The following is a 144,179-nucleotide window of genomic DNA, read 5'->3' as shown; positions in this document are numbered from 1 at the left end:
TCAAGTTCAGGAGCACCTCCAGAACTGAAATAAATAACAGAGGGGAAATCGGGCAGCCTTGTCGTGTTCCTTTTTCAATTTTAAATTCTTCCGTTACCACATTGTTAACTATGATATGCAAAATCATGCAAAATGAACCATGGAAAGAGAAGAAGGGAAGTCATTGATATTTTAAAAATGAGTATTCTAAAATGTAAAACAGAAAACCTTGGAACTGGACACGGAAATGAAAAAATGTCTACAAGATTCCATTAGGTGGCTACTAAGTACCCAGTGATTTCTTTCTCTTTCTTTGACTGGGGTGTATCTAGTACATCTGGAAAAGAATTTAGCCCATGGTTTTCAATCTTTTATTTGTGAATGAACAATGCATTCTTAACATTTCAGAGATATGGCAAGGACATCAGGACATCAACAACCTTCAACAACTGATGTAAAAGGAAACCTACTACAGATACAGGAACCACTAAGTTTCCCATGCATTCTAAACAGATCGGGAAGAAAGCAATTGTTCTAACTATAGATATCCTGTAAATTTCTACTGTCTTGGCAATGGTATTATATATATTAAGAGGTTGGAGAGGGAGCAACAAAACCATTATTTAATGAATTTGGTAGACAAATTGCTCCGCTACCCATTCCACATTTTCATTTGTAGATTTTAAACACCAGAAATATTGGCACAATTCTTTGTGTGAAGTACAGTATTGCTAGAAAATGTACAATTCTGTTGCATGACATAAAATTCTAGTTCCCCAAAGGTGAATGACACAGATGCATTCTAACTCTGGCAAACTCCCATTTCTTTCAAAGAGTCTCATTCCTTGCAACTAATTAATATAAGAATTAGCATTTATAGAATGTTTTTCCTGGGTGCTCAAGATTACCCGAGTGCACTTACCTCAATGAGCTTATAATGCAGACTGTATCATCATAATCTCCATATTAAATATGAAAAGCTGAGGCGCAGATCTAACAGCTTTCCTAAGACCAACCAGTCACTTCACAGCTGAGTAAAAAGTTAAGCCAGGGAGCTCAAAACTCACGTTTTTAATCAATAAGCTTATTTATAATGTCAATGCTCCTCATTTCCAGGTATTTTCTTTCCAATAATATCTAATTTAGGTTTCTATAGGCAGGAGTTTTTCTCCCTCCCACCCCACTTCTACTCAGCGCTTGAGGTTAAATTCTAAGAGTGTGTGGGACACGCCTAACCAAACATTTCTACTTGGAGCCCATCCTAGCTTCACCATTTCCCCCATCTGATCTGTAGTGGGGCTGCTCTTGAGACTGACCCAGAAACTCCAGCGGGTGCAGAATGCCGCAGCGAGACTCCTTACGGGGTCCTTGCTGTGGGATCACATTCACCTGGCGCTATACCAGCTGCACTGGCTCCCGGTGGAGTACAGGATCAGGTTTAAGGTGCTGGTTTTAACCCTTAAAGCCCTATACGGCTTAGGACCCTCGTACCTATGGGACAGCTTCTCTTGGTAGAAGAAGACCTTACGGTCTTCAAATAAAAACACCTTGGAGATCCCGGGCCACAAGGAGGTTAGGCTGGCCTCAACCAGAGCCAGGGCTTTTTCGGCAGTGGCCCCGATCTGGTGGAATGCTCTGTCACAAGAGACTAGGGCCCTGCAGGACTTGACATCTTTCCATAGGGGCTGCAAGACAGAGCTGTTCCACCATGCCTTTGGCCAAGGCACAGTCTGACCCCCTCCTTCGGTAATCCTCATAGAACTCTAGCCCAATGGTTGCCATTAATTTGATTCTGTATTGATTTGAGAATGCTGTGTTACTTTTATGGTTGTTAGCTGCTCTGAGCCCGGCTTCCGCTGGGGAGGGTGGGGTATAAATAGTTGTTGTTGTTGTTGTTGTTGTTGTTGTTGTTGTTGTTGTTGTTGTTGTTGTTGTTATCAGGGCTAGCAACCTGTTCAGGTCCTGACAGTGATGAAAACACCAAGGTTCAAAATTGCCCAGAATGAGCAACCAAACTGCCCCAAAGAAAGCCTTATGCTCAGGGCGAACGAAGGATAACCGACATACGGGGCAGGGCAAACCTACCGGCTGCACACGCATTATGCTGCTATGTTCTGCAGCTGCGACGAAGGGATCCCACCACCATCCGTAAGGCGCTTGGGCGGCGCCGGCAGCAAACCACTATGTACAGCACATGTGCGGCATCACTACGCATAGTGCATGCATGTGGCACCACACATATGTTGTACATAGCAGTTTGCCGCTGGCGCAGCCCAAGCGCCGTACGGACAGTGATGGGATCCTCTGCTTGCGGCTGCAGCGGTGAATGGAGGACCCTCCACATGTGGCTGCGGCGGCGCGATAGCTGCTTGCACCACCGCTCCCGGGGGCTGCGGGCAGAGCACCCCACTGGGTGCCTTCTTGTCACCCCCCCCCCAGACATGGCATCCGGGGCACACCACCTGCCCCCCTTGCGACGCCACTGCTTACGCTTTCATGTCCCATAGAGCAGTTCACACATGCACACAATCAGGTCAACGACTACAACGGATGACTCGTGTGCAAAACACCATCACAGATTAAACACCAGCTCCCTTCAGCTGCAACACTGTTCAATGGAAGTAGTTGACACATTCAGCAATCGGTGGTGAGATACTGAGTCTTGCATATATGCCAATGCACCAGTGCTGGCTGCACTTCCCTGCTGGGACTGGTAGGGCAGCAAGCAGGGAAGTCAACAGGAGGTGGAGCCTGGGGCAATGACAGGCAGAGCCACCTGACTCTAGTTTTGCCCCCGTCCTCCTTCCTGCAACCTTGAGGCTAAGGGGCAACCTTGAGACTTAGAAGGAGAAAGCTGATGGGCGCTCACTGCCATCCTTTGGGCTAGATGGGAGGAAGAAAGCAGGCAAGTGGAGGCTAGCTGAGGACAAACTGAGGTTCGTGGAGAAGTGCCGCATCCATCCTCATGGACCAGCCTCCACTGCAATGCTTATTGGTGGTGGTGGGCAACCATAGAGAACATGCTTCATGTGCAGAAGGTCCCAGGTGTTGGCAGCTCCAGTTTAAAAGGGCCAGGTGACAAGAAAGCTCTAGTCAGAGACATTGCCAATCAGAGCATCCGGTGCTAGGCTGGATGGACCAATAGTCCGGCTTCATATTCCTTGGAGTTATTCATTCCGATGAAGGTCAATTGTGGCATATTTTTATCTGTCAGATGTGGAAAAAATTCCCCGCCTTGAAATTTTCCCTACTGGGTTATTGGGTAGAGTTGTTTTCTTTTTGTTTGCGGCGGAATCCCACTGGGGATCTTCAGTGGAAAAAACAACAATGTGGGCTGGAAAACAATACACTAAGTGCTCTCGTTCCCAAACAGCCCTGCACTTCCCTATCTAGTTAAAGGAAGCAACACAAACAAGACGATGAAGGTGAACTAAGGAACTAGAGGAAAAGGCTTCTGGTATTTATAAAAGGCCGAGGTTCACACGGAAACTGAATTACAACATCGAACCACCCAAATCTATTTGAGGATGCAGAGCAGCTTGCTGGTTTTCACGTAGCAGTTCCTGAGGCAGTTTTATAATATCTCTTGGCTTTCTCGTCATTTAGCATTTTTTTTAAAATGGTCATCAATAAAACCTCTTTATTGCTTTCAATAGTAAATAGCGAAGGGGTTTACTAAATGGGAAAAGCGTATGGAGCTGAAGTTTCTTTTTTAATTCAGAGTGTAAGAATTTTACGCATGCACATAGAAAAGCAGATATAAATCTCATATAAGTTGCCAACTCACAACTTCCTGAAGAGAGTGGTTGCTTAACATTTTCAGTTTAAGCCTTGGGAAAAGAACCACTGAGAAATTTTGGAGTGGCCTTCTAGTTAGAAGGATTTGCCCCGTCTAAAGTCTTTGTTTTTGAGCCTGCTGTTAGTGGCTGCACCCCCTTGTCATCTTCTGAAATAAGAGCACCACAGCCCCCTTTGCAGTTTGTTTGGTTTATTTGTGGGACATTTAGCCTCTGTACTGCACAAGCCTCAAGAGACTTATCCCCCCCCCCTTCAGAAACCCGATTCGTGGCCTCTGGTTGTTTGCTTTGAAAACAAAGCTGTCAGTACAGTCCTCCAATGGCAGAGCAGTGCATTTTAATTGGGTTCTTGCAGTGCTCTTACTCAATATCATGGCCAAAATGAGCGTGCTTGTCGGTGTTAATTGAGGTTGGCTTTAAAGGTACTTTAATGGCGTCTGGGTGCTACCATACTACCAGAGCAAAGCAAAGTTGTTACGTTTGTCACAGTAGCTGTGCCTTTCAGCAGAATCGTAATAAGCTGGTGTTAGCAAGTGAGAAGTTCGTATCTCCTTTAAAGAGCCATGTAACAGATGCAAAGTAAGCAAGGGGATTATTTTCACAGCAAGAGTAGGCAAGGCTCTTTTCTTCTGGACAGCTGTCAACCCTGTTGGTTATCTATTTTGCTGTAGCCAGAAGCGGACAATGTGGTAATGTGTGCTGCACACTGGATCTCTGTCTGGCTGAGCCTGTGCAGCATACCAAGATGGAGAGAAGGTCAACACAGTACAGAGGTGCTGGCAAAAGTGCTGGGCTGGCTCTGCCGGCGTGTTTGCACCACACTGACCTTACCACCACTGTACTCCTCCTCCCCCTCCCAGTATGCCACAGCCAAACAGAGGCCAGCTGAGCAGCACTGCTTTGCCATTCCTTCTACTGCTTCCTGGAAACTTCTCAAATTTTGCTCCACTCTGCATTATGACAATGGGCGATCTACCATCTTGTTTTCTCCTATGGCCTTTGTCTTTTTACCCAAACTGCAAATGTGAATTAGCTTCCCAGGATGCTTATATTATCATCAACGCTGCTTCATGAAGGCTCGCTGTAATGGTTTTATAAACATTTAAGCTTTAAATCACCACAGTTTGTTTGCATTTCCTTTCCTCCTGACCTCATTGGCTTACGTTTTTCCGCCTCTGCGCCCAAGTGCCAACTGAGGGCAACACTTCTGGCAAAATGAACTCTAGCGCATGAAAACCTAGGCCATAATAAATGCATTAGTCTCTAGGTGCCGCAAGACCCTTGGTTGCTTATGATACAGAATTCCACACATTTTCCTAAGGAGATGCACAATATAATTTTGTGCTTGCTGCTGCATAATTCTTACATCTAGCCTTGAATCTGGAAATGGCTCTTAGTTGGTTGAAGAGCTCTTACTGTCTACCATCTCATTCTTCTTCTTTGTCCTAAATCCCCAATGACACAAACCTACAATACTACTTGCTAGGATCCTGTAATTCACTGGTGAAGATAATACAGACTTGTCCACATTGGAATTTAATGTGGACTTGAAGTTGGTTGTCTCTCTAGATTTATTTTTGCGGCATCCGTACAAGCTCCTCCTCATTCAAGTGGCAGCCCACACTTTCCCCTGGCTAAATTAAGATTTTTCCAATCTGTCAATAATCCAATAAGGGAAGAAGATCCAGTATAAAACTGCTTGTTACCCAACTGCAGATATACAGATGCACATTGTTTGGGCAGGGTTCCTTTCACAGGTATCATCTATTGCCAAATCCCTGACATCCATTTTGTTTTCAACAACCCAAAGGAAAAGATGCAGCCTCCTTCTTCGACTAGTTGTTGCTGAAGGTACACTCTTGAGATTTTTATTTTGAAAACAGCACTTTTGTGCAGAGTGACTTTTACACAAAATAGCTGTATTAAAAGTAAAAATAAAAATTGCCCTTGCAGGTACAGGAGGCAGGAAAGAATAAAGAAAGGAACAGAAACAGCAGACTTTCATGTGCCCAGTTTGGAATGATGGCAGTTTTGTGTTGTTGTTGTTTACTGCTCCTTTCTGCAAATCTGGTGAAAAACTAGACTTTCATTTTTTTAAAAAGGGGCACATAAACAGGTAAGCAAATACCCTGTGCAAGCCCATAATAGACCTCCAGTATCTGGAGGGGAACCACCCATGCTTTATGGGGCGAAGCACTCAAAATAATCTGGGGCAAAGCACTCAAAATAATCTGCACTCAAAATAATCTGGGGCAAAGCACTCAAAATTATCTTGCTAAACCTCCACCTTAGATGAGAGTCAACGAAGGGCCTTTCCTTCTAATCTTAGGGAATGGGTAGGATGGTATCAGAGGCAGCCATCCCTTATGTGTCTCAGACCTCTGTATCACAGAATTGTAGAGTTGAAAGGGACATCAAGGTTCACCTAATTCAACCCTCTGCAATGCAAAAACCACATCTAAAGAATCCCTGGCAGGTGGTCATCTAACCCCTGTTTCAAAACCTCCAATGAAGGAAAGCCCACCACCTTCTGAGGTAGTCCTTTCTACCGTTGAAGAGCTCTTACTGTCAAAAAGTTCTTCCTACTGCTTAGTTAGAATCTCCTTTCTTGTAATTTGAGTCCGTTGCTTTGGGTCCTACCCTTTGCACTTAGATTTGTTAAAAAATAATTTCATAAACTGGGTGCAGCCTTTGGGAAGGTCTTCCCTCTCATCCCTCTCAAATGTCCACCTCAGATACGTTACAGATAAAGGCCTGGACCAAAGCTGTTCAGGGCTTCAAAGGTTATCACAAACATTCTGAATTGCGCCTGGAAGCAAATGAATCTTCCTGTTCACATGAATCTCAAGACACTTTAAAAGTAACTTTAGACGCAAACTGCATGCTGAATCGAAGCCCTGGATGTTTTAAACCATTTTTTATTGTGTACATACTTAAGGAAAATAACAGATTGAGCTCTGACATCTGCTCAGTGTGACTGATAATATTTTCTGAGAAAATATTTTGACTCGGGAAAGGTTGCAACTAATGGCAGCAGACCAATGACTCTTTTACAAAATTAAGCTTCAAACTTTCCAGAGCAATTCCTTTAACCTCTGCTTGTTGAAGGACCCTTGAGGGGGGCAGAGGGGGGGAAAGAGCACTATGTGTCTTCAAAGTTGCGTTCCTATGGACTGGAGTTACTTTAAAGATCATCTTTCTGTAGGTAAACAAGCTTAGCTTATGAACCACTTTAGCCAGTGTTTATCCAAACTAAAGTGTGAAGACCACAATTTAGGTAAAAGAGCATCAGTCGATTTCATGGGATATTAGCCTGTAGTTCCATAAACCAACAAAGTAGTAAGTCCTGAGTACTTCAAGCTGCCACAGGATAGTAAGAAGAGTTAGAGGGTGCAAGAAGAACAAAATAATATTTGTGAAATATACTCGGAGTCGAGTGTGGATTTCATGCTCTTTATTCAGCTCATAGTGGTGAGGAGGAATGGAAGTTTCCCCAGAATGTCTGCCTTGTATACATTATTTACACAATGGGCCCCACGTGATTGGCTAATTCTGGGATTCTCCTGTAGGCCAATCAGGTTGCGGATTCCCATCCACCTGGAGCTCGATTGGGTGGCTCCTGTGGACCAATCAGACTGCTACATTCTGAATCCTATTGTTCTAGGACCAATCAGACTGCTGCATTCTAAATCCTATTGTGCTAGGACCAATCAGACTGCTGCATTCTGAATCCTATTGTTCTAGGACCAATCAGACTGCTGCCTTTTGGCTCCTATTCAACTCAGTACATAACAATTTGCTTTAGTTTTTCTAGACAATTAAAAATCAGTTGAATATTAGAACCCTGATGCAATCTTCGGTATCTATATTTTAGCTTTCTACTTGGCCAGATACTGGATAAACATACTGGATAAGCAGAAATCTCACCATAACATGAAAGACTTGTCAGACTACCTGTGTGCTTGCTCAATCTGCTGTCTGGGTGTTGGCTGTTGATCGGCAATGTCAAGAAGCAGTCTGTTCTTGTGGTTCTTAATCTTCAAATTGGTCTTGGGCTCTCCAGCTAAGGGGCTGACCTCTGCAAACATGGCCATCCGATCAACAGATGGCATGGCAATACATTCTGTGACCTCCTTTACACATTGCACTGAGCACAGGTATAAGACACCTATGACACATCTACAGGTGTTTGTGTGAAAGGGTGTTAAGTTGCTGATATACCGACCACTTCCCATGATGCATCCAATACTGATACCCATTGCGATAAATCTCTCCCCTCCAAAAAAAAGGCTTGTTGCCTTATAGCTCAACGACCATGTACATAGACTATGCACTTCTTGAACATGACACGTGCAATGTACAGCTCAAGTATTTGTGTACATACGTAAGGCGTGCAGATTGTACACTCGTTGGATGCACAACACCTCTCTTGTCTGAGCAGAAAACGCTGCAACCAAATCAGATGTAATTCAGTTCAGCTTTTTCTCCAGCAGCTTAGTGACCTGTTACCACCCAGTTACCAGGGTTTCCTCCTCCTTTAATAACCACAGGAAGGCTAAGAGAATGCAGTGTGTGTGTGCGGGGGGTCAGGTTTACAAACATGTTCCCTTTCCCCGTTGTTTGTCTTTCCCATTTTAACGTGTATATATTTCCAAATGATGCTTGACGTTTCAATAATTTTGAATGAAACTGGCTTTGCAAGGTATGCCAGGAGAATGTTATATAAATAAATAAACATCTGGGCGCGCTGCCTCACAGAGGAACATAGCAGTATGAACTCGCCTGCCAGAGCCCCATTTTGCTGTTCTTTTGCCATCCTGTGTTCTTTGTAAATCAGTTCCTTAAGCGCTTCGGTTATTAAAAAGGAAACAAAAAACCCACTCACACAAAACAAACCTTGGCTACTTTCACACCATCAACTACCAACCGTGCCGGCTGCCTTTTGCTTTGTCATAAGCACCTGCTTTTAATTGCATTCTTCTACCTCATTTCGCTCTGATGCACAGCATCAAAGCTATTTTTAATTAAACTTCTCCTACTTACGCCTAAGAGGCAGCTGAACTAAAGCGAAAGGCAACTGTGCCTGGGCACCGTTTTTGACAGTAATTAATTGCATGTATCATAACTGGAATATTTTCCCATTCACCAAGCTCGTGGTCATGGGAAGTGAGCAACTGCGGCTGGTGAGAAATAAATGTATAGAGCAGTTACAAACCATTGTTTCAGAGTAAAGCTATAGCTCCTGCAGGAAATATTTGCATTCTCAACTGTGGAATCTGCTTCCTCTAGGGATGGCGATGGCCACCAAGTTAGGCTATTTTAAAAGGAAATCAGACAAACCCACAGAGGACAAGGCTCCTAGTCATAGTGGCTAGTCAGGACCAGAGGCACCATATGTCTGAATGCCAGTTGCTCATGAACAACAGCAATTGGACAAGCCCTTCCACAATCAGCGTTCATCTGCCCACGGATGAATATCAGGCAAGGCCATAGATAAAGTCAATGTTCCATCAGGTTCCATCAGCTGAGTAAATAGGTCTTTGCCAGGGTTGTCTATTTCTACTTGTTTTGATTTTGTTTTGAACGTATCAGCAGTTCTTTGTATTTTAGTAGGGTTTTGTGTTTTGTTTTGTTTTGCTGTTTTGCTTGCACACCGCCTTGAGATGATAATGCAGAAGGTGTTTCATACTAATATGGCTAAAAGCAAAATGGAGTAAGACACAGGAGATGATGTAAGGATGCTGGAAGGAGACAAGATAGTGAAGCAATAGGAGAGGGTGCTTTGGGTAGCTGGGTAAGGAGGAAGACAACTTAGGCCATGTTGCAAGTGATGTCAGAACCACAATTTAGGCTAGGGTGACTGATGTTAATGGTTAATGTGGAAGAGAGTTGATTTAGAATCAGATGTGGAAGTGTTTCACATCTAGAAGATGCTAGAAGAAGAAGAGGAAGAAGAAAACCATGGGAGGTTTCTGTTTTTCTGATCCTACATGATTACACAGAGGTAAGACCAATTCAAGGGGAGTTATGAGGAATTAAGTATGTGGAGGTTTGCCACTTGAGGAGACAAAAGCTAACTCTGTGGTTATGGAGACACCTAGTGTTTGAGATGAAAATTTAGTTCGATTCCACAGCATGAAAGATCCACACCTCCAGTTTTACAAACGTATTCAGTGCAAATGAGAGCTATGAATTCTTAACATGTATTTTCTGCTTTTCAACCATGTTTTTAACTGTCCAGGAATCCTTTACATCTTTACTTATCACTTTCTGACAGCCTGACCACTGACTATTTAAGAATTTCAAGCACTTATTCAGTCCCCTGAAGCTCTGTTGCTCCCCAGCAAACCAACATGATACTGTGGTCTAAGAGGTTTGTATTAAGAACACTGAAATCTTTGGCTTTCAATGTCAACAGCTAATGCATATGAATCAAGCCGATAATAATTCCAACCCAAATGGTAAAGGAGGCTTCATTCATTTTACTACACCAGAGTGCTCTGATTGTTTCAAAATAAGTAGCAGCAATCAAGACCTTGAATCATCCTGAATTAATAGAGGTGATCATTGGCTGAGAGCTTCTCTTCTGAAATAGTGTGGTTTGCTTCTTGTGGAAAACAGGTCAGAATCTGGCCTGTTTTTAAATAGAGTGATCTTGCCTTAACTCGATTCTTCAGGGTCCATGCACAAACAAATTTACCTGCTGATATCTGCAAATCAAGCTGCCGTTAACAACCGTGTGGATGTGTTTGTCTCTCTCTGTCCACATCCCTACCTGGAAACTGTAAAATTTAGAACAGGAACCCTACTCAAGGGGATAACTACGATGGAAATGTTATTTTCCCACACCCCATTACAATACATAACTACAATATTCATCACTGTGCTTTGCCACATCCTCCTTGGCTGCTGGGTACCTTTTTCCCCATGACATCCAAGCACATAATAAAGTGAGTGTTTACTAAAGATTTGATTCAGTTCATATTAATGGGCAAATCTGAATTTCCAGAAATAATACCTGAACTAAAACGGAGCCATCTTTTAGGATTCGCTCACAGATATCTGAATTTTGTGATGCAGTTGTCCAACCAAACAATGTTTACAAAAAATGTATATGTTAGAAGGAATTGGGCATCAAAAAGAACATACAAAAATACATTACATTAGGGGGAAAGTATGGGCTCAGCTACATTCGTAAAGATAAAGCACTTTATATGCATTATAGCACCAGTTAGTGCTGTGGAGTCCCGTCTTTTGCCAACGGGATTTCCCTGTATGAAGTTTAACTGAATCACTTCTTTGATGTGTCTAGATCCAGCCTATATTAGTTTAAACTGCATGTAAAATGTGTTCTACATTTTACTTTTTTTTTTTTACATTTACAAGGACACGGGTGGCATTAGGGACATGGGTGGTGCTGTGGGTTAAACCACAGAGCCCAGGGCTTGCCGATCAAAAGGTCGCAGTTCGAATCCCCGCGATGGGGTGAGCTCCCATTGCTCGGTCCCTGCTCCTGCCAACCTAGCAGTTTGAAAGCACGTCAAAGTGCAAGTAGATAAATAGGTACCACTCCGGTGGGAAGGTAAATGGCGTTTCCGTGCGCTGCTCTGGTTCACCAGAAGCAGCTTAGTCATGCTGGCCACATGACCTGGAAGCTGTACGCCGACTCCCTCGGCCAATAAAGCGAGATGAGCACCTCAACCCCAGAGTTGGTCACGACTGGACCTAATGGTCAGGGGTCCCCTTACCTTTACCTTTAAAATGTGTTTATGAGGAGAAATTCATGCTAAAATGCTGATGAATTTTCATGAGAGTCACACCCCCCCCAAACCAGTACAGAAATGTGGAAAACCAAATTTAAGATTGGAAAATGAGAAACAGAGAACTGAAATGCACAGATCCTTCCATCCCTAATGTCCACAAACATAAGCAGAATACAGTGGACCCTCGGGTTATGTAAATTTCGGGTTGTGAATGCGGCAAACCCGGAAGTGTATTCTTCCGGGTTTCACCACACGCGCATGCGCAGAAGCATTCTATCATGCCGTGCATGTGTGCAGAAGCGGCACCTCTACTCGCAGATTTTTTTGGGGTACATATGGACCCCTGGAATGAAATACATTTGTATCCAGAGGGTCTACTGTATTCTTCTCACGAGTGAGGAAACCGGAACTTGCTCATACTGATCTGAGATTAGGAAAGAGATCTTCTGGATAATATAAATTCCCAAATGTGTTAGAACCTTTAAAAAAACCCCACAAAACTAATTAAGCACCATGTGAGATGAGACAGAAGGCTTGCTAGTGACTAGATCACCAATTAGCTAATCAAAGCCATTAAGGAGTTCAGTTGTATGTTGTTGTTTACCAAGACTTTGGCTTCAAGAGCACGTGCATATAATTATATCTATTTATATTCTGCTGCTTCCTTTTAGTGCTCTTTGGGGGATATTAATGAGTGGCATAGAGTCTTTGCCACCCCACTCTGCTGCTTGGTTGCCACCTTTTAATGGGCAGTGATTGTGCGCCTTTTAATAGCCAAACAACAAGCTGAACGCAACAGATAAAGGCTTTGTCTAGTAGAGCACTTTCTTAGGCCAGGAAAGCTTCACCTGTTGAATATCTGTTTGCAATATAGTTGTTAAAGACGCAAGAGCCCTGCTGAAACAGAGGCAGCAATATGATCCTGATTCACAGAACGCACAACATGTATAAAAAAAGTCCTAGTCTTCATTTGCTGGCAACATAATTGAGTTTTAAAAGGTCTAGAGAAATTAATTAAGGGCAGAACTATGGTAGATATTATTATCTTCCAGTGAAGGTAACTGGGAGATGAATACATGCACACATGCAAGAAATTAAAAATATATTATCCCCCAGAGCAGGAATCCATCAGATTTCATCAGCCTCTGAGGGCAGACCAACTCAGTGGGTCCTCTACCTTTGCAGAGTAGAGTAGATGCATTCAGCCCATATCTTAGCAGGGAATGGCATGTCCATGACAATGGACTCAAAACAAGCTCCCCAATCAATGGAGCATTTCCCCTCTTTTGTATGTGGCCACCCTAGTACAAATATCTGAATTCTGGATTAAATTTTCTAAATGAGGGGTAGCTCAAATCGAGTCATTATGAGGCTATGCTGAATGTACCTGAGTATAATATGAATAATGATGTTCGTGTTGGTGAGGCTGTCTCCAAATTTGTAAAAAAGAAACAGAAAGGAACTTCTGTCAACAGCTTTGTTTAGCGTATGCTTTAGGCTGAAATCCTAAACACACTTAAAGTAGTTCCTCTAAATACAATGGAACTTGACTCTGACTAAGTCTGCATAGGATTGGGCTTAAAGCAGAAAGGTGGGAATATCGTATTTTTCACTCCATAAGATGCACCTGACCATAAGACGCACCTAGTTTTTAGAGGAGGAAAACAAGGGGAAAAAATATTCTGAACGAAACAGTGGATGTATGGTTTTTGTGGTTCATGCTGTGGCCACAGGCATGATATGTGATTTGACGGTGAGTTTGGGGTAAAGGTAAAGGTAAAGGTATCCTGGCCTGTACGGGCCAGTCGTGTCCAACTCTAGGGTTGTGTGCTCATCTCGCTCTAGAGGCCGTGAGCCGGCGCCATCCGAAGACACGTGGCCAGCGTGACGAAGCTGCAGCTGGCAATTCAGCACCAGCGCAGCACATGGAAACGCCGTTTACCCTCCCGCTATAAAGCGGTACCTATAAAGCGGTATCTACTTGCACTTAAGAGTGCTTTCGAACTGCTAGGTGGGCAGGAGCTGGGTCCGAACAATGGGAGCTCACCCCGCCGCAGGGATTCAAACCGCTGACCATATGATTGGCAAGTCCTAGGCACTGAGGTTTTACCCACAGCACCACCCGTGTCCCCGTGAGTTTGGGGTAGGCCAATGCAAAAATCCTGAGAATCCATGTGGATCCATGCTTTGTAACCACATTTTTGCGCCATTGCCGCCCCACGAAACAGTGGATGCGTGATTTTTTTTGTTCAGGCTGTAGCATGGACGTGCTATGTGATCTGATGGTGAATTTGGGTGAACCAATGCAAAAATCCTGAGGATCCATGTGCTTTTACCTCCCCGCTCCCAGGCAGCCTCCTTTATCTCTAGAGTCCCTTATGTCCCTCCCGATCCCTTGCCGATCAGCTGCTCAGCAGCTTTGTTTCAACACCCCTTCCCTCTTTTTAAAAATAAAAAGCACGACCTGCTTTTTGCCCTGGGCAATTGGGCTCCAGGGACCACGCATTCACTCCATAAGACGCACAGATATTTCCCCTTACTTTTTAGGAGGAAAAAAGTGCTTCTTATGGAGCGAAAATACAGTACTTTGGCAAATATAATAATATAATAATCAGATGATGTTCTAAGTAGGGTTAGATATATGAGCAGCGGTTAAAAATAACACTGCAAACCCAGAAGTATGTGTTCCAGTTTGCAAACTTTTTTGGAAGCCGAATGTGCTCTGTTTTGAGTGCCACACTTCCGTTTTGAGTGTTACATTGAGGTCTGTCTGTTTTTGTTATTTTGCGTTTTTGTGGCTCTTTATTGTTTCTTTTTGTGACTGCAGAACCCAGTTCAGCTACTGATTGTGTGACTGCAATACATTGTTTATTGCTTTCAGTTTGTGGTCTCATTAGATAGTAAAATTCATGTTAAATTGCTGTTTTAGGGGTTGTTTCTAAAAGTTTGGAATGGATTGATACGTTTTGCATTACTTTCTATGGGAAAGCGCACCTTGGCTTTGGAACAATTTGGTTTTGGAACAGACTTCCGGAACGAATTAAGTTTGAGAACCAAGGTACCACTAAGATATGTATATTGCATAAATATATACATTTTTTTAAAAAAGGATTGGGCTTAAAGTATTCTGATCTCACAAGAGAGCATTGTGTGGTCTCACCCAACTCTACAATTCTATGAGTCTATGGAGCTTTAAAGGGCATACCTGTGTCTAGAAACACAGTAGAAAAACAAATATGGAAGAGCCCTGAGTCAATGGGGTTTTGTGTTCTTAATTCGGTATTGAATTTTAACTCTCTCTATGTGCTATGTTTTGGAACAGACTCATAACATAGGTGGTAGGTGTTTAAGTGCTTGCGATATATATTGGCGACATCAGTTAAGGGTCACTGTTGAAGTGCTTGCTGTCACATTGATTTCAGCTGTGCCTGTATTTATTTGTTTTTCAAAGAAAGGTACTTACTCGTTCAATAGCACCTAACTCCATATGCATTGATCCTAGAAAGGGTCCCTAAGAGCATTTTCTTGACTTTACCGTGTGTCTTAGGTAAGATCCTGCCACAAGGAGGCAGTCTCTACCAGTGTGAAGTCGTAGCAACCGAGAGCCTTGGAAGAAACACATACATGAAAAATTCCACGGCTGGTGAAACGAACTCCATGTGGTTTGTTTAAGCAAATGTTTTGGAAGCATCTGTATTTATTTATTTAGATTTATAAACCTGCTCTTCATCAAACAGATCATAATACACAATCAAGTTGCCCAGATGTCATAGGGAAATCGGCGTTCCCACACCTCGCCCCTGGTTATATTTATTTGGAAATAAATGCCATTTATTGCCATGAAACTTCCAGGTATGCTCTTTGAGATTACTTTGGGTCCAAAATGGGAGGTGGTCTTTGTGGACATTTTCTCTCTCTCCCCCACCCCTTAGACACCCACTTTTGCCAAGTTTTCAGGGGCATTAATATGGGCAAACCCCTTCACTTCTTCCTCCCCCAAATTTATATGTAAAAAAATATGTTTGCAGCCCTAAATAATTGCTGCAGCAAAAGCATTAAAAAGGATCTTCTGTGGCAACACGAGAACGGGCCTTCTCTGCAGTGGCTCCCTGTCTGTGGAAGCTCTCCCCAGGGAAGTTCGCCTGGTACCTTCATTATACACCTTTAGGTGCCAGGCAAAAACATTCCTTTTTAACCAGACCTTTGGTGGATCCAATTTACATCCTATGCCCTTTTAAAATGTGTGGGGTTTTTTTGTGGGGGGGGGCTATTGGGTTGTTGCTTTTATTCTTATTGAGTATTTTGTGGTTTTATATCTTGATTTTATTCTGTGAACCACCCTGAGACCCCTGAGTATAGAGTGATATAAAAAGGTAAAGGGACCCCTGACCATTAGGTCCAGTCGTGGCCGATCCTGGGGTTGCGGCACTCATCTCGCTTTATTGGCTGAGGGAGCTGGCGTACAGCTTCCGGGTCATGTGGCCAGCATGACTAAGCCGCTTCAGGTGAACCAGAGCAGCGCATGGAAACGCCATTTACCTTCCCACAGGAGCGGTACCTATTTATCTGCTTGCACTTTGACGTGCTTTCGAAGAGCAACGGGAGCTCACCACGTAACGGGGATTCAAACCGCCGACCATCTGATCAGCAAGTCCTAGGCTCTGTGGTTTAACCCGCAGCGCCACCCGCGTCCCATAGGGTGGTATATAAATTCAATAAATAATAATAATCTTCCTTCAAATCCTATAGTGATCATATAGCCAATCAGATCCACTAAACTGGACTAGATGCCAGTGTCCCAACGCATCTTAACACATCCAGCCAAATGTGTGACATCTAAACTGCACACAGTTCTATTTGTAAACTGTTTTTCTTGTTTCTCAGCAGTTCCTGTTTATCCACGATCTTGCCTAAATTTTGCCTGAAGCCGGTAATATTATTTGTTTTGGGGGGTGTAATAACTTTTGTGTGTCAAGTCATGACAACTCTTGCAACCCAGGAACAGATCGCCTTCAGACGAAGATTATGCATGGACAAATTTAATGTATTTGTCAAAACCAAAATGACACCTGGATTAGCATATACTTGATAGAAACAGTAAGTTTATCCATCTACATATACTTTTGTAGCCTTCATTATTGCTGTTTTCCTCTGATTCTCAAAATAATAATAATTATCTCTTCTCTTCCCCCCTTTCCTATTCATTCATTTCTCTTCTTTCCTCTTTACTTTAATTTACTATAATAATCTCAATAGCATAATTTTTTAAAAGACTGTTAATGCGTTAAATAGCAATCTTGACTAACAGAAATTGAATAACTGCTAGGTTTCACTTGAGGTACACCGGATGACAGATATCGTAGTGTAGTGAAGAATGTTTATCAGGGACGTTATAAGAATGAATAGCCAATCTCCTTGCACTGGGGGGGGGGGGTACATTTGTTGCTCGTATTAATATAAAAATGTTATTGGAGAGTGGGATTGCATTTATTCAATGACCCACCTGAAAAGCTATGCATCTGATGCTACAACAAAACCATATTATCTCTATACAGGCACTTCCGTCATTCAGAATGTCTTCCTTTCCCAACCAGCCAAGGCAGGAAAAGCTATCCTAGTTGTCTGAAAATAAAACCCTTGAACCTAAAGGAATTATTTTGCATGTCAAAGGTGACTCCACAACATGATCAGTCTGACTGCATGTAAACACAGCCAGGCCAGAAGTGATGTGGGATCAAGACTTCAGCATCCCAAAATTGCACTAACCACTACAAAAGCCATTGCTGCAGCAAGGATGGAGAACAGTGAGGATAGGAGCAGGCAATCAGAGCTCTTAGGACATCAGATATGATGAATGGCGACAGAAGCTCCCAGCACTGTCTCTATGGTCCAGAGATCACAAGAAGATGCAGAGATAGAGATACCCAAATCCACATGTTGCTCCCAGGTTTTAGCTAGCATCAGCCTAGTCTCATTATGTCAGTGCAGGCTTCCTCAACCTCGGCCCTCCAGATGTTTTTGGCCTACAACTCCCATGATCCCTAGCTAGCAGGACCAGTGGTCAGGGATGATGGGAATTGTAGTCTCAAAACATCTGGAGGGCCGAGGTTGAGGAAGCCTGTGTTAGTGCATAAAATTGCTATATCCACAGTTACTGAAACAGCAGGGATGCAGGTGGCACTATGGTCTAAACCACTGAGCCTCTTGGGCTTGCCGATTGGAAGGTCGGCAGTTCGAATCCGCACGATGGAGTGAGCTCCCATTGCTCTGTCCCAGCTCCTGCCAAGCTAACAGTTCAAAAGCACACCAGTGCAAGTAGATAAATAGGTACCGCTGTGGCAGGAAGGTAAATGGCGTTTCTGTGCGCTCTGGTTTCCGTCACAGTATCCCGTTGTGCCAGAGGCAGTTTAGTCATGCTAGCCACATGGCCTGGAAAGCTGTCTGTGGACAAACGCCAGCTCCCTTGGCCTGAAAGTGAGATGAGCACCACAACCCCATAGTCACCTTTGACTGGACTTAACCATCCAGGGGTCCTTTACCTTTTTACTGAAGTAGCCTCTTTTTAGAAGCTCATCCTCACCTTTGGAGTAAAATTGTCAAGTACCATGACTATTGGCTTTCCTGTTGTAGAAAACCTAAATTGATACATTTTTTGGTAAAATGTTAAAAAGTTGGATTTTCAGGAGGAAAATACATACCTCCTTGCCAGGGCCTCCTCCAGCACTGGCCTTGATGAGGGATAATATTGATTTGGCCGTGACCTGTAATCTAATTATCCTTTCATTTCTTAAATGAAACCTACAAGAGCACCCCTTTTGTCTGCTGGATTTAGATGGAGGCATCATTGTGTAATTTTGTAGCAAGAAAAGCTCTTCCCCACCTGGCCATCTTGTTCTTAAAAGATCTTCCTTGTTGATTGAGGGCTCTCAGAACTAAGCATTCACGTACGGTAATATTATGATGGGTGCTGGGAGAAAATCATTGAAAGGCTTTCCAGCAGAATCTCGAAAAATTCTCTTAGACACAACAGGCTAGGAAATTACATGTTTTATTTATTCAAACCTTCACAATAGAACAAAGAAATTTGTAAGCTTAGTATCTCAATATAACAACCCCCATTTCTCTGTTTTTCTGAATATATTTTCTCAATGGAAGTTAAGCTCAGGAAGGTCACCTGCTGATGGATAAGGCAGGAAAGGGGAACCTTTGAGCCTCAGATGTTCCTACAACTCCCATCAGCCCCATGTGGCATAGTCAATGACCAGGGATGGTGGGGTTTATAGTTCAGTAACATCTGGAAGAGGGACGCGGGTGGCGCTGTGGGTTAAAGCCTCAGCGCCTAGGGCTTGCCGATCGAAAGGTTGGCGGTTCGAATCCCCGCGGCGGGGTGCGCTCCCGCTGCTCAGTCCCAGCGCCTGCCAACCTAGCAGTTCGAAAGCACCCCCGGGTGCAAGTAGATAAATAGGGACCGCTTTCTAGCGGGAAGGTAAACGGCGTTTCCGTGTGCAGCTCTGGCTCGCCAGAGCAGCGATGTCACGCTGGCCACGTGACCCGGAAGTGTCTTCGGACAGCGCTGGCCCCTGGCCTCTTGAGTGAGATGGGCGCACAACCCCAGAGTCTGGCAAGACTGGCCCGTACGGGCAGGGGTACCTTTACCTTTACCTTTAACATCTGGAAGACCAGTGGTTTCCCACGCACCTGCTAAGGGGCATTTTACAACTCAAGGGAATTGTTCATAATGGACAATATATTTATGCAAACTAGGGATGCTTTTTGCACCGTAATTTCAACTACAATGTCTAGGGGGAATGCCTCCCACTTCTGGTTTATGTCAACTCTAAACAGGGTATGTATAAAGGGCTTGCTAAACTCCACTTCATAATATAGATAGTGATTTTTAGCATATTATGGGTTATACTTTCAGTGAAGTAGATCTGTGCTGAATCTGAAAAGCAAACATACAAGTAAAAAATCAGTGGTTATGTTGGAAGCGAGTGCTTAATGTAATCCTCCTGTGTAAATAAAAAACCTTCAAATAAAGTTGTTAACTGTAAATGCTTATTTTGTAAATAAGAACTGAGAAGTCCTTATAAAACCACATATTTGTCAGTTCTTGATGTCTTCTCGATAGGTAATAGAATTCAAAATACTAGCTCACACAGAAGGAATAATTAACCACTCACACTTCTTTGCCAGCAGTGAATAATTCATATATTTCTTTCTTAAATTTTATCCTGCCCTTCCTTCCATAGATTCAGAAATGACCCTAAAAACATAAACAGAGACGTGGAAGTTTGTGTCTGCATTTAAGAACTCTTCAATTCACTCCAGTTCAGTGGGACACCACTGTAAACCCCATTGAACTCAATGAGACTTACTTCTGAGTAGACGTGTCTCAGATTGTGCTGTGTTTCTCCATCCATTAGTTAGGTACTTGTGTGACATAGAACTGGAACATATAAAACTGGAGATCGTGCCTGGTTCACAGCAATGAGAGATGCTCTCCTCATCCCATTGCTCAATCAACTGCTCTTACAATGGTCCTGTGCCCCCGTTCAAGTTTTAGTTGACATGTGGTCTGAATTATGCCTAAGGAAAAGAGAAAGTTGTCAGATAGGATTATTACATACTTATAGAATCATAGAGCTGGAATGGACTCCAAGAGTCATCTAATCCTTGGCAATGCAGGAATCTCAACTAAAGCATCCATGACAGGTGGCCATCCAACCTCTGCTTAAAAACCTCCAAGGAAGGAGAGTGCTCTACCTCCTGAGGGAGTCCATTCCACTGTTGAACAGCTCTTACTGTCAAAAAGTTCTTCCTGATCTGTCATTGGAATCTCCTTTCTTGTAACTGGAATCCATTGGTTCGGATCCTACCATCCAGAGCAGGAGAAAACAAGCTTGCTCCATCTTCCACGTGCAATCCTTTAGATATTTGAAGATGACCATGATATCTTCTGTCTTCCAGGATAAACTTACCCAACTCCCTCAACCATTCCTCATAAGGCTTCTAATGTTGCATCTGTTTTTGAGGTGTCTATGTAATGCCCCGGCCAATAACTGCCAGAAGACTTTATTACAGAGCCGGATCACCCAGGACAGGGGGTGGGAAGCTGTTTTATTTGGCTTATTACATGGGGTGCCAACTTGAATAAAAGCCCCAGATTGCTAATCAATCACCATTTGAATGTCAATGCCCATCAACTTGGGGGGCTGGCCCCCTCAAATATTTTATTGGGGGGGATGAACACCCCTTGCCCCCTAGGAGTTGGCTCCTATGATTGGACCATCTAGCTCAGTATTTTATCCACCCCCATCGTTCAGCCCAGATACTGAGGTCCAGCTCTGAGGGCCTTCTGGTGGTTCCCTCCCTGTGAGAAGTGAGGTTATAGGGAACCAGGCAGAGGGCCTTCTCGGTGGTGGCGCCCGCCCTGTGGCATGCCCTCCCGTCAGATGTCAAGGAAATCAGCAACTATCTGACTTTTAGAAGACATCTGAAAGCAGCCCTGTTTAGGGAAGTTTTTAATGTTTGATCATGTTTTTAATATTCAGTTGGGAGCCGCCCAGAGTGGAAACCCAGCCAGATGGGTGGGGTATAAATAATAAATTACGATGATGATGATGATGATGATGATGTCTACACTGAGTGGCAGAGGCTCTCTAGGGTTTCTGGCAAACAATTCTACCTGGGCATGCTGGATATTAAACCTGGGGGCTTCTGCATGTAAATCACATGCTCTATGACTGAGCTGAAGCTCTTCCCAGGTGTCTTATTAGTGAAAATGCACTTCCAGTGCTTATCCATGTGTGTCCTCTAGGTTAGGGGTTTTGGACTACAACTCCCATCATCCGCAGTCAGTGCCTTAGAATCCATAAGCTGATCGTCCTTCATGTAGATGTTTCTCATGGTTAGATTAAGTACTAAAAATCAGGGCCTGCATTTTATTTTTATTTTTAAATCTAAACTCAGGAAGAATAACATAATGCTTTTTGTTCTTACTGGTTTTGTTTAATGATTAAGCATATGGAGTCATCCTTTTTTATTATTTAAGGGAACTCAGTTTCATTCATAAGGGGGGGGGGTAGCCTTAGATTTCCACCTGCAAATCAAGGATGTCCCCCCCCTCCATGCATATAATGTTACCAATTAGGTTCATTCATTGTTTCAGAATGAACAAGGAACAGTCAGAACGCTGATGTCCACTGATTAAAAAAAAAAAGCTAGGTAAATAAATCCACATACAAATTATCCCTCTCAGCAAACACCAGCTGCACAGGAAAAGGAAAACTGTTAGCCATCTCTCTCGCTGATGTGTTGTGCGGATCCAGTCGATGCCTCTTAAGTAACCAGATCACAGTTGTGAGCTGCGCTATCCGACCCTCTACAGGAAAAGACCAGGCAGGAAAACAGAGCCGGCGAAACAATGGTGTGAATTGAACCCCCTCTTCTTCGTTCTGGCAACATCTGGTCTCTCCAAGTTTCATTCATGCCCGTATTTATTTATTTGCCTCGAAAACCTGCCAATAGGTCACCGAGCTGCCAAAATTTTATTAATGGGGGGAGGATGTTGTGGAATTCAGCGACTTTGCTGCTTTTTAAATTAAGTTGCTGGGGAGGCAGGCAGGGAGTGAATGTGTCGGTGGGATTGCACACTTTAACAAACCGGGGTCCTTGGTTTGTCCTCTGCTTTTAGGGGCAGTGAAGTCTGCAAAAACCACCAGGTGATGCTTTCACAATATAGAGATAAGCGTTATCAGCTGGTAGTGTTCCCCGCCTCCATCCTCTGTGTGCATAGTTATATGAGTTAGACTCAGTTCATTCATTGGGGGGTGGGAAGCAAGGAACAGTTAGCACACTCCTAGCTATTTTCTCTCAGAGGGGCAATGGGCGGTCTAAAACAGTGTTTGGAATGAGTGGAATGAGAGAAAGTGGATGTCTGGGACTGGCTGGACGAAGAGGAGTGGTGGGAGGCACCGGCTGGGGAACTCCCAGAAGAGGAAGTCTCAGAGCCAGGGGTTTGGTGGTGGGACACTGAGGGAGATGATTGGGAGGAGGGGCTGGTTGCTGAAGGGGCAACAGGGTTTAGTGAGCAGGAAGAGCCTGTGAGAGGGAGCAGTTCAGACTCTGAGGCTGAAGCAGAGGAGGGGGTGGGCGGGTCTAGAGGCTGCTCAAGAATCCAGGGACTCTCCTCCTGCTGTGACAAGCTACCTTCCGCCGCAAGGATAATGAGGAGGGCAGACCAGAGGTGTGCAGGTGCAGTTTGAGAAACTGCTTGAGAAACATGAAGGAGAGGATGAGCCTTAGAAAGGGTGGAAGGCAGGAACCTTCAGTCCTGGCAACTGCTTCCACTAGGTGGAAGACCTAGTGGAAAAGGTTGCTGAGTTGTATGAATAAGGAGATAACTTTGCTAACAACTGACTCTGCCACTTGGTGCTGACCTGCATCTGACTCCAGCCCTGACAGTGGACAAATTGCTGTTAATTCTAAACACTAGAGATGTACAATGGTACCTTGGGTTACAGACGCTTCAGGTTACAGACTCTGCTAACCCAGAAATAGTACCTGAGGTTAAGAACTTTGCTTCAGGGTGAGAACAGAAACAGCGGCGGCCATGGCGGTAGTGGGAGGCCCCATTAGCTAAAGTGGCACCTCAGGTTAAGAACAATTTCATGTTAAGAACAGACCTCCAGAACAAATTAAGTTCTTAACCCGAGGTACCACTGTACTATTGGTTGGGAATTCTGATGACTTAAGAGTAGCTCTTCATCCTTTCTTTCTTCTTTTTTGGGGGATAACACTGCTGGCAAAAGCAAATAGACCCTGTCTTGATGCCTTGGGAAGAGGTAGGCCTCAAAAACGTAGAGGTTTTCACTAGCCCTGTCTCCCTCTGGCTCAGGACATCGACATGATGGGTTAATAGGATGCTGGGTTAATAGGATGTTAACGTTGTTAATAGGAGTGATGTTAACCTGCCTAACAAAAAGCTTTTGTGTACTTTGAAAACTGTCCATCATCCATCATCAGAAGCCATCGCTGTAAATAAATCACCTTCACTCATCATATGAATCTCATACCTTTAGAGTCAAATAAATAGAGCACCAATTTCTTTTACAGACCCACCCCATTCCCAAGGCATTTTCAACTTTGGACTTCAACAAAAGTGGGAGAATTGGGGAGGTGGGATCATTCAGAATGCTCTGAGCTTATCTGTGCCTCAAATGTATGTCCATTTCACAGCAGTTGGACTGCCCTGGTTCTCCTCGAACAATCTAGGGAATTGTAGTAAAATGGCTGAGAGTTCTCTGGTGAGAGCCTCATGTCCTTTTTACACAGGGGAGGGAACATGTTCTTGTTCAACTACAGCTCCCATCAGCCCCCACCAGCATGGCCAATGGACAGGGATGATGGGAATTGGAGTCCAACAAAGATCTGGAGCGTTGCAGGTTCCCCAATTCCCAGGGTGTCTGGGGGGGGGGTGGGGTGAAGAAAATTGTGTAAAACCTGTTTTTAAGTCTCTAGTAAAGATACACTGTTCTTATCTCAAGGTTGTGAGGAATGAGAAATACTGAAAATGTCTACAGAGTTTTGTGACGCTGGGCATCCTTCCTAGGAATGTGTTCTTGCTGACAGACAGATGCAAAAAGCTTTCTTTGCCAGAGGGTTAATCAGCTGACTTCCCTGAGAAAGACTGGTTCGTTTTGTGTAGATAACATAACAAAGCCTGGAAATGCAACCATATTCGGATCATAATAATAAAAATGACTTTGCCTCAAAACTTTCCCGAAAGCTATTACGTTCCTGAGGCTTAAGAAAAGCCTGTGCTGTGTATTATAAAGTGTTTATCGCTGCAGATGTCAATGAATAGCCGGCAAGTTTATTTTAAAGATTCTGGACTGTGCATTTGCCCAGTTGTTGCTTGTCCTGCTCCGTTGCTTCCTCTTTGCAAAGGAAGGGGATTACAGCGATGCATTTTGGAGCATGCAGCAGGTCAACCCTGGTCAACGGTGGTTGGGAAACCGATACTGGCCTGCAGAAATTAATTTGACAGCCCATAAATATCAAAGCCAATTGGCTGGCATTGTACTCCACTTTATTTGGCTTTAACGTGCCGTCTGGGTTTAGTAGGCAAGTGAAACAGTGTTGAATTTCAGAGTGCTTTTTATAAAGATTAGCTGTTTGTTTGCAGAGTCCCTCAAGCTTAATCGCATCTTCGATCCAATTGAACTGTAGCTGAAACCATTGTTTCCCCCCTGCAAAATGCTATAACAGAGACATTTGACAGGGCTGCAAAACATGATTAGGCAATTCTGATTGATAGTTTTGCATTTTTATGTTGTGAACCACCCAGTGATCTTTTGAATGCAGGGTGGTATACAAATTCACATAATAATAATAATAATAATAATAATAATAATAATAATAATAATAATAAATGGTGTGGCTATGGATGCGGCCTTTGAGAAACAGATAACACTAGCACTAGGCCCCAATACTGCCTGATGGGGCACAGTAACTCCCCCCATCCACCTTGCTGCCTCCTAGTACAGTGGTACCTCGGGTTACATACGCTTCAGGTTACAGACGCTTCAGGTTATAGACTCCGCTAACCCAGAAATAGTACCTTGGGTTAAGAATTTTGCTTCAGGATGAGAACAGAAATCAAGCTCTGGCGGCGCGGCAGCAGCAGGAGGCCCCATTAGCTAAAGTGGTGCTTCAGGTTAAGAACAGTTTCAGGGTAAGAACAAACCTCTGGAACGAATTACGGTAAGTTCTTAACCCGAGGTACCACTGTACTAGTCATGTAAAAACCAACACTCTGACAACATCTGTAGTAGCTTTCGATGAACATGTTTCAATAATCAGAAAGGTCCTTTTCTCCCCTGCAGAGTACCGAACAATTTCTGGCAATACAGAGAGCTGACACAACTCTCACTAAAGCCATTTGGAGCCTTTCCAAGACATTCAGTAGGACTTGGACTGGACCTAAGTGAGCGATTATCGCTGGGCACCAAAGAGGGTGTTGTGTGCCAAGCCTAGACAGGGCTAGGCAACAAATACCTGATGTCAGTCTTGGAGTAGAGTTCTGCTGTAATACATATCCCTCAAGGAATAGCCTCTTTCCATAGTTTGTAAGTGAATGCCGGTGCACTTAAGAGTATGGCATTACATTGATGTTCAGACATGAAAGTGAACTGCAACGGCCTGCCACCGTGAACTGAAGTGGTGCAACAAAAGGGATTAGCTGCCAGATGTTGTTTCATCACAACTGAATAGTGATAGGGATGGGAGTTCTCAACAGCAGAAACAAGTGACATAAAAGTACACTGTCCCTTGTACCACTGAGTGTGGCAATTGCAGGTATTTCTCAGCGCACTTCCTCAGGAAGCCGATACTGTTTTCAGAATGAAGCCAGTTTCTCATAAAGAGCTTTTGATGGGGAGAAACAATATGTAGGGGGGAAAGTACTCTGTCTTCCTTGATTCCAGCATAAAATGCCGTGTGTACATAGCCGAAGAAATGCCCTCCGTAGCAAATTATACAAGAAGTCATAAAAAGCACATGACCAGCACGACTCCACAGTGCTTACAACTGACATTTTGATTATTTAATTTCTATAGCACTTAATATATTAACAATATATCTTTTTAAAAAACAGAAGCAACAACAGACAACTTAAACCACAAAAACACACAGTTACATATAAAAATATTACCTCCATACGAAGTTATTAATATACACAAGTCAATATCAATTGGTTTTCCTTCTGAAGCATTTTGTAAGTTAGCTAACTGCATTTGGACTTGAATAGTGACAAGCCTTCTTTCGAAATATGCAACAGTTTCAAAGAAAGAGACCCAGGGGATTCTTCAAGGCCAGCAAGCAGGAAGCGCCATGCATAATATCCCAGACAAAGAGAATACATGCTCCTCTTTCCATATTGAAAAGTATTACAGGATTTTCCTGCCTGACAGTACAAGGTAGTCTGAAGTTTCCTTATCATCTGAAGCCACAGAAAAGGTTTTTGACAGGGTCATACAAATAGCCTGGAGAGAGGGAGTAGAGAAAGGGAGAAGCACCGATGATGTCTGGAGGAGAATAGCAGGGTCAAAACCAAGAGTGGTTTTCAATGAAGCAGGTATTTTGGGATGCACAATAAAAAAGAGCGAATATGCATTCCATTTTCTGCATCTTTCTGTAGGGACAAACTTGAAAATATAAGCAGCCTGCTTTGTCATAATCCGTGTCACTTGAACAATTAGTGCCTTGCATACACAATACTGAGTATACAACTAGGGTGCTGGTTCGAAGACCAAATTTTAAATCTGTCTTTTTAGGGAAAAGTTTTAAGGGGGGGGGGAACTCCCTTATGGATTTGCCAGCTCAGTTTTGCATGATGTGATCATTGCCCAGTTTAAATAATTAGTTGAAGAATGTCCCGTGTTTCTCAAGTTCTCATGCTGAAAACTATTTCTAGACAATGCTTTGTGAGTTCTGCCTGTCAATGCTGCTGCTGCTCTGCCTGTGAGTATTGGGGAGGACTGCTCCCCCTTGAAGCCCATTTTCCACCGTGGGCCTGGGGGCAGGCCCCATACTCACAACCACAGCTTGTAAGGCTCTAATAATAACACCAATGCTATCAAAGGACGCAAGCATGGGGCTTGGAATTACTACCGTAGAAGGGCAAGGGAGGTAGGGCGGTGGGGGCAGATCTTATAAGTGAAGGGATATGATATATGGATATGCTCGTATCCCTTCCAATCTGCGCCCCATCTCGAGGGACAAAGGTAGGGTGAGCAAGGACTACCCACTTCTGTCACTGGTGTTGTGCAATGCCAGGTCTATAGGCAACAAAACCTCCACCCTGCGGGATTTCTTTACCTCGCAGGGGGTTGACCTTGCTTGTGTGATGGAGAGCTGGGTGCACCAAGGGGAAACAGTTACCTTACAAGAGATGGAGCCCCCGTGTTTCTCCATCCTCCACCAGTCACGGACCAGGGGGAAGGGGTGGCATTGTTAAACTGGGAAGATTGTTCTTTCAGGGCTCTGCCATTGCTGTTGATCCCTGGCATTGAATGTGTCGGCCTGGTGTGGGGTTCCGAGGAGAGTTTGGCTGTCTGACTGGTGTACCAGCCACCTAGCGCACCAGCAGCCACCCTGTCAGACCTGCTGGAGGTGGTGACTGGCTGGGCCTTGGAGTTCCCCAATTTATTGGTATGCCTCTCCTTTTAAAAGTCAACCACATCCTGGCCTTATTTAAAGAACAAACCTAGTACACAAACCAGGGACAAGCAAACTACACAAAATCACAGATGCATTTGTTTCCACACTCATTAGTGATTTGTAAGTTTAGTCAGGCAGGAGTCATGCCACAGTCTGGGCCTCTCAGTCTGAAGCTCATATAATTAGCTTGTGATCGCTCATGACATTCTGACCCTTAAGCATAATAAGACAAAATAATAACCTTTCTTCTCATCTGTGGTGAGCGAATGGATGCATACATGTGACAGGGGCTTCATGCGGCCGCTAGAATGTGTTTGAATGGCTCCCCACAAGGGAATGTTTGACACACTTCATGTGGTGAAGCAGCAGGGATGTTCCCACCCCTCACAATGTGGGGTGAGGTGATTCATGCAGTGGTCCAGCATCTGAAGGCCCAGTTTGTGTGTCCTATCAAAAAAAACGAGGGTAAGGAAAACCATACAAGAGGGTTTATGAATGTACAAAACTCTCTGTGAAACATTTGTCCCACATGAAGCTTCAAGGGTAGAGTGGTAGAGCATCTATTTTGCATGCAGAAGATCCCTGGATCACTGCCTGGCATCTCTAGGTAGGGCTAGAATGCAACCTCAAACCTGGGAAAACCACTGCTGATCAGGGTAGAAAGTACTGTGATAAGGATTTTTGGAGAGGGTTAGAGTTAATCAAGGTTTGATCAAACTGTGCCAAACATGGATTCAGTTTCTGCTAAGGAGCCAGGCTAGCTTTTCAGAGCCAGCTGGATGGGGGTCGCTAGAAGCACCATTAAGAAGGTCATTATTTCTCTGTGTGTCTGATTGTCACCTAAAGAATATTTTCTTATTAAGTGACTTGTTAATTTAATGAAAAAGATAAATAAATTGTATTTTCATATTCTGTTGGAAGCTGCCCAGAGTGGCTGGGGAAACCCAGCTATATGGGTGGGGTAGAAATAATAAATTATTATTATTATTATTATTATTATTATTATTATTATTATTATTATTATGTAACAGCTGACCAGAGGAGAGAGTCTTAACCCTCTTCATGCTCACAGTCCTTCCTCTGAAACATGCAGCTTGCTGAAGTCATTTTTGGTGAAAAGCAATGTGGAGGAAAGCATCATAGACCATCTCTGTGTAACATCTAGTTTGGTCCTTTGCAAACTCCACAATTCCACCATAAGCCACAAAGCTGCCTTTAGTTATGCTTGAGAAGGCTCAAACTATTTCTTTTGGACTCACAGAAAGGTTTAGAATGACACAGTTTAAGAATCTCCGGTTTAAAGGAATGATACCAGAAAACTACACCATCCCACAGGAAAAAAAGTTTTTATGGGGGGGTCCTCCATTTGTTTGACACAAGCGCAAACTTTGCTATAAATTCTCCGGAAGAAAGCAACAACTTTTGATGTTAATAAACCAGCAATTTTAAAACCAGCTTCCCCATTTGCTTGTTCAACCATGCTGTATGAGGACAAAGGGCCCATTTGCTCGTCCATCAGTCTGGAAAGCCTGACATGCCTCTCCTCACCACATCAAATGAGGCCCCTTACTCCCATTTTGCTCACCGATCAAGGCGCCTCTCATTCCTCCCCAGGCCCCCCCTTCCTGCCTCATCCCACAGCAGGGGAGTGGAAGCGAGTCACTGAGTGAGAAGATGGAGGGCGCTACACAAGAGCTTACCCTGGAGATTTTAGAGGCATTGTTTACGCACAATTGAAACTGGTGTACATGAGTGCATACATGTACATTTCTCTGATGAAGAACGTCCCATTCCATAATAAAATCTTATACCCCACGTATCTTACTGGGTTTCCCCAGCTACTCCAGGTGGCTTCCAACATACAGTGGTACCTCTGGTTAAGAACATAATTCGTTCCGGAGGTACGTTCTTAACCTGAAACTGTTCTTAACCTGAGGTACCACTTTAGCTAATGGGGCCTCCCACTGCTGCCACACAATTTCTATTCTCATCCTGAAGCAAAGTTCTTAACCCAAGGTACTATTTATGGGTTAGCGGTGTCTGTAACCTGAAGCGTCTGTAACCCGAGGTACCACTATATATATAAAAATAAGAAAACATTAAAAAAAAACCTTCCCTATACAGGATCGCCTTCAGACAGCTTGAGGCTCAGATAACTCAATACCCTTCAACGTTTCTCCAATGAAATTAGGGACGTCCTAAGGAAAAGTGGGATATTCCAGGATCGAATCAGAAACCAGGACAGCTTCTGTAAATCTGGGATGTCCCTGGAAAATGGGGGCACTTGGAGGGTCTGCAAGTGCATTGGTAGTGAAGAGCTGGCCAGGTGAAGAGCAGTACCTGAGAAATTTAGGAGCGTCTTCCCATTCGGCCCCCTCACCTCCCTCTGCTTTGCCAAGTCAAAAGAAGAAACAGGCCTCTTTTGAGCCTGCTCGCTTGGCCGCTATCTGACTTGACAAGCGCTGCAATGGAGGTGAGAGGTCTGACTTGGCAAGGAGTTTGCTTTTCTGGAAGCATCTATACCCATCTCTATAACTGGTGTGTGTCAGTCTGTTTTCTCTTAGGCATGCAGATTTACTGAGGCGGGCGCTGATGTAGTTTTTGCATGTCAAAACTGAACATACAAGAAGCTATCCAACATCCTGATGGGGGAAGGCCGGTAGCTCACTTGCTTTGCCTAAAGAAATCCCCATAATGCCTTTCTTCACACACACATCCATTTCCACCATCCATCCAGAAAAGCAAGAGGTATCAGAGTTCAAGGACACATTCCAGCCTGGCAAAACCACTTTTGGTTTTGGAGGGTGCAAAGCAGGACCGGTGAGAGGCATTGCCTGGGAAGAGAGTGGGTGGCCTAGAGGGAGACCTGAGGCCTGGCTGGATGCTGAGGAGGCACCAGCTATGGAACCCCCAAGGGAAGAAGCCAAGGGGTTGATTGGTGGTGGGATGACAATGAGTGGTCAGAAGGAGAAGGAGCACTTTTCAGGTGATATATTGCTGGCTGGCTCCTGACAAGGAGGATGGGATTTGGCCCTTGGGTCTTACGTTCCCCATTCCTGCTCTATGTTCAGGTCTCTGAAAGACAACCACATCTGAGGACTTCCACCACTGCTGCAATCCTATGCACACATACCTGGGGCATAGTCCCAGTCAACTCACTAGGATTTGCTTCTGAGTAGACATGCACTGTGAACAACTGGCGGTCTTTTGGATTAGCCAGTGAGATGGATTGAAATCCCCTATTGACATTTGGAGTCCCGTCCTCCCTTTAAGGGCAAGGTATAACTGTCTAAAATAAACAAATAAGTTCCTGTGAATTGCAGCTAAAGCAATATTTTAAGGTGAATTTGACTCAGGTGAAGCATCTGAGGGATCTCAAGGGATGGAAGCGCAGCTTACACAGGTCTACAGTGGTACCTCGGGTTACATACGCTTCAGGTTACATACGCTTCAGGTTACAGACTCCGCTAACCCAGAAGTATTACCCTGGGTTAAGAACTTTGCTTCAGGATGAGAACAGAAATCGCACGCCGGCGGAGCAGAGGCAGCAGGAGTCCCCATTAGCTAAAGTGGTGCTTCAGGTTAAGAACAGTTTCAGGTTAAGAACAGACCTCCAGAACGAATTAAGTTCTTAACCCGAGGTACCACTGTATTGATGTTTCTGATTTAGGGCACTCCCTAAATTGTTGCTGTGGTTTGCTGAGGGGGGTGGGGTGGGAAGGAGGTTCCTGCACAGAGGGCTTCTGAGGGAAGCCAAAAGAGCTTTGATTAGCCATGTTAAATTTGTCAGGAGGGAAATTTTCAGAGAGTAGGACGTCCAGACTAATCTGAATGAAAATACAGAATGATATACAGCTGAGACATGAAAGAGAAATGAATTGACCACAAAAAGGGTGCAGCTAGGTATTACAGGGAACATGTGCCTCCCATTAATGCCTAGTAAAAGAAGTCTGTGACATGATGCCGTTGAGTTTGTGGTTTGCCCGCCCCCTTCAGAGAACAACCAATCAACTGAACTGGGCTGACTCCAGGTTGGAGGGAACCCTTGGCAAGGTGCCTTCTGATAGGCCTCCTTGGTTGTCGGCGGGCCCCGCTGGGCTTACCTGGTCGCAGCAATGCAGCAAGTAGCAAGGGGTTGGCTGAGCTTTGTCATGTTAATTTCCCACAATGCCCCAGAGTGATGCTACATTTAGGGGTATTGTGGGAAAGGAAAATGTCCCCTAGACTCAACCGCTCGGAGCATCAATCTCTAGAGAAAATAATCAGCCCTGGAATCTGCCCAAGAATCCCAGGTGCTGGAACTGGAGCAGGAACAGGGAGATGCTGGATGCAGTGACATCATCCCACCACATGTTTCTTTTCCTAGACACTACCAAGGGAGATAAATAGGTTGAAGGCAGCAGCCACGTGCCCCACACAACGTCTCCTTAGGACACCGTTTCCCCCCTTTTGCTTCCTAGCAACACGTAAATGAATGCTGCTTGTCGAAACCGAGAACGTGGCTTAGGACGTGCACTTCCGTTTTGTGAGAGGCAGATCACGTGGGGGCCTATTTGGCTGGGGAATGATGCTGAGCGATGTGGCAGAAAACTGACATGTGACACGGCTTTCCGCAAAATTGGCAGGCCCGCCATATGCTGTGAAATCTGGGGCTTTCGGCACAAACAGTACCGTTTCAAAAAGACAAGGTTTTGGCAATTAGCAATTTCTCTCACTGATGGTGACGTTTGTCACTCTAGAAATCATTCCTTTCAGATGTGAGCTTGGGCATCGGCAGAAAATTGGGGAAAGCTGATCAGAAGGAAGCGGCTTCTGCTAAATGAAAAGAAGGGCACACAAGGCAAACTACAGTTTGGAATATTGAGCTGGGAAATTAAGCAAATTTGCTTTCCCACTAGTATAAAACAATTACTATTACTGGAGAAGCATTGGGACTAATATTTGAGCTGTGATTATGAGCAATATACCTTGGAAAAAACAGACATCACATCTGATCAATGAACGAACCTTTCCCAAGTATTTTCTAAAACTCTGTATCAAAAGCTCTCTTGAGCTTTCGTATCTGGTGACACCTGACACATATCTCTTAGCTACAGATGGCTCTTAAGGTCTTATCATAATTTAAACTATCACTATGGTACTTCTTTTTCTTTCTTCGGGAAAAAAGGTTTCTAGCCCTCATTATTGCAAAGAGAAAATTGTGAAATTGTAGAATTATCAGAAAAAGATGTAGAACACAAAGAGTCCAGATATATTTGTGGGGTTTTTTTGCATCTATCTATATCTATCTATCTATCTATCAATCATCTATCTATCTATATCTATCTATCTATCTATCTATCTATCTATCTATCTATCTATCTATCTATCTATCTATCTATCTATCATCTATCTATATCTATCTATCTATCTATCTATCTATCTATCTATCTATCTATCTATCTATCTATCTATCATCTATCTATCTATCATCTATCTATCTATCTATCTATCATCTATCTATCTATCTATCTATCATCTATCTATCTATCTATCTATCATCATCTATCTATCTATATCTATCTATCTATCATCTATCTATCTATCTATCTATCATCATCTATCTATCTATCTATCATCTATCTATCTATCTATCTATCTATCTATCTATCTATCTATCTATCTATCTATTTATCTATCTAGCTATCATCTATCATCTATCTATCTATCTATCTAATCATCTATCTATCTATCATCTATCTATCTATCTATCTATCATCTATCTATCTATCATCTATCTATCTATCTCTATCATCTATCTATCATCTATCTATCATCTATCTATCTATCATCTATCCATCATCTATCTATCTATATCTATCATCTATCTATCATCTATCTATCTATCATCTATCTATCTATCATCTATCTATCTATCTATCTATCTATCTATCTATCTATCTATCTATCTATCATCATCATCATCTATCTATCTATCTATCTATCTATCATCTATCTATCTATCTATCTATCTATCTATCTATCTATCTATCTATCATCATCATCTATCTATCTATCTATCTATCTATCTATCTATCTCTATATCTGAAGAGCAAAACTTTTCTATGAGGACATGACTCTTATGCACTGTCTCAAAAGAGTTATCTTGTTTTCTATATGTTTTTTTAAAAGGATGATCGTGCCTTCCCTAAGTGGTCAGAAATAATAAGATACTAAACAAAGAAGCAGTCCACCTCAGTTTGCACCCAGTAGTGTTCATTATACTAGAAAGTAATTAGAATGAGATGTGATTTCAAAACCTCTCCCCCTACAATTTTCTAAGAGCTGGATACTCTAACTAGACCCAAATTTCCTGCATGTCAGAGAATCAGAATTCCAGACCCTATTAAATTAGTGCTAAAATTAGTGGCGAGAGAGATGGCAGTGAAAGCAGGACACTTTCAATAGAAACAGAAGGAACTGTGTCATCGTCTCCAAAAGGCAATTTGTAAAGGCCAGCACTGTGGCTCTGTGACTTTCTCTCAGGGACTGTACGTGCTGCATCCCATGCTGTGCAACTTCACAGTGCAGCTGTTTAAAATCAAATTAGGATCTTTGCCATCTACCCTAAAGTCTCAGATCAGGGTCAACAGAGGAAGGCTAAAAGCACTATCCTGTGGCATGTTTTTTTCCTGCATCTATGCAATGCCACGGGAATCTGCACCGATCTCCAAGAGAGAACTGCTAAATGTCTGTGGTTTGCATGTATCCATGGATCATGTTGAGAAAGGTAACTGTGAAACAGAAGGTGTTCGTGAAGGTGTTCATCAACCATTTCCAGGATTGCAGCTGCTGAAAAATTTGCAGCCGTGATCCTGGAAGTAGCAGAGACTATTTCCAGAGGTTAGGAAGATTGTGTATTTCAAAGGAGTCCAAAAGTGGCACCATCACGTTGCAAAAGGCAAAATGGAGGTGTGAGAGAATACTTGGTTTGGTGTGCTCTACATCTTCTGAGTTAAAACTGCAGCTCTCTAGACTGTCGGCACTTACCATTCTGCAGAGTTTGCTTAGGCGAAATTCCAAAATACCCTCTCAAATGTTCTAGTGGCTGCCACAGGCCAGTGACAAGTGCCAATAGCTGTGTGCCAGTTCTGCTTTGCCACTTCAAAGGACAAAACACCTGTATCAAAACTCCCTCCTCAGCAGCTCCTCGTAACAGGAATGGGTTTGATTTGTCCCATTGACCATGTCTATACCAGTTTATGGTGGTCAACCACAGCTTTTGCAACAGCCTCTACCGAGCCACTTGGTATTGGTTAAGGGAGAGCAAGGTTGACAACCAGAGACCACAATCATAGGTTCTCCAGGCATGGGGTGTGTGTGTGACAGAAACAGTGTGGAGGCTTTTGACAGCATTCATGCTTACTAACCAGGTTATCATTGCTGATTGGAAGAGAAACAGAAGTTTGAAGCAAGTCATGTGCTTCCTATTTCTCTCTTTGCAGAGAGACTTTGCAATCTACCATTTATACATGGAGAGAACTAGCTTCCTGAGGTAGCCATATTTGACTGTGTGTGGACTGCCTATAGGGCCGTCACTGCACATAGGTGGCAGAACTGAGACCTTGTCTTGCCCATTTCTCATCCTGTTGGTGCCTCCTGCTGTTCTTCTTGTTGGTGATCAGATTTGCTGCAGGGATAATATAGCAGCCTACTTCACCTTTCCAATAAGGCTTTGGATCAGCAATCCCAGACTCTTAGGAGTTCTGTGGTTATTAGACCCCCAGGCTGCTTGCCTTTATTTGGCTCTCCACCTTGCCTTGATTCCTCATCTGATGTCTGCCTGCCTGCATTTCCTGTCTGGCTGTTTGTCTGAGCTAGTTGACTGCACTAAGTTTTCTTATCTGTTTCCTGGTCTGTTGATCTGAAGGGTAGGAATGAGGTTCAACTGGTTGGTCTGGTCCTGGATTGACAAACTGGGCTTTATCCTGCAAAGGCTGTTGTTCGAGTGGCCATGTGTCCTACTTTGCAAAGAGCAGACCTCTATTTGAGGGAGTTTTCTAGCTGAAGAGCTGTTCCGTCTTAAGCCCAGCTTAAAGAAAAAGAACTCCAAGACAGAAGCCTCTGGGTAGGCATACAGGTCTGCTGGTTAAAGTTCCCCACACTATGATGAGACATATTTAAATTATAGAGATAGTTTCTAATTCTGCATCTATACCCATAAATAGCGATGCGATACAAATCGACACGTGCAATTGTGTACTCAGACACAGCAAGCCTCGCTTGGGGGCCAAGCCTTCATGAAAGGAAAATACATGACAACATATTTGGGATTAAAATGGCCGCAACTTTACTGAATTCAGGTGCAGGTAAACTTTGGCATAGGCATTGGGTGGGTATCCCTCTTAGCCCCCTGCTGGGGGCCTGGGCATGGCAGGGTCAGTTAGGGGAAGATGGCACCAACACAAAACGCATGTTTACACAGCTGGTCCCTCCCTGAATTGCTGAGGGTAGCTCTATGGCCCTCCCACCATGCGCTTTGGACAGAGATTCCCCTCATGACCCCTCTAATGGGGTACCCTGTTATCGCCATCGCAGGAAGTGGGTGAGTCACCACTTCACCCCCAACTTCAGATATTAGATTAAAGGATTCCGCCCAAGGCCTAAACTGCCAAAGCTGTGACAATTGCTATGGGGAAGGCAAAATCTGCAGAGCAGGGAAAATTCCTTCCCGGCTGTGAAGACACCAACTATCATACGACCATAGCAATGTGCGCATTTCTGGAAAGAAGAAGGTTAGCCTGCAAGAGAATGAGATTAGATGGTGGGCTGGGTGGATGATGCTCTGGGTTGACAGCGCTGCCATGAGCAGCCCCAATTTAAGCTTGAGGAGCGGAGCGGAGCCTCCTGCAATGTGGTTGGCTCCTATTGCCTTGCCCCTGGGCAGCCGCACATTGGCCAGAATTTGAATCTGGGTTAGGCAGGAACTCAGTAGGCTCCACGGCAACCAGGGAGAAAGAACAACGGCTGCACAAAATGATGTGGCTCCAGGAGGAAGGGAAAGCGCCATGCCAGGTCGCAGCTACTGCCCATCCCTCGTACTGGGTAAGTGGTCAATTTCATGCATGATGTGTAAGTAGCCACCCTTGCTGTTGTACTTGCCCGGAGGGGCCAGACATTTATCTAGGGCAGACCTCTCCAAAACTGTGTGTTGTGACACGTTAGTGCGTCAGCTGCAGTATGTAGGTGTGTGTGAGGATGGAAAGGGGTTAGTTTAACCTCTGGTTTGCTAGTAAAACTGAATTACTGTGTCATGGAATGATGCCTGTCTAAAAAGTGTGTCACCAACATGAAAAGTTTGGAAAGCTCGGATTTAGGGACATGCTTTTGTCTACTGCTCGGGACCTGGGCACTACTGGCGTTATATCTAAGCAATGCATACACATTATTGGACTGACAGCTCATTTCACAGAAGGATTTAGTACTGGATCTTGACCTTTCAACTGATTCCACTAGATGTGGACTTCAGGTGAGCATTACATGTTTGTTTTAAAAAGTGGAGCATCACACTTCCATCGCACATGAAAGCTTATTAGCCACAAATGATACATAATGTCAGAATCAATTACCAAGAGATCAATGATGAAATGGCAGTGAGCATCTGATTTCAGAGGGGTTTAAAAGCTTTCCTAATACGCCTATAATTAAAGCCATCAAGCTTCTCTATGAAGTTGTGTATGACTATCTGCAAAGGTTTGCCAAATATATCTTTTTTTTTTCTTGGCAGCTGCCACAAGCTCCCTCTTGTCATCTAACATTTTCTACTCTTACGGATGCGAAATTCTTGGGTAGTGACTGAACTCATACTTAGCTTTGAGAATGCACACAGGAGTCCTATGAATGGTACCCAAGTGAAGGCCTGGAGCCTTTAGTGAGTGATGCTTAACACAGTGTTCCCTGAGGAATAATTTTGGCAGCTAACTTAAATGCATATTTGGTACCCTTGCCAGGAGTTTTCTAAAAAGGCCCTGTCTTCTAGACTGGAGACAGATGCACCATTATAAGAGTGGTGAAAGTGACTTGATAGCATCATCACTGTCTCCAGATGTCTTCTGACCCCTTACTCCATCTCCCAGAAACTCTGCTGAAACAAGTTCGGCAGGTTTTCACCAAGGTTCACAGGAAAAACATTCCCTACTATCATGGGGAGGTAGCTCTCTCAACTATGGTGTATACAGCTGTTTGGGATGCTTTCTTCCTAGCGCTCACAATACCACTAGAGCCATGATACCATCAAGGTAGCTCTCTCCTGCTACAATGGCTAAGAGTACCTACTAGGTGACACACCTTTGTCACATTGAGTTTCCCTGTCCCCATTCCATGTCCTTTGCTGTCAAAAGCATCTGGCTCCAGCCCTACCATTGGACAGTGTGAGACTTTTCAGTTTTGTGTATTGTTTCAGCTGGTATAAATTAGGTGAACCTCACTGAGTCCTGCCTGCTAGGTCCAAACCAGCAGTGTTTTGCATCTGGAAGCAGACTGTGTGCCAAAATGCACTTTTTTTTTTCATTTATTTTTGCAAGTAGAACTTCTGGTATTCTTCTGTTCTTTCTGGGTAGTTATTCTGTAAAAGAACTTTAGGATCAAAAGCAGAATGCTTGCAAGTATGAAAGCAGATCTTCTGGAATATGTTGAATACTCTTTTGCATTTTTGGATTGCATAAAAAGTTTGCTTTCAAAGAACAATATCTTATGAATGGGTATGCAATGCAGAACTACCAATTAAGTCAAACAAGTGCTAAAAATAGAGGATTGACCAGGACATGACTATTTTTGGTCTCAGATAATTAGAGTTCTGAGTTGTTGTTTTTCTGAGAGGGAGGTGTTATCTGTGAATATGTTAAGCAGGATTTTAAAATCAGTCATGGGCCATGTAAGGAACAAATCTCTCTCCCCACCCCCAGTTCCCCTCATTTAAAAACTGTTTACAATAACCAGACTTCTCTAACTGTGCCTTTCGCATGGAGTGGCAGTTATGTACTGTTAATTATTTTATCCTTTCTTAAGATCCTCTGAGGTAAGTGGTTTGTTATGCAACAAAGAGTCAAATTGCCACATGTCACATGAGAGGACGAGGAAACCAGGCAAAGCCTTAGATAAACTGGGATTCTGCTGGGTTACAGTTGTTGTTGTTGGGCACAGAAGCAGTGAGTGAAGTCACCCTCCTTTTGGAGAGGACAATATATTAGCTCAGAAGTTCCCTATAAGTAACCCACACGAGTGCCACATTTCCTGAGCATCTGTGCTTCATGACACCTTCAGGCCTCCTAGATTTCCTCGTGGAGGCCTCCAGCTTCCTCTCTTGTCAACTCAGAACATAGAAAACTACCTACAATGTTGCTGCAAGATTGCAGAAGCCTGGGTGAAATGGAAGGGTAGCTTCAGTTGGGCCACATTTCACTTTGCAACGTTCAAAATGCCATAGACGCCTGATGATGCTGAACCACAAGACTGAATAGTCACCGGTCCAGCAGTTTGACCACTCACGTATGTTGGTTCTCATGCCATGTGATCATACAACCGTGGGATCAGTTCATGTGACTTGGGGAAGATGATATTTCAATTAAGATGTCCTCAACAACATCATGTGGTTCATTCATGAGTTTGGTTGGTGAAATATTAGCTATTATTTGTATAACCAGTGCTTTTTATTCTGCTGGAGTGTGCTGAAGCATAGTTCTGGTCTGGCTCCTCTCAGGTGGGCACCATTGCAGGCCAGCACTCTGCCTTCCCCCTTCTTGCCTTTACATACTTCTGAGAACTGGAAAATGAGCATTTCAAGTCAAAACAGAAGCTGGCCAGCGTGTGTGAGTCTTGCAGGAGAAATGGGACAGAGCTGGCACTTCCATGGGCTGCCACTTCCTACCCCTTATTCAAACATTTGGCTCCAGTTGGTGGATCTCAGGGATCTAATAAAAACAAAAAAACCCAAAACAAAATATATATCATAAGACAAAAGTCTTACCACTCCTAATACAGTGGTACCTTGGGTTAAGAACTTAATTTGTTCTGGAGGTCCATTCTTAACCTGAAACTGTTCTTAACCTGAGATACCACTTTAGCTAATGGGGCCTCCTGCTGCTGCCGTACGATTTCTGTTCTCATCCTGAAGCAAAGTTCTTAACCCAAGGTACTATTTCTGGGTTAGCAGAGTCTGTAACCTGAAGCATCTGTAACCTGAAGTGTCTGTAACCCGAGGTACCACTGTATGTATGTATGTATGTATGTATGTATATATATATATATATATATATATATATATATATATGCAGGTTTTGGTGTCCTCGGGTGTCTTCCCGTGTAAAAGTTGGGGTGTCTAGGCGACGTTTCGACGAGGTCTCACTCGTCATCTTCAACTTCTAGTTTCTCGTAGGTTCTTGTCAGCTGGAAGGTTTCCTCCCCGTAGATGAAGATGACGAGTGAGACCTCGTCGAAACGTCGCCTAGACACCCCAACTTTTACACGGGAAGACACCCGAGGACACCAAAACCTGCATTCCTGTACCCGTGAAAATCTACGAAAGCATATATATATATATATATATATATATATATATATATGCAGGTTTTGGTGTCCTCGGGTGTCTTCCCGTGTAAAAGTTGGGGTGTCTAGGCGACGTTTCGACGAGGTCTCACTCGTCATCTTCATATATATATATATATATATATATATATATATATATATATAGTAAATACAAATTACTTCACCAGCTACTCAGATAATGTGCACAAATTACATTATCTGCTACTCACATGGAACAGATAATATCTCTTTTTGTTAAGGAAAGCCCATTTAGGATTCATCGACGAACCAACCAGGCAGGATCTTCAGTTCCCTAAGAGAGAAGGAAAATCAAGGCTCCTAATTTATTACGAAACCACTTGCATCTTGAATGCAGGACTTCAAAGTCAAGCAGCATGGCAAAGTCCATTTGCCTTTGAAGTCTTTGAAGTCTTCAAAGCAGCCGCTTCTCAGAGATCAGAAACCGGTGATTTGCGGCAATATACAGCCTAGCGACAGACAGGCAGAGGGATGCTCTCGTGGCTGCTTTTTTGGAGACAAGTCTCATCTTGTCAGGTAGGGGGAAAGCCCCAGCAAGTAGTTGAAATAATGGAGATGGAGGCGGTGCAAGGAGATTGTACAGATAGGCGGAGCATAGGATGAGGGCCAGACCAGGACATTTTGCTGCCTGAGGCAAAGATCAAGATGACATCTCCATCTCCCCATTTGATGTTCAGAAGTCAACCAGACTTGCCGTTGACTTAAATTATTTAATTTAAATGTTTACAATCCACTCTTTGATAAGTGTGGCTTATATAAACCAGTCCATAAATATACATAAAGCATAAAATTAAAAACATCAGTAGGTAAAGCTAAAGGTAAAGGGACCCCTGTCCAGTCATGGCCAACTCTGGTCTCGCTTTATTAGCTGAGGGAGTCAGTGTACAGCTTCCGGGTCATGTGGCCAGCATGACTAAGCCGCTTCTGGCGAACCAGAGCAGTGCACGGAAACGCCGTTTACCTTCCCGCCAGAGTGGTACCTATTTATCTACTTGCACTTTGACATGCTTTTGAACTGCTAGGTTGGCAGGAGCAGGGCCTGAGCAATGGGAGCTCACCCCATCGCGGGGATTCGAACCGTCAACCTTCTGATCAGCAAGTCCTAAGCTCTGTGGTTTAACCCACAGCGCCACCCATGTCCTGATATCAGTAGGTACAGGTTGGTTAAAAGGAGAAATTCATATTGGTTGTTTGCAGCCATGCAGCATATTGGCTGTTTTGTGAAGCTGCACTGCATTTTGGCTGCATGCGCCTGTTCTCAGCAAGGGAACACACATATGCTTTCAAACAGAGCAGGATTGCAGGGGTCTGGGAAAGCAGAGCCTAGCAGAATGGAATCCTCTGCTCACCAGCTGGTTAGCAGAGGATTCGGTCCTGCTGGCTGCAGGTAACTCTCTGGTAAAGCAGCAGCCAGCAGGGTTGAAGTCTTGTCTTCTCTGCAGTGTGCAGGAGATGGCAGAAGCAGAAACATGCTCTCCTTCCTTTCCTATTCCTGTCCTGACCGTATGTTCAATTATGCTTAAAAATAGAAAATTTCATCCCATCCTGAATTGATTTGGGGCTGTAACTGGGCTGGCTACTTGGGCTGGCGGGAGGAAACATGTAGAGGGCCTTCTCGGTAGTAGCACCCTCCCTGTGAAACACCCTCCCTTCAGATGTCAAGGAGATAAAGAATTACACTTGACATGTCAAGTTCAACAAGAAGACTTTGAACACACACACACACATATCAAAGGTAGCATTCATGTGCAAGATGCTTCAAGCATCATCTTCATGGGCCACTGAAAGAAAAATGCTTTCCTCCTAGTGAGGGCCTCTTTTAGAATTTCTTTAGTAACCTACATATATCAATATATGACTGCCATTCTGTTTGGGGTGACAGTTTGACATTCATATGTGGATATATGTAGGTTACAAAAGAAACTCTTAAAAAAACCCTACATTACTCAATGAATGACCTTCTTTATACTGGTGAAGTAACATGACATTTCAAGTTCAACAAGAAGACTTTGAACCTATATATATATAGTCTATCAAAGGTAGCATTCATGTGCAAGATGCTTCAAGCATCATCATCATGGGCCACTTAAAAGAAAAATGCTTTCCTCCTAGTGAGGGCCTCTTTTTCATTAAAATATCAGCAAAGCTCCTACTATGCTCAGTAGAATAGCAGTTATACCATGAGTTTGTTTGCTTAACAGTATGTGGTAAAAACACTGTTCTGGCAATACAATTTAATGGACGGGGGGAACCTTTATTCCTGCTCATTCATAAATACCTCGAGTCATTAGAAAGCCAGGTTACCAGAGAAGGGTGACTCTGTTACCATCCAAAAGCCCAGGAAGTGCATTGCCACAAAAAGAGCAGCTTTGCATAAAATCTGCATATGCAAATATGTGGAGGCTCCCAGTGCAGCTTAGAACCCCAAATGAGCATAGCATAGACACCAATGTACTAGCTTGGTCCACGGAGCTGCATTTTCCCAACAATAAAATCCTGTCAAGTTAGGTGCTGGTGTGCTGTATTGTTGGGGAGGCTTGTGTGTGTGTGTGTGTGTGTGTGTGTGTTATTAAGTTTGTATACAGCTCTTCACCTGTAGATCCCAGGACAGTTCACAGCATAAAAATACAAGATAAAAGCACAAAATACCTAATAAAAGCAAGAACAGAACAGAACAATAACACCCTCTCTCACAAACACATTTAAAATGATATGGGATGTTAGTCAAAAGCCTGGTAGAAAAGGAACATTTTTGACTGGCACCTAAAAGTGTATATTGAAGGCGGCAGCAAACACAGTGCTCTGGAAAATACTTGCTTGGATCCTCTGCAGTTATCACGTATCTGTAGCATGATAAAACAGTCAATTGGAAAAGGCCTGTGCATGATCAATCCAGATCTATTGTCCCCTCCCTCCCTCCCTTCCCATCAAATCCAATGGAATTTTAAAACTGAATATGGCAACATTTCTTCCTCATGTGCCTTCACCTTTGAGGCTGGGCTATCACACACGCCAGAAAAGATGCTTTTACAGAAACATGCCCCCTCCCCACTGAATACGTATTAATAATGTATAACCATAATTTGAAGATAATGCAATAATTGCTTGCTTGATTATGTAGCCAAAAGAATCATTTCTGAGACGTTTGATTTCTACATGGTGGCTGCATTTTGTATAATTTGGTGTGTCTGAAGGGCTGGGAAGTGGGGTGGAGGGGGGTAAAAAAAAAAGCAGATGCTCATCTATTTGTAACGGTCCAGAAAGCAGCGCTAAATTGAACTAGAATTACTTTCAACCTTTCCAAGCACCTAATTTGACTTTAAAAATAATCACAGCATAAATGGTCTTATATCACTTGGAGAAAATCTATGTACCATTTATGGATGAAGAGAACAATTTCCTCTACTTAATCATCACTGAGTAATGTGGACCAAAAAATAAAATAAAAATCCCATAAATCATAAAGCACCTCATTTCTTCCCACTCCTGCTTTTTACCCTCTCCTCTGAGGACCATGTTTGTGTATGCATTTCAGTGGAAGGAAGTCCAATTAAACTTACTGAAACTTCCTTCTGAGTAAACATGCACAAGACTGCAGTAAATCCCACCCATTTCAGCTAAGGAGGATGAACTGCATGCTTAACTCTACCATGAAACCAATGGGATTTTAAAGTCCTTAACTCTGACAGGATTTCTCCCTGTACTTGAATACATATGTGTTGGGCAGGGAGTTCAAACATGCTAGAGGTATGTTTATTTGGTAACTCCCATTTTGGATTGCAACTCAATTGTCTGTTTCCTCCAAAGCAGATCTACTTTTATTTATTTATTTATTTATTTATTTATTTATTTATACCCCGCCCATCTGGCTGAGTTTCCCCAGCCAATCTGGGCAGCTCCCAATTGAGTGTTAAAAACAATACAGCATTAAATATTAAAAACTTCCCTAAACAGGGCTGCCTTCAAATGTCTTCTAAAAGTCAGGTAGTTGTTTATCTCTTTGATATCTGATGGGAGGGCATTCCACAGGGCAGGCACCGCTACAGAAAAGGCCCTCTGTCTGGTTCCCTGTAACCTCACTTCTTGCAGTGAGAGAACCGCCGGAAGGCCCTTGGCACTAGACCTCAGTGTCTGGGCTGAACGATGGGGGTGGAGACACTCCTTTAGGTATACTGGACCGAGGCCGTTTAGGGCTTTAAAGGTCAGCATCAACACTTTGAATTGTGCTCGGAAATGTACTGAGAGCCAATGCAGATCTCTCAAGACCGGTCTTATATGATCCCGGTGGCCACTCGCAATCACCAGTCTAGCTGCCGCATTCTGGATTAGTTGTAGTTTCCAGGTCACCTTCAAAGGTAGCCCCACGTTGAGCGCATTGCAGTAGTCCAAGCGGGAGATAACTAGAGCATGTACCATTCTGGTGAGACAGTCCGCAGGCAGGTAGGGTCTCAGCTTGCGTACCAGATGGAGCTGGTAGACAGCCGCCTTGGACACAGAATTAACCTGCACCTCCATGGACAGCTGCGAGTCTAAAATGACTCCCAGGCTGCGTACCTGATCCTCCAGGGGCACAGTTACCCCATTAAGGACCTGGGAGTCCCTTTACAGAGGACAAACTATTTAAAAGGCTGTCAGAGACCAGCCCTGTCTTCGAAGGATTCCTGTTTTGAAGACCATCCTGTTAAAGGTCTGATTTAAAGATTTAAAAAGAAAAAGAAAAGAAAGGACAGCAGGAACCTTGAAGTTGCCCATCAACTGTTAGTGCCTGGAGAGCAGAATGAGCAGGCGCACAGGTCCCCTGGTCATAGTCTTCCCCACCACGGTGAGATGTATTTTTATTTAAATTATATTTCTAAATTTGCACCTGCACTTATAAGTCAGTATGTGAGGTTTTTATGATGGCCCCTCCCGTCAACTTTGATGGTTCTTTATCTTTAAACTGGACTCGGGCTAGATTTTCTTCAAATGGGGAGTATCATCTCTGAAGTATGACATGTGGCCATCTCGTGCCTCACTTCTTCTGCTTCCCCAGCATTTTGAATACTAAATTGGGTCAAGTCTGCTGGGCACCTAGTTGAGTTATGGTCACTTCTGAGAAAAGGGAATAGGGAAGATGAGGTCATGAATACCAGTTTATATACACAAAGAGTGTTTGGTTGTGGAAACCTCCTGATCCTTCAAGCGCACATTGGAAGAAGCATTTAAAAGGCCGAAGCTTAGAAGAAGAATTAAGAATACATCAAAGCCCTGTAGTAATTAAAGTCAGAAATGAGCTTTTGTGGTGTAAAGGGAAAATGCTGGGTCCAGGAAGTGGTCAATTTGGTTTCATGAAGGATAGTTCTAAGCCTGTTGCTAAAAAGGAACTTGCTCTGGCCACGTGAAGGTGTGAAGCAGAAAAACAAGCAATGAATTATGGTCAGGCTAAAGATAACGTCAAAAACGAGAATTAATGCATCACAACTGAAGGGAAACAAGTGTTTCTGGAATAGGTGGTTGAGAAAGGACAGCTGTCTGGGACTTTTTTTTGAGGGCTTCTGGTTCTTGTAGGTCCCTCCCCACTCAGATGTATTTAAAGGAAGGTAGCATATAAACTTAACAATTTGGACAAAATCCACATACACATTGCTGTTTTGTCATGGTGGGGTAATGCACTACTACTGCCCTCCACATGCTGGAGGGAAAACCAGAAGTAGCTGCACATATGTGGCCTCATTGCACTATGTAGAACATTCATTAATTTTCTATCTCACCTTCCTCCTGAAGGAGCCCAGGGCAGAACTTTATATGTCATAACATTCCCTGCCAATGGCCACCAAAGCAGTCATGAAGGAGGAATGAAGCCAGGGAGTGTGGTTGCTGTTGTCTCCTTCACGTGACAGCAATCTCACACATGATGACACCTAAATATGGTCAGTGCTGTTTTTCTAGAAAAAGAGGTGCCGGAACTCACCACGAATACCTCCCTCATTCTCTTAGAATGGCAATGGTGCCCACCTGAGAGGTGCCGGAACAGAGTTCCGGCAAGTTCTGGCTGAAAAAAACACCCAACCTGGTTATGGTTGCTATAATTCATTCCCAGTTTCTCTTGGTGGTGGCTGGTGCCAGTTGGGAAAGGTAGGGGAGAAGGCAAGGAGGCCAACAGTAGGTGGAGCCAGAGGAAATGACAGGCAGGGACAACTAATACTAACTTCATCCTCATCCTCCTCCCTGCTGAGCCCTACAAGGGCAACACTGAGACTAAGATGGAGGAAGCTAACAGGCGGTTGGCAAACCCTGGGCTGGTTATAAGTAAGAAGGCAGACAGGAGGGGGCTGGCTGAAGTTGGTGGGGCAGCACCCCACTTGCCCTAATAGATCAGCTTTCACTGGTTTCTCTCTTCTCTATAGAGCCAAGCCTGAGTCATACAAGACATTTGTTTGATGCAGCCATTATAGATCTGTTGATGGTGGCTTCTTAATTCATACAACCTCCTGAATCGGATATGCGGGCACATAAGACTTGCACACAACTGGATTGCACCACAAGTCTATCTCCATCTTGTGTTCAGTTTCCAACAGAGGCCAGCCAAACATAGGTTAATGGCTCCAGTGCAACACCCCAATCTTCCAAGTTGCCACGACACAGCAGTTTTTTGTCTTCCTCCCTAAACAACTATTTGCTGGTCCAGCAGCTCATAGAATTGGAATGCCAGCTAATGGAATTAATTGATTGAGCAAGAATGGTGAGAAGCACATTAGTACAAAAATTACCCCCCCCCCCAAAAAAAGCAATTAGGATGCTGGTTTCAGAAGAGAGAGACAAAAAAAATATCTTTCAGATAATTATTTTCCACTCACCTGTTAAAGTTGGCTTCACTGCCTAATAAAATGACAGAACAAATATTAAAAGAAAAAAAAGAATATCAATAAGCGCACAGAGGGGAACAAAATATTGACTCAGAAGCAAGTGTTGGACAGAAAACGAAACGCATGTGATGACTCCAATGAATCGTGAACTCCGTGGAGGTTTTATATATCAGGACAACCAGAATTCTTGTTAGTAGGTTCGCTGTGGTGTTAGCTGAAGACAAAGGCCTCATATATACACAGACCAACGTCTGCATTATTACTGCCTGTAGTGTTTGGTCTTGTAAAATGCAGTCTGGGCTGTTGTTGTTTGGGTAAATAAAAATAAAATACACCCTAGTTAATTATGGAGGGCATACGCACCACAGTAATAAATACCGAGAGGCTCCCATTGGTTGCTTTTTCTGTAGAATGTCCAGAGTGGACTTGCCACTTGGTAATGTTGTCATGGTGAGAGGGGAGACTCAGAGCATCCCTAAATTGTCACAATTTTGCATGAGGGAGTCAAGTGCACAATGAGAAATTTAGGTATGCACAGCTCCAAGTAGATTAAAGCACCCTGTCCTCCTTGCAAAATAAATCCCCCCAAAAGAAAACAGACTTTTTTCCAGTTAGGAAAGTGACAACGAAATGCATGGAAAGTGTGGAATGAACAAGTGATTAACAGGAAACAAAGCAAGGAAATCAAGATGAATGTAGGGTGTCTGTTCTTTGCCACATAACTTTTCCACAAGCAAATACTCAATAAAGAAAAGACCAGGTGTAATCTAACCTTTGCATAAGGTTAGTGCAAGCACATCAGAACGTAGCCCTCTGAGTATATAACATACATTGAAAGCAACCACTCCAAAGAATCTGTAGTTTATCCCTCACAGAGCTACAATTCCAAGTTTCTCAGTAAGAAGCTGAAGAAGGGTGGACAGGCTCCCTTGAGAGACAACTTGCTCACTGCCACTCTTTCCCAGCAATCTAAAATACTGTTATGAGATTGTGGGTGCCAGACCCCTCTAAATCCCTGGATTCAGCAAGGGTTGAAATCTAATATGCCAGGTTATCTTCCTGATAAGGTAATTACCTGGGTGCCAAACACGGAAAGGGGCGCTCTGTGCCAGATGGCAAATGGGTGGGATCCCTTCTTCAACTCTTGGATAGTTAACAGGACAAAGCCTGAGTTTTAGAGCAGAGTTTGCTGTTATGTGGAAGAAAAGCTACAGGATAATAATAATAATAATAATAATAATAATAATAATAATAATAATTTATTTATACCCCGCCCATCTGGCTGAGTTTCCCCAGCCGCTCTGGGCAGCTCCCAATCAAGTGTTAAAAACAGTACAGCATTAAATATTAAAAACTTCCCTGAACAGGGCTGCCTTCAGATGTCTTTTAAAGATAGGATAGCTGCTTATTTCCTTCACATCTGAAGGGAAGGTGTTCCACAGGGTGGGCGCCACTACCAAGAAGGCCCTCTGTCTGGTTCCCTGTAACCTCACTTCTCGCAATGAGGAAACCGCCAGAAGGCCCTCAGCGCTGGATCTCAGTGTCCGGGCTGAATGATGGGGGTGGAGACGCTCCTTCAGGTATACAGGATGGAAAGGCAGAGAGAGAGAGAGAGAGAGAGAGAGAGAGAGAGAGAGAGAGAGAGAGAGAGAGAGAGAGAGAGAGAGAGAGAGAAGAGTGCGGAGGCTGATTTTTGCTGGAACCCAAGCCTGCAGCTATGGGAGAAGCAAAACCCTCTTGGGGGTGTTAATGATATGAACCCCTCCATCATAGGCTCATCATATTTATTTTATGTAAATAAAACCGTATATCATAAAGACACTACGGTCTCCACTGTGCCTCATTTCCAAAAGGAAGCACATGTTTTGAACTCCTGGAATCTTGCACTGATCAGCGATGGGGGTGGTGCACAACAATATGTTCTTCCTTGATATGTCATTAGATGGCAGACTGGCGAAAGAGGTGCCCCACATTAGCTGAGTAGTACATACAATTGAACCCCTACCCCCGAGTTCGCCTGCTGTGTTCAGGGGAAAGTTCATAGAATCACAGAGTTTGAAGAGACCGCAGGGACCATCTAGTTCAGCCCTTGCAATGCAAGAATATTTTGCCCAACATGGGGCTTGAACCCATGACCTGAGATTAAAAGTCTCATTGCTCTACCGTCAGAAGAAGAAGAAGAAGAGGAGGAGGAGGAGGAGGAGGAGGAGGAGGAGGAGGAGGAGGAGGAGTTTGGACTTGATACCCCGCCTTTCACTCCCGTTAAGGAGTCTCAAAGCGGCTAACATTCTCCTTTCCCTTCCTCCCCCACAACAAACACTCTGTGAGGTGAGTGGGGCTGAGAGACTTCAGAGAAGTGTGACTAGCCCAAGGTCACCCAGCAGCTGCATGTGGAGGAGCTGAGACGCGAACCCGGTTCACCAGATTATGAGTCCACCACTCTCAACCACTACACCACACTGGCTCCTGTGGCAGATATGCAAGTGTTCCTCAGCAGACCAATTGATGTGGGAAGAGTTTTGTGAAGACCTCTGCCAGAGTCAGCTAAAGCAAGGGAAAGGGGATTCCTGAAGTATTGGGAGGATTGGACAGGAAGTCATAAAAGCATGACTCTTAGTTTAGGGATAGATGGGCAAACAACATAAGCTGTGTGAGAGAGGCCAAATTTTCTGGTAACTATGGAGTGGTGAGCACTGAGAAGTCTTGAAGCATCAACGAGAAGTGATGATCTGAGATTGCTGTGGGTCCAGTTAGGTTTTAGAAAATCCATCTCTGTCAGTAAAAATGTCTAATTATCTAAGCTTGCTAGAAGCTTCTAAATAAAATAAGGATGCTCCAGGGAAAATTTGCCTAGGAACCTGTTTTCATTCGCCCCTCGTGACTGTGTTTACTGTTGCCTGCCACTTTGTATCCAAAACTCATATTTAATTGCTCATGCGTCTTTTAAATTCTCAAGGCTTTCTCGCTGAGGGCGATTTGTGGTACAATCGAAGCAAAGCCAATAAAAGGCTGTTTTTGATCATGAGGGAAACAAAGAAGCCCCTTTTTTCTCCTTCTGATTTAAAAGCGCAGCTAACTGCTTCTTTGGAACAAGATGGTGGGAGACAAGCAGATCAAGTTTGACAAGGGAAGAGGCTGACTGGAGGAAAAGCAGCTACAATCATATTGTAGGACTGGGTTTGTTGTATGGCCTAGTTTAGAGGCAGCCAGTGTGAGGATTTCCATGTGAGGTGAGAGACCAACTTCTACCAGGCACAGCCAGCAGGGCCAATTGTGAGGCATGCCCAACAACATCGGGAGGGCATAAAATCATAGAATTGTAGAGCTGGAAAGGGACCCAAGGGTCATCTAGTCCAACCCCCTGCAATGCAGGAAGCTCAGCTAAAGCATCCATGACAGATGGCCATCCAAGGGTCCACAACTTCCCAAGTGATGCTGTCCCACTGTCAAACAGATCCTACTGTCAGAAAGTTCTTCCTGATGTTTAGTCGGAATCCCATTTTTTGTAACTTGAAGCCATTGGCTTGTGTCCTACCCTCCTGAGCAGGAGGAAACGGGCTTCTTCCATCTTCCATGTGACAGCCCTTGAGATATTTGCAGGTGGCTATCATATCTCGCCTGTCTCCTTTTTTCCAGGCTAAACATATCCAGCTCCCTCAACCGTTCCTCGTAAGGCTTGTTCCACATGTCAAATGACATTGGGAAGATACCACATTGGCCACTGCTGACCTAGTTAAACCCTTCTGGCTGAATCATGTGTATGTGAAAACCCATAAAATCCAAATGCTATACGGTGGTACCTCGGGTTAAGTACTTACGGTAATTCGTTCCGGAGGTCCGTTCTTAACCTGAAGCACCACTTCAGCTAATGGGGCCTCCTGATGCCGCTGCACCGCCAGAGCACGATTTCTGTTCTCATCCTGAAACAAAGTTCTTAACCTGAGGTACTATTTCTGGGTTAGTGGAGTCTGTAACCTGAAGCGTATGTAACCTGAAGCGTATGTAACCCGAGGTACCACTGTAGTCCTGTACATACATGTTTAAATGCTAACTGGGGTGGGGTGGGGTGGGGACTGCATATGCCGAACCTACTGCCATTCCCATGTCCCCATGTGGGCTGAATGTGCCTACTGTCCTGCCTTCAGTTGGCAATCTGAATTTTCCCATCCTGGGGAGGTTATAACCATGTTCAGCTGCATGTGCTTACAACTCCCCCTTTGGAAACATCCCACACAAGGTGAGATGGTCAGATGTGGAAGAAGAGGTGTGTGCAGCACTGTGCCTTCTCCACTGACAGAATTTAAGAAACCTGAATAGGTCATGGCACGTTAAAAAAGAAATATAGAGAGAGTTCTGGTTGGACCTCTGGTCATGTTTACAAGCCTCCACAAATGAAGGCTGGAATTGGACAGCATCTTCTCTTTGTCAAAGCTTTCTATGCAATTTAGAGTCTTGTAGTGGGAGAGCCAGTGTGGTGTGGTGGTTAAGAGCGGTAGTCTCGTAATCTGGGGAACCGGGTTCGCTTCCCCGCTCCTCCACATGCAGCTGCTGGGTGACCTGGGCCAATCACACTTCTCTGAAGTCTCTCAGCCCCACTCACCTCACAGAGTGTTTGTTGTGGGGGAGGAAGGGAAAGGAGAATGTTAGCTGCTTTGAGACTCCATAGGGTAGTAATAAAGCGGGATATCAAATCCAAACTCCTCCTCCTCCTCTTCCTCCTCCTCCTCCTCTTCTTCTTCTTCTTCTTCAGTGTGCACAGTTCTGCATCGGGCAAGGAGTTTCCACTAAGTTGAGGAAGCTCCCCACTTCAGATATTTACCCTCAAACTCATGGAGGGATGTAAATGGTATTCAGGTGATGCATCAGATAGGGTGAGGAGGGGTCCTTATCCGCGGAACTCTGCCTCCCACTCATGTGTTTATAGAGACGGAGAAGAAATTCAATTTGGTTTGCATTTTAATGAGACTCTATCTAATTCACACTTATCGGAGCAATGCACAAACCAAAACACAGCTATCCTTTAAAACGTACACTTCCTTGAATTTTGCAATGCAGTTCTCCAATGAGTACAAAAATGTATATGCTGAAAACGTGTGTGCATTACTTAAAACAGCACACAAAAGTGCATTAGAACAGGGAGAACTGATTGCAAAAATCTGCTAGTCGAAACTGCCTGCAAAAGCATGTACTCTGGGAGAAATTTGCACTAAAATGGTGGCCAATTTTCATGAGGGCGAAAGTGCGCCAGTTGCTGCAGAAATGTGGAAAACTGAATTTTAGCCTGGAGAAATGAGAAACTGGCAGAAATCAAAATCTGCAGATCTACCCATTCCTGGGTGTTTGCTTACTCATGAGGAGACTGAATGCCCAAGCAGGGCTCCTGTGGATTCTCCTCCTGGTTGGCTTCCCACCCAAACTTGTGCTGGAAACAGGGCATTTCTTCATTTCTGCAGGTGGTGGCTCAGAGGCCTAAGAAATGAATGGCACGGCCAAGTCCACAACTGCATTGCAAGTTTATGAGACCACACAGGAAGGAAAGGAAGAGGTGCTGCCTATGACACCATTGCAACATGCAATACTCAAGGCTCTGACAGTTCCATTTTGTGAGTTTAAAGTGCCCTGGTTTTTCATTTTTGTTTTCTTTCCTGGGGCTGTGTCTTCCTCCTCTCCAGCACTCAGGTGCCTGTCTCACCAGATATATAAAGCAAATCTGTCTCTTCTCCCATCCCCAGAAAAGGCTATACCAGCACAGCAAGATTATTTCCGGAGGTAGACTTTGGTCTTTCGAATTTCAGCTGCACTCTGTGCGATGCCAAAATCCGGTTCTGATCTCCTCAGTGGGCAAACCGATTGCATTGTCCTATACAATGGCACCTTGTGTTACGTACTTAATCTGTTCCGGAGGTCCGTTCTTAACAGAAAACCACTCATAACATGAGAAGCACTTTCTCTCATGGTGACTCCCGCTGCCACCGCGCTGCCGGAACACAACTTCTGCTCGCATCCCGGGGCAAAGGTCACAAGAAGAGGCATCTACAGTGGTACCTTGTGTTATGTACCATCCCCTGTCCGGCACTCCACTAACCTGAAAGCAGATGCCCCTTTTTGCGACCTTTGCCCTGAGATGTGAGCGGAAGTCGCGCTCTGGTAGTACAGCAGCAGCAGGAGGCGCCATTAGAGAAAGCGCGCCTCATGTTACGAGTGGTTTCCTGTTACGAACGGACCTCCGAAATTGATTAAGTACATAACATGAGGTACCACTGTACTTCCGGGTTAGCGGAGCGCATAACCCGCAGCATTTGTAAGCGGGACAGTATGTAACACGAGGTACCACTGTACCTGCCTGTGATTATCCCCACCTCTTCCTTAAATGAGCAAAGTTGATACAATACTTGTGGCTGGAGAGTTGAGAGATAGGAGTTTCAGGCTGTGATCCAATGGTCCAATGGGAGATCTCAGGGATCTTAGAATCGGTTGGATTTCCCTCATGGAGGGTGGAGAGGAGATCCAATTTTGGCTATCTCCCCCATGAGACTGCCAAAAGGACTGCAGTCAATTCGTCTCTGATGATGGAGCTGATATTGGAGAAGAGACAGAGGAGAGGTGGGTACAGCTATGCCATAGATTATGTATTTTGTGGTTTTATATCTTGATTTTATTCTGCGAACCACCCTGAGACCCCCGGGTATAGGGCGGTATATAGATAATAATAATAATAATAATAATAATAATAATAATAATAATAATGGATCCACAGCTCTCTCTTTCTCCCAATGTACCATGGGAAGATTAACAGGATTTGCATTCAGGTGAGCTAGAGCTCATGAAGTGAAGTAAAATGGAGAATAACTCATGAGGAAAGGTTCACAAATAGCAGGCAATGACAAAATCATCATCATTCAGAAGAGGCAATGGTCTGCTGCAATATTTTCCGGAGAGGAAAATCACAAGGGTTTTTGAATAACGCTAGTACAGTATCAGGAACAGCCCTTAACATTCCTCCAAACTGCAGATGCAACAATTGTTTGTTTTATGTCACTTTCCGAGCCCTTAAAGCAATGATGTGGCCTCGCTATGCGTATGATAGTCATGTGCAGCGATTAGAACTGTGGCACTTTTATCTCTCAAAACAACCTCGCTCATTTTCTGTCACTCGCTGATGTCAGTTCTTTTTCCTCTAAGCAATGCAGGCAGGGGCCGAGCCATATGACGGTGGTTTGGTATTCTTCTAACAAACCTTTCAAAGCAACCACTGTTCAAATGCTCCACTGTCTTTAGATATAGTGCATGAAGCAGTAGCAAGAGGGAACGAAGAGTCCGTAAACAGCCTTGCAGCTAAAAACTGCACATCTGCTACCTGCTTGGTTCTCCAATGACTTAATTTTTAAAAAAAAATGTGTAGGGTTGTATTTTGTGTGCATGTGCACATGCGTACTTGTGTGTGTGGTGTGTACAGCAAGACAGAGAGATCCTTGCTCTGAGGAATTAACAGTCTAAAAATTTAATACAGGAGAGGCAGTAGGCAAGATTACCGCCAGATGACGTGTTTGCCTTATTGTGCGCTTCTACTTACCAGTAGCACAAAACTTGAAAAATCCCGATACTGTTTCTTGGCTCTCCAAGACCATGGCAAATCACATATGTAGAACAGGAAGGGTGGCAGACAGCCATGTGCTTACAGCGTTTCTGACTTTCACATGTGTTAAAGCCAAACACAATTTTATACACAGCAAGCCAGAGTCACAGAATTTATAAAATTGTGCAATGATTTCTGAAGAATGTCTGGCATAAAATTGTATCTAGGAAATCCCTGTAGTTCTTGAATAGCTGAAGTTCACAGTAAACGGCATTCTGTCCCAATAATTAGTTTCTGTAAGAGCACAAATCTGCTTCTAGAGTATTTATTTATTTTTAAATTGCCCAGTTCTGTTGTTACACCAAACCATTGTTTAGTGTTACAAGAATGTGTCCCGCGTCCACTGGGCTTAAGCACTCCCCTTCTTCTCCTTTAGTGCTGCTGCAAGGAGGTGATTGGAAGCTTCCACTTACGTTTTAGAATAACAGCAGTTTAGTGTGTCATCCAAATCATAAACTGTGGTTAACGTTAATCATGGTTAGCGAAAGCAAGATGACTTTATAAATATACCACCAATCAGTTAAGACTAACAGCAACATGTCTGTATTTTGAGGCACAACAAAGTTCATCTCACCACAGATGGAAGAGAAAGATTCTGAATTCCTCCCGTCAGACTGGAGAAAGAGGAGTAGTATATGAGTTTGGCAAGAGGCTAGGTTCATCCTTGGAATGCTAAACATTGATTTAGCCTAGCATCCAAACCAGCCCTGCCTTAACTGTTGTTTTGAAATGAAAGAACAAATAAGTGTTTATAATTTAGCAGCAAGAAACTTGAAAGAAAAGATCATTGTGTTAAGCCCACATAGTGAATCCAATGAATTAGGTCCAGTGTCTTCATGCAATATTGTCAAATGGAAAAATGCGTTGGGTCAGAGAGAAAACAAAAATATGATTTGCTATATACACGAAGAGAGTGTTGGAGATAAACTGATGTTAAAGATGACCATATGTTTGTGCTAGAGACCTCCAAATCCTATTATATGCCCAAGTTTGGATTAAGTAAAAAACCCATGTGCAGCAAAAAAGGGAAAAAAGAAATCAAACAAATGGTAAGATGTAGGAGTAATCATGTGTATTGTTTGGGTAGATGATTCTCTTCCAAGCCCTGTTGTTTTGCCCGTCTCATAGCTACTAATCTAATTTTCATGCCTTCTGTCTCCTCCATCACTGTGTTTTCAAGCCCGGATGTCTTAGTGTTTCCCCTTTTCACCCACAAGTAGATATATAGCTGACATATTTTGTAAGTGGCTTGACCTAGTTCTAACAGATTACTATTAAGTAAGTGTTAATGATGATAATTAATTGCATATAACAGTCACCAATGATGGGATATTATTGAGTCATCTGATTTAGCACGATTGCAGCTTTGTGACTCTGGATTTTCAATGTCTTCATTTGCAAAACTGTATTTTAAAAACTCAGAATGGAGTCCTAGTTAAGCTGCATCATTACCATAAGATGCTTTCTGAGCCACTGCGTTTTTCAACCTCAAAACAGATATGAAGTTACTCTCCTTTCACAATCTATAAACCATTTTGAGAGCAATTTTCCTTTTTTAATAGGGGTTGCCGTTATGCTTGTGATTCTTTAATTTAAAGTCAAACACATTAGGCTCCCAAATATTAAAAATGATGGCAATTGAGAGAAGGGAAATTGGAAGGCTAGTACGGGCATTCCCAATGTGGAACATCTGAAAGGGATGGAGAAATAGGGTACATGACTGTTCACTTCCGGCAAATGCAAGCTGGTATATAGGACTCCTGGCACATCTAAAAGTAGTGCAGAAGAAGGAATTCATGGCAAACTACTACTGAAATTCCCTCTTCTACATAGCCAACATTCATCAACCCAGATGTTGGACCACAACTCCCATCTTCCCTGACCATTGGCTAACCATGATAGAGCTAATTGAAACTGAAGTCCAAAACATTGTTTGTGTGTAAAATGGGGGAGACTGTACCCAACTATTAAAAGGTGTACGAGCCCTGTCCCCATAGCTTATATTCGTCAGGGAATGAATCGGACGTCTCCACTCTTAAGACTGACTCTCTTGAATCTGAGGTCCAAGACAACCTCCAAACAGGATCTGAAACAGAAAAGGACAGAAGTCTGGAAAAGGCACCAATCACATGGATGCAGAATCCCCCAAGAAACTTTGAGCGGAGAGACCAAAAGGGTGGAAAAGGTCATAGAGGAGATTGACTGGAACTTCATTACTTATCATTGCCAACTGTCACTGACGACTAACTCACATAACAACTTTGTTGTTCCTTTAGATATCTCCAAGTTTTGCATTATGCTGTCTGGCTTACATGGGCCTGCAGTCAACTTTCAGGTTAGCGGATTGATGTGGAAAACCTACATTCCAGTGAGTGAGGGGTTTCCCCCCTTGTTCTAGTACCTAAAGTACTTCTGGTACCAGGCCTATCCATTCTAGTTCCTTTATAGTAAGAATGATCAACTACACTGCTCCCTGTATCAGGAATGCAGAGGCCAGTCATGGGGTGCTGGTGAATGAACTTAATTCAAAACCAGATGGTTTTGAGTTGGCTTGAATATAATCCATCTCCTTAGCCAGTTTGTTGCAGTAGCACACGTGTGCAATTAAATATGGCTTTTCAATCCTTCACACATTTTTCAGTTGATCAACCATACTATTGGGCCTTTCCCTACTCTCTTTCACATTGCAGATCTCTAATATAGGTTGCCAGTAAGCTCAAACAGACCATAAAAAAGCAGGTTGATTAATCACAGGGCAACGATGGAACTAGCAAAGTATATCACAGCAAGGCTATGAATGAATGTATATTATTTACACTTTTATTTAAACTCTTTTAACAATACAACTTTTCAAACATCCACATATTTATACATACAGCTGCTTTGCATATATATATATATTTATATAAAAATATTTTTCAAGAACCTAAAGGAGTTGAGGAGACATTATTGCTACAAACCTGAAAATATCAAGCTGCTGCAAAACTAATTTTTCAAAAAAAATTATAAAAATATAACTTTTCAGAACATTTAAAGGAATAAAGTCTTCCATCTAAGTGCCAATGAAGTACCGCGGTGTGGAAAATTATTGTGCCTTCCGACAGCTATAGGAGCCAAAAAGGTGTTGGAAATATCCTTAGAAGTTGGGGGTCAGGTGCAGGATAGAAGCCAAGGCTTCCCTATTCTCAGAACAGGAAGATGACCTGCATGTACAATGGGAACGCCTGGTGCATTTCGGGAGAGTTTCCCTTCACAGAAGAGAATGGGAAACCCCTGCATACGTGGATTTTGGACTGAGTCCTTCTTCCCCCAAACTTCGGAAAGGTGCAACAGCGTAAATAACTCCAGTGCAATTGTCTACTGTGAAGATTGGCTAGCAAACATCTGTAAATAGAGCCCCAAGTGACATGGAGGGAAATGTAGCTATAGATCAGATCATACAGTAAAAGTGAGTGGTATTCAGTGTAATTTGAGGAATCCAGCAGTGTGTTATTATTTTTTTAATTATCTTGCATTTGGGTGAATAGCTACTTCCATGTAAACTCAACAAAGGAGTGCTGAAATAACAGGGTGCTGAAATGCTGGTGCGCTATAAATAAATAGCTATTTCAAAATTGGTCTATTACCCACATGCCTTCTTCTAGATTTTCGCTCTTTGGGGGAAAACTGGATCTTTTAGAAAAAAAACAAAGGGTCTAGAATGTTTAAGCATCTTTTTATGGTCTAGGACATTAAGCAATATCAATATGCCATTCCTAAATCTACCTGCCTGCTATACTCCGCTTTGCTCTAACATGAAAATCCACAAACCTCAAGCAAGTTATTTATCAAGTGTTGCCATCCCTGCAGAACATAATGTTACAGAGGGATAAGCCCTTTCCCAGGACGTGGTTACATGAGCCTCTACAGAAAGCTTTCACGGTTGTGTAGAAAAATGCAACCAGGAGATACTTGGGGAAGAATAAGAAGGGAAAGAAAAGGACTTTTACAAACAATAATCACGTTGATGGTAATAAAAGCTGTGAAAAATGAGCAGCTTTCTTCAGAAGGTACCTAGTTCATACCATTAACACCTTGCCTAGTCTCTGATCAGCATTACAAAGAACATAAAACTGTAGGTTGTGAAATGCAAATAAGACACATTTCTTCACCAGACTGAGAAGCAGTAGTCAATGGGGATGCAATTATTTTGATTACTTGGAAATAGCCACCCAGCAGAGAATTTTCTTCTTCCTGGCCTATGCCGTGGAAGAAATGGGATGTAGAGAGACCTTCCAAAGTAGATGAAGCTATGAAAAATAATTAAAACCAACCACAGGACAGCCACTCACAGGTTACAAAATATAGGTACATGTACATGAATGTGAACATATGCATTCAAAAATGAAGCATGAACATAATATTCTCCTTCAGCCCCACCCACCCATGCCCCAACGTATCTTCTACCTAGAATGCAGAAGCACCAAGAGGGAGACAAACCAGGTGAGAACTGCCACTCAGATGTTGCTAGACTCTTTTCTGCCATTTCTACTCTTTTCTGCCATTGGCTATGATCCTAGGAACTGGAAATCTGGAGGGCCACAGGTTCTCCACACTTGTCCTAAGAGGTGGCCCAACATCTCAGGTGCTCAAGCTGAGGTGCTACAATATTCAGGGTCTTTCTGGTCAAGTGGTCTATTTTGCTCCAGGATTTGAATTGTTATGTTTTGCTTTTTGCTTGCATTTCTAACATTTCTGGGGTTGGGAAAGTAATGGAAATCGATTCAGATATCTGCATTTATTCATTTCCAAACATAAACACCTATTTTCTAGAATCAGAGCTCTTGACATCTGGCATTATATATAATATATACAGATAGATACATCCAGTGACGGAGGAAGCAGAACCGGCACCCGGGGCAGGGCAAACCACCTGGCGGTGCATGCGCACGCCATCCGTACGGCATATGCGCGTGCCGTATGTACGGTGGCGGGATCCTCTGCATGTGCCTGCAGCGGCAGCGGTTGGGATCCCGCTGACGGTGCCATATGGTTTGTTTGGAGGAAGGCACTCAGAGATCAACATATCAACATCCACCCCCAGCAAGCGCATACATGAAGAAAAATGCCAGGCAAATTCAAGTGCATTGAAATGCAAGCGTGCATTTGCCTCTCCTCTACGCCCCCCCCCCCATAAGAGAAAAGGGCAAGACTTTGTACCTATTTTTAAAAATCTGCAAAAGCAAATGGATCCTTGTTCTCCTATTCCTCCAAGCAATGCCAGTGCAGAAGGAGCTGCTGGCTACGTGAAGGAGTCTCTCTCCTGTTTCAAGTTTGCAACTCCTCAGGGATGGAGGAGGAGGAGCCTTTTTTTGCTGCCATTTTCTCCTGGCCCTGAACTGCCCACACCGCCAGCTGCACATGGGAACAACACAATCCAGCCCAGAGAAAATTAATAATAAAAATTTTAAAATGCAAACAATTCGGGAAGGAGGGAGGAGAGTTGGGCTAAAAGCACGGGTTGTTTTTTGTTTGCTTTGGGGGTTTTTTGGTCGGCTACGTTTGCCCCGCGTATCGTCCACTTTGTCAAAACACCCACCCACCCACCCCCAACCTCAAAATGCAAGTGAAAGGAAGTTAAAACAACAACAAGGTGCCTCTTCCGCCGTGTCCATTCCTACACAAAGAGAATGCAATTGGAGATGGATCCGAACCGGGGCAGAAAAGGGGGAGGGAGGAGAAAAGGCGGACCAAACATTTCATTTTCTTCCGTTTGAATTCAAGCGAGACTTGAAATAAGCAGGGACCTCCTCCCCACTCCCGAAAAAAGAGGGGTCCCCAGCACCCAAGGGCTGAAAGCAATGGGAAGACAAGAAACGCTCTCGCAAAAATAGTTTCTCTTGTGTCTCTTTCCCTGAGTGACAGATGCCTAGACAGATTTCTCTTTGTTCCAAAAGAAACAGGAACTCGCCCTCTCCCCCCAATAGCACGTGTTACCCCGGCTTTCCTCCAAACAAACCCACCCCCTCCCCTCAAAAGCTGTAATTTTACAAGCACTTGAAATCAGGTTTTATTTTGTTTTTTTAAAAAAGAAACCTAAATTTACAGAGTCCAAAATTGCCAGGTTTTTTTTGTGGGGGGAAGCAGATGTGGGGAGGAGTTTGCAAAAGAGAAAATTGGGAAAGTTGCCATTTTGGGATCAAGAGGGAACAGAAGCATGTAAAAGTAAAAGAAAGCAGGTTTGGGGGGAGAAACCTTCGAAATCTTTGTAAAAAACCGTTTGTGTGTCCTTTAAAGAAAGCCAGACCCGGGGGGGGGGGGCGCAGCAGAAGCACCTCCATTCAGAAAGAAAAGGCAGGAAAGTAGTTGGCTCTCTCTTGCAATTTTGCACTGAATATTACCGGAGAAAAAGATCTTCTTCCCAACTCCCTCGCCTCTTGCTTGCTTTTCCATAGCTGAGTGCCTGGAAAACACTTCTCGTTCTGCCCTCCTCTCGCTTCTTTCCTCGTGGTGCTTTTTTTGTCCCTCTTCTCTCCCACCCACTCCCCGCTAGAATTTTTATTTTTATTTTTGGGGCAAAGTTGAAGAGTTTTGGGGGGCAAAGTTGAAGAGTTTTTGCAAACACCGATCGGATACTCTCCATGCACACACACACAACCCACCCGGTTCTCCACGAGGGCGCTCCATTCTCTGTACAAAAACTCTTTCCTCCTCCTCTTCCACTGCCCCCCGTCCTGCCTGCGGCGGTTTGCCTTTGAGAAAACGGTCGCGGTTTTGCAAAAGGAAAAACCAAACCCCCGAACCCTCTTACAAGTGCTTCTAGCCTTCAGACGCCCCACACGCTTTTGCAAAAAAGAAAATGGAAGAAAAACAAGAACTCCAAAGTTTTGCCGAGCAAAAAGAAAGAGAGGGTTGTGTGTGTGGGAGCTGCACATCTTTGCCGGCAAAGCCGAGCAAATCTCGTCCTCTCCCCGCCTCCTGCCTATTCCTCCAGGCTCCAGACAGGACTCAGGAGTGGGGGCAACGGCATGCCGACCCCCCCAACGCAACTCCCAAGTATCCAGAGCCAGGAGGGGGAAGGTGGGGAGAGGAGGAGCTGCCCGCCGACAGCGAAGGGTGCAGCCACAAGGGAGGCAAGGCGCTCTACTCTTCGTTTCTGGCCTGACAGCAAGAATCGGCACCGTGCCTTTAAGAGGGAGCCTGCAATTTCTCTGCCCCCACCCTCCTACCCAGTGCAAGAAGTAAAAGCCCGATAGGTGGGAGGGGGAGAGAAATGTGACCTAAGCTTGTAGCGTGCAAGAGAGACCATGAGGCGTTGCCGCGCGGAGGATCCTTTGCCCGCGGCTGCAGGTGCGATGGCACCCCCGCAGGGTGCCCTCTTGTCACCCCTTCAGAGATGGCACCCGGGGCGCTCCGCTCCCCCCGCCCCCCTCTTCCTACGCCGCTGGATGCATCTCTAATCCATACCAAAGATTTTAAACAAGTTGTTTTCCCACTCCCAAATCTGGTTCTACACTACAAACGCATTTAACATAGCAACTATACACAGATTCTAGCAAACAGTGTAACAACATTGTTAACCGTGGTGGGTAACCTACTTTTGTTTTTAACAGCATGTGATTTTCAAAAAGAGAGGTGTGTGTGGGGGGGAACAGAGCAAGAATATCACTGCAACGTTCCTACTACCCTCAGCGTAGTAGTGAATACGCTGCAAACAACCAGTAGTCATTTCGAAAAAAACAACAGTAGTTTCTTCATCAAGGCTGGACGAGGCTCCTCTCAAGCAACTTCATGCGTGAGCAAGGGCTGAGTCGATGAAGCGCTGCTGCCAACCGAATTTATTCTCACCGAGTGATCTGGAGCGTTTCCTTGAGTGCAAACGCCACTTGTAACATTTGAGTAAATCTGGAGAAATATACAAGAATGTGATCAGTATTGAACGACTGCAGTGACAACAAACTACCTGCCCCATGGATCGCGATTACAAAAGCTCGTGTCACGATCAATTGTTTGTTATTGGATTTTGCTCCCATTTACAATTGTAGAGATACAGTGGTACCTCGGGTTAAGTACTTAATTTGTTCTGGAGGTCCGTTCTTAACCTGAAACTGTTCTTAACCTGAAGCACCAACTTTAGCTAATGGGGCCTCCTGCTGCGCTGCCGGAGCACGATTTCTGTTCTCATCCTGAAGCAAAGTTCTTAACCTGAAGCACTATTTCTGGGTTAGCAGAGTCTGTAACCTGAAGCGTATGTAACCTGAAGCGTATGTAACCAGAGGTACCACTGTATCCCTTAACTTACTTTATTATTTTATTTATTTGCACCTTTGCAGGAACTTCCAAGCATCTTGCCTGGATTTCAATTATCGCTTCACTCCATCTGTGAAAGTGTCAGGGGTTTCTATATGGCACATCTCCCCATCCAGACAAGCATTGCCGGGGGTTGGACTAGATGACCCTTGGGGCCCCTTCCGACTGTACAATTCTATGATTCTAAGCTAGAGGCATTTTTGCAATTAAAGGACACCTTCCAGCCACACACCAAAACTGGATCAGAACCAGGGCTCCATTTTGTCCATAGACCTGAGGTTCCCCACCCCTGATACAAACCAAAAATGGCTATCAAATTTGTTCCATTTTTTAAAAAAACAGTAAGCGTTGGATTTAGTAAAAAAGCACAGTGAACATCATTAGATGGTAACATTCGTAGGCTTCTAGGCTTCTCACTTCAGTCTAGATTATTTGATCTCTTTTGATCCATAAGGATCTCCAGTGTGACTTACATAAAGTTTAAAAGTGCCTTGGAAGTGCTTCCATGCCATCTAACTGCTCTGGGGTCACCATTCCACAAACCCCAATTCTCATTAAGAAACTGTGGCTGTTCCCTTCCAATTTTATCCCACTTGCTGTCCCTGATTTTTTGGTCAGTTGTCTGGCTGTGTACTTCCCCTCTATTCTGGAATCTCTGCAAGTAGCCAATATGACAACACAAGGCTTCTATTTTTGAGCCAAAATCTGCCAAGTGCCATTCCTGCATCAAGATATACAAAAACAGGAACGGTATTTGGCGACAACTTCTTTTCATTTCTACTCTTTCAAGCAACTGAGAAAAGCATTTAATGCAGAGGAAATTGGGGGCAGGGAGACCCATTTATGGCACGTAACGACATTAAACAAGGGCACTCAGCACCCATCTCCATCGAGAAGGCAGATTGAAAAGCTCAGTGCTTACATGGTTTGTGGTATCTGAAATCTGCTGCTCAATCAATTGTACAATTTGCTTAAAAGTCGGCCTCTTCACGGGGTCAGCATCCCAGCAGCTCTTCATTATCTCATACCTGCAAATGCGGTCAGAAATTTATCAACTGAGATTTCAGCAGTCGGTGAAATGTTAAGTAACATGTAGAGCAACGATGAACAATATGGCATCAAAATGCATGCTATTTTACTGCACAGTTTTTAAAGCAAACCACATTTACTGGAATAAGTAGAAAGATTAAAAAATATAGTGATTGTGTGTGGAATCCTAAAAAGACAACAACAACCTGGTGCTGTATGGTGGCTTATGTCCTCAGTTCCGATCTTGCCTTGCCATATATTTGAGAAGCCCCCAATTATATTCAACCATGCAGGTACTTGAGTTGATCTGCCTTTGTCATCAAAGGACAGTCTATGGAACATCTCAACTTCTTTCAAAACCTATCTCTCATAGACACCTCACTTTTCTGCTATCAAGTAGCCCTAGCCCGTTATTCCCATCCTCATTCTTTATTTAGTGCACCTTCTCCATTCATGCTCTTTGCTTCTGAGCAGAGACACTACCCATCTAGATCTATATCCATGGTCTAGCACACTGTCGGTGGGAAATAAAGAGCAGGACTTATGGGAACATCAAATCTTGAAGACCCTCCTGTCAAGGTCATCTGACATACAAGACATATCCGGCTGTACTTTTGAATAAATAAGGTATACTATTCATTGTATCAAATTGTGGATTCCAATGGAAGTCTCATAAAGTTCAACGAAAAAAGCAGAAGACCCAGTGGATCAGTTCATTCTCTAGTCAATTCATGCATAAGGTCCATACATGTATAAGTGCCTATTCCACCTGTCTGTTCATAGAGTCCAATAATACACATGAAGGGTTGTTACAGTTCCACAGAATCCTTTCACAGAGTCTAATAGGAATAGCCAAATAGAAATTTGATCATGAGAACTCTAGAGAATGTACTGATCTACTGGGTCTTCTGCTTTTTTCGTTGAACTTTATGAGACTTCCGTTGGAATCTACAATTTGATACAATGAATAGTATACCTTATTTATTCAAAAGTACAGCCGGTTACGTCTTGTGTGTTTACTGAGTATGTTTCACGTAACCATAGGTTTGTTGTTGTTATTTTGCTAAGGTCATCTGACAGTCATGGCCTGCTGGCTATCAACAACATCCCATCAGCTATGAGGAGAAAATCAAACGGAAACTAGCTAACTTTGGGACACAAAATTCCACGAGTTTGTTTTCTCTGATCATCATCATCATTTGCTTAATTCGTCAGTTGTATAGATCTAATGTTTCTGGAATAGTGTTGCACCGGTTGCAAGTTTCAAGACAGGTTTGGAAGTTCATCAGCAATGGCTTCCAAAATTTCAAAAGATCATGTGGGGTGTCATCTGGGCAGGACTTCTAGGGGCTGCAGTGTAGTGAGGAGTCCAGTCTATATCATTTCACCTCTCCAAAATCTAAGTGCAATTGTTCAAAATAAACAAATTTGGGAAGGGGCCATCACCTTAATGCTAGAACATGTGGCCCTAGAGAGCTGGACCACTGCTTGGGCTAACCAGAGCAAAATTCACAGATAATGTGCTTCATTTACTCACATTGCCAAATCCAGATTTTCTGGGTGCGTTCTTTGGGTCATATTGTGACTAAATTTTGTTTTTCTATTTTTAAAGAAATCTGAGTACAGATCATAATGCAAACTAATATCCCAATCTTACACGCGTGTATGTGGGACATCAATCGTACTGATTTCACTGGGGCAAACTTCCAAGTAAATGAATCTAGGACCAGCAGTTAAGGCAGTGATAGGAGATTTTGTAAATATTCAGTTGCAGTTTATTTCATGACTACAACTTTGAGCAGGAGAACACAAATACACTGCTTAAATCAAGAAGCTTAAATCTAGAAGTTTGACATTTTCCACTTCAACGTTGTTATAAATTTGGCCTCTCACATTTCAGCAGGTGCAAATTCTGGAGTAAACATTCTGTATCCTTCCTTAATCCTTTTATAGAACTTGGAATCCACAGGCATTCCAGGATAGGGACTGCTTCCTGTTAACACAGAGCTGTCTGTTAATATATCATATCAGGTTTGGTTAAATGTGAGAAACAAAAAATCCAATAAGTAATTGTTGTAGCTCTGTATAAACTACAAGAGTTGATAGTCATATGCGTCTTACCTAGAGAGAACAGTTCCCAAAGCAGGATTCCGTAAGACCAGACATCACTCTCAAATGTGTATACACATTCAAAAATGCTTTCAGGTGCCATCCATTTCACAGGAAGTCGTGCCTTTACAGAGAAAGGAAGGGAAAATGAAAAATGAGTGGGCGGGCAGGGGCTGAGCCAACCCCACTGCCATTGTAAGACTACATCAGGCCTGATTTGGGTCCACTCACTGTGCTACCTACAGACTGGTTCAGGGATCTGCTTGCTCCTTCAACTTCTGCCCCAGCTGGCTGGACTGCAGACGTGGCTGCATTGCTCCATTAAGCCCCGCCAGCAGCCAGCGACAGGATTGCACAGCTCATTGAAAAAGTCATTCCTATCAGAAATAGCAGCTATAGAGATGGGCATTCATTGCCATAAGACAATGCCACCAAGGCACTGGAAAGGGTTCGTTTCAAAACCCTTTAGGTAGGAGCTTAATCCAGGTAACAAAAATGAAAGTGATATTATCACCAAGCTCCGAATATAATTGCACATTGTATTAATTAACATTATTTTTTAATATATTAGTGGCCATGTGATAATTTTAGCTTATAAATTTTATTGTTTGATGTCTTAATTTGTATATTAAGGTACTTTTATAGCTCTCTTTCGAGTAGGTAATGTCTTGATAGTATAAATGTTTTAAGTTTTTTCTATCAATCCAGTATATTATCTTTTAATTGTTGAATGTTTCTGTGTGCATTGCGGCAGCCTTTGGCTATATGCAATAAAACTGGCTGACTATATTCTGAAATGCTTAGAACCCACCTAGATGAAAATCCCTGGCCTGCTTCTACAAAAATGTAGCCAAACTTCTACACCTTTTGCATTGAAAGGCAGCTAAAGGAAAGACAAATGAGGCAATCATGGCAACCAAACGTACTCAGTATTGCCTATAGCGCTGGTGCCTTAAAGTTGTCTAGGACTCCCCCCATCAGCCTCAGTCAGCCTGGCCACTAGTGAGGGTTGATGGGAGTTGTTGTCAACAACATCTAGAGAGCACAACGTATCGATTAAAAAAGAGTCACAACACACTTAGCCATGATGATGATCCTATTTATCCAATTGCTGTTTTATAGTACCCCACGGCTATGCTACAATGTACTTTGTGTTTTTATTTGTTCAGAGTAGTTTGAAACTGCTTATAAATACAATGAAAAAATCTTATAAAATAGAAACAACCTAAGGCCAGTATCCTAAGAGCTGTATTACTAGTTTTATGGATTCAAGTGGGTTTTAGATATGTATCTTGAACAGCAGGGCCCCAGGCACCCCATTTTTGAATCTGAAGGGACTTTTCAAAACATTTTGTGATATAGCTGAGATCTTTCTGTTAAAAGAGAGTTAAGTCAGATGTCCCAATGGATTCTCCAATGATTAAAGCAGCACCTTGGAAGTCGGTCTAACTCTTAATGTTGCTGTAGCCTACATAATTCCTAAATGATTACACGTTTCTAGTTTTCTCATCACAAGGCAGTTCGTTTTCTCTAATGAAACCCCTTTTAAGTTGGTTTTGGGCATTAGAGAGCAATCTTAGGTTAAAATCACTGCACTTCAAAGGATCACGTTTCATCAAATGGCTGCCATTGTATGGTACAACCACAAGTCATTGTTTGGGTTCAGGAAACCAATTAGTGTTACTGTTTAGTGTAATTAGATGAAGTGGTAGCCTTGAATTAGAGCAATAATCTAAAAGCCACCATATCTTTGATCACCGGAGGATGATTGAATTGTTTTTTGCTGGAGGCAGAGGTAGGTGCTGGCTGCTGTCACTCTTCGGGGTGATTGGAGTTCCCCTAGCATCAGCTTTGATATTATGCCAGAAACAATTATGGAACATCACTAGCTCCTAACAGCTGCAGCCAATTCGTCTCCTGACTCGTTCACACTATGAAACATCAGGCAACTCAGGACACGGAAACCCCTTAATCTAGGCAAATGAAATTCAATTACTTACTGCCCCCCTTGCAAGCTGTTGCCCTGTATGTTAAAAACCCTAGATGCAGATAATTAGTCTGAGGCTTCAAAATTAAACCTGGTCCTCACTTAAGTTTCTTCGCACATATAGATGCTATTAAGGGGCTTTCATACTCTTGTTTGCTCGCCTGTGCTGCACGTATTCTGTCATCACAGCTCGTGCCTGAATATCACATTGAATTTTTCAAGGGAAAAAGGAGTGATGGTAAAACTTGAAGGAGGGAATGTAATATTCTTTGCCTGAGCCTCAGATGAGTCAGATTCTCCTTATCTCAGGAGACAGTTTCAACTGCACACATGGCACACAGGAAGAGATTACAGGTTTAATGAAGAGATTTAGTTGAGAGGAAGTTTATCTGAGGGGAGGCCATTTGCAACAAGCGAACCTATGACAGAAGGAACCTCCTCCATACCTTCTGTTCTGAAAATCAGCACAATTTGTTTCCACTGTCCATCTCGCCATTCTTATTCTAAGTTGGCCCCCCTAGGCAAAGGCTATTTGGCACATAGACGCTGACAGGCATGAACTCCAGCTTATAAGAATCAAATGCAGTTCCGCAACACACTTCACAGAGGTGCAGGTTGCATCCAAACATACTTACATTTCCTTTGACCACATAATTTGAGTCGTTCCTGATATCTCTTGCAAGGCCAAAGTCACATATTTTTGTAATCCGCCCATGAGTAAGCAATATGTTTCTTGCTGCCAGGTCTCTGTGAATGCACTGAAGGGATTGAATAATATATATATATATATATACAAACAATATATATATAAACCAAATATGATTGTTTTGCATTGCATACCACCAATATACAACTGTGCAGAACTGCACTTCTATTATATTTGGGCACCTTGCTCTTAATTTACTGGCTATAGCCAAATGACTTTTTGAGGACAGGAGAACCAGGATCTTATTGGATAAAGACTGGATTGTACCAAGGTAGCTACAGTAACATCCTACAGTTAGTAAGCTTTACTTTGTGTCCGTTTCTATTTTCATTTGATTCCACAAAGGGGAGGACAGCTTTCCTTCCCTAGTTCTCTTGATTCTGCCAACTCAGAATGTTGTTCACGGCACAGTGACTTGGAGGAAAGGTCCATGGAAATCAATGGAATATGCTTTCAAGTAATGTCTTCAGAACCGGAATGTTTTCCATTGGGGTTTCCACCCACTGCACCTACTTAATCTTGTTCACCATAATACAAGGAAGCCAGAAAGGGATGCCCTCCACCAAGTGGCTTGGGTTGTTCTATGGTGTTGTTTAGTACAAACATTTAGTATGAAGCAGATAAAAGATAGGTGAAGAGCTTTTTAAAAAGTATATAAAAAGGCCGACTGTACAAAGTAGTATTTACGGGTGCCCATAGTATCACCCCAATTTAAAACACTTCCTCTGACTGATGGTCATAGTACTGAAGGCCAGCTCTGCTAATCTACAGAGAGGATATATGATGATATTGTGACCTGGGATTGGTAAGGGTCTGTTTCTCCAGGCTGAAGAACATAGCTGATTCCCTGCCCATATTCCACAACCTCTTATTTCCCCATGGGAGGTGTACCTGCTGGGGGAGAACTGTTATTTTACACTCCCAAGGTGGCAGGAGCAGGGGTGTAAAAACATCAAGAGCAGGAGGCAAATACATTCCACCCGACAACAGCTGGTTTCCCATCCTTTCAAAAATTACTCAGCAGTGAAAAAGATGCTCAATTTAGTGCTCCTCTAGGTGAACAAATTATTATTTCCCAACTTCTCCACTCACATTTTTGGAGGAAAGGAAGCTCATCCCTTTTGCCACCTGATAAGAAAAACTTAGCAAGTCTTCAATATCCAGAGCCAGTTCATCATCTTCTAAGATGGCAATGGTGACATCCTGATTAGCAAACGATCCTACGCAACGCAAGTAGGGACAATACATAAATGGATTAATTATGGACATTTGGGAAGATAGCAGTTTTTCTATTAACAGAGCACAGCACTTAATTAACACAGGAATACCCCTAAGCTGCTATTGAAACATGAAGCGATTCTGAATGTGTCCACCCAATGGAAAACTGCAAAATTGTTTTCCGTTTTAGTGTAGATTATTAAAGTTCTAATACACTGAATTAGGGCTGGTGTTGCTGTTTTTTAATGGACATGTTCTGATAGGTATGGGCCATTTCAAAAAGGAACTTTCCTTCTTTCCTTTCCAATCCTGCATGACAGCTTACCTGGCCTTCCAGGACTCCTTTTAGTGGCTTTGGTGTGGATGACCTGAGAAACTCCTGGTTTCATGTCCATGTATTCATCAGTGGCATCGCTATGTGGAAAACAGAAGAACTATGAGGTTGGATAATATATGGGGAATCTGTTGGCTTGGGTCACTGGACCCGTAGCAGTTTGTATGATGAGGAGTGACTAAGGTTTTCAGCTATATAGAGATGACCTGAATGAACATATAATTTTTTTATTTGGGAGAGAATTATTTAATCCGTACAGTGGTACCTCGCGTTAAGTACTTAATTCGTTCCGGAGGTCCGTACTTAACCTGAAACTGTTCTTAACCTGAAGCACCACTTTAGCTAATGGGGCCTCCTGCTGACACCGTGCCGCTGAAGCACGATTTCTGTTCTCATCCTGAAGTAAAGTTCTTAACCTGAAGCACTATTTCTGGGTTAGCGGAGTCTGTAACCTGAAGCGTATGTAACCTGAAGCGTATGTAACCTGAGGTACCACTGTATTATCAACTGTCTAGCATTCTAGATTGTTGGCTGACAAATTTGTAGTTGTACAGCACAGAACTTTGCCAGGCTGCAAGACAATGGGAAGGAATGTCCAATGGAAACAAATATTCATTGGCTGTGTGGTTCCTAATCCCATACCATTCCCATCATCCCTGGCCACTGGTCTTGGTTGCTAGCGATGATGGGAGTTGTAGTCCAAAAACAGCTGGAGACCCAAGTTTGGGAAACACTGATCTAATCCACAGGAAAGGTGGAGACTCAGTCAAAAGTTTGCGAGGAATAATCTGACTGCTCTCTTAAAGGACAGCCAGAATGGGAGTGCTAGACTGAATCACAAAGTCCAGGATTCAAATTCCTTTAAAGCTTGTAAGCTTAACTGAGTAGTCCTGGGCAGGCCCCTTATCTTTCAGCCCAGACTACCTCACAAGGTAGTTGTGATAGTAAAATAGGACAGCCTCTGTGAACACCATCCTGAATTCCTCAGCGGAAGCATGAAATAGAAGAAATGTGATAAATAAAAGCTCCCCCCCCCCACACACAAAAGGAGTACAAAGCTGTGAAAAGCAACAAAACAACTCCCCTCCCAAATGCACAAGCGCACAAAAGGTACACTGTGATTTCCTGGCAATGACCACAAATATTGGCACCACATCCTTACTACATGTGTTCTTTTTGATAGAGAAGGTTCTTGTAGACAGCTGTTTCTTCATGCTTTGGGCAAATAAAGGAGTCACGTTTCCTTCTCAGAAAATTCAAAAGGTCACCATAGCAGCAGTATTCTGTGATGACCAGAGTAGGACCTGCAGATGCAGAGGAAGTTAAAAGCAGTGGGTGAGTTTTCCATTCTGGCTCAGGCATATTTAAAAACAGAAACAAACAAACAAACAAACAAACAAAAAGCCCCTCAATTATTTGGCTACATGTACAAAAACGGGCCATTTCAAATCACACTATAGAGTAGTGTTTCAGCTTGAAAAGTCAGGGTGAAATTACATCAGCGGATTCTCTATTCAGGCACTGAGCCTTATTTCCAATTAAGACGATGTCATTCCCAATTAATTATTTTCACACATCAATAGGGCTGCAGTGTTAAGAAACACACATACACACAAATTAAGTAAGTCCTGTGATAATGGTGCAAACCAGACACATCTGTTTCATTCCGGAGCTCTTCCTGAAGGAAGTTATCTGTTCCAAATGTAAGCTTCTAACATTAATCCTTTTGATTCACTCGTGTTTACAGTAGACTTCTCGCTCTTATAGTAATGTTTTGGAAATGATATAAAATATTATAGTCTTCAACGTAATTGGGGGAGGGAGGGAGAACCATTCAGATAGAACTCTCTACTGAGACAGAAAGCTAGAAGCTCCAGACTTTTCAAATGATTAAAAGGGAAATTTAAGGGCAGAATCAAATCGTCTACAGTTCTAAAGTTTTTATATCAAAGATGTGTTTTTCTGAATGCCTGGCTGCCTCTAAGTCATTTCAAGAACCGGATGCCTGAGATTTCAAATATAGGGTTCTGTATCAGTGCTACTCATTCTGGATAGTTCCCTCCCCACTCACACAGAACCGGAACTATTTTCCATAATAGCAATAACTAGAGTCGTTTATGCTGGGTGAGGTATTATGAAAAGAGCACAAGCCTTCTCTTGAGGCTGTGAGGTCTCCTTTTCAGTATCCCAGTCAAGCTCGCCTTCTTTCAGGACACTCTGTTCCCTTTCCCCCTCACCCCCAATGGGCATCCGGCGGCCACTAAGTGTGCTCAGTCATCAAACTGCCCGTTGCTTCCTGCCCTCCTGTGGGTTTTTCCTTCGGTGGGTTTTGTGTACTTCTGCAAACCTTTAGGTCCCCCTGAGCCTGTAGATGCCTCCTCCTCTTGTGTGTAGAATGGAGTGTTTGATCTCCTTCAGAGTAAGCAAACACATGAGGAGTAGCAAGGATGGGCTGCTCCACCAAACTCCCTCCAATGTGTCACTTGTACACAGTGAAGAGCAGTGGATCCCAATTAGCTAAGTCCGGTGGACCTCCTGTTTTTCAAGCCATTGACCCCCAACTTTGGAAATTTTTGCTATCTCTATGGTAGTTTTCATTATGTGAATGGTGCCATGGACCCCCCTGGGGATCACAATCCACCAGTTGGGAACCACTGGTTTAAAGTTTAAGACTGATTCCCTGAAGCAGGGAGGCTCCCAGTGTAATTTGATTTCATCCTGTGAGGACCATCCATTGGAGGAGGCTCTCTGCTTCACACCTTCTCCCTCAAATTCACGGAGGGCTCTGAACTGCCATATGGGGCAGGGCTTGGGGGCACAGACCACTCCCCACTTCTCACTTGTTTGCCAGCATACAAGATTCCTGAATGTCGGAATAGGACGTCTCTCTCTCTCTGTGTGAACATTACTAGCTTTCCCCTCAAGCCTCCCCAAACTGAGCAACAGGTTGAAAACTGTACCTCCAACTGTACAAGCTCCAAGTAGATTGACAATGTTAATGTGGTTGCCAAGGTAACTCAGGACTTTCAGCTCGGACATCAGGGCTTCCTTCTCAGTGAAATGGGCGCTGGCTGGAGAGAGAAATATGAGAAATTCAGTGGATTTAAAAAGGGAGAAGGGAGTTGCAAAGGAACATGCCTCAAGGTGTTCCAGGTTGCTTCCTGGCCCAATGTGCTTTCAGGTCTTCCAAGAAGGCTCTGCTTAAAACTAGGCTTGCCACACTGGTTTCTGATCTTGGGAACATTTACTTGTAAGCGGTACAATAACTGGGGGGAAACCTCTCTTTAATCTGATGTGTCACAGTGTTCTGACACATGGGGTACATTCTTATGGTCACACAATGTGCTCCATATTTTGAAGTTCCTTTGATGGCAACCCCACCTCAAACTCCCTCCTGAAGTTAGGAAAATGGCTACTGGTATGTGTGTGTGTGGGAAGGAGTGTTCCTGAAGATTCAATATGGAATTTCCTTCCCAAGGAGGCGCTTCCAGGCTCACACTCTACCAGTTAGAATCACAGACCCAGAAGGGATTCCAGGTCATCTAGACCAACCCAGCATTCCATCAAGTATCTACAATGCAGAACGCAGCTGCAGCATCCCTGACAGATGCCTGCCCAGCCTCTGTTTAATGCCTCTGACAAAGGAGAACCCAAAGGTAGCCCGTGTTCCACTCTCAAACAGCTCGTACCATTAGGAAGTGGCTCCTAACGTTTAGCTGAGATCCACTTCTCTGCAGTTTCCACCCACCAATTCTAGTTCTGTCCTCTGGAACAACAGAGAACTAATGTCCTAATATTTCCTGCATGGCAGCTCTTCAGATATTTGAAGCTGGCAATTTATGCAGGAATTTGGTGCTGAAGGCAATGTGTAGCAATGAGGTATGGTTTTCATCTTTTGGTGTATATGTCGCTTTGGGAACCCTTGGGATGACAGGGCAAGAGAGCTATTTTTAAATAAGTAAAACTTGCAATGAAAGTGTTGGGAACTTACGTTTGAGCATCTTTACAGCTACTCTCATTGCTCCATCAGGTTTGAAGAGACCATAGGCAGTGGCTTCAACGACTTTCCCAAAAGCTCCAGCTCCAAGAGTCTTGCCTAAAGGATTTTCAGAGTGTTAAAAAAACAACAACCAAACATTGAGCTGCTACCAAACAGATTAGCAATGCAATTAAATAACACCTGATCCATTTCCTATTTTTTAAAGAAATTGAAAGCAGGGATAGGCCATTGTAAGATCCACAAATAGTGTCCCACCGAGTAGCTGTCAATTCCATTATTTCATGAATCTGGGTAGAGGGTGGGGGACAGCAAATCTGTTACACAAATTCCAATACTATTGTTAAGATTTTGGGGCCCAAAGTTACAGTTCCTTATTTTCCCTCAGCTCCCCTTTCTTCCATACATCTGACTTAACCTTTCCCTCTTTGACTCCATCTCTCCTGTCTCTATGTTTTCGCTATTTGACAACAGTTACAGGTAAAAAAAACAGTAACAAAGTACAGTGGTACCTCGGGTTACAAACACCTCGGGTTACAAACACTTGGGGTTAGAGACTCTGCTAACTTGGACGTAGTACCTTGGGTTAAGAACTTTACCTCAGGATGAGAACAGAAATCGTGTGGCGGTGGCGCGAAGCCCCATTAGCTAAAGTGGTACCTCAGGTTAAGAATGGTTTCAGGTTAAGAATGGACCTCAGGAACGAATTAAGTTCACAACCAGAGGTACCACTGTACAGGCATCTAAAATGCATACTGAGGTTTAGTTGTATGTGTGACGTACTTTGGAGGTGACTGTAAGCAGAACAACAAATTATGGAAGCAGAGTTACTTAGAACATGGCACAATTAATGCAGACCTTTTCCTCTAGGAAAGTTCCCTACCATTTTCCTCAGCTTGTGACAGGCCGCAGTGTAACACAATGCAAGTCAAGTGGGGGACCAGTCTGTGGGCTGGGGAGAACTCTTGACTGGCTTTATATTGGCCTGGTTCGCACATAACAACAAGCCAAACTATGGTTTAATGTACAAATACCTGGAGTAAAAAAACAACAACTTCCCTCAGTCCTGCTGCTACCATGCTACCCAGAGGTAAGCCATGGTTTGTTTGTGTTACATCCAAACCTAGGCTTTTGGTTTGTCTTGCTCCCAGCAAACCATGAGATGTAACAAAGATTTGCTCTTGGTTTTTGTTAAGTTGTGGGTGAACATATCAGACAACACAATGATTTTTCAAACTGCTCTTGTTTATTCACAGGCCAGAACAGAACTGAACTGAAGGGTTCAGCCAGCCTGCTTATATAGAGCTCCACTAGAACGCAACAGTAACAATTTTCTGTATCTAGCCAATCACTGAAGGTCACTTTCAATCCCTTATTTGCATATGTGGACCTGAGTGAAAACTATCTACAGTATCCCCCTGCTGGCCCAGGGCGAGAACCTCAGTACATAACAGTTTTCTACTTGTAGTTCATCTGCAGGAGACATGCCATGAGCCCAGGTCCTCACACAACACTAAGCCAAACCATAGTTAAGCTTTAGGTAGTGCAGGAGCAGCAAGACAAGGGGAGAAGTGAAGTGACTGTGATTTCCCTTCCAAGTCATCACTTGCTTGTTTGTTCTCAGCAAGCCATGGTTACGTGCAAAGAAGGTCACCTGCCTAACCTTGCTCTGAAGAGGGCACAAGTTCCTTAAAGGATTTCTTTAAAAAAGAGTACTGGTCCTACATTCCCCACTCACTCCCAGGAACAATGCCATTCTGCTGACATAGGTCAAATACATGTAAACTAACCAAAACTTAGCCTGTTTCTCGGAAACTCCCATTTGTCATCATAAGGAAGCTGTGTGGGATCTATGTAAACATAGTTGTTCCCATTTATTTCATCAACTACTTTCCACTGGACCTCATATTTTGGTTTCTGGAAGAGAGATACAACCATGTTGAGTGCATAAAACCGTGAACGTAAAGGAAAAAAATAAGATTGTGGGTGGTATAGCCACATGCATGATTCTTACCTGCAGATATTTGTACACAAGAATGATGACTGTGATGCACATCAGTCCTGCCGCTACTCCAAAGCCAATTAACAAAGGAGTGAAAAGGGTGTGGGTGCTTATTTGTTCTGGAAAGACACACACAAAAGAAGCCTGGCTTAAATTTTTGTGTTAAGAGACTTGGCCCTTGACTCATCAAGGAACACAGTGCTTTATGGTATGAGCCAAAAGGTGTGTTCTCCGTCTCAGGGAGATTACAGCATAAACACAGTATGCCGTTTCAAATATCACTCGGGCTGCCAGTTACCTTTAATGGCAAAGTTGAAAAAAGCAGCACTCCTGGCAATGTCGTTGGAAGCTTCACATGCAACAGTGCCATTCTTGAACATGCTGGCATCCACGGTGCTTTCAACAACTATCTTCCCAAAAGGAGGAAAAGCTGAATCTTTATAATTGGTCTTCACGTCTACTGGTGAAATGTTTGGTGAATCTGAACACCTGGAAGAAACAGTTCACCTGGGTGAGCCAACTTGGTGGACAAGAGAGAAAATATCCAGAATGTTGATGCCAGGAAAATGGCAGCACCCTTTAGGTCAGTGATGGCAAAACTTGGCCCTCCAGCTGTTTTGGGACTACAATTCCCAAACCACTGGTCCTGTTAGCTAGGGATGGTGGGAGTTGTAGTCCCAAAACAGCTGGAGGGCCAAGTTTGGCCATCACTGCTTTAGGTGAAGAAATGCATCTTGTTTATATCTATATTAGCATTCCCTAATGCTGTACTAGACTGTCTCACATTAACATCTATGGACTATACATTTTGTTTTTTATATAATTTTAATTAATTTTTTTGTTTTACACTTTAGAATATTCATTTAAACAACCTTAAAATGTCAATGACTTCCCTTCTTCTCTTTCCATGATTCATTTCACATATCATAAATCCCTGCATATTTTACATAAACTAAACCATTCAGTATTCCATTATTACATCAAACAAAATTTGTTTGCACTGTTGAATTTGTCTTAATGCTGCCAACATTTTCAGGTGTACACAATTCCCCCCCCAATATATTCAATAAACGTTTTCCAAACTTCCTTAAATTTATGTTCTTCTTGTTCTCTTATTCTATATGTTAGGTCTGCAAGCTGAGCATATTCCATCAGTTTAAGTTGCCATTCTTCTTTAGTTGGGACCTCGCTCATTTTCCATTTTTGGACTAACAAAACACGGGCCGCAGTAGTGGCATACATAAATATCCTTTTTTGATACCCAGGAAATTCCCATGTACTATACATTTTAAGAGAGTAAAATCTCATCTTAAAAAGCTTTGCCCATTCTAAGATATCTCATATTCCCCAGCGTTTCCAAAAAGGTGAAACAAAATCTCTCTTGAAAAAATGTTTTCCTCTAATTTTTGGTCTGTCTCCCCCACCCACATGAGGCCTGAAGTGCATGTATAGCATCTAATGTCAAATATATACATATTTCTCTAACACAACATGCCCCAAATTATGTAAATCTGCTTAAAAGCCTACTTTGCATCTTCTACAAAGTATGACTTTAGATTTCATGGTTTTATCCCATTTCTCTTCTCATTAATTTTCAGAATACATATAACAGGAAAACAAAGTGTGTCAACAAAATGCTCACAGCCTGTTACGACAATTCATTAAAAACATTACAATAATCCAAAGGGTGATATATTTAATGTCAGATTTCAAAGTAGCATAAATGGTGGTGAATTCCCAGTGGCTATTTTTTCCTTTGTGCCATGTTGCACTTTCAGCCAAGATGGCAGCAGGCACCATTCTCTAGGAAATCTCCTCTCTGAGCAAATTAAGACCAATCACTCAAATCACCGTTACCTTGAGACTCTGACCTTCCCACAACTACGCAGGGCCTTTGTAGAACTAAGATTCCGACAGATGCCCTCAGCATATTTAGAGGGGAGATATTGGTGAATTCCCCATATGGATCGCAAAAGTATACATGGATACAGTCTGGTAGAGGACATCAAACACTACCTGCTGATTTGGCCCCTGCATACAACGCCTAGAGGAAAATTTATAGCGCCAATTCTTAATTGGCTTCCAGGTTGATTCATACAAAAGATGACTGTTGAACTCCTAGCAGGTGAACATCTATATATTACACACCAGGTAGCCAGATTTGCACCTGCAGCCAAGAAGTTCTGTTCCAGCTATGTCAATGCACTCCAATCTTAAGTCTTAATCTTGTAAATTTCTCTTCATGTTGGAAACTGCTATAGGTTATGTGTATGATTTTAAATGAAAGCTTCCTTTTCTTCTCTGTAGTCCATTATAGCCAGGCCTCTGGCTATATACAATAAAAACTGACTGACTGTCCAGTCAGCTTCTTTATATATGGATTGGAATCGGGCAGCTGTTTCGTCTCTTGCTGTAGGCAGCAAAATGTCTTGGGCTGGGCCTGAAGGCTCTCCGCAGAAACCTCTGCTTCTGATACAGAGAAAACGAAGGCCGTCCTAAAAGTGGCTTTTAGCCAGCAGAATGCTCTTTTTTCATTATCTACTACAACGTCACAATTTAAAATCCTTTTTAGGATGGAGCATATATACAGAGTTGAGAAACGTTGCCCGTTGCTGTGGATGAAAAATGCACACCTCAAAAGTAAACTTAGGAAAGAATAACTTGTGAAAAATGATTCATATAGGAAACACATTATCTGCTAGCAAGAATGTCTTTAGAACGCTGTCAAAATAAGCAAGTGCTTTATAATCTTGTTTGCAAATCCTCTACCTGCACTGAAAGTACATACAATCTTCTTAGAAACTTGGTAATTACCTTTGTAGTTAATTCTCTTTCCCCCCACAAGCTTACAAGACACATTTACCCTATAATCTACTGTGTGTAAATGAAAATCTAATTACCCTGTGTCCTGGAAAATTGTGTTATTACATGATAAATCCAAAAGATAATAGCCATACACAGGAGCTATTTTGTAATTGTCATTCTACGGGGTTAAATCATTAGGGCCAACAGCCCAGCTGCAAGTGGGTGTAAGCCCTCTGAAGTCCATGTTTGGCCCTTAATGTTTAGTCATAAATTATAGTGACTCCTTCAAGAAAAGAGCAAGAAGCGAACCACAGAAAAGTCCTGCCATAAGTAAGGCTACCTAGGATAGTGAGTGTGTTAGAATGCGGAGTCCCCCTAGCCTAAGCCAGTTCGCTGAGAGATGCTGACTGGTCCCTCAGTTGCCCACTGATAGGCAAAGGCAACATGGGAATTATTCCAATGAACCTTCCCACAAATACGCATGGAGGAACCAGACCTGTTAGTCCTGCTCCTGACAAATCCATTTGCCATGCTTCTCAAGGGCCATAGGTGCAGTGAAAGGGACCTAACTGTGTATAGCTATGCATGTCCAGGGCTTATCTTTGAGAACTGCTCCCAATTGCAAAGAGTTGTGGATATGTAAAAATAAAAAAGCTGAAGATGATGTTTAAATGGGCTTTATCCCCCAAAGACCTGAAGCTTTTCTCATATGGATAATAGGGATGGACATGCCAAAGAAAATGACCAAGTCATTTAGGTACGTGACAACAGAAGCTAGAATGTTATATGCACGGAAATAGAAAGAGAAGGTTCCAATGAAGGGGGAATGGCTTAAAAAAATAATGGACTATGCCGAAAAGGCAAAGCTGACAGTAATATCAAGAGATCGAAACGATGGACTTTTTATAGAAGAATGGAGGGCTTTTGTGGAGCATTTGGAAAAAAAATAATACTGAAAAAATACAGTCAAATGAGCAGGATTCGAGATAGGGAGCAGTGGGAGAAAAATGATAAAGTAATTGTATTAGACAGATTTTTGTAATAGACAAAGAGTTTGAAAGACAGTGCAGTAGAAATGGTTTTGAACAAAAACACTGGAGGCACAGGTGGGAAGCCAATACAAGAAACGATGTAACTGTTCCATTTGAAGTTAATTTGTAAAAAACATGGAAATTCAATATAAATTATATTATTAAAAAAAAAATCACGAAGAGTTGTATTTGTGTATAGCTCTATGCACGACTACTGGAAGGGCATGGCTGGCTTCTGCTAGCAGGGGTGGGTTAGCAGCCATGGTTTTGCTCACTTCTCGTGTTCCCCGAGGATGTGTGTAGGAAGGTTCATCTGAATAGCTCCTACGTATGTTTCCACCTGAACAGCCCTATGGAGAAAGGGACTTTTTGTCAGTTTGAATTTCTTAGTGCAGAAAGTACTGATATGAAATGTAGACATCTTTCCATTTCAAGAGGGTTCTGGAAGCTTCTGTGTGTGAAAGAAACAAGCAGCAGGTTCATGATGTTTGGGTTATTCCTTCAGAGAAGCTGAGTAGAGCTGGTTTAAACTGGTTCTCTTACCTCTGTCAAGGTCATGCTGACTATAAAAGTAAGACCAGAAGGAGCCTGGGTTTCACTTTCTCTTTCTATCTCTTTTCCTTCAGGTGTGGTGTTCCGTACATAGTATGCTTAGTGTTAAGGTTTAGACTTATTACAAGTTATTGTAAGTTTAAGGTAAGTCTGCTGCAACTGGATTTCTTATGGACAGCGCCAATCCTGCAGGTATTGGATTTGTGACCATTATGCTCATCTGCCTTCAGTAGCAGTAAAGCTATGCTGAATAAAATGTAATTGCCTCTGGTCTATTTTTTGGGAATCCTGCAATGTGTTCAAGTTGTTACTCTGCTAACTATACATTGGAATCTACCCTGGATCAATACTGAGTAGAATTTCAATGACACTTTTGTGGCAACACAACTGGCTGACAGCCTCTGTTATGCACTGGGGGCAGGCAAGGTTGGGAAACCAAGCCATCAAACCCATTCCTCACTTTTCAAGCGACTCTCCAGTGGCTGATTCAGAGCTGTGGAGCACATGACGTACAGGCAGAGCATTTCTTCATTTCGTTTTATTAGAAAAATACTATCATTTGTATCGCCCTTGTCCTTCTACCAATGTAACATGCCACTCATCTGAACATTTGTTTCTGAGCATATTAATTTATTGCGCCGAAGATCTAACCCAAAGACAAAACGCAGGGTGGAAATGATTTGGCTCACTCACCTTTGCTCAGCTGCTGTGCAGAAATACCAGTCTATTTTCGGGGCAGGGTATCCAGCAGCCACACAGTGAAGCATGCCATTGCTAAGCCTGTCTGAAGCAACAATTTCCGGTTTGGCTGAAAATAAAACGGACAGATATATAGTCATTCCTTAGATCTCCTTATGACTGTGCATTCATACTTTGGCCCAAACACTAGAAATATGTTGAAAACGTCTGCCAATAAATTAAGCATCTGCCCCCAAGGCACCGACAAATGCTTTCCCTACAAGTAAGCCCTACTGAACACAGTGTTACTTCTGAGTAAACCTGTGTTGGCTGTGCAAAAAGAAACGTAATATTCATCTTTGGAAACGCCCATCGTTTTCCCCATGCATCAAAGCATTTTGCAGTGTTTACCCCAGCAAGTCTTGCTATTCAACAGCACTCGAAGGACAGAACTAGGTGTTCTAGGGCCGCTTTGTGTCCTGAAACCATGGGTGCTGCTTCTCTGCAAGATCCACCCCCCTGCCACCAATATGTTACAAAGAAATCTTGCAAAAAAAGGAGGGGAACAACCAAGTCAATCTCAACAGGAATGCAAAGAATTTAAAACAGGAAGCAAAAAAAATACCATTGATATTCATAAACCTATACAGTGGTACCTTGGTTGTCGAATGGCTTGGCTCCCAAACAAATCAGCTCCCACATGCCGCAAAACCAGAAGTGTTCCGGTTTGCGAACATTTTTTGGAAGCCGAATATCCGATGTGGCTTCTGCTTGACTGCAGGAATCTCCTGCAGCCAATTGGAAGCCACGCCTTGGTTTTCAAACCGTTTCGGGAGTTGAATGGACTCCTGGAACGGATTAAGTTCGAGAATCAAGGTGCCACTGTATAATCTTCCCACAGGTTCATATTGGTCTCAAGTTGACCTCTTGTTTCTACTCGAAACTGAGGTGCTGGCGAAAAGGCTGATCCTTGAGACTACTAATTATGTCCAGTATTTAGAATGAGTAGAGCTAAGGTACCTTAAAGAGATTTCAGGGCAACTGCTCAACTGCTTTTTACAAAGAGGCATCCCATGAAGTGAAATTAAGTTTACGGGCTTGCTATGTTGTTACATACCTAATGTAAGTTTCTCCGTCGATTAAGGTTTGTGGCCTTCTGCTTCCTTTTCCAAGACATAACACTTTCTTTTATTACATTTAAGAAATCGCAGCACTGCTGCATTTAAAAGATTATTATCAGAGCCCATGGGGAAGACAGCAGCAATAAATAGGATTTACAGACATTTGTTCTAGCTGTCTTTGAAAAGGCATCCGAAGAACTGGTACACCAAGGAAAAGACTTTTGACAAAACTTTTCCATAACATCCTGTAAGGATTTACTTAATGGAGGACCTGGACAGCTCTAGCAGGAACTGAGGCCAATGCAATTTTGACAGTCCCACTCATTCCAAATCCTCAAGCACAAAACAAAGACATCGACTTTGGGAGCACTCAGAGTAATGCCTGCAAAAGCCCCGGGTTTTTGATAGCGTTCAATTCAAATACTTGCCGAAAGCCCAGAGGATGCTTACAAAGTGCCTCCCTTTCCCTCTCAAAAGCTGAGAATCTTACTGGCGCCAGAGGGAAGGTTAAGGTAGGCAGTTGAGATTCTTCCTGGTCCGTGTTGGAACATCTTCATTGGGCAAGAGACTGGCCTCAGAATCTCTGTTTCTGTCAATTCCAAAGGGAGAAGGCCCTTCAACATAGTCCCATTCTCAGTGGGGGGAAACCACTGCCTGTGCCTGATAGAACCCACTGCACTGCTGAAGGAAGGTTAATGGAGTCTTATGGACAGAGAAAGGAGGAGGAGGCAGCAGAAGTGCTTGAAGGATTGAGGGGAGCAGAGCAGTCTGCTCAAACGCTGTAGCAGACTAATGGCATCCGCTATGAGCCAGGAGATCTCCAGCACAACTCCCAGCCATGAATTCATCCATAAGCCACTGTCTGAGCCAATGCATGCCAAGCACACACTCAAGGGAAGTGTTCTTGCCTCCATGGAGGTTACAAATTCACAAACGTATTTTTAAAACTATAGTCGAGACGCAACAGGTCAGCTCCTTACCGGTGTATAACTTCTTAACACTTGGATGATTTATACATCTTGAGATTATGCATGGAGGGGCCTTAGCTTCTGTGTGTATTCACTTTTCTTTTGCACACACCCCCCACCCATGGATTATGTTACAGGAACTGAAAATCCTTCTTCCCCTCTGTATTTGCATGCAACACTTCAGTCAAAATAGCAAACCAACCCTTTTGCAAAATTGCCAGGCTGGATTCGCACCATGACTCAACTGAGTACCGAACTCGCCGGTCATGCACATCCTGGTCAGAGGGAGCGTCAGGGGAAAAAAACAGCTTCAGGCAAGAGAAGAGTGCTCTTATTTATTCAACTCCCAAGCAATCGCATTCATGAATACTGTTCCTCGCAGCCCCCATCATGCCTAGGATACTTGACTGTTCACTGGATTTTGCAGCCTGATCTTATGCTGCGTTGGGAAAACAAGTTTACAGAGCGACATCTAAAACTGCCTGCCCTTGACAACGGTTTGGGAACTTCAGCCAGCGCCTTCTAAATGCCAATGAGCTACGGGGCTAAATTCAAGATGAACTGGTGTACAAAGCACTAGGCAGCTTGGGTCCAGGATACCTAAAAGGTTGCCTCTTTGCCTACTCAACCCCGTACCCAAGTGATTCCTGCATTCTGCAGCAGAGGGCATTTTGTAGATACTAACCTTAGTGGGGTAGGAGAGCTGGGGGGGGGGGGAATTCACATCTGACAACCAATGCACCCCTTTGGTTTCAGATAGGGCATAGGCAGATGAGTCTAAAAAGTCTGGGACACAAATTTTAACGGCCCTGGATTATTTACCAGAAGTAATGTATTTACAGTGGTACCTCTGGTTAAGTGCTTAATTCGTTCTGGAGGTCCGTTCTTAACCTGAAACTGTTCTTAACCTGAAGCACCACTTTAGCTAATGGGGCCTCCTGCTGCCGCCGCACGATTTCTGTTCTCATCCTGAAGCAAATTTCTTAACCTGATGCACTATTTCTGGGTTAGCGGAGTCTGTAACCTGAAGCGTATGTAACCCGAGATACCACTGTAGTGTTAACTCTAAGTGTATACTCGATACCAGAAGTAATGTATTTAGTGTTAGCTCTAAGTGTATACTCGATTCTGACAGAACTTAGCACCCTAATGTATATTTTGCTCCACACCCCTGAGGTTACAACAAAATAAAGCCACCCTCTCTCCCAGGATCCCAACCTGGGTCATGCTACCCACCCTCCTATTTACCTTTTGAAAAGCCACTGAAATATTGCTAATTGCATGCATAGCATCTCATCCAGTTTGCTCCTTAGTTCCAATGAAAAGCTGATGCAGACACGCCTTAAGGCTATGAATCCTTGATTCCGTTATGCCAGCGTACTTGGCTTGAAACTGACGTGAGACCCGTTTTCATCTAGGGGACTAAACAAACTCAAAACCTAGGTATTCCCTTCGCTACTTCTTTTTCATTTGCAACTAGCCTTGGTAAGATAACATGCACACAGACATCTGAGATGCCAAGTCAATTAAGACAGAATATATATGGATTGAAGGAGGCTGCCGGAACTGAATGTTTAACTACTATGTTGAGGTCTGCTGTGTTTCACACACGTGGTGTGTGCCTATTTTAAAATTAGTTTTATGTCCTCCATTCCTACCACCAGGATCCAGGTACGACTGAACAAGTCACTGACTGCAACACAGTCCACTTTCAGATACCATTCTACCCCAAAGCAGCTGCAGCCATTACTTGATACATAATGAATGTACCTATCTGCATAAGGACTGAGGGCCAAGTTCTGTTTGGCTCTCCTGTCTGTGGAACTGTCACCAAAGTTAATGGGTGTTCTGCAAATATATTCCCAGGAAACAGTTTCAACTGTTTATTCATTGGGCTTTTGGCAGCAAATATGGATTTCAAATAATTACAGAACTGGATGTATTTTCAGTTCTTCCAAAGTTTAGAATACATTTTTAAATGCCTCATTAAAATTACTTATTGAAGAGCCACCCCTTCAGCTTTGTTGGTCCTGGGGTGAAAGAGATGAGCCAAGGGAGTTTTGTTTAAGATTACCCAATTCATTTTTTAGTCTCTTGATTCGTTCCTGGGTATGTAAACAAACTGGAGGATGAAATGAGTTCAGGATTTGTTGAAATGAGTTAGTCTGGAATTGTAAAGGTCACCTCTCCTTTGAGGTGGGCTTTTATAGGCCCCTGAAATCAAGTTTCCAAGCCCAACCAAACTCAAGAGACTTTTACCAGTATCTCCAGTTGCTTTTGTGTTGACTCAGAGAACGCTGGGGTGAACTCTGCTCCTGCCTCTGCTCATTTCTGAGCTACATAAAAGGCTTGGCCACGGCTTCTATTTGTGATGCGAGCACGAACGACATAAGGGGACCAGACACTCATCAGTGGGTTAAACCAGGTCTACAACTTTATTAAACGAAACCGGCTAATTGTTTTAGTCTTTCATAGTTTTACACCCACTTGCCGAGTCATAAAAGCCATTTTAATCCTTCGTCAACCACTTTGGGTAAATAAATATTTTAAGCATAGGAATTGTGTGGTTCTGTTAATACCCCTAAGCGAGTAAAATAATATCAACATCTCTTATTTATTGATAAGTAGGATAATGTTGCTGTTAGCAATTGTACCCATTGCAAAAAAATGTCGTCCCTCTGTTCTAATTACACTGGTACCTCTGGTTACATACTTAATTCATTCCGGAGGTCTGTTCTTAACCTGAAACTGTTCTTAACCTGAAGACCAATTTAGCTAATGGTGCCTCCTCCTGCTGCTGCGCCGCCGTCATGCGATTTCTGTTCTCATCCTGAAGCAAAGTTCTTAACCCGAGGTACTATTTCTGGGTTAGCGGAGTCTGTAACCTGAAGTGTATGTAACCTGAAGCGTACGTAACCTGAGGTACCACTGTAATCAGCTTCCCATATCAATGCTGCCAAAAGTCTAAGCTAGGTTAACAGTGCAGAAGAAGCAAAAAACTGTAATTCCTCCAGTGCCAACATAGCTGGCAGACCAAAAAATATTAAAAATCCTATACTGTCACCCAAGGGTAGGTGGACTGATACTGAGCATGGGCAAAAGAAGGCTAGCTGGAGAGAGACATATATAATGACTCTATCCCAAGATGGCATCTGCTAAACAAGACATGCAACTTCATGTCCAGTGGGTTCAGTGTCAGCTGTAACCCTGCTTGAACATTTCCACATTGGGCAGATAGAGTAGCTATTTGCCAGAGGGGCAGCACCACAAACCTGGTCTCCTAGCAGTGACATCACTGCCATATACTAAGATGGTGTGGGTGCAAGGGGGATGGCAAGGTTTGGGTGCAATGACGGGAGCATTGGATTGGCTCGGCTACATCATCCACACCTTACCACCACCCTGAAATGCTCTGCAGTGGTGATGGCCCTGCCAGGAGGCCAGGTCCACTCCACCCACCCTCTCCACTGGTTGCTCCTAGCTGTCACATGAGAGCAGAAGCTTCTGGTGCAACCTTCTGCACCAACCAATGTGCCTCTCTGTGTGCTGCAAACTGGAGTGGCAATGGCACATCCAGTCTTTCTATCCAATGTACAGACCGAAGTTGTCAGCCCCGCAGTGGGCCTGTGGGTGACAAATTCCTCTCCAGAGTGTGATGGTGAGAACGTACATATTGCCACCATGCAATCTTAAATATTTATTTGCCTCTAGTAATTAGGAGGGAGAAGGAAACTGGCAATAAAAGTAACGCAAATTGACTCAATGGTGCTGAAGTGACGACTACGGAGATGCAAAATTAGGAAAGTAACTTCTTTAAGCTCTCTTCAACCGTGCTTGGAATCTGCCTTGCTGGTAGCTCAATAGCACTTAATAAACTAATGAAATTAGAGATTTAAAGCGCTTTATGGCTGATTATTGACAAGAGGATGGAACTATGCAAAACAGCTTAATGAAATGTTCAATAATTAATTTGTTGCAGCTGAAGCAGTGAGCAATACATAGCCGTTAGCCTCATTGTTGTTTTTTTCCTGATATTGGGGATAATTAAAAACAGTGGAGTGAATCAAGCCAGTCCCTGTAATTTTTTTTTTTTAAAAAAAATGCTCCCAGAATGAGGCTGTGAGAGTAGGGAGTGTCATTTTAGAGGGTGAAACTTAGTTTTTGCAGATTTCTTCAGCGAGGGGTCTTAAAAACATGTTTTTGAGTGTGAGGAATTCAAAGCTGCTTTTATTTTTGTGACTGGACAACATTTAGCTTGGTAAGTCTATGTTTGATGAAGAAGCACATAAACTGCTTTTGGGAAACCAAATAGTTTTACTTTCTGAAAATGTCAGATAATGCTAAATAATAAAAATAATATTGGTAGAAAAATATTTGTAAGTACTTGGCAACCATTTTTAATTATTTCTATGCAATTTTACACACATTCTACTTACCAAGCAAAACTAAACTGTATTAATTTAATCTCTGCCCACACTTGCTAGCACTGGTCCATGTTTGGATCGATGTTTCATTACATCCCTTTCGCTATATTTGATAATGATGTCATCAGCAGAGGAAGAAAAGCAAGAAGAAGAGGAGGACGAGGACGAGGAGGGGATTCTAGGACTTGGGCTAGCAGTAATATTCAAAAATCTGATCACCCATGTAGATTTCTAATAACGTTGGGGTACTCGCTATGTCTTAGACCAGTGGTTCTCAAAGGCTGTGGCTCACCACCCTGGCGTGGCAGGAAAGGAGGGCAAATATGGCAGGAAGATTCAACATGAAAGATTAGAAAACAGAGAGGCTTCTTTGTGCTCATGAGAAGATGAGAGTTTGCATGTCTCAAATTAGACCTAATATAAATGAGATTACCTAGCAAAAGCAAGTTCATGCCTCTCATCGAGCTTACATATATACTTAAGGTACATGTGTAAGAAGCTTGTTTATCATTATATTTTTGGAATGATTCATGTTCTTATTGTTTTATACTTTCTGGATGTCCCATGACCATATCATACAGCAGTTCTATGTTATAAATCAAACACTGCTGGTTGTTCCTCCCCTCTCCCCAAAGTATTTCAAGAATATATTTTTTTTAAATGGCATGGTGCGAGCAAATTTTTATTCTGAAAGTGTGGCCCAGAGGAAAAAAAGTTTGAGAACCACTAACCTCCCCCACAAGACTGAAGTCAAAACGATATAATCCAGTCCTTGGTTGGAGCCTGGGATACAAAGGTGATAATGAACACTAAATATGTGGATATGGGCTGTGTGCACTCTGAAACTGGCTATGATACAAGTGCACCAAGTAATCCTTCCTTAATTTACACGTTGATTCTAAAACCCTGTCAGTCAGAAGCAAGGCAGCTGCACAGAGGAGAGAGACAGCTGCAACCTACAAAAACCTTTTAGACCATGTAATTCTTGCTGGCTGAGAACAGACAGTAGGGTGGTATTCAGCTAAGATGTACTCTGAACAGACCCGCTGAAATTAAGGAAACGTGACTAAGTTAGGTCCACTCATTTCAATGGGTCTACTCTTGGTGACTTCTGTTTCAGTGTATCTGAAGAAGTATGCATGCACACAAAAGCCTATACCCAGAACAAACTTCTAAGGTGCTACTGAACAATTTTTTTAAAATTTATTTTAACTGCGTCAGACCAACACAGCTACCTACCTGAATTTGTTGAACACTGTGCACCATACCATTTCTAAGACTTTTAATCTGCCTACACACTATATCTGTTAAAACTCACAAATTTATCTCAAAGAATTCTGGGCACTGTAGTTTAGCCCTCACAAAGTTACAATTCCCAGCATCACTTGACAAACTACAGTGCCCAGAATTCTTTAAGAGAGGGGAATGTGATTCAAATGTTTATAGAGTTATATTGTGTATGCAGAGATTGGCATGTTTGCTAGCATTAAGTATTTTATTCTGACAGCAGAACTAGGTTAGCTGGTTGTTCGCTTTAAGTAACCTAGTAGTAGTCCACTACATTTCTGCCAAATATGTAGGCGGGGGGGGGGGGAGAGTAATGTTTTCTGAATTTTACAGGTCTTATAGCTTATAAAGTATTTAGCTCAGGGAAAACTTGTCCCTTGAGAATGAATGATAATATTAGTTGATTCAAGACAGGGATACCTAATGTGACCCCCTTCCAGAAGCTGTTGGAATACAGCTCCCTTCAGCCCCTGCCAGCATGTCCAATGGCTAGAGTTGACTACAATTGTAGTCTAGCAACACCTAAAAGGCACCACATTAGCTACCCAATTTGCAGCAGTATTGTAGCCTTACTGGAGTTCACCGATTGGGTCTGCGTTGCTCCTGGACAGGAGGAAGGAAGTCAAATGACACCGAGGTTGGTTCAAAGAAAGAGTTTATTCTGCTCTCCGGATAGCAGAAGGCACTTGCGTGGTCAGTCCACAGCAAGTCCAAAGAAACGAGAAATTTCATACAGTATATATATCCTCCAGGCACCCTCTCCCTCCTTCCCCAGGAATCCAACCATGTCAGCCTATGTACGCAGGTTGACATCACATATGTTCCTGCTCTGGTATTCATAACCATAAAAGGGTATTCCTTCCTGTACTTCTGACCATAAAGGGATCTTCCTTCCTGTATTTCTGACCATTAAAGGATCTTCCTGTTCCTACTCTTATTGTGGAGCAAGAGGTCATCATCTCCGAGAACACACTCTGGCGCTGTTCCCAGACTGGGTCTGTACGTTTTTGTGGTCAGGACGTAAGATAAGGCACAGACATGTCTTCTCTGTTCTACTGGTACAGTGAAGGCCATACTTGCCGTCACAAACTGATAAAGGAGAGGGCTCCGAACACAGCTCTATACAGCTGGGTTTCGGCTCAAGAGCTCAAGTTAAAGCATTTTAGCTAAGGAAAAATAGGGATTTTGGTGCAGTTTCAAACTGCCTGCACAGTCAGTTTTGGGGTTTGGGAAACCCATTCCCCCATTATATATTTATGAATGTTGAACCTTTTTTAAAAAAAAACAACAACAACATTTATAGGGCTAGTCAAGATTTACTCAGTAGTTTGCAAACCAGAAAACAGTCTTAAGAAACAATGCACACTCTTTTCTGTTTTCCCTTCCTTTTCCTATGGTATCCCTAAAACCACAGTTTGAAACCATGGTCTGCAAACCATCACTCTGAGAGAACATGATTAGCCATGTCTAGCTAAACAATGGCTAACGTAAAGAAGTGAAGCTAGAGGAGAATCCAAAACCAGAGTTTGGAGAGAACACTGCCGGCATGGAAAACTAAAAACATGTTTAATGCCAAGATGAGAAAAGAGGAGGGATTGTTCTTGAGATGAGAGAAAGGAAAGAGCGCTCACACCTGGGGCTAGCTCCCAATTTGCAAAACCATGTTTTACAAGGTGCCCATTAATCACTTTGCTGCCTTGCATGTACAATGTGTTTTGTTAAATGCAGTGAACTGTGATAAAGAAATATTGCAGACTGCTCTTTTCTACTTACTGTTCACATAGACATTAAATGCTATAGAGGAGTTGGCATCTGAGTTGGACACAAAAAATGTGTATACGCCTCCTTCTGTTCCCTTCAGTCGAGTAAGGTGAAGCTCACTGGAATACCTAGAGGAGGAGGAAGCAATTTAGTTTTATTACTCATATTACTCACAGCGCAAACAGAAAGGCCAGTTGCTATCCTGAGACATTTTTAAAAACTAAACAGGTTGTTCTTACAAGTGGGATCTTAAAACCACCAAGGACACCAATCCGGCCTGCTTGTTCCTTTTGGACAACCACACTTTGCCAAAGGCAACAGAAGGCTGCTTGAAGGCTCCTGAATCAGAAGACCATCGCTTTTGCACTCTGGTACAGATGCATGTGCAAATCTCAGTGCCAGGCAGTTTCATACTGCATGGCTATGTGAATTTTGCATCCTATTCAAGATGGAGCTCACTCAAATAGTCACTTAAGACTTTATATCAACAGTTGTTGTTTCTCAGACTAACTTTTCCGAGAGATGTTGGGTAGCTAAGATGACACTAAGATTGATATCCAAAGTGCATTTACCTGGTAGCAAGCCTCACTGAACACAGTAATACTTACTTCATAAACTTATGAAAAGGTAAAGGACCCCTGGACGGCTTAAGTCCAGTCAAAGTTGACTATGGGGTTTGGTGCTCATCCCATTTTTTAGGCTGAGGGAGCCGGTGTTTGTCTACGGACAGCTTTCCGGATCATGTGGCTAGCATGATTAAACAGCTTCTGGTGCAACAAGGCACCATGACGAGTGCCAGAGCGCACCGAAATGCCGTTTACCTTCCCACCACAGCAGTACCTATTTACTCGTGCTGGTATGCTTTCGAACTGCTAGGTTGGCAGGAGCTGGGACAGAGCAACAGGAGCTCACCCTGTTGTGCGGATTCCAACCGCTGACCTTCTGATCAGCAAGCCCAAGAGGCTCCGTGGTTTAGACCACAGCACCACCCACGTCCCTTCAAACATGTAGGATCACACTGTAAGCACTCTTTGGATCCAAGAGGGGACAGAAACGCATCTAGTAACACTCACCAGCTAGTTAGCAAAGCTAGGCACTGCTGCATTGGATTTATTTGCTATTTGTTACTATCTGCTTTAGAAACCTTGCCCTCTAATTGATTGATTGAATTAAATTTATATCCCAAAGGAGGCCAGGGCAGCATTTTCACCATCATTTCAAGCTTTTCCTGAGGTAACTGTAGGCTTGTACCCATCAACCTGGCTATGGCAAATCACTTATTTTCTCTCTCAGCTCAGGTAAGTACACCTTATATCTGATGGGAGTTATCAAAATGTGTCCTTAAGCAGAAGGCTGTGTCTCCTCAACTCTGGAAGAGAGTTGCTGCTTGGAATCTTCAGGCTATAATGACAGTATGACAGCTCACTTACTCTGTCCAGCATCAGAGGTTGGCACAGCTGCTAACTGTCCAAGCCCTGAGCGCCCACCGCTGACCCCAAAGGCCATCTGCAGCAATCCAGGCCCTGCAGTTGTCTCAAGGCGAGGCAAGGGCACACATACCAGCCACTGAGCACCAGAGCCTAAGTGGTTGTGACTGGGACCCTTTTAAACCAACTCCACACAAACATTGCCTCTGTGGTCCTGATGTGACATTGGTCCACAGAAATGCTATGTTGGGGCCCCAGAAGCATTGTGGAAGGATAGACGTGGCGGCAGCAACAGCACAATGACTTGACTGGTTTTCCTGCTGCCGCAGCAGCTGCCTACCATGGTTAAGACCATGGATCGGCAACCTAAGGCCAGGGGGCCGAATCCGGCCCAATCGCCTTCTAAATCTGGCCCACGGACGGTCTGGGAATCAGCGTGTTTTTACATGAGTAGAATGTGTCCTTTTATTTAAAATGCATCTCTGGATTATTTGTGGGGCCTGCCTGGTGTTTTTACATGAATAGAATGTGTGCTTTTATTAAAATGCATCTCTGGGTTATTAGTGGGGCACAGGAATTCGTTCATTTTTTTTTTTCAGAATATAGTCCGGCCCCCCACAAGGTCTAAGGGACAGTGAACCGGCCCCCTGCTGAAAAGGTTTGCTGACCCCTGGTTAAGACCAATGGAGGAAGAGGGTCCAGAAAGCTGAGGAAGCAGTAGAAGTCCAGCAAACAAGCCTAGCCTGGGTTTGATCATTGGGTTTAGTGGTCATCAGTCAGTAAGCTAAGTAGGAAATCCCCGAAACATACCTTCCTGTACATCATATCGAAAGGCAGCTGGGAATTGTCAGAAAGATTTAGGGTGCTCTTCCCTCCCCAGAAAAGGGGTAGATCCCAGCAGCTTTGTCAAAGCATGCTTCTTTGCAATGTATTACATTACCTGTTTTTGTCTATGTTTGTGACCCGCACATAATGATCGGATGAATTTTGCAAGGTTTCATTCATATACATCCATACTTCTTCTTCTGGCTTTGGATATGCCTCATACGACACGATTAAATCCAGATTTTCTCCATCATTTACATTTACTGTTGTGTTTGCCGAAGTTGATAAATTGACATATCCTTTACCTGGTGGTTGTCATACGGAAAGATAAAAGTAATAATAATTATCTGGGTTTCTTTAAAACCGCGTATAATTAAACCAAGGTCAGCAGAGAATAAGCAAAGTTTACTGACAAGTATGGTAGAAATTGCAACCTGTGGAAAAGCAGGTCTTATCAGCTAAATGCAAGACTGAGCGTCAATGACATTTTACTGAGTGAGGTGAACAATAACTCTATGCTTCACAAAGGGATCCTGAACTTCTGTACAGGCATTTTGCATGACAGGCCTAGATGTAGCCACTGAGTGGGACGTGAATGTCCACGGGATGTTATTCATTTATTTACTTATTTCTTGGATTTAATTTATATCCTACCCCTTGAAAAATATACAAGTCCTCAAGGCAGCCCACGGCACAAAACGTCATAAGAATACAATTAACGTAAATATAAAACAGCAAACAATAAATGCATCTACCACACTAACATGAGTCATCAGTAAAATAACCTGCAATAGTACAAATAAACAGAAAGCTTCTTGAAATAGTTATCTTGTTTTGCCATTAATGTTGCTTTATATGCCAAGCTTTAATTCTACATTTGCATTTTATTTTTCCATATATTTCTATGTTTAGGAGAATATTTTATTTTCCTGTTTATTCCACCGCTTTAAATATGGAACTTTATTGTTCTCAGTATCTGAGTTTCATTCGTCATGTCTTATGCTGATATTTTGCAATATTCTATTTGATGTTTTGATCTGCTTTGATTTTTTTTCTTCAGAAAATGTAAAGCGGGATATAAATGCTTTAAATAAAAGCACTTATAAAGTCAGAACCAGCAACTTGCATTGCATCCAGCAATCAATAAATCTCTTTTTGCCCAGGTGTGCCGTGTTCCCATCCTATTTCCGGGACAGTGCACACAAGTGTATGGAGCGGATAATGAATTCGGTCCAGTGGAATATCCACAGAATCAAGAGATGCTGCAATATAACAGCTAGGTTTTATTCATTTTGTGTGTGAAATTAAAAGGTCTACGAAGCAGTGTGGTGGTGGTGGAGGAGGAGGGGGGTACCCACCCTTTTCGCCAATTACGGATAAAGACATGTTCAGAATACTCCTGCTAATTACAGTACATGAATATGCTCCTCATCAGTTTAGCACTTATGGTAATTTTAATATTTAAAAAGTACTACATGTCACTGCAATCCCACACTCTGGGCTGCTTTTCAGGAAAGTATGTTAATAAACAGGGCAATGTAGGCACCTTTGGTGGCTGCTTGGCAGAACTCATCTAGAGTTCATGAGACACAATGGATCAGGCTTTTTAGCGGGCTTTGGAAATCAAACCTTTCATGCTAAAATGTACTTTTTGGGCACACTCCAGCCCACTTTGGGGAGCAGCTTCTCTCTCATATGGTCAATTACCAGACAAGAACTCGTTTCCTGCGTTTTCCATTTGCAGAGTAAAAAAATCTGCTAATGTATAGAAATTGGATCGTCTCCGCTGCAGTGCCCATTTCACCAGGTTAGCCTTTCAAAAATTGCTACCAAGTCCAGCCACTGTATACTCTTCACGAAAACCCTTTCAGACAAAAAGTCACACTGAGTTCAATGGGACGTACTCTCAGGTAAGCGTGTACAGAATTTCAGCCTAAGTACGTGATATGCAAAGGCCGGTACGTAACTATTTTATTGTGTGTTGCCTTTGGTGGAGAGATTTATAAATGCAATCAATCAATCAATCAATCAATCCCCCATTCTGCAATGGTACTCAGTGCGCTTTACATAAAGATGCAACATGGTTACAATTCTATACTCTGATATAGTAGTGTAGTTCATGTATAAGGTGAAAAAACCTTGGTTATAGCTTGCTTGCTAGAGCAAGACAAACCATGAACCCAGGTTTAGACATAATGCTAAGCCAAACCATGGGTTTGTCCTGGGTACCGCATCAGCAGCAAGACCATGGGAGAGGTGCTACATCCATGATGTTTGGTTCAGGAACATGTTCTCTCAATCACACCAAGTCATGTTTTGACTTAAGTATTATGCATGAATCAGGTTGGCATACTACAGGAGAGCCTATCGCAGTGTGCAATTCAAAAAATGGTTTACACGAAGCTACTTGGTCATCTACAGCAAATGAAGCTTTGTGAGAGCATTACTGGATCACAGCCATATACCTTTGCAATACCAAACCCATTTACAGCACAGAGATGGCGTAAGGCCATAGATGTTTTCCATGTCAACTGAGGACTGACTGACACACTGGCCGAGGTTGACTAACCAAAAGATAAACTAAAGGTCAGGGGAAAGTTGGATGAAAAGATAATGGATGAAATCCACAATTTCCAGAAACAATCCCTCTGACTTAAAGGAGATGTGGAAAAATTAGAATACCTGGTTTGTGGATTGCAAGCTGTTGTAGCATGTAACGCCAAAAGTAGCTATGCTATCTTACTGGTAGGTGGGTCACTGTTGCCTACTGGGAGAGAGAGAAGTGACGTGGTGGGAAAGCTGGTGTGGTGCACATGCACTGGCAGGAGCACCAAATTGGTTCCACTGGTGCATTTGCACTGCACCAACCTCCCTGTCCACTCCCAGTGAGCAGCAGGGACCCATCTGCTGGCAAGCAAGTACAGTATAGCAGCTCTGACCCAACCGTTGAGTCACTTCCGTGTAATGCTTCTTCTTAACCTGCATAGGCAGGCATGGGGCCCAAAACTCCCGAAGCTTGAATACCTGACTTAAAAATAGCATAGAGGCTATGGCATAGGAGAAATCAGACTGTACAATGACCGAGGGTGCTGCATTCCTACAATGCACATCCATAATATGCTTGTGGGTCTGTGTGGCTAGTTTCCCCTCTGAAAGCAGCAGTACTCTTGCTGAAGGACAGAAACACTTCCTACACTCACAAGTTGTGTCTTAGGCCCAGTTCACACTTTGCATCTTGCAGAACAGGTGCACCCCCGTAAGACATTCTTATGAGGTCAGGGAACCAGGTTGCAATGGCAAGATAAACAAGAACAGCTCACACATGTCCGCAGTCCCACAATGAAGGGGTGCACATGCATGTATGTCATGCAGGCAGGGTCAACTGAATGGGCCTTTCCTATGGATTAGCATCCTTCTGTCAGAGTCTATACGATCAACCATGCCATTACATTATTTGTATTATGCCAGCTGGATGTACACACAAAGGACATCCTAGTGGCTTCTTAAAGGGGTGGTAACCACATAGGGAAACCCAAGGGTGCTCTCTTTTGTTGACCAGGAGCAGGACTTTCTGTTTCCACATGCTAGGGCACCTGTTTTCACACTGTAATGTACACACATTGCAAAACTTGCTATTTGATTTTTGGCATAACATAATATAGTATTATATATATCTATATATTTCCAACCATCTCAGTCTGTATGTTATATTCTCCCCATGGCACAGACATCTTATATATCTGCAGTATTACTATTTACCTAGTACTTTCAAGGTTATAGTGGAATTGATTGTTCCAAAAGTGTTTCTTCCTTGGCACACAAATGCTCCAGAATCATTAACTCCCACTGAACTGATGTTCAGCTTTAATTTCTTTTCATATCCATAAGCGCCCGTATTCCTGCTTCTCCCTGTAACAGTCTGTCGGCAAGGGGGAGAGGAAAAAAATTAACATCCAAGATACAGTGTATACAGCATCTTTCCTAGATAAATTAAAAATAGATGTAATTATAACTTTGCCATATTAATATTCATAACTTAAAACCAGAATAATAAGCCATCATGACAAACCTGTCACTGGAACCTCTCCATACAAAACAACTACATTCTCAGAGCTCTCTTTAAAAAAAGCTGAACTCACTTCCCCCCCCCACCCTTTTTTTCCCTTTTCTTATTTCCTTTCTTCAGATCCACTCCTACATTCTTGGTAGTCTGCCTTCTAATTAGGAGACTTGGTAGACTCTTCCCAGTCTTACCTCAGCAGCATGAAAGCCATTACAAACACTTCTCTTTTTGCAATGTTGCTTCAATACACTAGGGGAACATGGGTCATGCGGTAGGGGCGGAGCCTACAACACCGCTCTTTCTCAGCACTGAGATGACATAGCCCCAGTTCCCAGAAACACTGCTTTGGTAAGTTGCCGTATCAATGTCTCCTCCCATGTGGTCCAGAGACATTATAGTGGCTCTTTCATCACCACTGAGGTAGCACTGGAGGGATTTCAGTCTTGGCCTGGCAAAATTCCACATCAGGGAAACCTGGATCTCCAACAATTGAAATTTTTGGTCATGTAATTCTGGTCCACCGGCCACTGGTTGGCAGTAACCAGGGTTAGAATTGGGCACCAATGAACTGCTTGATTAACCATCACCATAGCAGCAGAGAATGCATGTTCTGGCCAAGGGAGGGAGCATCAATTTTTGAAACTGGCTCCTGGTTTCCTAACCACATTTAGCAGGGAATCCGTGTTACCACTCCACAGCTTAATGCCAATACTCTTCCATCTCTCATTCCAAATTTAGCTGACTGACTCCTCTAACACTATTTCTTAAAAATAGGGCTGAAAGAATCAACCCTTCCCCAATATTTCAGTAGCTTTTGATTCATTCAAATGTGGGGTGGGGAAATAGAATGAACAAACAAAACTAAAGAATATGAATCCGAGTACATACGAAAACAAGCTTTTGTATGAAAAATTTATAATGCTCTTGGAACTGTCCCAGATCTCCCATCTGCAGGTCCCATATTTGACCGCATGCTGCTGAGGCTCAATTCACCCTTGGAGTGGGTGAGTTGCGATTTGCCAACAGATAAGCACTTAAGAGTCAGCAGCTCTGCTGAGAATGGGCTCCAGGGACAGATTACCCAGGACGTATCCCCCCCCCCCGCCCGAGGCTGTGCGATTTATCTAGCATTACAGTGCTGCCCTAGTCCTTTTCTGGGTACACATGAATCACTGATTATATATTCTAATCACTGCCATTAACAGTTGACAATTAACCGTGGGATTGTACTCAGCAAGGTTAGACGTGACCTTCTAAGAAGTTTTCCATGCATGCTTAAATTACAAGATATGCCACTACCAGTGATTCAGAGCACAGTGGGTGTTACCCAAAATAAAATAAAAATCAATTCCACACAGGTAAGGGGCCTAGCAGCACTGGGACCAAATCCCTTGGATGACTCTTCCTGGTCTGCTTGTTTTACTGTCTCTGGCCTACTTGTTGCTCATCGACTTCTTACTCATGATGGCCAAGCTCAAATCGGAATTGGGCTCAGTTAACAAAGCAACATCCCCTTAAAAATCAGAAAACAGGTCAGTAATTTTTAAGCCCCAAAGAGCTTTTTTCGACCTTCATTAGACACACTCAACAATTGTTATTAGGAGCATTATGGGGTTCCAATTCCTGCTATGAATCCCCATTAGCCTCAATCCCACCATATATTTTTAGCTGGCCGCTGCTTGAGCTATAGGTAGCTCTATTGTCCCCTGGCATTTGGGTCTTTGTTACACAGGCCAACTCTTCTACTATGAAGGGGGAATTGTTGCTGTTGTTTTTTACAACATTACAGTCATACCTCAGGTTGAAGCTGCTTCAGGTTGAGCGCTTTCGGGTTGCGCTCCGTGGCGACCGGAAGTTACAGAACGCATCACTTCCGGGTTTCGCCGCTCGTGCATGCGCAGACGGCCAAAATGACATCATGCACATGCGTGGAAGTGGCGAAACGCGACCCGCGCAGACGCAGGTTGCGTTTGCTTCAGGATGCGAATGGGGCTCCGGAACGGATCCCATTCGTATCCAGAGGTACCACTGTATGTATTTTCATGTTTCATATTTTATATTGTAAACTACCCTTGTGGTCTTTAGGTGAAGGGCGGTATGTAAATTTAAAAAATAGAATAGAAATAAACACCACCACAGCCAGGTAACAGTAGCAGCAGGACAAAAGGAACAATCACAGGGGAGTGAATGAATTTGTGTGTCTGTGTGTGTGAAGGATTGAGGAGCTCTGAAGGCTGAGATTCAGATTATGAATCACTGTTATCTGTGATTCCTTGCCAAAGAACTGTGAACTTCAGAGGCATTGTGACTTGACATCCAGGCCTTTCATGCGGTAGTAGTGCTGCTTTAGATATTCAGTCTTCTCTCATGTGTCTGGCTTTCTCAAATTAAAGCCTGACCTACTTTTCTGCGTTGTTGCTCTTTGGTAAAGTCATGGCCACATTCAACAGCAGCCTGCAGTCTTTGCTTGACTTCAAAAAGTTCTTGGCTGGGAACCTCTATGCATTTGAACTTTGCTGGGTTCCACTCCTGGGAACTGGTTCTTGCTCATGAATAACAGGGCCCTGATCGGGGATAACTACTGGATCAGCTTCTCACCTATGCCAGCAATTCACAGAAGCACTACCAGCCTCAGGAACCTGCAGCAACCTGTGAATATGAGTTTGGAGCTTTCTCAACCACTGCCTCGATTCCTAAAGCCATTGCGCTTCATCTCCCTGAACTCTCATTCCTCCTTGCCTTACGGACTGGCTACATGATTCAGACCTGCCCTTGAAGCCTGCTTCCTAGGCAGCCGCTGAATAGTTTCCCCTCTATAAAATGGTTCCTGGGATGCTAACTAGCATACAGACACATTTAAGAAGTTCCCAGTGCAATAATTTCAAAAAGCAAACGAGCTTCAGAGTCTAGCCTGCTTTACCTTAACAAAAGTATGTTTGTGTTAGGTTCCTTTCATGTATTAACATGTAACATGTATTCACCCCTTGAAAATGGAAGTCCCTCTGAGGTCTGGCAGGGTGTGTGGGTTTTTTTAAGCAGTTCTGCACTTGTGACTTCAAATGCACTCAGAGACATGGGCTTATATCAAAACTGGGTCTTTTGTCTAGATAATAATAAAACAATAAGAGTGAATGACAGCAGGGTTGAAAATATGAAAACGCAAGGATGACCAGAAGGCACAAAACAAAGCAAAAAGTATTAAAGCAGGGAGGAAGAAGGATAAAGCAAGAATGAAATCTGAAGTTGCAAGAGGGCCTATGGTACCTACTGGGAGAGAATGACTTCCTACTTTAAATAAATCCTAAAAAGAAGATGAGAATTTTTGTGAGTAGCATCCAGTAGCTGCTGTCAGTCAGAAGGAAAGAGACAGATCATACAATTCCAGGTAGGTTGTTGTCATGCCATGTGTGGCATAAAGGGTAAAAATCCACTGAAAGGCTAGGAATCCACTGAGGTATCTTATTTGAGACTTGTCAAGGCTACTGCTCTGGGTAACAACACTTCTCAGGAATACTGTTTTGTCATAACTAATGAAGAACGCACCCCCAATGCGATCCTGTGGTGTGTTTTTAAGATTGTTCTTTCAAGTACATTAGTTAAGACTGATGGGGTATAATGAACTCACCGCGCTGCCTTGAAAAATCCAATTAGCTTGCAGAGTGCTATCTACATCCTTGATTGTGCATGTAACTTCAAATTCTTCACCTTCTTTGAGAAGTTGGTTGGTTTTGGATAAGGAGATGGCTGGAAGGGATTTGTGAACTGGAAAACAATTTAGATGTGCATTGTTTTTCATTACATGCAGTGCCTCCAAGAGAGAGGAGGGGAAAAAATCAAAAGTTATTAACCTCCTAATAAAATATTAGACCTCCTAGAGGTATTTTAAATTTCTGTAATGTATTTGAATTGTTCTTTCATGCCAAGTACATCTCTTAGTTAAAGTATGAAAACATTTATAGGCACTATATAGCATGCACAGATAAGCACACATAATATTTAATCCTGCAAAGACTGAAGCATAATCCGGAAACTCATTCCATGACTATTTTATAAGGTTACAACCCAAAAGCCTTTCCATCCACTGATGGAAGCTGAGTGTACCACCTGAAAGAAATAATTATCTAATTATTTTACCCTCGTTAACATGCAATCTTATATAAAGGTATACCAACTATAATGGCTGCCTGAGCTGCAGGAAGAAGTTTGTACACAATAATAGCAGTCATCAATATGGTTTTACTAGATATTCCAGTAAAGAGGAATTACCTGCCCTCACAACTAGTGTGATAAATTCTGACACCTTCTCCTCTCCATTTTGGTACGCCACACACTGGTAACAACCAGAAAATGATCTCTGTACATTTTTTATGGTAATTCCTTTCTGAAGATCAGGAACTAACTCCATATTCCCAGGCAGAGGTTTCCCGTGACACCTTTTCAAAGTGAAACTTGAAATGTCTGGATCTGTCACTGGACACTGAATGAGAGCATCACTATCTTCCATCGTGTATGTGACAGGCTCATGAAAGAACAGGACCGCTGGATCTGAAATGAAAACAAAAACATTTTTCCTGAAGACTATATATTAAATAATGAAGATGATAACAATTACTCCTCCTCCTCCTCTTCTTTTATAATTTATACGCCCCCATCTGACTGGGTTAACCCAGCCACTCTGAGCGGCTCCCAACAAAATTTTGAAAACACAGTAAAACACAAATCTTCACACAAGTATGTCCCACCCTCCAACAATTTATGTTGTTTATGATTTTATTGTTTGGTTTTATTTATTTTTTAATTGTTGTAAACTGCAGTGATATATCTTGATACACTGGCGTATATAAACATTTCTGTAAATAAATATACCTCTTAATATCGAGTTTTCCAAGTGGTGTACAATGAGGTAAAAAAATAAACAGAATAGATAAAATCGGTTAAAATTAACCATAACATTGGAAAAGCTTGTTTAAAATGCCTGCTGGAACTTTAAAAAGTATTCAGATGGTACCTGAAGTGCAGTAGGGAGGGAGCTTGTCTGATCTCAGGAGAAAGGAAGTGTCTACTGTACTCAGTGTCTAATGTTGGATACCACTCTGATCAAATTTGGAGCCAACCTTTTTGAGTAAGGCATCTTTTCTGCTTGTTGTGCACCTTGATTTAGGCTACGAGGATTCAGTTTCAAGCAAACAATAGCCTGCCAGGTGCCAATGGGAGTTTCACACGCAGTGCATAAAAGCAATAGCCACCAAGTGTTGTTTGCTCCCATCATCTGATACACAGGAGGTATATGTATTTCACCTGAACATTGAGAATTGATGAATATACTGAGTGAATAGTCTTGTGCTGGTCGGATTCTATTGTCTTGTGGTCCTCTGTAATTCTACTTGTTTGTGAAAATGTGGACTTAGCCCTTTTACAAGCAGAGCTACAGACTCAGGCAGTCACAGAGTCTGAATTTTTTGGAACTACTGAAATGTCCTTTTTCTGAAATTTTGGCAATTAAAGAATTCTGTACTAAAGAATCCTTATCCATTTTTAATCATCATTATGATGCTTTCTTGCATAACTGAAAAACAAGAAAAAACTCCTCTGGGACTTATTTTTGCTGGGACTGTCCCCAAAACTTTATAAATTCATCTCCAAGTATACTTCAGACATTCATGACTTGAAAATAACAGAATGAAAATTATGAGGATATTAACTAATGGGTTGTCAGCTGAGTGGGTTCAAAGCCTCCATGAACATTTCTCCTGATTAGACTTTCCCAACCTTGGGTCCCCAGATGTTGCTGAACAACAACGCCCATCATCCCTGACCACTGGCCCCAGTAAAAGGGGGGTCTTTTACTACCTACTTCATCCTTTCCTCTTTACTCTTGTAAACATCTCATAGATCTCTGATCTCTCTGCCTGTCTTAGATCTTGATGTCATTGGCTAATCAGTTCTCTGTTACAGTGGGCCTCTTACTGTCACATGTGGTACCCACACATCAGAAGCTGACTGTAATTGGCTCAATTTGTCCTAATGTCTTCAAAGGGCTACTAACTTTAAGACCAGACAGATTTGGGGGAAATGAGAAAAATCTCCCAAAAGCATCCAGAAAGAACTTCCGCAAAATTAAAGTCTTATAACGCTGTGATTATGACGAGAGATTTTGAATTAAGTCTATAGATAGATTGGGTTTTTAGCCAGAAACAGACTTAGTTGTTGCTCACTATTGGCAAACTGTGAGGCCAAAGGAAATACTAAAATTGTCTCCTTCTGGAAACTGGTGAGGTATTTTTAAGTTTCCAGGAGAACAGAGCAAATTAAATGAATGGAATTGCTTTAGCTATGCTTTCCAGCTCATCCTACTGTGTGTTAGCAAGCCCTAATGGGGGAAATAAGATCACAGAATGTCAGAATTCCTTTCATAGTACAATTTCCTTTTGTTTATTTAGATTTCAGTATGAAATGGGAGCCCACACAGTAAAATTCACACTTCAGTACATTACCATGAATAGCTTTTTCCATCTCATTCACAAACAGAAATTCCTACGGAAAGTGTTAGGAAATCCCTCCATAACAGAATAGAACTTTAATAAAAAATATTTTAACTGGTAGCAAAGGCTTATTCCATCTACTGCAATCCTCAAAACACCTTAACAGACATACTCCTCCCTTCCCACCACAATCCACAGGCTTGAGTCCACTCTGATTGGCACACAGCGCTTGCATGAGCAGGATTCATTATTCCCATCAAAGGCTTTACGACGCATCTATATGCATGTGCAGAACTGCCCCCTCCAGAAAACAGGGAAGCCACCTAATGCAGGAAGCGTTCTGTGTTCATTTGGGAGTACTTTTTGAGGTAAAACGCTGAGAAAAGTTTGATTCTATGTTACTAATGTGGGGTGGCTATTGATTTCCGATCTGTGGATGGAACCTGCATCACACTGGTAGCATCTGCATGATGAAAACACATGGGACATATCAGTGAGAGAGATGTAGTACCAACAGAAGAGTTTCCCGTATGATCTGTCCCAGGGATGCAGCAGCCAGCCACTCTACACTTACCACTTTGCTGAAGCTAAGCAGGTCTTAGTCTGGTCAGAGCTTGGATGAGAGACTTAATGGGAACCAAAGGCCAATTTGGGTTCCACAATGGAATAAATATGGGATATAAATGTAATAAAATAGGACAGACACTCCATACTCCCTGACTACCACCAAATAACAAACAGAACATTTTGCAAAGAAAATAAACTCTCAGTGACAGATGGGCAGCATGGATACATTTTCTTTCTGCGCAACTTCACAGAGCAGAAGAAATCAACAAATTGAAGGCCAAAAGTAATTCAAAGACATCAACCCATAGATGAAGAGGAATTTCTCTGTTCAACTGAGCACACACAACCAAGCACCTCAGAAAAGTCTTGCAGACAGTGGTGGGAATAGTACCAGAAATGCACTACTAAAAATGATTCTTGGTTCACATGTATTTCTGTTCATCACTTCCTGTCTTACATATATGAATGTAGTATCACAGTTCTAATACCACTAATCAGATGTTTCGAACCATCTCACATCACAGAAGCAAAGTTTTCCCATGAAGTAAGTTCACACATTCAACTGCCCTTCGGGATTATTGGAAAATCAATTAATGAAAAAGTTAGTGATCTGTACACATGTGTGAACCAGTCCTTAAGTTTTACCAGAAGCAGATTATAAAAATTAGGGAAAACATGCACTTCGCTTTTGGCAGTGCTTCCATAAATCCCTTTAGTAAGATAAAGGACCACAGAAGAGCTGCCCAGAACACATTAGAAACTCATACTCCAGATCCTCAGCTCCCCTTATTTCACGATATTCTAAAGATGTTTGGGGTTTACGTGGGCATCTTTCCAATCAACAACAGGAACAATTTTGTCTCAAAGGGATCTTTCTGGAGCCTTCTGGCCCAGAACAAATCCCCAAACCAATGTTTCAAAATAGCGTTACTGGACCTCAAGTTTTACTGGAAGTTCAGTTCTGCTTCCAGTTTCAGCTCTGTGGCAACAGCCTTGGGCTACTCAGTAGTAAGGGGAAAGCATGCTGCTCAGATGTGCCTCTGACAACTATCATATATACTGAGTTTTATCCTTCAAAACAAGTTTCAGCGTTGATCCTTGGTTTAAAACCCTATAAATACCGAGGTCAAAACTACTGGGAAGGGTTCATTGGTTCAGCAGTTTCCACCTGGACCTCAGTGTTTGTTCAGATGTACATCTTCAACACTTGATGGCTACAACCTTACTAGATCATACGCATGTGTGAATCAACCATCACAGGTATTTCACTGCCGAGATGAACTCCAGTACCTTTTGGCATTACCTCCATTGCAATGTTTGTCAATGGAGTCAGCTCCTTTTGACATCTAGTCAACAAAGTGTACAGAAATCCCTAAAGTGGCTCACTTAAGGAAATCGGCAGAGCAGATACTTCTTCATAGAAACTATGGGGTTTCTCATCAAATGACAATGAGAAAAAACTGTGCCTGATTATCCTGAAAGAGAGGAGACACAGCAGTAGCCACATGATCAGGAATGAATAATGAAGAGAGATGCAAAGGACTCTGGCCCCCAACTGCAGGATCCAATAATTTACTTGTGGTAGGTAATGCTACAAGTAAGTTCTCTGACCCTACAGCTCAGGGATGGCTAAGCTGTGGCCCTCCAGATAATGCTAGACAATGACACCCACCATCCCTTACTATTAGCCATGCTGACTATGGCTGCTGGAAGTTGCAGTTCAGAAACATCTTGAGGACCACAGCTTGGCCTCTAGGTGGATCTTCACTGTCCAGTCCTGATACAGGTCGCTACATGTAGTTGAACTACATCTACTCTTCTTTTCCACAACTATGTACCTATGAACATACGTACCTACCTAAACCGTACAATATTCTTTTGAGGCCCAGATCTCAGCATTAGCGCTGAATGAAGAGAGTTGGATAATTACTAGGGAGAAGGCTTTTTTGGTGGTGGCACCCTCGTTGTGGAACAGCCTTCCCAGGGCCAGTCACTATCTTTCAGTCAGCAGGTGAAGACTTTTTGATTCACCTCATGTTGTCCGTTCCTCTCTGTTTTTAAATCTGTGTTTTAACTTAGCAGGTGGGCTGAGTTTTTGCTTTGCTGTGAAACTTTTTATTTTCTTGACTTATTTTGCATTTTCATTGTTTCATTACTTATTTACTTGGTCATCAAGAGAACTTTATGTTATAGGGCAGCATACAAATGTCGTAAGCAAACAAGCATAAACAAAACTGTGGAGAAGGATGGAACTAAAACTGATCCAGCTGCTCCCAACCGGTATCTGAGCTCACATTTTCCCTGCTGGCATAGATCCAGCCACCCATCTGGTTGCCAGGAAGCACAACAATTCAAATTGTCTATCTACTGAGCATGTCTATTTGCAGGCCTCAAGAGCAAAAAGTCTGCATTTTTTAATGTAAAAATGTGGGAGGATTATTTTTTGTGTGTGTGGAGGGGAGGGATGCCCATGTTTCTTTTTTTAAAAAAATAATTTTTATTAACCGGCCAATCAAATCAAATTAAATCACATCACATAAATTCTGAATTACAAAGCCAAATTTTAAATTTTGTTGGGGGGACCCATATTTCAAGATCCAAAGGGGGAGGGGGAATGCCCATGTTTCATAGGAGGGGGAAACCTGTCATAGACAGATGCCCTGAATTAGTATACATGCGCCACAATCCCAAGCACATTTGTTCAGAAATCCCGCCATGTTCAAAGGGACATGCTCCCTAAAAAGCATGTTTAGGATTGCAGCCTAAAAGGTTCATTTCAATATGCCCTTTGACATGGCCCTAAGTTCCCAGAAAGACAAACAAAGGTTTTATGCCACATCCATCTCCAGAATGCTTCTTGGGAGCAGTTGTTTGAGGGTAATGTGGTCTTAGATTAAGACTGCCCCGTCCTAGAATAATGGATAGCAAGTAGCCTACACCTAAATTTCAGTGATAGTTTAACTGGTACACACCTAAGCATTTTTTCAGACAACCTTGTGGTGCAGCAGTTATCTGAAGGGTTCATCCGATACAGTGGTTTCTTAGGGTGTGAAAACATCCCATCAAAAGCACCAATGTGATCAATATAAATGGAAGCACAAACCAAGTTTTCAGGTAAGGAGGAGGGGGGGAAAACAATAATATTTACCTTTAACAAAAACATAAATTGAGTTGTTCGATCTCTCTGTGTTTGTACATGTATATGTTCCTGTGTGGCTTGCTTCTGCTTTACTTATGTATAACTCCTTCATTTTTGAAATGAGGGGCTTTCCTGATGGGTCCGAACTCCGAAAATCCCAGGTCACAGGTCCACCATCACTACACAACAGCTTTAACTCTTGTCCACTATTCACAGCCCAAGTGGAAACTGCTGGAATAATAGAAGGTCTGGTACCACCTGCCAAAAATAAAATTTAGCGTTTAGTGTTTCGTAGATTTCCTTTCATTGGTCTTTAAAAAAATAATAATCATGTTGCACAAGCCTGCGACAGTTTTGCTTTGTAGTTTAACTTCTTTTCAAAACATGATTCAAGTATTCCCTCATGGCTGATGACTGAAATTTCTTGGCTGCTAAACCAGGCTGTTTTTGGTGCTCCCACAAAGCTAGTCCCTGATATATCAGGTGTGGAAAGGAAGTATCTTATTTTGGGGTGGGATTAAATCTTTTTGGACAAGGCAAAAATTTCAGCATCAGTCTTCATTAGCAAACAGATGCCCCGAGGCTACATCACAACATAGTACCATTACTCCGGACATTATGCTGAAAAAGGAAAAGATGGCTGCCATCATGGGCTGCCCATGGGGGCAGCCATTTTCTTTTCCATTCAGTTCCCGTGGTAATGTTTTTTCATGATGTAGTTATTCCCACTGTGCATCTGTTTACTAATGAAGATGGATGTTGCTCGGCTGAACAATCTTGCCAGAAGTTAAAGCTGCAGAAAAATCTGCTGTTGGTTTAAAAAACTGAAAAGAAACTTGTCGTCTGCTGCTTCATCTGGACAGTATCCCTCTTGCCACAAAATCATGAGAATCTCTCCCTTACACTGAAATGTTTTAGAAAGTGCCTTCCCACCTTCACTGTGAAGGTGAGGAAGGACTTTTAATATAGCCTGATTTTTTTTCCCAGCTCCTCCTTCAAGGCCAGGTTGTTAGAAATCCAGAAACATAGACAATAATGAGCTCTAAGAGATATAGTCGCATCAGCACCATATATTTAAAGCACATGGCATCCCATAAATAACCCTGGGAACTGTACTTTACACCTAAGAGTGACAATACTCAGCACCTTTAACAAACTACAATTCCCAGAATTCTTTGGGGGGAAGCAATGTGTTTTAAATGTATGATGTGAATCTGAGGGAAAACTGACCTTTTATTAAGCCTTGCTGGTCTTATGTACAATTAAGAGGACTTATCTACAAAGACATCCAAATTATTGTTCTTTCATCCAGTCTTTCTTTGTCTGAATATGGAAGAGTGGTATGTGTCCCTCAAGGTTTTACCTTCGCATTATGCCTACATGCTAACAAAGGAGGACGAAATCTAGCTTTCCAGCTTCCTCTTCTGGCATTTGCACAGGAAGAGAACATCTGTAAGATATGCTCTCCGATGCTGTGTGGCTGTTTTTTCCTTGCCCTACCCAGAGAGGTCAGCGATTGAACCGGGGACCTTTCGAATTCAAAGCATACGCTCTCCTACTAAGCTACAGCTCTGAATCAAAGGGAGTTAAATTAATTCTGGCCATCTTGGGGAGGTCTAAGTTCAGGTACCTGAGTTCAGCTACGGTGTATGTCTTATCACAGTTAAGCCACACAGTATATGTTCCCTAGAAGGGGATGCTATGGGAATTCTTTTCTTTTCTTTTCTAGAGATAGTTTATGTATTAGTGTTTGCTTATGATTTGTAGATGCCCACAAAGTTTAAAAAACAAACAAAACCAGTGTAGCCCCATTTGGCTTACAGTGTGCTCATTTGATACCGACGGTAAGAACAATTCAATTAATTAATTATTGGGGGGAAAAGTTGGTTTCTCTCAGCATTAGGGACAATGCCATCGGCTCAGCCTGGAAATGAAGTTTGCATGGATTATAGGGCAGTACCAAATTTATTTAACCAGCAACTTTAGCAGCACTTAGAAGTACAATGGATTAAGAGGGTGTCAGATAAACACTCCAGCTTGTGAGAAATCCAAAGGTAGTTAAATGCAGATGATAAGGCAGAGAGAGAAGGTCAGATTCTCTACAGAATCTAATCAACACAATCAATAGAGACCCCTCCCAATCAACACAGATTGGGGGCCAAACTACATGTTACACTTAACATGTAGCATGCTGCTATGTCTCTATTTTTTCCTTAAATCAATTACAGTTGCTTGGGGTGGGAGGGATTGTGACAAAAATAACAGCATGCAGGGATGGTAAGACTTCTTCCCTCTTCTGTCCTCAACCCAACCCCAACCCCTCCTAAAAAAATTCCTACTGGCACCCCAATGGGGTGACTTTGGAGGATTTTGGTTAGGGAGTAAAGGAAAAAAACCTCCTCTCCCTGTGTGTTTCGAACCCCCTCCCCCCCAAAAAACCCCCACCTCCATAGCTGTAATTAAGCATGCAACATATTTTGACCCTAAGTGTAGTATATTGAGTAGCATGTTGGATAGGACTAGGTTTTAAATTTCTGCCCAGTCATAAAGGTCATAGAGCCAATTCATACACTCAATAACACATGTGGAATAGCTCCGTTACCATAGCTACAATGGGGTGCATGTGTTATGAACTGATGGGAGATCCTGCGGAGCTCCTGGTATTGCAATCTTTCCCTAATATTTAGAGAGGCTGAGAGCCGGACAATAAAGAAGGCTGACCGCCGAAGAATTGATGCTTTTGAATTATGGTGTTGGAGGAGACTCTTGAGAGTCCCATGGACTGCAAGAAGATCTAACCTATCCATTCTTAAGGAAATCAGCCCTGAGTACTTTGGCCACCTCATGAGAAGAGAAGAATCCCTGGAAAAGACCCTGATGTTGGGAAAGATTGAAGGAACAAGGAGAAGGGGACGACAGAGGACTAGATGGTTGGACAGTGTTCTCAAGGCTACCAGCATGAGTTTGACCAAGCTGCGGGAGGCGGTGGAGGATAGGGGTGCCTGGCATGCTCTGGTCCATGGGGTCACGAAGAGTCGGACACGACTAAATGACTAAACAACAACAACCAGACTTTTTCCATAGGCAACTTCAACAACAACTACAGTGGAGCCTTGGTTCTTGAACGCAATCTGTTCTGGAAGCCCGTTCAACTTCCGAAATGTTCAAAAACCAAGGCATGGCTTACGATTGGTGCAGGCGCCCCGGAAACAATAGCCAACAAACCACATTGGACGTTCGGGTTCTGAAAAACGTTCAAAAACCAGAACACTTACTTCCGGGCTTTCAGAATTTGGGAGCTGAAATGTTCGAGCGCCAAGGTATTCGAGAACCAAGGTTCCACTGTACATGGAAACACTATGAATGCATGAATCAGGATTGGCTGAGACTGGGCCCATCACTCAACCTAACTCACCTCACAGAGTTGCCAAGAGAATATTTTTAAAGTCAGTTTTTAAGGGGGTGTTATATATATGTGACATGAAAGATGGGAAAGTATGTATCATTCTTATTATTATTTTAAACTCTTTTACTCTTTGGAGAAAGTTTAACAGAAGCACATGCACACAGTAAAACATTTTGAATCCTCCCCTCCCCAAAAATATGCATATTTGCTTTTATTTCCATGCATGCATTCCTTTGATTTGCTTGCTTTGGCATCCATAGGGAACAATAGCTTTCTTTCACTCTGTGCAGCCATGTAATTTCCAAGTCATACATTCAAAGGCTTCTGTTTGGCTTACAATGAATCTTCTCTTCTAAGCCACCATACACCTCTAACAAGGTACACAGCATACGTCCCCCTGACAAGAATGAATCCAAAGTCACAGGACCGAGAGCAGCATTTGCAGTTCATCATGTGCCTGTTTATGATTCCCAAGAAGAGACAGCAACAAAAACCACTTTATGGTATTAAAAGAAACACACACTGCACATCATGGGAACATAGGAAGCCTCCTTATACTGAGTCAGACCAGTGGTCCATCTAGCTCACTAATGTCTACCCTATATGAAAGACAGATGCTCTACCACTGAACTACGGGCCTTCAAAATGGCACAAATCACACATGCGTTCATTGGAACACAATGTGTGCCCCGCCAAGCTGAACAAAGACATGCAAGTGACCTGACAAGTGTCTGTCAGCTGTCCTGCTTTTGATGTTACAGGCAAACCGCTGTACATTCAATGGGTGGCCATTCAACCTGGGGTTGGAAGCTGAAGTAAAATGCTGCTTCGCTTTAATAAACATGCCTCAGATGAATCGCTTTGCTTTCCCCCTTCATCGGCCACCTTGTTTTAGAGGTGGGGTGATTATGCCCAGTTTGGGAGCCAAAGTTCAAACAGCCCTAGTTCAAATATAAGCTTGGCCTAGGACACAGAAGGACCCAAACATTTCTAACCCCCAGCCCAGCAGGACCCATAACACACAATGCTCCTGTTCCAACAGCCCCCCCAAATGCAAAACCAAGTACTGGCCCAATAGAGAAAGATGGCTGTAGAGGTGAAAAGTCCTCCAGATGACTCAAGAGAAACAAGTGCACCCCACAATATGATGGAAGACTAGAAAATGCGGCACAGGACCACCAATAAACATACTGCACATCTGCTATGATATAGACAATATGCAACCTTGGCAGAGGAATGGTATCTTCGAATGAAAATGCAGTGTAATTATTACATCATGGCAACAGAGTGCAGCAAAGAGGAGTAATAGGGCCGCAATCCCACATGGGGCTTAAAAACTGTACGGAAACCAGCAGAACTTGAGCGCATATACAGTAAATGCCTGTAGCCATACAGATCACATAAAGGAATCTTCCACTTTTGGACCGCCAATACCAAAAAGGAAGAGAACACAATGTGATTGAATGAGAAAAGTAATTGTCATCAGGGCACTCACCACACTAGTTTGCTGATGGCCTCATCACATTGTTCCATGATCTCGAGAGCCATTTACTGCCTCAACTGATACTGGTGACATCAGCTTCTTGCCCACGGGAACGTGCATCCTTAGACAACAAGGAGTTAACTATCCTGAAGAACCTTTGGTGGTACCAGCTGTTGCCGTGGGATTGCAGCTTTGGCTGCTGCAATACAGTGGTACCTCAGGTTAAGAACTTAATTCGTTCTGGAGGTCTGTTCTTAACCTGAAACTGTTCTTAACCTGAAGCACCACTTTAGCTAATGGGGCCTCCTGCTGCCACTGCGCCACTGCTGCACGATTTCTGTTTTCATCCTGAAGCAAAGTTCTTAACCTGAGGTAATATTTCTGGGTTAGCGGAGTCTGTAACTTGAAGTGTATGTAACCTGAAGCGTATGTAACCCAAGGTACCACTGTACCTCAGAACTGCAATAGGAGCATTTACTATATTAAATAGCGCTTCACTATTGAAAAACAGCATGTTGGATAATAGGAACAAAATTACCTTTTTAATCAACATTGAGATTTCTTGCTGTAGAGCGGGGTGGGGAGCAGATGCTGACCTCCCCCCACTCCTGTGGGCCACTTTGACAGGTGGTCAGGGCAGGTAAAAAAGACGAAGTGGAGTTTGCAGTACAACCCTCACTTTCAACAGAGCTTGCGTTGAGTGTCACATTTAAAAGGCACCCAATGCAAGCCCTGTTTGCACACTTAAAATACTCCTGATTGTGCCTTTGCAGCCACAACTTTACCTGCTGCACACCGGGCATCATATATGGCATCAGGTGCAGGGCAGGTGGCCAAAACTTTGGGGCAATGGCCTTGTGGGCCAAATTAGGAGCCCTGCTGGGTCAGACTGGGCTCATGGGTCAGGGCTTCCCCAAAACTGCTGTACAGCTTCTAATCCGGTGACACTTTTTGATTTTGCCTGAGTTCTTTTAAGACTATACAAAACAAGCAAGCAATGCAAAGCCAGTCCTTTTGGTAGGTCTCCTATTAGTCCTCCATCAATCATGAAACCCTAAAGCTGGGTAGCTCAAAATTCAGGGCTGTATCCCACCTTCATGGCAAGCAGCTCTGTCAGGCCCACACAAGCAAAGGGAACACAACAGTTCCTCAAAGGCTGCTGGCCTGCTTCGTGTGGGAAGGCAAATCACCCCTATATCCCTGCCCTACAATGGGGAGACCCAGCAAGACCCAGCCTATTTCTTCCAAACTGGGGAGGGGTAGGATACCACAAAAGTACTTCACTTCACTGCTCACACCAACAATATAAAATAGCACGGAAGCTGCTCGGCTACAAGGATGTCTTTCAGCCAAGCTTTTGAGCTCCCCGTGACTTGCCGCTGTCATCCTCTGCTCCACAACTGACACCTGTGGTGCATTTTGCACATGGCTGACCAAGAACAATGTTATCAGAGGCGATTATCACCTGCATTTCTCATTCGAGTCAATGAGGGGCTACAGAAAGTTCAGGTCCCTGTTGTTCCTGCTTGGATTCGCAACACCAGGGGGGAAACAACAATGACCACAATACCTACTTGTTGTTTACAGTGGCAGATATGTACCTCCGCAAGGTCTCCCTGCAGAACAAAGCACTTTGTTGCCACAATTAAACACAACTGACACCATAGCCTAGCAAGGCTTAATAAAAACAGGTCAATCATCCTTCAGTTACAGTTCCTGAGCTAAATACCCCAAAGGTTTTAAGATCAATAGTGGTTTCTTTGGAAAGTCTTAAAACTGGGGGAAGATAGAGAGACAGGATTAACAAGGACTCTGTTGTTTACCAAATGGGTTGTTTGCACCATCTGTGGAGATAATGTGATAATGATAATCTCCTCCTCTCTTTTAACATTAATCCTTTTATCTTTAAAAACTCTGAAAAGCAACAAGCCAAAATGCAAAGAGCCGAAGAGGGTAGCTGGGAGAATTGAGGTTTACCTCAGAAAGTACAATTATTATTTTTTTTAAAAAAAGTAAAATAAAATAAAGGTGATGGTTCTTGCAGGAGACATCCCTTGCGGTGTTTGTGGGAAGAGCTGTAACTCATTGGAAAAGCATCAAATTTGTACGGAGAACGTCCCACGTTCAATTCATGGCATCACCAAAAAAGTCTGGAAAGGGTTCCCTGCCTGAAGCCATGGAGAGCCGCTTCTGCCAGTCAGTGACAGGCAACATGGAGTTAGATGGACCTATGCCAGTTTCTAGTAGTGTTCCTATGATGAAAAAAACACTCTCCCAGGGCATGGAGGATGAGATGTGGTCCATGAGGGAGTTTTAATGCAGCCACCAAAGCAAGGAGGTCGAAGCGGCAGGCTGAAAGAGGGCGAGTATGGCCACGTTGCTACACAAAGCACCCAGAAAAAGGACAGGAGGCAGGTGAATGGGAGAACCGACTCCACCGAACTGCAGCTGAGGTTGTGTGCTGGTGTCTGTGGTGTGAGAGCTGCGATGGCTTGTTGGAGCCAAGACAGGATCATTTTTCACTTGCACCAGAAAGTCCTCAGCTGTAGACAGAGAAGACTTCCTTAGTCGTGTTAGCGATTTTAATTCAGTGAGTGCATATATATATATATATATATATATATATATATATATATACACACAGTGGTACCTCAGGTTAAGTACTTAATTTGTTTCGGAGGTCCGTTCTTCACCTGAAACACCACTTTAGCTAATGGGGCCTCTCGCTGCTGCCGTGCCGCCGTGCTGTTCTCATCCTGAAGCAAAGTTCTTAACCTGAGGTACTTTTTCTGAGGTAGTGAAGTCTGTAACCTGAAGCATATGTAACCCGAAGCGTATGTAACCCAAGGTACCACTGTGTGTGTGTGTGTGTAAAATGTGGTCACAAAAGGCACACAATGCACTCGAATAAATGTTTTTCAATCCTCACGTACTGCATATTCGGGGGAGGGGGTGAACCAACCCTATAGCAAACCTGGAGGAATAGAAAAGGTAGAAGAATTGGCAGTTATTTAGCCAAGGGATAGAATAACAAAAATGGATGCCGAATTGGTTCAACAAGCCTTCCCACACCCATGACATAACTTGAACACTGCGGCCGCTATATTCGGCTGAGGAGTCTTCTATCTGCCCCTACTGAGAGGAGCTTATAGTGAAGTGAGAAAATTGACTGCGCTCAGCTTTTTGCTCATTATAGACAACAACTTGTACTGGACACAACTCAATTAAATGTGGCGTGCGGGAGGTTTGCTTGCGCTTATAATAGCATTGGTTTAAAACTGCTTTTAGCCGGTTTTATTTTGCGGTTTTTACTGATGTTTAGTGTTGATACTGAATTTACTATTTTTATTATGATTAGTTTGAAAGTCGCCTTGAGGGTATTCGTGTCAAAAACGGATATACGTAAGCAATAGCAGGTAACAGGATGTGAAAGGAAACGCAAAAGTAGATCTATATTTGGCTAGAGCTCATGAATTGGAAGTAAAGATGAAGCTCTGCATCAAAATGTGAGTTAGATTGATTTCAGGGCCAGCTCCATCTGGTATGCAGGCTGAGACCCTGTCTGCCTCGCCAGAGTGGTGCATGCTCTGGTTATCTCCCGCTTGGACTACTGCAATGCGCTCTACATGGGGCTACCTTTGAAGGTGACCCGGAAACTACAACAAATCCAGAATGCAGCAGCTAGACTGGTGACTGGGAGCGGCCGCAGAGACCACATAGCACCGGTCTTGAAAGACCTCAATACTTACCTGGCAGGGGAGACACCTTGATCAGGAAAGACCTACATTGGCTCCCAGTACGTTTCCGAGCACAATTCAAAGTGCTGGTGCTGACCTTTAAAGCCCTAAATGGCCTCGGTCCAGTATATCTGAAGGAGCGTCTCCACCCCCATCGTTCTACTCGGACACTGAGATCCAGCACCGAGGGCCTTCTGGCGGTTCCCTCACTGCGAGAAGCCAAGTTACAGGGAACCAGGCAGAGGGCCTTCTCGGTAGTGGCACCTTCCCTGTGGAACGCCCTCCCACCAGATGTCAAAGAGAACAACAACCAAACTTTTAGAAGACATCTGAAGGCAGCCCTGTTTAGGGAAGCTTTTAATGTTTGATGTATTATAGTATTTTAATATTTTTTTGGAAGCCGCCCAGAGTGGCGGGGTATAAATAAATTATTATTATTATTATTATTATTATTATTATTATTATTATTATTATTATTATTTTATTGATTAGACAATCCATGCTAGATCTGCAACAAAAGGTTGCAGTGGAGCCTCACCTTCTGGCAGGAATGTTCCTGTTCTGGGTTCATTCCAGGCACGATACTTTAAAAAGCTCAAGGAGACCAACGTACCCGCATCCACACATATACACCTGTTTTTACCCTCTCCAATTGACCTGAATGAATATGCTAAACTCTCTTTTGATTTTTCCACCCCAGACAGAGGGGGGAGGGAGGATTTCCCCATTTGTCCCCATCCACCAAAAAAACCTACTTCTGCAAACCTCAGGTTCTCCCAAACTTGCATCTCTCTTGCTTCTCAGAGGCCCCATTTTGGCCTTGCTGACAATCTCTATCTGAGCATTGTGGTGGGTTTTTGCAGCACGACACCCCATGCATTTTGCTCAATCAAAATGTCGCCTACTGAGAACACGTGGAAATTTTTGATTTCATATAAACCTACAAAATTGATGCTACTTTCTGGAATATACTCAGTTTTGTTCCAGATTAATAAAACTGCTAATCAACTAATTGTTCCCCCTCTTAATTTCCTTCCCAACCATTGTACATTTACATATGCAAAATATAAAATAATTAAGTTGCAACAATTAAAACAGATCAAAACTTACACTAATGGAAAATTCATCATTCAAATGTGTTGAGTTCTTACTTTTTCATTCACTGCAACCTTTACAGGACAATTTGCTTAATGGGTTTGCTTTCCCACTCCAGCCCTCAACTTATCTTTGGAGGCACTTTCTAAAAGGGCATTATCTCTTTACTTTTTTTATTTGAAAGAAATGTTTATTGTAATGTGCCACAAGGGTGTGAGATGATGTTTTCTAGATTTCCTTAAGAAAGTAGGATCAATAAAAAGAAAAGAAATCTGGAGAGCCCCAAAGCTTTCCTCCCCCATAACACCATTTGAATCACCAGCCATTTAGAAAACACCAAATTCAACTGAAGTGCAGCTTTCTTGGTAATATGAATGCTAATTATTTCAATTTAATCAAGATATTGAAGTTTCATTAAAGATATTCCGATAGTCTCCTAGATAAAGCCTTTACAAAAAGGGAAAAAAAACAGCAATAACTACATAATTATTCTACTGTTGCTATTTTGTTATCTCTGGGTTTTTCCCTCTGCAATATATCTCATTTTGAGAAAAATGCAACAATGAATAAAACATGCAGATTAAAATAATCTACACAACTAAACTGAGGGTGAAAGAAAGTTAATATTATATCTCAACTCTAGTTGACAGTGGCTGGCCTCAAAAGGGCCTCCTACGTCTTTAATACCTGCATAGACATTTAGGAAGTCCAGAAGTAGGCAGCCATTTTAGAGTCTGTGTGGGCATCCGAGTCCAAGAACCCTTCAATCTGCAGTACAGAATGGCTTGCCAAAATGGGTTTCCAACTAGATAATAGTCACAGTCGGAGTAATGTTGGACACAACCTCTAATTACTTTACGATCTTCTTTATTTTTTTGCAGGAGTAAGGGATTGCTCAGTTTGCCAACCCCAATTCCAAACCTAAGCAATATTTCACCCATCTTCAGTTGCTTTCAGTGAGGAGAATAATCCCTAATGAGGATGCTAAATGAATCGCTGGCTGTCAGACATAAATGGTTTAAGGTTCTAGGACTGCAGAAATACCAGAAAAGTGGTCCTCAAATGATTCAAGCTTGAGCAAGCCCACTAAATTTTAAGAACTGTAATCTCAATTTGAGACATAGTAGTAGCCGTGATGACAGGACTTGCTAACTTTAACTTTATGTTCAATTTATAGAGAACTTTTGCTACTTGTAGGAAGTCCATACAGCTTGTTACCCAAAGCAATCTGGCCCCAATTATGCCATCAGATCACCAGAGACTTGACAGACCTCCTTGCTGCCTATCTGAAACTGCAAAACAACATAGAACAAAAACAGTCATACATGTTTGGTAGGTTGCAACTGGCTTAGCTGGTTACAAGTTGTGAAAGTCTGATTGATAAGGTCCTTGAACACACAGTATAATGTTTGCTTTGGCCCATATGCCTGATTCCCTTCAAATAGGATTTCGTATCTGAATAGTTTTCCGTTGTAAATAATTTTAAACTTGTTTCAATATTGTCTTTTAAAATAAAATTCCATACTCAGGATGTTTACATTTCCGGTTATTTGTGGATGCGAAGAATAACCTGTCTGTACACATTTCTCTCTTACATAATCAACGAAGGAGTGGGATGAACACCAATCCACATGCCAGTTGCACAATATGTAAGCGCCATGTTTGTTTCGATTGCTCTAAAATTTCACTGAAATAGCAGAGATCAGAATCCAGCCTTTGTCTGCGAAGTGCAACTGAGGAAAACGTAAAGGATTCAAACGCTGTTTGAGCCAACCATTGAGGACATCTTTGTGGGGATTTCTCCTGTCATGTCGTCAAAGGCTACACTCTTTTAGTCTGGGAAACTGACAAGTCATTATTTTGGGAAATGAACAAGGCAGTTCATGGCTCACTCCCAATCTCATCACAACATCTGCAATCTCACCACACTCAGTAGTTTAAACAATAAATACATTGTGGGGCTTGTTTTCCATGCATAAACTAAAGTAAACCTGGAACATGACTGTCTCTATAGTGATGACGTAGCCAGCTAGAGCACTGATAGCAAATTAAGCTTCTTGACCAGGCAGTGAATGTAAAAGGGATTTTCTAAGCCCGCACTTTTTATGGAAACCCCTAAATTGCCTTCCTTATCTTCTGTTCGAAAAGCACCCACATTAATGCTGTGATCTCAGCTAGGGCTAAGAGGAACTCCTTGGAGCCTCTCAAGAACTTTGTTGGAAATGTCAGTCAACCGGGAGCCTAAAGTGAACAGTACAATCTGCAGTAGCATTGTTGGGTTTATTTTTTCATGCCCAAAAGCTAATTTATTTTATTTATCTATACATACATACATACGCCACCCATCTGGCTGGGTTTCCCCAGCCCCTCTGGGCAGCTTCCAACAGAATATTATAAACACATTAAAAATGCCTTCAGATGTCTTCTAAAAGTCAGATAGTTGTTGATTTCCTTGACATCTGACGGGAGGGCATTCCACAGGGCGGGCGCCACCACCGAGAAGGCCCTCTGCCTGGTTCCCTGCAACCTCACTTCTCACAGTGAGGGAACCGCCAGAAGGCCCTCAGAGCTGGACTTCCCAAGGCTTGCGGATAACAGGCAGCAGCCCGAATCCCAGGGAGCGCAGCGCTGTGCACCCCGGGCTTTGGGTAGCTATCCGCAAGCCTTCGGAGCCTGGCGGGAGTTCCTGCCAGGCTCTGAAGGCTTGCGGATAGCAGCAAGCTCTGGGAGCGAAGGCGAGGTTGCACGCAACCTTGCCCCCGCTCCCAGACCCGTTCTGGGGGCTGGGGTCAGGGGAAGCTCGGGCTGCTTCCCCCGCCCCAGCCCCGCGGCTAAAAAGGAAGCCAAGACAGTGAGCGGGATCCATCCTGCTTGCTGTCTTGGCTTCTGCCAAAGCCGCGCGCAGCCTCTCCCGGCTGGAGGTGTTGTGCGTGGCTAAAGAGGAAGCCAAGACAGCCAGCGGGATGGCTTCTTTGCTCTTTGGGGCTGTGGGGGAAAATAATTTTTTTCCCTTTATTTCCTCCCCAAAAAACTAGGTGCACCCTATGGTCCGGTGCAGTGGCGTAGCGTGGGGGGTGCAGGGGGGGCCGGCCGCACCGGGCGCAACATCTCGGGGCTAGGGTTAGGGGGCCCAAATCCACGGGTTAGGGGGCGCAAATCCACGGGTCAGGGGGCACAAATTACTTGCCTTGCCCCGGGTGTTGACAACCCATGCTACGCCACTGGTCCGGTGCACCCTACAGAGCGACAAATACGGTAAATTAAATAAGCAGGGAGGCAATATACAGCCTTGTCGTACTCCTTTCCCAGTTTTGAACCAATCAGTTGTTCCATATCCAGTTCTAACTGTACTTTTCTTAAAAATCCCTCTGCTTGTTTTGTTAACTACACACCACCTGTGTAGCCTGACAAGCCACCATCTAAACTGCTGTGATTAAATGCACGGATTCTGAATCACCATTTGGAAATGCCTGCCTTCTTTAATTATCCTTTAGTTTTAAAAAACAAAAATCAAATCCCAGTGTCTGGCATCAACTTCATATGAATATCATGGCTCTCCTCATTTGTCACGGACACGCTTTTTATAATTTCTCCTAATTGCGTAACACATTTTAAAATGAGGCTCATAACGACCCTTGACGTAGGTGGCTGGTAGGTAGGTGAGATTTTGAAGATGGGGTGAGTGGCAGAAACGGGCAAAGCAACTATAATACCAATGTTACCTTTGCACAGGAAACTACCTTTGATGAACACTGACATACCCTCCTCTCTTATTGTGTATCCAGCAAATGAAGAGGCTTTATCAAGAGTTCAAGAACACATTCTCAAGGAACAATAATTATTAGTGCTTGTGAGTTGGGGAGCAGGAAAAGAGTGGGAGTGGTCTGAGGCCTGTGGGGGCCACATTTGTGCCCCCCCCCCGTGCCTGACTCTCCCCATCCCTTTGGAAGAGGGTCTATTTAAATTCTACAGTGGTACCTCAGGTTACATACACTTCAGGTTACAGACTCTGCTAACCCAGAAATAGTGCGTCAGGTTAAGAACTTTGCTTCAGGATGAGAACAGAAATCGTGCTCCAGCGGCATGGCAGCAGCCGGAGGCCCCATTAGCTAAAGTGATGCTTCAGGTTAAGAACAGTTTCAGGTGAAGTACGGACCTCCAGAATGAATTACGTATTTAACCTGAGGTACCACTGTACTAGATTTGACTTTTACCCAGAACCATGGAAAAGTGAACTATGTGTGTCAAAGATTCTCTCTGCTAGGATGGGGAGGAAGCAACCAAAAGGTGTGTGTGCTTGCCGGCATTCTTTCAACATTCCATGCCCTAGGAAATTTCCCAATTCCAGCTTCCTTATTCCAAACAAATTCCTCTGAAGTCATCTTTCTACGGTACAGGAAATCAAAGCAACATGATTCAGCTTCTGCTGTCGTTCATACGAATTTTTTATTTCCTTTTTTTAAAAAAAAGAGAAGGGAAAAACACTCTAGCCTTCATTAGATATCGGAACCGATGAGTTTTGGTTCCTCTTTATTCCCAGCCAGTCTTTGTTTGTAATAGCTCACTTGATGCCACGAGGGACATCCGTTTTCGGTAAGTCGAACGCTGCCAAGCGAAGTCTACTACTCACAGGAAAGAAAAAGCACAACACATCCGAATACCTTTGTTATCTCTCCTTTCAAAGAGTGTTAACTCATTTGTCAGGCTTCCAAAATCAAACATCCCACTGGTGCTGCCAACCACAAAATGAAGCAGCTCTGGAGCTGTTAGACTCTAGAAAGCTAAAGTCTTCAGCGACAGTCACAGGGAGCTTGCCATTCTCAAATCAAGTCAGTTTTATTTATTTATTTTAAAAAAAGAATATATTATTCACAGTTCCAGTTTCCCAAACTCAGCTGCAGGTGTGACTATGAGATTTGCCTAATGGGATTTTCCCAGTGTTGGGTAGCTCTAAGAATTGTTCAGATAGAGGAAAACAGGAAAAAAGACGTAAACACTTGTCCAACCACCACTCTGCAGGTCCCGGATGCTTAGTAGTAACACTGATTAATTAAGTAAAACGCAGAGCTTGAAATGTGCAACTGATTATGTTACCAATGGAACATAATCAGTACTGTTCATAATCACTTTACGTTATTAAAATCATTTTAGTAAAACTACCAAGAATGATAGATCGACGTGTTCTTTGTACCTGCATATGAAGAAAAAGGAAGTTTGAATCTTTTTCTTTTCTATTTTTGTATAATTGGTTCGTTTACAAAGATTCACCATAAGCCAGGAGACAGGAGTATTATTTTGGGTCTACTGTACAACCTGCCTTTGTGAAACCCCCCAAATGTAAGCCATAATCATCCCCAAGACTGGCATTCCTATCTTAAACGCATCTACTCTGAAGTAGTCCCACTGATTGCAATCTGGGTGCCGAAGATGATGTTTACATATGTCCTTCTCCTGCATTGTTAACCTGTACAATTCCGTCCTACATTATTTCTATATACATAATGTGGCTGACTTGCATGAGTATTCTTTGCACACCATGAAAATCTAATGTTTGTGTGTGGGGGGAGGAGTCATTCTCACATATGTAGTCAGTTGACTCATGTGTTTTCAGGGTACACTTACACAGATTGGACAGTGTACTTCAAAGTGCCATTGTTAGCCTCCTTCCTATTAGGGAAACATAAGCGTACATATCTTTGCAGAGAGACCGCAACAATAGTGCTGTCAGCAAAATGAGCAGAGTTGCCAGAATAACAATGTATTAAAATAAAGTACAGTGGTACCTCTGGTTAAGTACTTAATTCGTTCCGGAGGTCCGTACTTAACCTGAAAGTGTTCTTAACCTGAAGCACCACTTTAGCTAATGGGGCCTCCTGCTGCCGCCGCATCGCCGGAGCCCGATTTCTGTTCTTATCCTGAAGCAAAGTTCTTAACCTGAAGCACTATTTCTGGTTTAGTGGAGTGTGTAACCTGAAGTGTATGTAACCTGAAGCGTGTGTAACCCGAGGCACCACTGTCGTTTGTTAAACATTAAAAGCTTCCCTAAAGAGGGCTGCCTTCAGATGTCTTCTAAAAGTCTGGTAGTTGTTCTTCTCTTTGACATCTGGTGGAAGGGCGTTCCACAGGGTGGGTGCCACTACCGAGAAGGCCATCTGCCTGGTTCCCTGTAACCTGGCTTCTCGCAGTGAGGGAACCACCAGAAGGCCCTCGGTGCTGGACCTCAGTGTCCGGGCAGAACGATGGGGGTGGAGACGCTCCTTCAGGTATACTGGACCGAGGCCGTTTAGGACTTTAAAGGTCAGCACCAACACTTTGAATTGTGCTTGGAAACGTACTACATTGTTTTTATACAGAAGTTACAATATTGTCTCGTATTTATTGTTATTAATCATTAGTTATATTTTTATACTGCCTATCCATCCGCATTCTCTAGGGGCAGTCCATAGAATGTTAAAACCAATAAAACAATCATAAAACCCCCAACCACGGCTGCTGCCTGAGTGCTGGAAGAGTAACCTGCTCCCTGCTGCAAGAGTCGTTTCCACCTGGCCTAGGGGGCACGGCCCACACTCACCCTGAACAGCTCAAAGGTTCCTGGGAGGCCACTGGGACATTGCTGGAACAACTCTTGGGTTGGGGCAACTGGCTAAAATGTTTTAAACGGTTCTAATTTTGGTTCCCCTCTTTCATTTTTGTCAGGTTGGTGTTGGTTAAATCTTTAGTGACTTTAATTTGGGTCTAACTGTAAGCTGTTTGTTATTATTATTGTTATTGGTTTTTATTGATTTATTGCTTGTGTAGGATATCTTGTTTTTTTAATGTTTGATGTTTTGTTGTGTTATGTATGTTGTAAGCCCCCCCAAAGTGGCTGGGGAAACCCAGCCAGATGGGTGGTGTCAGGGATCTGTTATCTTTGCAAGCATCCACACTCTCTTCTGACAGGCGGGATATAAATTAAAAATTATTATAATATTATTATTAACCATACAACACATTTGAAACAGTATAAAACAACAGCTAACAGTTTTGAACATGCACAAAACAAAGAGGTGTAATTTTACTGTAAGATGCAAAAGGATGGGGGGATATAATTAAAAGGCAAATTCTATACATACCTTGTGGGACATCTTTGGGAGATGAAAAGACTAAGGAGTAAGCCCTACACAAATCCTGAGTGGAGTCCCTAAGATGGTTGGATGGTGCCTGGTATGCCTTCTTTTGGCAACTCCTGCAGTCCAGCTAGTGCCAGATATATTGCTTTCCTTTCCTTTGGACCACATCAGCAAGCCAAGGGGGTGGGGTGAGTTCTTGTCATCTAGGCAGCCCAGGACCTCCATACACAATGGCCAGGCTTGCGCCCTGGTACTAATGCATCAAAAACAACTCTGGAGGCAACAGTTATGAGTTACCGGTCTCTGCAGGTGCTGTCATTCTCCAGCAGTTTGACTTCACCCCTGGAGGTGAAGACAGGGACGGGTGCCAACAGCTATACATGCCTACCCAAAAGCCAGTCCCATTCAGTTCTCGTTGATTTCGGCAGATTGCAATCTGATGTGTGGCATCTTGGATACTGGAAGTCTTGTAACTTGAATGACAAGAAGGGAGTGGTGATGCAATCCTCAAAGTGCCTTTTCTACTACACCCCTCCAGATGTTATAAGACTCCCAACTGCCAACAGCCTTAGCCATCACGGCCAATAGACAGGAATGATGGAATTTGAAGCCCGCCTGCATATAGAGGTCCACCTTCGCATCCCAACTATCCAGCAGAGCAGCGGGGAAGAGGTGTAGCCCACTGTCAAAGTGCATACTTTGCGTGCCACAGTTCCAAGTTCAATCCCTATCCTGGGTAACCCCAGGTGTGACTTCTGCCAACCGTTAATAGACTAGTCTTCCCAACCTAAACTTGGTGCCCTACTTGATTTACCTCACTTGCAGATATTGTAAACATCAAAATATTGGTCTGCCATAGTCAAAACAAAACAAAAATCCTTCAAGTAGCACCTTAAAGACCAACTAAGTTAGTTCTTGGTATGAGCTTTCGTGTGCATGCACACTTCAGAGACACACTGTGTATCTGAAGAAGTGTGCATGCACACGAAAGCTCATACCAAGAACTAACTTAGTTGGTCTTTAAGGTGCTACTTGAAGGAATTTTTTTTGTTTTATCAAAATATTGAACATGCAGGAATTAGCAAGTGGATAGCTGGTGGTTAAGAATAATAAAACAATAAAAAGCTATTATAAGGTTAACTGTAAGGAACGAAATGTTAATTAGAAATAAGTAGGGAAATAATGCAGCAACAAGAATAGACGCATCAAGAACGGAGTGTCGGAAACCAAATTTTGGAAAGTTTGTATTAAATTTGTTTTAATGTGGCCGATTTGGTAAAAATGTGGAAAAATCAATAAAAATGATTTAAAACAACAACAACCTGGTGCCCTACAAGTGTTGTCATTATTAGTTTCATTTGTGGGTCTAGTTCCATGTTCTGGACTATAACTTGCATCAGACCCAAGCAGCCTAGGATGATGGGAATTATAGTTCAAAACAACTTGGGAGGGCACCAGGTTGGGGAAGAGTGGTTTAAACAAATATGGACCCATATGGACCAATGTTTGGACTGTCGAAGGTAGATTCCTATAAACAACCTTAACCAGGTGAAGGATGAAGAAATGGAAGGTGAGGAGCGAAAGGGTTCAACAAATTCACCACAGTCCATGGTGGCAGGCATTGCCAGTTACTTGAAGGAAGTGAGTGGCAAGTAAACAGTTTGATGTGGCTTGACCCCAACACATTAAAGGGCAATACAAGCCAAAACAATGGGACTTTTGTTTAGATACTTCAAACAGGAGAACTCCAGTTGTTTAGATAGTTCAGTTTTCAGAATAGGAAGGCCAGGATAATAGAGGATGAGAATGAACCTGAAGTTTACACTCTGGGTTTTTGTCCAGTAGGAATAACAGGGAAACAGAATAAATGTAGGATGTCTCTCTCTTGGATGGAAAAAAAAGAAATATAGGTGGAGGGGAAAGTTGGAAACAAACTGGGATTTCACTAAACTGAGTACTACACAGAGTAAAAAAAAAAATCAATCGCTTTCAGGATATTAGAGCTAATTTCCTCTTGTCCTTTTAGAATAGCTGAGAGAGACTTGAGGAAATGAGTCAAAATCCTGGAAGATGTTTGTACTACACTAAAAAGACAAACAACATCTGTAAAACGGCGCTCAAATGTAAAGGGAAACACTGCGTGAGATGGCACTTCTCTAGAGGAGTGAAAATGACAGGAGGACAAGAGAAGAACCTGCCTAAAGAGGTTTCACCTTGACTTATTAATGCCACTGCTTACAAAATGCATCTCACAAATTAATGACACAATCCTATATAAGTTTACTGGGAATTAAGTTAATGCTGACTTCAGTGGGACTACTCATGTCTACTCAGAAGTAAATCCCATTGGATTTAATGGAGCTTATGCCTAGCAGGTGGCGCTGTGGGTTAAAGCCTCAGCGCCTAGGACTTGCCGATCGAAAGGTCGGCGGTTCGAATCCCTGCGGCGGGGTGCGCTCCCGCTGCTCGGTCCCAGCGCCTGCCAACCTAGCAGTTCGAAAGCACCTCCGGGTGCAAGTAGATAAATAGGGACCGCTTACCAGCGGGAAGGTAAACGGCGTTTCCGTGTGCGGCTCTGGCTCGCCAGAGCAGCGATGTCACACTGGCCACGTGACCCGGAAGTGTCTCCGGACAGCGCTGGCCCCTGGCCTCTTAAGTGAGATGGGCGCACAACCCCAGAGTCTGTCAAGACTGGCCCGTACGGGCAGGGGTACCTTTACCTTTACCTTTATGCCTAGCTAGCTGGATACAGCATTACAGCCTCAGCTTTATGTCTCATGTGTAAATCCTGATGACCTTTCAGCCCTTCTTTCCTCCAACTTTGTCTATTTCCTCGTATTTCCTCAGATTATTTTTGTCTCATCAAATCCCAGGTTTATTTCAAAATATTTTGAACACCTTCAAATTCAAAGTAAGACACTCTAAACACAGCTATTTTATGTGTATATATATCTATTTTTCAATTAACTGACAAGGCCAGAGGTTTTCCACCTTTTTCAGTCCACAGCTTCCTTGACCAACTCCGTTCTTTCTGCAGCATCCCTGTGGGGCTCAGGAGCCCAGTTATGTCACCCCTTCCCTGCAGAGCTGGCAACCCCCCGCCCTTTTTCAAACACCCTTCCCCGTGGAGTGTCCCCCCAGACTCCTCTCTACTTGGGAGCCGCCACCGCCACCTCTGAGCTGCCCCATCCCTGCCCCAAAGAGAGGTGCCTCCTCACATAGGCCCACAGGGGCCTGCAAAGCACCCCCTGGCCAGTCCCAGAGGCATCATTCACCTGGGGAGCTGGTACCCAGGGCTGCTGCAACAAACAGCTGTGCAAGCCTTGGGGAGGCAGAGATGCAAAAGGGCATCAGAGTAGGAAGGGAAGGAAAGAGGGACAGAGGCCAGTGTTGCCTGTGGCACCCCTGACTATCATTCAAGGCACCCCAGGGTGCCATGGCACACTGGTTGAAAACCACTGGGTAAGGCTATATAATTTACAATGGTCACATCCAAAAGATAGGTCGCTGTCCCCAAAGGGTTTACAAAAGCACATCTGGCATATGGAAAGTAATAGAGAAAGGAATCAAGGACAAACAGGGGGAGAGTATATATTCAATTCAGTTATACATACTAAAAACTTGCTTTCAGTAGGGGGAATAAGAGGGGATATGCAGATGGCTTCCTTCTCTAGCATGAGGGCTTAAGATGAGGATAACAGTACAATCCTATGCAGATCTAATAAGAAAGGCACACTCAGTTCAGAAGGACTTATTCCCAAGCACCTGTGTTGAGGGTTGCAGCCTAAGACAATTCAATGGAGGTCACTTCTGAGCAGATGAGTATGAGACCGGTATATTTTATATATCCATAGTTGCTAAAGGTCTCACAAGTAGTAAAACAGTGGTGGCCAACCTTTTTAGGCAAGTATGTGACACACTGCATCTAAAGTATGCAATTCGGCCAGTCTAGCATATCCGACGATTCATATAGTTCCCACAGCTACATTGCCTCTGACTCCACCTAGTGTTGGCCTCCCTGCCTTCCAGCCTCAATGGCATGGAGGAGACCCACCTGCACAGTTTCTCTCTCGCGCACAAGTTTCAGATCCTGTGAGAATCCTCCTACTGCACAAAAGGACAGGGAGAACCTTGAAAAACCTGCACATGCAGGTTTGACTATATGAAAATCCACCTGGAAGAAACGTAAGGCACTCACACCAGGTGGAACAAGCAAACGTGGGTACGTGATTTTATTGTGGACGAAGGCAGGCAGCCACAAACCAAGCCACCAGCTCATTGGATAAACTGCTGGCCCTCTTGTAAGAAGGTTGCCCAACAGCACACCTCCCCATGGCTCTCATTTGCAATGAACAACAGAAGTCTTTCCCACTTTATCTTACCTTCTACAATCTCTGCCTCTCACCCAGGCATGCCAGGGCTCTTAGGGCTGGCAGCAGTGAACCCAGCCAAAAAATAGGGGAGAACCAATAAGCCAAGTCAATATTTGTGGACAAAAACGATGAGTGGAGGAGGAAGGCGGTGACAGTACTGGAAAAATCCCAGACAGGTGGCTGTCTGGATGCCAAGAAATATGATGCTGGTACCTACAAACTTGAAATACTTACTTCGTTTTTTCCTGTCATATCAAAACTCTGACATTGGTTTCTAGATATTTTGAAATATTTTTCCACTACTGGACAGGTATGGGAGGAAGAGCACAATAATGCAAATATCTCCACCCCACCCAAAACACTTACCATGCTGCCAGTTCCAAATAGTGCAATATTTCTGTTTACACTATGCTATTCAACGAAGGACTGTAATTCAGAACACCTTCAGTGAGAAGAGTTGGTAAGAGAGAATAAAGGTGTCTTATGTTGCACTGTTATTTTGTCATTCTTTGCTCTGTGTGGATTATTTCATCCTCTGAACCTTCTTTCCCCCCCATAATGTTTCGTGAACTACCAGAAAACAGACTGCCTCAGGAAGGGGGCAGGCGCTCCTTCCTTGGAAGTAGAAGCTGGACGGTTATCCGTCAAGGATGTTGTAACTGCAAGATTCCTGCCCTGAGCAGGAAGTTGGACTGGATGACTTCCAAAAACTCTTGCAACTGTAAAATTCTATAATTCTAGGTCATCAAACCTGGGAGATCTTCAAGGCTCAGCATGGCATTGGACAGGGAAAAAATAAATTGCAGTGTAGACACTGGGTGTATATTTTTTTAAAACCGGTTCCAATAGTGCAAGGACTTTTGACTACACCATGGAACTTCCCCTGCTTCTCTTCTCCCTGTGTATCCCCATCTTCCGGCAAATCTGTTTTAGAGATGATCCCACGCCCCTGAAAAACCTTCTGGAGCAGATTTAGGGAGGGAAGTTTACAATAAGCGACAACAAAATACCATACCCAACTTAAAAAAAATATAGTAAGAGGTAAAAGCAGTAAGAGGTAAAATACTGTGACGTTAACATATATGAGAGAGTGCTGGAGGGGAAATAGTTAAATAGGTTGCACAGACAGGACCCAGGGGGTGGAGTCAGTGGGACTATAAAACCAGTTCTGAGAGGAGTTCGTTGGGAGTTGTTGGTGGGTAGTTGGTGAGATTTAGTGGGTCAGCTGGTTGGGAAAGGCAGTTGGTAATAGAGAGACAGTTAGGGCCGTGGATTCTTGAGTGTGGTGAGGTAGAAGAGATAGAGAGAGGAAAATAAGACTAAGAAAGTAGAGAGCAACAACGTTTGGAATGCTGTAAAAGTTTTGTTTGTGTCTGAAATAAAATACACACTTTTGTTTATTAATTGAGAAGCTGACTGAGACTGAAGTAATTTTACCAGAGAGGACCTGGTTGGTGGCAGCGGATTAGTGGTGTACGGGTCAATAGTCCGTGAGACGACTGGGGGCTCCGTACGAACGCCACCAAGACAAGCAAAAAAATTAAAAATTTGATTAAAATCTCTCTGAATTCTTTTTCAAAGTGTCACTTGCCATCTAAAAGTCAACAGGGAGGGTTCCAAGCAAACATCTCTAGACAGGGACATTCACAGCTGTGGTGAGAAGGCTTGCAATCCTGTACACATAGTTGAGATGATGGAGAGGCTCGCAAGAGAGGCTCCTTGTACAATGCATGTGGGCAGGGTTCAAAATTAGCAGAGTGCCAGCTGCATTTCGCACCTAAGGATTCTCCATTTGCGAGCACCTCCAAAAGTCTGGGTGCCATTTTTTTGTGCCTGGCTGACACTCAAGGATTACTGAAATGTATGTGCTTTGAAGCCTCGAAGTATATATGTTAAGAATAGACAATATGTGAAGGAGTTTAACAATAAAGAGTAGAGTGTGTTGAAAACTGAAGTATGCTACCATTATTTTCATTGTAAACACCAAATTAAACATTTATCAACAATTTCTGCCAAAAGTGTGGTATTAACAATGTGTCACTTATGTGAATTGTGTATCAATTCATGCTTATCAAAATAATAAATATAAAGGGTTGCTGACACCCACACCAGTGACAACTAGCCATTCTGTTTTGGCACCCACAACTCAGGTCCCAGAAGCCATTTGGCTCCTAGCTTTTCTATCTCAGTTTCTAATACTACGTGTGGGCAAATATACAGGAAAAGGTAATAGGAAGAATTACTGTAGGGCATATAAGGCTTTAAAGTGAAAAACTATCCATTTGAATTGGCCCAGAAACAAGCAGGTGCTGTTCTTTTAGGACAGGCATAGGCAAACTTGGCCCTCCGGATGTTGTGGGACTACAACTCCCATCATCCCTAGCTAACAGGACCAGTGGTCAGGGATAATGGGAATTGTAGTCTCAAAACATCTGAAGGGCCGAGTTTGCCTATGCCTGTTTTAGGACCATGTCGCAGCATCCACAAAGCTTTTGTACAGTCATACCTCGAGTTGAATGCGCTTTGGGTTGAGCGCGTTCGAGTTGCGCTCCGCGGCAACCTGGAAGTAATGGAGCGCATTACTTCTGGGTTTGCCACTCACGCATGCGCAGACGCTCAAATGACATCACGTGCATGCGCGGAAGCGGCAAAACACGACCTGTGCATGTGCAGACGCGCCATAGCGTCTTGCGTTCCATTCGGGATGCGAACGGGGCTCTGGAACCATTGTACCTGTTAATGTTTCTGAACTGTCTTCAAAGGTAGACGCATGTTAAGTAGACCATAATCCATAAAGTGGTTCTCAAGACATGAGATTATGGAGGCAAGAGGATTCTATATAGACAAGCTTGAGAAATTCTATAATTCCATAATATATTTCTATGATATAATATATATTTCTATAATATGCTTGTGTATTACTGGACAACTTTCCAAGATGCAGCATGCATCTGATGAAGTGGGTCATAGCCTATGAAAGCTTATGCTGTAATAAAATCAGTCTTTAAGGTGATACAGAAGTCTCTAGTTGTGAATTCTCATCTGCAATTCTCAACCACGTCTCATGCAGCAGGTCGGATGAAATCAAAACAGTAAGGTGGCAGCTACATTCAAAAGGTTCACGGAGGTGGCATGCATGGGTTTTTCCCAACCTCATCAGCACAACCACCCTGCCAGGATGTTAAACAGAGAGACTGCGACTTGATCAAGGTCAGCCCGTGAAATTCATAACCAACTGGGGATTCAAAGAGTCTGAAATTTCAATGGTTTGAGGGAGAAAGGAAGTCCATAGTGCACAACCTTCCAGTTAAGGTATAAAATGGGGGGGGGGGGGGGAACTGTCTGGAAAGTTTGGAAGCCCACCCAGCCAAGGCCACAAAGATGCAAAATGTGAAAAATGTGAAGAGTTGAAGGTGTTAATAGCTCAGTTTCATAGGAAGGTTAAAGTTAGGTATTGTGCCAGTTCCCCTCTATTGAAAAGCGTGAAGCAGAACAGTAAACAAAGAAACTAAACCTAATGTAAATGTCTGCGCTATGTTTGCCTAGGTAGAGATCCATTAGGGCAGTGTGTCTCCTTCTGTATCTTCATGCTTCTCCTCCATATTAATAAATTAATCCAATGTGTCACTCAGAGCAAAAACAAACAAACGTTCTCTTCTGTGAGGCTCCAGAGAACACCCAATGCCCGAATATAGTTAAACAAAGAAACAGGAGGCAGAAATAATCACTCCAGCAACCTCTTGTCCTTTGCACACCAACGCTTAAGAAGGTGAGTTGACCTTCCAAAGAAGCTGTAAGGCCAACCCTGTTTTCCCAGGTTTTTCCTGAAGAAAAAAAGACATCCTATCGTGATCCGACAGAAATCATGAGGCACCCATCACATGGGGGGGGGGGGACCAAGAAAAGCTCAGTTGCCTTATCTATGGCCTAGTATTTAATCTTTGCAATAATTAAACCATTGATGTCAATAATGGAAACCATGTTTTGAGGTAGAATGTTCAGAAATGCATTAAAAATGGATGTGGCTTTCACTATTAATATGGAGGTCAACAGGTGGAAAGAGCAAGCTTACAGCAGGGTTTGTATATGTTTAGGGGGTGGTCTGCCAGGTTTAGCTCCATTTGCCTGCTTCTGCTTTTTATCCTCCTTCTTGTCATCACCACCATGACAGAAAGGCAGCTCTGATTCGCCCCTTAGTGGGCTGGCTGGTAGATCCCAGGGGGCAGAACGTGGAAGGAGAACTCCAGCTCACTGTTTCTCTGTGTTAATAGGACGGCACTGCTGAGATGACGGATTTAAGTAGATCAGCTTCTAGCTCATTTCACCTTAAAAACCTGCTGTCTAGTGACCCTCTTACACACAAAGACACACACAGTACTGCCATGTGGTTGCGGGGACAGAATGTGCTGTAATAGGTGCAGCAGTTTGCCACCTGTATTCCTGTCAAGGGATAACTGCTACTTTCTCCAGGTAAGCAGAACATAATGATGCAAGTTTAAGGTTACAGCTTCTCAGAGATGTACTGATGCCTTCTTAAGAAGTACCCAGCTGATAACAGTGATTCTAAGCAATGTTTCAGGCAAGGAATCAGGACCAATCGCTCCCTGTTCCTGGGTTAAGAATGCCAGCAATTCTGTCTTTCTTTCTGTGCACGTTAACATAACTCCCTGGATCACTCTATCGGACGAATTCCATCAACTTTGCTCACAAAAAACCACACCTTCTTCTGCGACATGTCCTTTGCCAGGGCAGAAGAGTAAAGATGTCACTAACATACCTCACATATTCCAGTCGCAGGCACGTACAACCTCAGGTATTAGTGTGCAACCTGATCTAATATTAAGACTTCTCTATGTTCGCATGGCACAAATTGAGATCAGCCTGAAACAAAGCATCTACCTCTGCATCTTTAAGAGGTTGTTTCCAAGTAGTTTTGCTCAATCCGACTATTATAAAAGTCTAAAGTTCGCCTAAAGTTCAATTCTAAAGTTCATCAGTAGCCAAAGTGGTCCCCATCAGATTTTGTGGGCCACAAAAGTCACAATTTCTAAGTCATGCATCAGGAGGGCTACCCTTAATGAATACAGTGGTACCTCAGGTTACAGACGCTTCAGGTTACAGACTCCGCTAACCCAGAAATAGTACCTCAGGTTAGGAACTTTGCTTCAGGATGAGAACAGAAATTGTGCTCCGGTGGCGCGGCGGCAGTGGGAGGCCCCATTAGCTAAAGTGGTACCTCAGGTTAAGAACAGTTTCAGGTTAAGAACGGACCTCCGGAACGAATTAAGTTCTTAACCCAAGGTACCACTGTAGTGCTAAGCCCAACAGAAATAAATGACACATAGATGCTAAAGTGTGTGAATTTAAGCCAATGATTTCAACAGGGCTAAAGTATTGTTTCAACTTCCTCCAATTTGTGTCCCTGGCTTTGTCTTGATTCTAATTACGCAGCTGTTGCTGCCGCACCATCCTCTGAAAGATCAGAATCTGTTCTCCCCATACCACCTGCCAATTGCAATTCAATTATAGCATTTTGCAACAATACAGCAGACACTAAGCAGTTTATCAATGGCTATTAGCCACAATAGCTCAACTCCACAGCCCTCTTACTGCAATCACTAACAAACATAGCTGAATGTGCAGTGTCCAAAGACCTTCAGGACACCAGATAGATAAGCCCATTCTCTCTCCTACTTCTAGATTCCACAACCACCAACCACTAGGTCCAATTCCTGGCCATCTATTTGCTTATTGCCACCGGGCGGTTCACATAATCCGGTACTCACAAGATGTATTGCACAAAAACATGAGCCCTCTTCAGTTGTACTCAGGTGTACAGAACACATGGAGGTTCTTCTGAGAAAATGGCAGCTAGCCCTTGATGCATGATTGGTGCCAGTTTGAATGGGGGGGGGGTCCATGCACATGAGGATACAATCTCTGATGGCCTAGAGTTATCCTCTTTGTGGGGACAGCTCTACAAAGACATCTCCTTACAGGCATGCCTCCTTTCACATTGATGCCAATCAAATGCCAGCTGTGGATATGGCCAATACGTGTACAGATATCTAGGGTGTGGGGCTAACCAGGCAGCCTCTTCACATTGTTAAGCTATCATGGTTAAAAGCCATAGACTGATTCAAGCACAAAGCTCTTGAAAGGCAGTGGCAGCTTTTGCCAGCTTAGCATTGCCAACACTTCTGCAGCACAAATTGTGGTGTGTGCTTGTTTATTTATTACGATACGCTGTCTCCCACTGTTTCACCAATGGCGCTCAAGGTGGTAAACAACAATAATGTAAATACAATGCTGGGCTTATGCAGCAATTTGCGTTACTCCTGCTGTGTGCAGTTGCTCTTGGGATCAAGCTATTAAGATTCTGCTTCATAAACTGCTGTTTGTGCTCACAGTCAATCCTACATCAAATAGCCAAGTGCATGTTTATGGGAGTCCACTGGCAAAAGACAGGTGAGTGGTAGCTTGGTAAAGACTGGGCAGGTGTCTTTTGCTGCCAAAAGCTGCAGCTGGTCACCAGGTACACCTAATAAGAAACAGGTGCAGCTGCAGCTGTTTTCAAATCACGTAAGGATCTGAGGTTACCAAAGGTGCCATGCAAGCTGGTTCTTATACCTCCAAGTTAATGGTTTTAAAACTGCAATGCAAACCATGTTTTACCTAGGTGGCTCCATACAAACTGACAGAACAGAGCAGAGGGATTTGTGACAAGGTCAACGCAGAACTGCAACTGGGACCAAAGGAACGAAATTACATTGCTGGGCTCCTTAATTAGCCATTGGGGAAACCCTGAATTAGGTGTGCTGGGTTAGGCCACATAACCATCAACGTCTCTGTTGCACAGGCAAATTTAGACCCAACAAACCCATTTACATTAACCAAGAACAGATATAAACAGCTTTGGTTTCTCCTTCACTAGAAAAGTGCTGGACACAGCCCTCAATCTCGTGCATTATTTCACCGCTGTACGCTTTGCAACGTTCATTTCAACCGCAAAGACACGCTGTACTGATTAGGAGATAAGTTAGCCTCAAAAACACTCGCTCCCCCATGACAGACACGATACGGAAAAACCCATCAACTTGCTTTCAAAAAATAAAATACAGACGTTTCAAAAGTTGTTCGCATAGGCAGTTTTGCAGGGATTCGGGAGTGAGAACTGTATATGGTTGCTGGAGTCTCCTCTCAGTGGCAAATTCTAATATTGCACCTGTGCAAGATGCAGCTCAGACTCCTCGTGAAATGGTATTTAAAGGGGGGGTTTAAAAAGGTATTTAAAGAGCAACAAAACCAACATGTTGGAAGTCCATAGCTGCAGCTGACATAGAGCAAGTTGAGAACATTTAACCAATTATTCCTGTGCAACCAGCACTGTAAACCACTCTATTATGTCTCTACTATTATATCCAGGGAATACTGTGACTTCTGCATGGTGTTCCTAACCCAGATCCTTACTAATCGTAGACAAGCTTTCTATCTGTCACCACTTTATACGGAAACTCCCCCTTCCCCCCAAAGTATCATCTCAGCACTCCTTTTTGTTGTTGTTGACTAACGTCCTGCTCCAAAACACATTTCAATGTTCTGTATTTCCAGTAAATAACACTCCTAAAAGATCACAATAGCAGGTCTGCAAAGAAGGGTTGTTTCTTTATGTGTGAGACAGGCACTTCACACAGTTTGTATAGCAGAATAATACACCATGCACGTGGCAATCCATGGACCTTTGCTCTGTGGATGTCCAGAGCCATTCGAACATCTCAGTTGATGTCACTCACAGATTTCAGCTGCACTGAGTTTCGGGTAGGAATTAGTGGCAAGGTTTAACTACACATTTCTGCTTAGGTTTCACTGCTGTACGAATACAATTAAGGCTCTTTGACATGCACCTACCAGCAACAGGTACGTCCACCGGTAGCAGGCTGAAAAACGCATGTTCACTATATAATATGTCCTTTCTATGTACCAAATGGCTCTCACTGACAGGTGCCAGCAGAGAGTGGGAATCAACTGACAAAATCACCTTATGAGGATAGGGGAAAGGAATGATCCGGCAAACAATGTGGCAGCAGTTGCCACTTTAAGACTCAGTATGTTGGCTCCCCTAAGAAACAGGTCATTTTATATGCCATATGCAGGTTCCGCTCTCAGCACGTGTTGTTTGACACTAAAAAAAAACAGCAGTGGCAATGGCAAGACAAATCTTGTGTGTGATAGTGGATACACATGACCTGCGGAGACATGGCTTGGGAGGTGGGATGAGCAAGATTCTTAAGCAATGGCCACACAACCAAGTGGTAGGGGGAATCAAGACAAACTATTGCAAGTTCTGATGGATTGGTCCGCTCTACTAACCTGACAAAAATTATTTCTCATTATCAAAAGATTTGTATAAATTACAACTTGCTTTTTATGCAATAAAAAAAACACCATCCTGCATTTTCAAAGCAACATTTTTCTATAAAGGGTAGTTATGCTCCGAGTAGACCCACTGAAATCAATGGGACAAACTGGCATGATTCCAAGTCCTGTGGGCTTGCTTCTGCTCTAAGGTGCACAGGAGGTGACTGCGTTGTCCCCTTGATTTCGCCACCTAACTTGATTTTCCCTATAGGACAGGAGTGCTCCTTGCAGAAGACCCGTTTCTCCAGAGAATTTAGGACAGGACTCACTGATGCGATACACTGGGGCGGTCATTTGAATCCTACTAAAACACGCTATTTGGAAAAGCTCCTTCGCAATCAATGAAACGTTGTGTTGTGTTTTGTTTTGTTTTGTTACCATCCCCACCCCTCAAAATATCATAACTTTAAGGCTGCGCATTTAAGTATCGCGGCTTGCAAAATAAACCTGCAGCGGCAACGCGCCTGCGGATCCGAGCGCTGGAGCCTAAGGGAAGGCGCATCCCGTGATTGGCATGACTGCAAACACTGACCCACTGGCCGCCTACAACTTCAACCGGGCTCGAGATCCCTTCCCAATGGGAAGCTGGTGAAGCTGACCTCGAGCTCCAACTGCTCTTCCTCTGGGAAAAAAAGAAGCCGGGCTGTTTCACCCAAACGCGCGAAGCCACGCAAGCTGGTTGCCAAACAATCCCTTCTGCCCCCCACGCCCCCAATTTCCCCTCTCTCCGCCTGACCCTCAGGCGTGTGCATATTCTGTGCTCCTCGATCCCCAGATCCCCGGCACGGATCTCGAGGGAGAGGCGCGAAACCTAAGGACGCGCCTCCCACCCGGGCACCGTTTGTGCCTCTCCGCGCGCGCCCCTCGTTCGGCTGCCGTGCGCAACCGTCCTCAGCGCGCCAGGTGCCGCCGGTGGCTTCCCGGAACGCCGCCGTTTAAGAAGGGATCCGAACCGCTCGCTTCCCACCTGTTGATTCGCCCAGAAGAAGAGCCAGCAAAGCGACCGCCCAGAAAGCTGGGGAGCCTTCCATGGTGCCGCTGACCGGCGTCCGATCCTCCAAGCGCAGAGGCTCTCCAGGCTGACCTTTCGGAAGAAGGGTCCCCTGCGCGCGTAAAGACACACACAGAGAGACGCGAGCAAAGCCAGCTCCGCGCGGGGAGCCCGACTCGCACTGCCTCTCGCCTCCTGCGGCCACGCCTCTGTCTCTCTCTCTCCAGCAGCCCACTGGCTCCGACAGACAATATTCCCGCGACAAACTCCAGGGGCTGGCGCGGGGTAGGGAGGGGGGGACTTGCAGTGTTGAGGGCTGAAGGGAGCCTATCAGACCTAGCAAATTATCTCTCCTTTTTTTTCTGGAAGCGTTCTAATGTACACAGAGAAACCCTTTCCCTTTTCAGTTGAAAAAAATAAATAAATAAACCGCTCTCTCCCCTCCAAGTCTCCCAGACATTCCAAGGGAGAGGGGTTACTGGTAATTAAGAAGGTAGTACTGTAGTTGTTTTCTGGAAAGGGGAAGAGTCAGTGCAGAAGTAGCTCTCCAACAATGAAAGCCACCATGACTTCCCTTCAAAACTCTACAAAGAAAACATTTATTTATAACAGTTGCTGTTATGGAGTCAGCTGTTCTTTATGAGATATATTGTGCCAAAACATGAGCCCTCTTCTGTTGTTTAGCACCCAGGTGTGCAGAGCACATGAAGTTGTGCAACTCCAGAGGGGGAAAGGTCTTGATCTGCCCCAAGTTAAGCATGTTTATGTTGCATTGATTGCAATGGAAGGGCTGAAATCAGTGGACATTAAAAGGGCTTTAGTCAGGCTAAATCATGTGCATTATGAACCATTGCTATTCTAATATTTTTACTGATGAATAGCCAATTCACACATGCACCAAATAGGCATATCAGGGTAAAATGAGGGCATGGATGCAGAGTTTGGTATGTGATATGATATGAAGACGTTTGTGCGTTTGCATGTGTGACAGCTTCGAAGTGAGGTCTAGATTGTTCCACCTTAGGAAATTAATGTTAGTAACGTTGTGGATCCGGCTCATGGTTAACTCTTCTCACACCACTGCACCACATTCCAGTTCTGCTTAGATTCAGACCCAATTTATGCTCTTTGGCTTGTGTTTGTTCTTACTATTGCTCCAATCACTTCCAAAGAAGCAGCAAACAAGAAAAGCAGGGATGGGGAACATGTGTCCTTACAGGTGGAGAAGCGGAGGCCTTTCATAGCTTAAGAAAACGGCTCCTTTCAACAAACCGTAGTTACGATTAACCATAATTTGAAAGTTAGGATGTAACACTAAACTGTGATTAAGCTAAAATGGAAGCAGAAACTTATGGTACGCAGGCTGAGACCCTACCTGCCTGCGACTGTCTTGCCAGAGTAGTGCATGCTCTAGTTATCTCCCGCTTGGACTACTGCAATGCGCTCTACGTGGGGCTACCTTTGAAGGTGACCCGGAAACTGCAATTAATCCAGAATGTGACAGCTAGACTGGTGACTGGGAGTGCTGCTGGGACCACATAACACCGGTCCTGAGAGATCTGTATTGGCTCCCAGTACGTTTCCGAGCACAATTAAAAGTGTTGGTGCTGACCTTTAAAGCCCTACACGGCTTCGGTCCTGTATACCTGAAAGAGCGTCTCCACCCGCATCGTTCAGACCGGATACTGAGATCCAGTGCCGAGGGCTTTCTGGCTTTATTAGAGCAGGCATTTGTCGAGAGATATCGGTGGCCCTGATAAATAATTCCATGGGGCCTAAAATATGGGGAGACAGGAATTAAAGTACACACCATGGCTCTCAGTTTTATGAATTGGTAGGAGTAGATGGGTCTCGAAAGGCTGTATCAACAATGAGAGAGCAAAGATGTATACAAAAGTCCTATCTTCATTCATAGTATAATATTCCAAAGGTAGCACATTGCTTACTGATGGAAGAATTCAAAACAACTTGCCAGAAAAAAATCCATACAAAGATTGAGAGAAAGACATATTGCTGTTCATAACAATGCAGCCACTATCAGGATAAAAGAGAATTTCTCTTCCTCCCTCTTCAAGGCCATCAGATACTTGAAAGAAATTGCCAGTGGTGAGATGTTAGTTTTGTTGCTGTCCCAAACTGCAAATCTTTTTTCAAAGGTTAACAGCCTTATCCCACATAGTCTGGCAGCATCAGATGAAAGATTTGCCTTGTATGTAGAAACTGTCTGTCTCGCCATTTCTTTGCTCGTTTTCATTTTTTGACAGGGACTCTCTTTTGTCTGGTGGATCCATCCTTCTTTGCAAAGTAAAATATTGATATATTTACATCAGATAGAGTACTTCAAAACTCATTTCACATTAGGGTCAATCTCATCATACTTTTTTTTTTAAGAGGAGGAGAAGGAGAGGGGGATTAAAAAATTACAAAAAAATAAAATAAATGTCATGACTAGCCCACATTTTGTGGTTATTTGTCCTAGATTCTGCAGAATGGATATGACTTAATCTGTTCAGAAATAAGGAAATCATTCAAAGTTCCTCCATGAGTCCAGTTGCCTGTGGTACACACTTCACGATGACACAAATATCTCCTCACAGAGCTATTCATTTTGTAAGATTTTAACAAACGCATTTCACTTAATTCTATTTTGCAAATTCAAGTCAGATGCAAAACAAGAAACAACATGCACAAACCGCCATGCAAAACATGGTGTTTGGATGATTTTGGTTCTTTAGAGCAGGCCAGCACCACTTATGACCAACCAAGCACCACTTATGACCAATCAGATTTCCGGGCCTTAAGGAATTCATTGATGTGGAAAGCACAACTAGAAACAGACGTGCTTATATTGCACACCCTCCACGTGCCCCGTTTTCCAGGAACAGTCCGGGAATTATGGAGGCCGTTCTGGCTTCTGATTTGATTCTCGGAATGTCCTTATTTCCCCCGCCAGTGCCGCCACCACCAAGCTTGGGGAAGAGGATGAGTCAGTGCTTGTTCTGAGTGGCGGCAGGAGCGGCGGCAGCAGTGGCAGCTGCACTGAAGCATCCTGTTGCCTCTCAGTTGCCTCTCCTCTGCTGCCAGCCTCCTCCCTTGGGCAGCTTGTGGATCTGAGGGACAGGCAGAGCGCAGGCCTGCCCTGGACAAGAAGAAAGAGGGAGAGGACCAGAGGTGTTGTTGTTTTTTAATGCTTTGCGTGCCCACGTCTAACCTTGCCCCTTTCTAAAATGTATTTATTGGTGTGTGCTTTTCTTTTTGTAAATCTACCAAAGAATAAAATTGAGATTAAGGGGTGTTTTCAGGACGGTGGAGGGTGTGTGTGTGTGTGTTGTGTGTTGGTTTGTGGTAGTGGAAATGCTCTGGGTGGGGGGCCAAAAATTGTGTGTGTGTGTGTCGAGGAGGGACAGTTGTGGGGTATGAGAAATGTCCCTATTTTCACCGGAGGAATGTTGGAGGGTATGATATCTGGTTGTAAGATCTCTTTCCTTAAGTTTTTTTCCATTGTGTACAGGGAAAACATCAAAATAAAGTAACTATAACCAGAAAGGTGAGTGGTGGGGCAGGCACCGAAACTTGCTTGGGTGTGCAGCTCAGGCCTGTGAGAGCTGGGTGTGAGACTCATTCTTTCTTAGAGTCCCTCCTGAGGGGATTCTTCTGCAGAGGACTAAAATGAGGTACAATTCACAATATGAGTTTAAAGGTAAAGGGATCCCTGACCGTTAGGTCCAGTTGCGGACAGCTCTGGGGTTGCGGTGCTCATCTCGCTTTATTGGCCAAGGGAGCCAGCGTACAGCTTCCGGGTCATGTGGCCAGCATGACTAAGCCGCTTCTGGCGAACCAGAGCAGCGCATGGAAACGCCGTTTACCTTCCCGCTGGAGCGGTACCTATTTATCTACTTGCACTTTGGCGTGCTTTCGAACTGCTAGGTGGGCAGGAGCAGGGACCGAGCAACGGGAGCTCATCCTGTCGCGGGGATTTGTACCGCTGACCTTCTGATCTACAAGTCCTAGGCTCTGTGGTTTATGTAGGATTCTGCTACTCTTACTTATTTAAAATATTTCTACCCCACCGTTTTTGCATCTCTGAGATATCCAAGGCTGCTAACAGTCGCTGTTGCTCTTGTCCTTCAAAATACTTAGTATGCCTCTATACCACTGCAAAACACAGTTTCATTGGTCAGATCACATAAGTAAAATAGTAGTTGGTTGACAACTCCAGCTTATATATTCCATAACAAAATTGGTCTGGGATTATGGATGTCTAGCTTTCAAAAGTCACTGACTCTGGGTAAATTTTGCATTCTATAATTTGTATTCTATACAGTAATCTAATGAAAAAGTCTGGGGTAATGATCACATCCATTTTGGATGGAGATTCAACTGTTCCACAACAAGACTCTGGCGTGCTAGAAGGAGCCAGAATGTTACAGGATGCCTTGATAATCAAAGAGTCGCTTATTGCATATATCAAAATGGCTCACTTATTTTAACGTTGTTTGGTTTTGCTAATTAGCTATAATGATTTGCAGTTCAAGCTAATGATTTCAGGGTTCAGAGTAGATAACTATTTTTGCAGCGTGACATCCATGTTGCATGGCATTTTAAACTATCTTGAGCAGCAGCTTAAAAGCACTTCTTTTCAATAAGTGTGTCTCTAATTCCTGTGTCCAATCAAACCGGGCAGCAGTGGATTTTTCTCTCCTTTAAAAATAAAACAACATTTTGTGCGATTATGTAATGGAATACCTTGCAGAATGGTAAGATGCCATTCTGAAAAATCAGTTACTACAAAGTTATGCCCGAGACTAGAAGCGGGCAACTCTCAGGAAATTCAGAAGTATACTTCCTTCAGCAACTGCTAAATCTATTTTCATATTTTATGCGCTTGTAAATATCAGGTGTGCAGCGGCAATGGATCAGCAGTGGGAACCATTACTTTTTTAATTTCCTGACTGTGGAGTTATTAAATGTTCAGCTTGTGTATTTCATATATACTATATTCCCCAATGGAATTTTAAAACAGCATACAAGAAGACATATCAACAATCTTTAGATTTTATGAGGACTCATTCTACGAGTTTGTTGATGGGCTGAGCTGACTAAGTTACCCTACTCAGTGGTAAAGAGGAGGAAGTGAGACATCTTTTTCGAGGCAAGGAGGACAAACATCCCATGATACACTCACTTTCCCTCAAATCCACCTATTCTCTTCCCACTGACAAATATTAGCTTTCAAGCCATTATTATTATTATTATTATTATTATTATTATTATTATTATTATTATTATTATACTTATATCCTGCCCTTCTTCCCAAAGGAGGGCGGGGCAGCAAACATATAAATAAAAATATCATTAAACACATTCTAAAACAGTTTAAAACCGTCACATTCTCTCATCCAATGATTTCACAGCCACCAGGAATTGCGGGTGGTATTCTTACTCAAATTTAGACCCATTGAAAGTCATGAACAAGACTAAGTTAGGTTCACTAAATTCAATGGGTCTACTTCGAGCAAAAGTGTGGTTATTTTTAAATAGCCAATAAATGCCTGGGTAAAGAGGAATATTATTAAATTCCTCCCAGAAGTCAATATTAAGGGGGACAACTCCACCTCATCAGAGAGGGCATTCCACCAATGGAGAACTGCCACTGAGAAGGCCTTGTCACAGGTCAACACCAACTGGGGAGTCCCCAGTGGCAGAACCACCAACAAGGCCTCACCTGCAGATCGCTAGCTTTAGCTCAGTTGGAAGATCATGAGACTCTTAAACTCAGGGTCATGGGTTCGAACCAAACGTTGGGCAAGAGATTCCTTCATTGTAGGGGGTTTGGACTGCATGACCCCCTCGTGATTCCTTTCAACTCTGCATTTATATGATGGTTGATACTGAAATAGGCACTCTTTTAGGCACTTG

The 144,179-nt window shown here is 43.2% G+C and overlaps 1 protein-coding gene across 2 annotated transcripts; it reads right to left on the bottom strand.

Moving 5' to 3' along the window:
• Positions 1-61,412: 61,412 nt before the first annotated feature.
• Positions 61,413-138,527, bottom strand: KIT (KIT proto-oncogene, receptor tyrosine kinase). Of its 2 annotated transcripts, XM_081926509.1 has the most exons (21): positions 138,237-138,527; positions 107,655-107,903; positions 101,724-102,002; positions 101,083-101,219; positions 97,154-97,313; positions 93,510-93,699; positions 91,155-91,270; positions 81,597-81,711; positions 76,814-77,004; positions 76,528-76,634; positions 76,304-76,430; positions 74,508-74,612; positions 73,477-73,587; positions 71,679-71,820; positions 70,508-70,596; positions 70,057-70,184; positions 68,894-69,016; positions 66,284-66,395; positions 66,056-66,155; positions 64,056-64,161; positions 61,413-62,728 (listed from the first exon to the last, which is right to left on the bottom strand). In XM_081926509.1, the coding sequence occupies exons 1-21, from the start codon at positions 138,298-138,300 to the stop codon at positions 62,603-62,605; spliced, it is 2,877 nt and encodes a 958-aa protein (XP_081782635.1). In that variant the 5' UTR covers positions 138,301-138,527; the 3' UTR covers positions 61,413-62,602. The 2 variants fall into 2 exon arrangements, with proteins under 2 accessions (XP_081782635.1, XP_081782636.1); XM_081926510.1 differs by lacking the exon at positions 107,655-107,903 and having other exon boundaries at positions 138,237-138,526.
• Positions 138,528-144,179: the final 5,652 nt, after the last annotated feature.

Source organism: Podarcis melisellensis, assembly GCF_964234715.1.
Source record: "Podarcis melisellensis genome assembly, chromosome: 9".
In the NCBI taxonomy this organism is placed as follows: domain Eukaryota; kingdom Metazoa; phylum Chordata; class Lepidosauria; order Squamata; family Lacertidae; genus Podarcis; species Podarcis melisellensis.
The sequence above is the reverse complement of the archived record's forward strand: the minus strand, read 5'-3'. Positions and strand labels throughout refer to the sequence as shown.

Bases quoted from the DNA above. Each gene is read 5' to 3' on its own strand.
- KIT (XM_081926509.1), bottom strand. From the start codon at position 138,300: ATGGAAGGCTCCCCAGCTTTCTGGGCGGTCGCTTTGCTGGCTCTTCTT. The intron at 102,003-107,654 runs GTAAATATTATT...TTTTCATTTCAG, and splicing joins AATTTATGTTTTTGTTAAAG to ATCCAGCGGTCCTGTTCTTT. The intron at 76,431-76,527 runs GTAAGAATCATG...TCTCTCTTCCAG, and splicing joins TTGTGTACAAATATCTGCAG to AAACCAAAATATGAGGTCCA.